The sequence below is a fragment of the Magnolia sinica genome, chromosome 1, assembly GCF_029962835.1.
Source record: "Magnolia sinica isolate HGM2019 chromosome 1, MsV1, whole genome shotgun sequence".
Lineage (NCBI taxonomy): Eukaryota > Viridiplantae > Streptophyta > Magnoliopsida > Magnoliales > Magnoliaceae > Magnolia > Magnolia sinica.
In genome coordinates, this window is record NC_080573.1 from 110,764,762 (window position 1) to 110,908,940 (window position 144,179).

The following is a 144,179-nucleotide window of genomic DNA, read 5'->3' on the forward strand; positions in this document are numbered from 1 at the left end:
GTCAGAAGGTAAGTCACTGAAATATAAAGAATCCATCATCTGCTGTTCCATTTGACAGGAAATTTATCTAAGACAGAAGTAACACAACCATATCAAACACTATTGAATCAGAATAAGCTATGTCATTGAGATAGAAAGGACTTCCGAGCATTTTCAGAATGGTATCTCAACCCATTTATGCAGAAACAGCTAACAAGGTTAAACACTGAACAACTACTATGAAAATTTGCACTTTACAAGTAAATTACCAACAAAAGGAAAGATTTCCATGAGTTTCAACAGCCCATGCTATTGCACATCAAGCAATAAGACTTTCCTGATTACCGAAAACATCCAATGTGAAAAGTATGAATTGGACAATTTGAATGCATTGTTTTGAAACTAATATATAGGCATCTACCAAGAGACCACTGAGAACATTATGGTTGTGTTGGATGCAAAAAGTGACTTGGATTGAGTACGTTCAGTTTAATCAAGAGAAATGACGAGATTTAATGATCCTTCCAAGTATCATAAGGAAGAAATCCTCAACTGGAATTGTTTCTTTTTACTCCAACTTGAAAGCAAGCATTTGCAACTAGGACTTAGGAGCCACACCCTCAATATGAATGTTGAGGTAACTACAATTTGGTTATTTCAACTTTACTAACTAGTGCAATTCAATTCATCATGCTTCTGAAGGAAAAGCAACATGAGGTGAAGAGCCAATTGTCTCTCCATAGATAAGGGCATGCTTGAAGTTACTATATTTGCACTGAGCAGATTGGCAGCTGGCCTAGATAGTCATTGTGCGTGTTTCTTCTAATCCATGTGCCTCTGCATACGTAGTTGCAGGAGATCCTCACCATTCATCTGTTGGGCCCTACTGTCAAAGAATCAAAACTCATCAAGACCGAATTAAGTCAGTTCCATTGGAGAATGTAAGAAGCTGTCACATGTAGATACATCTGTGTTCTACTGTACTGGCAGTTGTACACATCTATCCATAAAATACAGTCTTTGGCATCCAAAATGAGAATGCCATACTGAAGCATGCTTTAGGCACCGATTGTAAAAGGGCACATGTGGAAATTGCGCCTTCTAATCAGCTACATCTTTAATTCTTGCCAATTCTGCTCAATTCAAATATAGTAACTTCTAGGTGCAACCTTATTGAAGTTCTACGAACAGCAGTCCACATCATGAATGGTGCAATGTGTAATTTGAATGGCATGGTATTCAAAAACAGTTATGCTGCAGCCGTAACAGTCATTATGTAACAGTAAGGTGGTGTCCGTCATGTAGTATGGGGCTGTAATGCCTGATTTGAAGAAATGGGTCATAACGGTCCAAAATGGGCTCATAACGGTCCGATATGGGCCCACAACAGGCCGACATGGAGCCATAACATTTTTTCCTTTAAAAGAAATCAACCATTGCAGGGCCATAACGGCCGCTATGGCCACCGTTACCATTATTGAATACATTGGTAAATGTTGATCAGGCTTATTTATCTAGTGGACCACAATCGGATGGTTCATAACCCCAAAAATCTTGCCTGGACATTACTAACCATTTGATCATTGTGAGTGCTGTCGGGTTAACATCCAGAGCTCATGTTTTGTGCAACTTTGAGTTAACATCCCACTTGCAGTCAGTTATACGATAGCCTGATTGCATTTATGTTTGTGCTAAAAACCAGCCAAGCAAATCCATTGTTGCAATCACTGTACGTAAATGCTATGTACATGGTAATTGGTAACAATCTTATGGTGGGCACATCACAGAATGAACCTCATGAAATGTGTGCCATAGTAGCATTCCTTATCCAAAAACCCAAGGCCGACACGTGTATAATTACCTTCTTATATTACACATGAGTAACTGAAATGAGAAATCACATTTTCTACACGAGAAATCGAAACAAAAACATAAAAATGAAAATATGTGTTCATAGAAGTACAATGGTCAGGATGGAACATAACAGACCAATGGTCCAGATTACTGAACCATAGGCCCCACTGGTCAAGACCCTCATCTACTATGTGGGGTTTTGATAGGATGGTGCACATCGTAGCTAGCATAGACCATGGCTTTTAAATGCTAGATTATGCTCAAAGTTTGATTTTGGCACAGCATGCATAATAACTGTCCTGGTTCATTGTTACTTGGCAAGTTTAGTGCACTGAAGGGCAATATAAATAGTTTAAAAGCCAGGCTATATGCTAACAAGGAACACATGCATTCACATGCATTATAGCAAGCATACAACCCTAGCTTATTTAGGGTTAAGTTGCACTTAGAGGTTGTTTGGATTTCGGCAAAGTTGTGTTGCGACAAGGAGCTGAAGCAACCCTACATGTCCATTGTTTGTCGGCCCCCTCGTGCACAAAAGCCAATGCAGTTTTGGACAAGTAATCATGGATATGACTGCTAGACCATGGATTGGCTATCTTTGGTGAGAGGTGGAACTATTGGCCAATAACACTATGGTTTCGGTGCACATGAGGATCATAGTTATTCATACACATGCATGACATGTTCTAATGTGTTGTGTGTGCGATTGTGCAAGTTCAAGCATCCCAAATATGCAAATGTGCCACCACCAATCTTCACGCACCAAAAATGTGGCACATGTCAATGTGCACGTGCATGTGTAAATGCGCCACCAACTAGGGGTACAACTGGGGCAAGTTTGGTCGGGTTGAGGGTGAACCCAAGCCCAACCCAACCTCAAGAGGACCCAACCTGCATCCTGACCTGACCTGAATTCCAACCTGAGGTGCCCAGAATTCCTCTATACTCGACTCAACCCAGCCCAACCTGACCCAAATACACTTGATTATTCCCGACCCAACCCAAACTTATTCAAATCAAATCCAACCTGATTTCAAACTAGTTTAGCATCTTCCAACCCTAACCCAACTCGAGGATGATGACAAACTGACCCAATCTCCGGTTGGGTCAATTGGGTTCAAGTTGAAAGAATCCAAGTTCCCCACTTATGCCACAATCTATCCAGTCCATGTTCCAGGGTGTTTGCAATGGGACAGAACAACTAGTCAGCAACAGCATGTCCATGATCAGCTAGACCTGACAGCATGCCATGGATTGCTAGTCACTATGAAACTTTGCCCAAATCCAAAAAGGCCCTTAAAGGGCGATTCTGACACAGAACATATCAATTTTCCAGATTAACCGCTGCCTGAAGCATCAGAATCCCACTTTAATTGTGACTCAACAGGTTAAAAGCTAGGTTATCTACTACCTACGATGCACACAAGTGGGCCAGAGTGAAACCCGCGTGCACCGTGCAAAGCAGTGGCTCCTATCCTGTAATTGCTTGATTTTGAAATGGGTAAGAAATCAAGAAACCTGTCTTCTTCTTCTTCTACTTCTTCTTCAATTGGGGATTTTTGGGAAGTTTCTTCCAAAGATGAAAAGGCGCCCTCATCTACGGCCCCTTCGAATTTCTCCCACTTGGCATGGGTGCGTAGGTTAGCGCGAACGCCACGTAATCCGAAGCCGTGGGGCCCACGAAGGAGGATGGAAGGAGAGAGAGAAGAGGAAGAAGGGGGAAAGCGCGGGAAGGGATTGGGGTTGGCCGTTGAGGGACAAAAGGCCGGGAGGGAAGCCATTGCCTTAACTTCCGTTATCATATTCCGTTGGCAGCATTTTTATATTCGGGGAATTATATGGTACGTCGCCGGCATACTTTCACATCATACACGCGTTTCCCATTCTGATTACTGGGGCCCACTTTTAAGAAATCCAGTCAATCCATTGGTATTTTTGTCCCACCGTTGATAGAATATGGCTCAGAGTCTTAGTATGTAGCGAAATGGATGAGGAGAGAAATACAACAACGGTCCACATTTAACTAAAAACGTAAGCAGCTCCATTGGACTAAACAGATGAATTTTCGGTTGTGGATGAAATCCAACCCGTCCATCAAGTATTCCACCCAGTGTTTGGACCAGAGTCCAAAAATCAGACTGATTCATGTCTCAGGTGGGCTACACCATGGGGAACGGTTGAGATAGAAAGACCCACCCTTAAAATCATCCAAATTGTGTGGGGTCCATCATGGTGTATATATGTCATCAATCTATTCATCCCACGTGCCCCACCTGGAGGGACACCCCTAAAATCCCACACTCAAGACTCACGTGGGCCGCATCACATGAGTTTAGATGCTTTAGGCATGATTGTACTGTCCCATATGATGCGGCCCACCTAGTCTCGGATTGTAACGATTTTGTGAAAATGTGGTGGTCCGCTCGATGAACGGGTTGGATCTGATGCACGTTATCAGCGCAGGCCAAGCCATCCGTATGCCCGCGCGAGTCGAGCTAGCCCAGCCTTGAAAATGAATGGTGTGGACTGTTGAACCGTTAGCGCCCCCCTCTGGGCTGAGACGAGAAGGAGGGGTAATTTTTTACTATAAACGCAACTTCTTGTCCACCTTATTTTATTCAATCCGAACAAAACCTACCTTACTGAGTTATAGGTATTTTTGTTCAAAATTTTCTTTCCATGTGTCACAAAAATTTACTTACATAGCATTTTTTGACTGTCAAAAAAAAAAAAACACATAGAAGGGAAGAGTCTACAGTGTTTATTTTTCCAAACCCGAGTATACCATCCAATAAGCATGCACGTATTTGGCCCACGTGCCCATCTATTCACACTTGTTAAAAATGACATACTTGTAAAAGATCCAATCAGTCCATAACGTGGGTCGAAATTTCTAGATGCTCTTGCCCAAAATTTATGCACTATCCCTTACTGGATTAGTCGCAACTCACAAACACAAAACGAATGGATGACGGACGCGGATTGCATACTGACGCTGCCAGGTGCGAGGTGGCTACTGGACGGTGCTCGGTCGGCCCATGATAATATATTTGTTTTATCCACGCGGTCCATATATTTTTACAGATCATTTTAGTGCATTATGCCAAAAATGAGGTAGAAAAAAGTGTTAAGTAGACCACACCACAAGAAAACAGTGGTGATTGAATGCCCATAGTTGAAAACTTTCTAGGGTCCACTATAATGTTTATTTTCCGACCCACCTGTTGATTCGGTCACAAAGACCTAGATGAAGTTAAAATACAAATATCAGCTTCATCCAGAGCTTGTGTGACCTTCCAGGATGTTTTTAATGGCGGGCATTCAATCATCACTGTTTCCTGTGGTGTGGTCCACATGAGATTTAGATCTGCCTCATTTTTTTTGATCACGCCCTAAAATAATATGAAAAAGAATAGATAGACGGCATAGATAAAACACATACACTCAAAGTAAAACTCTTACCCACTTAATGGGCTGATGGGATATTAAACACGTGTCTTGTACAGGCATGTACATGGGCAGGTCTGTAAATAACTGACTTCACAGAGAGATTTGTCACGTGCAATGCATGTGGTTTGCAACCGTCCGAGAGATGGAATAGGGGTGGTAAATGAGAAGTTATTTGATGGGGTCCCTACTCTTGCACGGGTGGTGGACTCTCAGGAGTTTCAACTCCCGGTCAAGGGTACGAGTACCCATAGGTGGTGAAATTCTACTAGTGTGAGTGTGTGGGGTGTGTATAAAAAAAAAAAAAAAAAAAAAGAAGAAGAGGAAGAAGAAGAAGAAGAAGTCATTTGATGCTCTGAGAGTGCAGTGGTTAATACTTGGGAACTTTTAGATTGTGCACACATCAATTCAATTGAAACATTCATGTCATGTCGCCCACTGTGGATAAGTCAGCTTCCAAATTTCAAATTTATTTAATGGTTCTAGTTTCAAACTAATAAGTATTTATTTGTTGAATCTAGGACATTGAATGTTTTTGTTTGGACTACTATTAAACAGCCAACAATCAGACAAAACACATGTACCTTTAGGTTTAAGAGTTGTCTAAATTTAAATTACTGGTAAATTTCAATTTGAATTTATTATACACCATGCATGTAAATTCATAATACCTGTGTTTCAATGGTCCTACTTTATTAGAGTACTAAAGTTCTTTTTCGGATTGTGCATGGTTTCCTGGGAAACTACTTGTTTGGAGCATGAGATTAGATGGAATTAAGTAGCACAGAATTGTAATTGGTCTAATATAAATTTCATGAAGGATTGGATTAATCCAAACATCATGTCATCCAATCTCAGCTGAAAATACAACATGATTTTTTGTGGATACAAAATCAACTACATCTATGAGCCCCACGTTGATGCTTATATTTACCCATGCCATTCATCTATGTGTACTTTATACGTGAGACATCAGTTGTGAGATCTACTCCACTGAATACAATCTATGGTCTACCAACCACAAGTTTTGCTTGATACATTTTTTAAAAAAAAATGAATTTAATTCCAAACTTGGGATTTGATTGTTAAAATATCATGGTATATCCATACATATAATCACTGTGCAATAATGATGAGAAATCCACCTAATGCAATTCAATATCCTTTAATCCCACTTACCAAAGAAGCCCTATATTATCTAAGTATGTCATTACCTTTCTAAAGCCCTACCTCCTTCAATCTCCCGTATATAATAAGAGTAGCAAAGCGCAAAGTCATCAAAGGACAAGGGAAGAATTTTAAACTAAAAGTAAATGTATTTACCTAATTTGCAAAGAAGCCGCATGTATTCCTCTAACTTTTAACTAAAGCCGGCATGGTGGTTGATAAGGTACTAAAAAATTTTAGGTGCCCCAGAATGATAAGATTGTGGACCACAATTTAGATGGCTATCAAAAAGAAAATTACAATGATTGGAGTTCTCAGTTGGGTCATTAGTGTACATTTAATGGACGCTCCAAATCAAAGCTATCAATGATCCAAATTCATGCAAATATTTGTGTTTTCCCTTCATACAGTTCTGTGTGACCTAATCAACAGGTTGGATGGCAAATAAACATTATTGGATCCTAAGAAAGTTTTAATGGTGCACGATTCAATCACCATGGTTTCCGGTGGCCCACCTGAGATTTGAATCTGCCTTATTTTTGGGCTTATGCCTGAAATGAGATGGCAAAATGGATGGACAATATGGATAAAACACATACATCATGGTGGGCCATGGAGCTTTTCCGGCACCTACGTCGGTACTGGAGGGGTCACTGCTGATTCTGAGTCCTCTCAAAGTCCTCAATCAACCACATCACACTCTACCAAAGTAGCAAATAACTACCCACAACAAAAACTACAACTGCTTCTCCCATCAACAATGCACATGCTGTCTACTGGTAAAACACAGTAAATTTTTGGCCTACTTACCATATACGGTAGATATGACGAAAATGATGAAATAAAAAACCACTCAGTGCAATCAAAACCAAAAATGCTATTGACAAATCAGGGCCGTCCATCTAGTGGGACCTATCGTAGGACTGCCGTTCAAAAGAACACACATTAGAAAATTTTACCCATTACCTTTCTTTAATTTCCCCAACTAAATGTTGACCATTAGCTATTTTTGGTTTTGTGACATCTCTTTCTAGGCAACTATCAATGGATAGGATAATCCAATGCAAGTGTAATATCAAAACACTTTCCATCCACTGTTGTCCCACTAGATGGATTTATCACTTTGGCATGTTTGCAGAGTAATGTTATTATGCTCCTAGCTGCGTTGAGGCACTTCGACAGTCCAATGGATCAATCCTGACCGTCCATCCATTAGGTCCAGCACAAAATACACTATTATGGTAAAGTGACCATGATAAACGGACAGCAACAATTCTCTTTAGGTTGATATGCATGCACTGGAAATTATAAACATGGCGCAGTCCAAGTCATAGGAACCACTCCTGATGGTCTATAATTTTAAAAAAAATAAAAAATCACGCACACCCCCACACACCACAGTGGGTACTCGAACCCATGACAGTCTACCACTTAGCCATGAGTTGGGACCCAGATTATAATCAAAAGTTACATTGAACCATCCCATCTCAGCTGTTCCCTATGATGTGGCCTACCTGAAATTTCTATCAGCCTGATTTTTGGGTTTCAAGGTGAACGGAAGGCAGTGCGCCTGATGGACGGGGTGGATCTTTTGCCCATTTCCTCCATGTGGATATTGGTTACTTCCCCTAGGCCCACCTGATGATCTGTTCCAATTTCATAAAAATTCGCAGCATGGATGGATCACTAAAAGTTGCCATCCCTTGTAATGGTGAAGGTTTCAATTGAATTGGACCATCAAACATAATCATTGTAGGTGCCTACAAATCCCTTGTAATTGAATAGATAGGCCCTTAAGTCCTTGACTATCCACGACAGGGGAATATGCAGAACCACACTGATTGTCGACGGCCCAAAATTCATAGTGATCGAACATTCCACTCATCTGATTTGGGCCATTAAATGTGCACTGCCTTCTATATTTTTTCACCTTACAGGTTAGTGTTTGGGTTCCTAAGATCATCAGGTCAGAAAGAAAATTTGGCCAAGAGCAAAAATCCACCTAATGGCTTGTAACTGTGATAGTGTAACAGAAGGAAAGTCTTACCTGCGGTAGAGATCAATGACATTGAAATGTTCAATGACACAAAGGGTCCACTTGAAATACAGACCTATCCATAATCCTATAATCCACCACCCAAAACAAGAATGTGATGATAATGGATCCAGCACATTACTATAGCATACCATTTTGGGCCTCATCATGTCATCTGCATAGGTTTTGATAGAATGCGGGGCCTTGCATGATGTGCTTGGTTTGCACCGTCCAATGGCAGCACGTGGGGAAAAATAAAAATAAAAATCTAAGAGTTCAAATTCAACTAAACTGCCATTGCTCACTTGCCGAGTGGACTACCTGATTTTTGGTGTATGGCATGTCGACAGTGCCAACCACCCAATGAATGGCCTGAATCTCTGACACGTATGCCATCGCAAGTGAGAACCAGGCACTATCTTGCAGGGACCCTCTATTGAACCCCTTTGAAGGACGTGTCAAATGCCCTGCTATGCAAACTCCTGTTGGTTAGGTATCATTCCTCATCATTTGCATTCTATAGGTAAATCCAAACAGGCCTTAATCAGGTGGAACTGTGGAGGAACAGGTAGTTTCTGTTCTCAATGGAAACATGAAAGACAACTTCACTAAAAAAATGAGTCAGATGTGCCAAACCATTCTATTTTCCCACAAATAATAATAATAATAATAATAATAATAATAATAATAATAAGAGAACATGAATCAAAAGACAACTAGACACATCACAGTGCGTTGCATATTAATATTTTGGGTTGAATTGATTAGAAACGTTAGACAGCACATTCAAAAACCACTACCGCCATTAATTCTCTTTTCAAAACATCCACTGCAGCATGGAGTAGAAGAGTCTTATGCATTTTCTACCGGGAGTTGTATGATTATGTGGCTGCACCTTCACAGAACATGCATGGGTTTTCAATCCTGACATCTAGTACCCATGGATCAATAATCTAGACCGGTGGTCTGTTGTGGACCGCTATGGATGAAACGTATAAACTATAACACCCAAGGGAAAATCTTAACCTATAGATTTCTTGCCTACAGACAAGAGAGCTAAGAAGAGAAATACAACAGCGGTCAACATTCAACTGAAAAAGGCCCTAATATTAGTCGATGGGATCTCCCAGTCTGGGATATCTTTGGGGGCATTGTCCGACGGTGTGAGGCAACAAGCTGATGGTATGGATTACTGAACCACAGGCCTCATTTATCAGAAATGAAACCAGTGTAAACTGCACAAAGATGTGGACGACATAACATTTTCTAGAATAGATGAAAGAAGACTCAATTAGTAACCTATTTGGAGCCTAATGTCGCTGAGGCCCTCAGACTCAGTTCCACTATCACTTGATCCTATATTGCATCAGGGTTGAGCCCATGGCTTGATTAAAAGTTTCTGTAGCATACCTGTTCTAGCAATTGATAATGATATTTTAGGTCTGGCGACAAAAAGATAATACCGGAACTTTCCATATGCAGATTTATGTATGCCATGTCCACCAGTAATGGTGGACTAACAGAATACCTGTTAATGGTAATCAAATTTACAGATGGGTGTCAACCAATAACAAGAACTATGTTCTATGCTCATTGTATTTTCTTCATGTATATAATTCTACATTTCGGCAGCGAAGGATTTACCACAACCGCAGGTTTGTGTTGCGTTTGGATTCTTGAAAGAGAAGCCCCCACCAATGAGCGCATCGCTGAAATCCAACTGCATCCCGTATAGGAAGAGGAGGCTCTTTGGATCACTAACTGCAAACGAAAGAAGAGAAAACACATCTTGAACAGCCCACACATTCAAGAAATGACAAAACTAGTGAACTTAGCCAAATTTTCCCTATAAGAGCAGAGGAGGTGAATCATATACAGAGACTCCATTACGACGACCCCTGATTGGCTAACTACAATGGGAAGCTGGCATGATATTAACTGCTTTGGGTGCTTGTAGGTGGGCCCCATTGTGCCCAGCCATTCAGAGGTGTCATTTCATGGCGTCTCCACGTACCATTGCTAAACAAATAAATATCATGTAGGACACGTGGCTGTGATACTGATACCAAATGGTAAATTTTAGCAACCATTACCGTGTGCAGGAAAAAGTAAGAACCTCCAACCAGTAAAACTGACAATAAATGATAGGCATATGCATTGTTTGAATTATCTCTAATATTAGCAAAATATCTCCAATATTATCGTTATCACCAGTTTGGCGATATCGATAACACTGGTAGCAATACCTAAAAATTCCAAGCATCAACAATGTATTGCTAAGTATCGCCAATGTATTGATATCGCCGATATTTTCGATCGTGTAAATTCCAGGCGTCGCTTGCATTGCCAATGTATCGATATCGCAAATATTTTCGACCATGTAAATTCTAAGTGACGCTTGTATCACAAGTGTATCGGCGATATTTCAATAATATCGCCAATGTAGAGATATCATAGAAAGTTTGTTTATTAAAAAAAAAAATTAAAAAAAAAAAAAAAAAAAAAAAAAAACTATTTCAAATCTTTTTATGAGCACATTGTTGTATGCAGTTTTCAATTTGTCATTGCTAATATTAATAATATTTCAATATTATCTTTATCGCAACATGCGTGATATCAAGACCACAATCTTTTGTTTCCTTTCCAGCTATTGATGATTTCTTGGCAAAATATCGTGAATTGTCAATATTCTACAATATCGATGGATGTTTGGATGGAAGGTTAGACGGACGATTGGATAGTTAGATGGGATGGTTAGACTGTTTCTTACGACAACACATGCTTTTAAACCCCCATTAAATGGAAACTTATTGTGTATGCATTCTTTTTGCAAGTTTTTAATTCATAAATATGCAAATATATGTATTTAGCATCTCCTGAACTTTCACCGAAAATTCTATTGTTTTTCTCATGTTTTCTCGCATTTCCGGTTATCAGAGATATTATCGGAAATATTGATATTGTTTTCGTATCCCCAGCCAGCGAAACTTGTAGCAATACCGATACTTCGAACACTGGATTTATGATTGTGAATGAGGGTGTATATGGCTTGAAATCACTCCAAGTCAAGGACTCTGTGTAGAATCATACCACACTGGTAGAATCTTATCACTCTTAACCTTTCCAGTCACAGGACATAGGAGCAGTTCAACAATTAAAATAATAATAATAATAATAATAATAAAAGTAATAATTGTTCCTTTCAGTAATCTGGCCATGCAGCCTCTGCAAACTTTGGTGTGTGTGTGTGTGTGTGCGCACGTGTGGAAAGCTCAAACCCCTAAAGTTCCTACAATAACTACCTCAATGACTAGTAACTTATCCCTTAGTCACCTAATATTCTAGGAAACTGACAGTAACAAACTTGTCACTGATGTTTCCCAGCTAAATTAGGAAACAAGCAGAGAGAAATTTGTTGCAAAAATCCAACTTCATAGCTTTTTTTCTTTTTTGAACAGTATCCCACTTAATAGCTTAATAACACTATGTAAGAAAAGCCAAAAATACGTGCAAAAATAGAAAGAAAAGAGAGAGAGAGAGAGAGAGAACTCCCAAAATATGAATCAAACTCTATTAACCCCGTTAGGAAATTGTTTTATTTATTTATTTATTTATTTTGGGGGGGGGGGGTGGTTCATACGGACATATAGGGAGAAACATGGGGAGGGGAGGATCTCCACATGGTCTTTATTGACTTAGAGAAAGCATATGATGGGTCTCTAGAGAGTTAATCTAATGGGTGTTTGGAAATAAAGGAATTTCAAGAGGACATATTGAAATAATTAAGGATGTGTATGGGGAAACCGAAACAAATATGAGGACCACTAGTGCAGAGACAAATGATTTTCCCATTTACTGTAGGCTTGCATTAGGGGTCAACATTGAGCCCATACCTTTTTGCATTGGTTATGGACGAGCTAACAAGGCATTTGCAAGAAGAGATCCCATGGTGTATATTGTTTGCAAATGACATAGTTTTGATTGACAAGATGAGGGATGCGTAAACACAAAGCTAGATTTATGGAAGGTGCTTTAGAATCTAAAGGATTTAAAATTAATCAGACTTAAATAGAGTATTTGGAGTGCAATTTTAGTAACAATAGGGGTGAAAATGAGGTTGCCCAAAAAATTCAAGTTGGGTGGAAGAAATGGCGATGTGCCTATGGAGTTCTTATCACTCAAACTAAAAGAGAAATTTTACAGGATAGCTATAAGACAAGCCACCATTACCTCTCTCTACCAGTGCAATCAAGGCCCGCCCACCCACCCACACGCACACCGTGCTTTTGATTTCTTCCAAATATCCCTCGGATTCTTAGAAGTATTTTGTTGAATGGCTATCACTGAAAAGGGTTTAAATCTTGATCAACTCCATAACCATGAACAGTCATTCCCAAGCATTTGTTTTCTGTTTGGGAAGTGGAAGAGACAGTTAACCTTTTTTCATGCATTGCAAGATAGCAATGTTACATGGACCCACTTATTTAATCTCTTTGTTATCTAATGGACTCCAAATAAAACAAACTAAAAAGGGTTGCTGTTGATTGGTGGACCTTTTCCTGTGGAGGAAATTTTTGGGGCAAATGGCCCATTTTGCAATTATGGAGGGTTTTTTATTTTATTTTATTTTATTTTAAACACACGCACACACTCACGCTGGTGGAATTTCACCACCTATGGGTACTCGAACCCTTGACCAAGAGTTGAAACTCTTGAGAGTCTACCACCCAGGCAAGAGCAATTATGGAGTTGTGGAATGAAAGGAATAGGGGAATCCTCAAAATAGTTGGGGTCAATGGAAAATATAAGAGGCTACTATGAATTTCATAATTAATTAAGCTCTTGTAAAGGATGAATTCCATGGTGTATCTCTCTGGGATGTCTTGAGGGATTAGAAAGCGGTTGATGCACAAGACTCTAAAAAGCCAAAGAAAACAATGAGTTGGAATCTACCACCTCTGAAACTTTTGGAAACTTAACATTGATGGGGAATCATTAGGGAGAAAAAAGGTGGAATGCTTTATTCTTCTCTGGCCCGTAGAGCAATATAGATTCATTAGAAGCAAAAGAAATGTATACATGTCTTCATCTCTTTGTGCATCTTCTGCAGGTGCAGTAATATTTGAAGGTGACCCAACATATGTCATAAATTGGATGCCTTTGCAAACCCCAATTCTTAGAAGTTTTCATTGTTTTTTGCAAGATTTTAGTATATGCAAGGGGTTGAATGTTTCATTTTCTAATGTATTGAGAGAGCCATGTGATGTAGCTGATTCCCTTACAATTTGCTAAGGCAGATTGATGAAAGGATCACCTTCCATCATTTCTTCTCTGCCCCTTCTTCTGTAATTTGCGTTTTGGCATTCCATTCTTACAAAGTTCACCATCAGGGAAAACCACTTAATATAAAAGAAAATAATGAATTAACGATCAAGTCAAATAAATTCCCTTAATACAAATAAAATGAAAAAAATCACTAACTACCTTAAACCCCGAAACATACACTAATGCAATAGATAGGCTAGATTCATGACACCTAATCACATCTTTGACCAGGGCATGCGGATGTCAGCAATTAGATTTAAGTTCATAAACATCACATCTAGGTCAGAAGGGATGCATATCAAGGGAAAAACCTATGCAAATGTTTCTCCATGTCAGCAATTAGATTTAAGAGCGCGAGTGATTGCTTCACTTCTAGTGGGCTCCACACAAGTGGCATGGTCCACCAAAACCCAGTTGCGCTAAGCACATTAAATAGTAGAGTGTCCAAAGTTGGATTTGGTTTGGAGGCTTTGAAAATTCCATATGCTTTTAGATTTTTAAAGTTTCCAAGCTTAGACAGTGTCCTAGATTGCAGGAAACTTGGTACTTCAGTTACAAGTGCTTACAAAGTTAAAAGCCAAATTAGAGTTTGACTTTGTTCTGGGAGACTTGTACATTCATGTAAAAGACTTCTTCTTTTTTATTTTTTTTTCCAAAACAATGAAGAACATGCATTTTTCTCTTGTTTTGGAGTGTTCTCAAAGCATTTGGTAAGTGGTTGCTCCATATCATTGGGTGTAATGTGTCTAATCTGATGCTAATCACATCAGATAGTGTGATGCTATCCACCATCATGAGGTACCAATATAAATTAGATGTGCTTGAAGATCTGGAAAATATGAGGGATGATTTAAAAATGTGATTGAAGATATAGGGGCTAATTTAAAGATATAAATGAATATTTGGAGGATTATTTCCTATATTTGTTTTTCTTATTATTAGGCTTTTACCATCTTAGTTTAGACTTTAGATTATTTTATTTTATTTTTTTGAAGTGATGATAGCAGCTTTTATTACAAAGGAAGGCAAAACACCAAAAACTTTACAGCTCTAACCAACTAAATGGAAACTAATCAGCAGCCAGTATGTTAGCTGCATGTGCCAAAGTATTCCGTAATGGTAACGGTGGCCATAATGGCCACCACTGTTACCATTACGATGCAGGCTGTAATGGATTTTGACCTTTTGTTTTTGGATGACAGCTCCTGGAAATCATGTTCATGACTGAGAATTGAAAAGCATGACCCAAGAACACATATTAAAGAGGTGAGTTGTGGCACATGTGCCAACATGACATATGCATGAGATCCAGGCCATGTACCAAGTGGGTCCTAAAATGGGAACATGGTCTCTCCCGACATGAAAATGATAAGGTTCAGAAGGTACGCTATTGTGGATGAGAGATACCACTGTGCATTGAAGTAAAAGGTGGTAATGTGCATTGCAATATGAAGTGCCTTTGTCTATGATTTCATGGGAATTTTAAGTTGACAAACATTATCAATAGTGACATCATTCATCAGAGAAAGGGAAACTAAAAAAGAAGTCATTATCAATAGTGACATGTCCAGAGCGTTTACTCTGTTGTTGGGATGGATGCCATTCTATGTCATGCCTATGAGGTTTGGCTCAAACCCAGCTTACCCTTGATAAGGGGGTGGGGAAGGGTAACTTGCTGACATGCACATGTTTTCTTTATGCAACTCCAAACTAGAATAGAGTGGAAAGGACAAAATAGCTGTCCTACTATGAGTCTAATATTCCTAAAGAAATATTAGATGCAAAATCGTTTACATTACAGAAAATGTTGCTTTATTTGGAATAAAATGAACCCTCTCACTCAGTTTTTTTTTAAAAAAAAAAAACATACGGACACCTATAGTCATTGAAAAAAATTCTCAAGATGACAAGATCCACAAATATTAAAGAGAAGGCATACATATAAGTCCCTACATTATAATGCATTAATTCATGAGAATATGCCATGTTTTGTTTGCATGATTTAAGTGTAAATGAGCATGCTTTTCTTTTTAACAGAGTACAATTGATTCCCATGTGCAATTATAACAATCTAAAACACAGGTTGCATCCATGAAGTTTACGAACAATCAGTCACCCAGCATTTGACTTTTTTTTATAGAGATAACCACCGACTTACTAAAGCCATCAAAAAAGAGGAAAAGCAGAAAGTTACCTAGAGAGAGAGAGAGAGAGAGAGAGAGAGAGACACGTATGTGCTTCGTAAATTCCTAAGAGAAGCAAAACTAAAGTTATGATTGATCAATCTTCCATATGCAAAATTATTACCTCTAATGATACCTGCCCGTATCAATAGAATTAACCCAACACAATCACATAAGAATCGGGAATTTGGAAGTTTTGAACTTGTGTGATTTTCTGGCGCATTTCAAAACAACAAAACAATATAGTGTCAAGAGGTAGAGATCAGTATTGTGATTAACCTATAGAATTTTTAATTCCTGTGTTGTGGTTTTGTCAGGCCAGTTGCCTCGGCTGGTGACAAGTAGATGGTGGTTCCTCACTATGGAGGTTTGGTGATCTTGTGGCTGCTGATTCGTTTCAGATTTGTTGTTAGCCATGCAGCATACCATGGGCTTCCATAGTAGATGCAGTAGTTGAGACTTGAGACAATGGGTGATTGGGTGGTATGATTGAGGGTCAGTGAAGGCCTGATGGATGGACTCATCAGAGTGGCCTCAGCTATTCCAGGAAAAAAGAAAGAGAATAAAATTTTAAGACGTCAAAATAAAAAAGCAAAAAAAAAAGGAGGCGGATGTTTGTTGTTTTTTTTGTTGAGTTGTCACAGTTAGGGTATATGATAGATGGGGCGCTTTTGTGTGTGTGTGTGTGTGTGTGTGTGTGTGGTGCCCCGTCCGAAAGGTGTGTATTTGTTTTTATCAACAAAGGTACAAGTGGTGTGCTCCAACCTTTCTTCCAACAAAAAAAGGGTTAAAACAAAAGGTGAGCAATTGTATCAGCCTTTTAATTTTGTTGACAATAAATTCTCTTATGAGGAACCAGTCTTGACCAAAAAGCCAAGCAATGGCACAATTGGATTCTCCCTCAATAATGACTCCAGAGATCTCCAAGTGCTCATTTACGAGATTAAGACATCTTGATAGCTTCCGATTCTGCTTATTTAGAATTGCTAGGACTGGAAAAGAACTACCCTAATTGAACCACGATAATCCCTTAGACAAGTTTCTTAACATTAATATCAAATCTAGTTTCAAGTTCCCACCAAGAAATGATATATTCTCCTGACAAGAGTTTGGCATTCTAATGTTTCTGGTTTCAGCCTCATGAAAGAAAAGTAACTCGTATATAGCAGTGTTCTCATTGCTTAAGATCAAAAGAAATGAGGAAGCAAAAAAGAAGACTTACCAATCACGAAACCATTGTATTCAATGATCGAGTCATCTGGTCTTGCGTTGGCTCGATTCTCAAACTCCATTGTGTATGACATTCCAGAGCAGCCGCCTTGCTTAACTCCAATTCTTAAACATAAGTCTTCATTTCGCTCTGACCTCATCTTATTCAAATGCTTCAATGCATCCTCAGTCAATGAAATGGCTGGTGCAATGCTCCCAGTGGTAGTTGCTGCTAAAACATTGACAAAGTTATTGCCAAATGAATATAACATCCCAATATGGAATATTGATTTGCATAAATTTAAAGGTCTTTATTTTATTATTTTTTTTATTATTATTATTATTTTTTTTTTTTTGAAGATTACAGGTCTCTTTTTTGTTATTAAAAAAATAAAAATAAAAATGGGAGAACAAATCATAGAGAGAGAGGTTCGGACTTTCAGCAATAAGCACTAGTGTATGACAATGGACTCCTCATTCTTGCCATAACTTTAAAAAGTACTTTAGAAACTAGAAAGATAATTTGAAGTATTGAAACTACAAGTTAGAAAGATATTGTTAAGTACAGCATTTGAGCTCAATCCATACTTTTTCAGTGTGATCCTTTACAAGAAGCATATCGAGATACAGATTTCTAGCACCATACAACCAATACCAAAAGATTATGGATATCGTTGATTGACAATCAGTTTTAGTGTACCATCAGTCGCCACTGAGACAGAGCCGTATTGCCCCATATTTTTTAGCTGATACAGTTGTTGTACCATTCATGGATGAAACCAGGTACCAGTTTCAGACAATGCTTTAACCTTGACCTGAATGGTTTCTGCTGAAGTGGCAGTTCAAATAAACTTAAAGATGACACAATGACTTGTGCACAGTCATGAATTCCATAGGCAAAAAGTACGCACATGGACATTGGCCAAATCATATTGTCCATGCAAGTAAGCTACATGCCAAGGTTTTTTAAAATATCATAAACACTCATCATGACAGTCACTTTACAGAAACAGGTCACTCTCCATTGTGTTATGCAATGAAAAACAGCAATTATTTTCAAAATATTAATGAAAATGGCAATCGTTATATGATGGTGTAACAGCTGCTATTTAATAAAGCCATTTTCTTACTGTACTAGCATTACCTTATGGAGTAACACCGTCTTTAAGTAAAAGATGCCTTTTAATTCCTGTGGGCCAAACATTTTCCATTTCTTCATTGAGGTTTTCCATAATAAATCCCAACATATTGCAATAGGATACATCAGAACTAACCTTGCAAGCAGCAAAAAGACTTGATACTGCGATACTCCAGTGTAGGATGGTGCGTGTAAGTGTCAGCACACGCTCACACACACCCACACGCCCACCTGCCCGCAAACATGCACAGTGGGCTAGGGCGTGCACGTGCACACACAAATCTGGCAGTTTAAATTACCTCTTTCATATACTGACCATGCACACATTTAAATAGAAAGAAAGGAGAGGAATCATAGGATATATGTGACCTGAGGCTTTGCACAGAGGTGGACACACACACACATACGCACACGTGCGAACATGCATGAACCCACACACATCCCTACACATGTGCACATTGTGTGCCCATGCATAGACACATTTAAAAAAAAAAAAAACCATAAACACAAATATTGTGTCTATATCGCCTGTAGCACACACACATGCATGCACACTAAAAAGTTCATATAAAAAAGTCGGGTGTCTATATCACCTGCAGCACACATTGATCATGCTCCCACTTAAATATACAGAAGGGGAAGGAATTTGATACGCACTCCACATGTATCTAATGGTTTCATTTGATTTCTTCGAGGGAAATCATACTTCCTAATTCAACTGTTCATTCCTTATACCAAATAACCCCAGACAACCCAACAAATCCCTTAGTCTATTACTTGCTGAAAATGAAGATAATATAAATGGAAAGACATAAACACATTCTAAAATAGGAAAATAAAAAGAGGGGTGTATCTGAATCACAGGATATGCGCCCACAAAACTTTGCATAGAATAAATGGATTTTCAATTCTGAAAAGTAGGGCCCATGCTAATATTGTGATATTATATTGAGATTTTCAAAAGCTTGGCAGATTTTAAAATATCGCATTTTTATTGTAATATTCTCACGAAAAATAACAAAACCCTTAAGGTATTTGATATATGTGTGCGTGTGTTTATGTATGTATAATTTATTAATATGGAATTAATATTTTAAATATTTTCATTTTCAGTGAGATTTTCCCAATAATATCCCGATCAAACCGTCAAAATTTGAAAATCTCACAAGAAATTTCCAGGCCGAGAAATTGTCGAGAATGAGATTTGTCAAAAAGGCCCATGCTTCGGTAGTTCAAACGATTCTGACAAGTAGGGCCCATGCTTTGATAATTCAAACAATTCTGAAAATTGAGAGCACGCCTCAAAAAACTCCAGTATTGGAACTTCTTAGCCCCCAATCCCTGGAACTTTCTTTTTTTTTCATTTTGTCTCCTTTTTTTTTCAGTTGAATGTGGACCATTTGCCTTAATTTCTCTTCTTAACCATCTATTTCTAGGCCACGAATCGAAAGGTTACAATCGTCTTATGGAGGATATATCTTTGGGAATTGTCCATCACCCATCATCATCATCATTATCATGAACACCATCATCATCATGGGTGTAGTAGGAATTTGATAAAAGGCTGAAAAATCATCGGTATCTAAGCAGAGGCATCTGAAACGAGAATTTTGAAAAGGAATTTTTTTAAAAAAAATTATAAATGAATTCGAAGACTTACCAGAAGCAGAGCTGGATCGGATGGAGATGAGTTTCCTGCGATTGAGGTTGACGGGAGGAGATCGCAAAGAGAGAGATGATGAAGCGTTGGATAAGCGATTGGAATTTCTGATAGGACGGCAGGAGAGAAAGGAAGCAGAAGAAGAAAGGCTTGCTGAGAGAGCCATTGTAGAGAGAGAGAGAGAGAGTCTGGCGAAATTCCAAACGGAGATCTTTTCCAAGGAAAACGTGAAAAAGAGAGAAACAGGCGAAAATCGAAAAGAAACTCCATCGCGACTTAGGCTCCAGCTTGTGTCGCCCCCCACTGGGGCCTACATTTTAAAAAGGTCCGTTGATTTGAACCGTTCAAATTCTCATTGCTATCATAAATAAACTATTTTTTATAATCAAAATCCATTAATAATCTTAAACTTTGATTTTCAGAGTTGAGTGATACCATGAAAATATTCTTTTCATTGACCTAAATCGTCTGCCGATACTGATGGTTGCAATCATCTGATAAGTATAACTTTCTTAAAATCATTCATATAGCATGATTTTATAAGATAGACGGATCCGATCATTGCTCCACTCAGCATGTGGGCCCCAGTGGGCGGCGAGCCACGGAAGAACGTTAGTCACGACAAAGACAACGAATTCGAGAAACGGAATCATGAGGTGCTCGTGTCGTGCCACTCTTTCAGAGTCCATCGGACCTGTCCGGTAAGGGAAATGCCAATACTACTCGCTCGAGTGGAATTGGAATACATCCCAACCGTTCGTCGTCTGGTAATCCATACGTTCAATGGTTGCCGACCAGAAAACCGGGTGGGTCTGCTCGTCGAGTGTCATACACTTGCATGACCGTTGGTCCTACTTTCAACCTTTCTGTGCGTGTGGCCCATGTGATAGCCCGACGGCCTTCATGTGATATTGACTGGGGCTACCAAATGAATGGCTCGGATATCTCAAGCGCCCCTTGTGCCCTGCTAGCAAGCTTAGCGGGAATTTGTCTTTGATCCTGTGGTCCACAAGTGTCTAAGATCCGAGCTCTCCATCATGTGGGCCTCACTTTTCAGATCATCTGGCCTAAAGTTCAAGCCTCTTCGCTCCTCAAGTGGTCCACAGCGTACTAAACAAATTGATAGCTTTTAGCCAACCGTACATCATGGCCCACATGAGGATAGAAACAGGCTGATTTTTAAACCAAAAGATCCAATCAGCGTGGCCCACTGGATGGAAAGTTGGAATCTTGCACGTTGGTGACACACGAGCCGGTGCCAAGCAAACCTCTCTAATCTAAGAGAATAAGGTCGTTGGATGTTAAAATCGCAACCACTTGGACGGAACAAACGTAAATTTCAATTGGTACCATCAATCTAGTGGGCATCGAGTACAGTCGGTCCGCGTTAGGGCTGCTGAACCGACTCGATTTGGTTTTAAAATAGATCTGACCCAAACTCGACCCGATGTAGTACTGAGTCCAGCATGCCTGACCCAGTCCAAGTCCGGGGGTCTGGCCTAAGACTAATCCAGACCGAGTCCAGCATACCTGACCCGGTCCGAGTCCAGGTCAAGTCTATATATATATATATATATATATATATATATATATATATATATATATATATATATATATATATATATATATATATATATATATTTGTGAGTTACACACGCATACTAGTCAAGTTTCGGATGAAGTTGAGTAAGTACCAAGTTGGATTTCGGGTCAAGTCAAGTAAATGGGTCAATTTTAGGTCACGTCGAGTTAATGGTTGACCCAAACTTGACTCGGTTTGAGTTCAGATTGGACAAAAAGTCTATCCGGCTCGGATCGACTCACCCACTCAATTTGGATCAAGCCAGGTATGAACAAGTTAGACAAGTTGAGTTTGCCAAGTCGAGTCATCTCGTGCTCAACTCTACTAGTGTATGATGTAGGCTGTACATGAGCAGAGCTAGCTTGGTAACTCACTTGACTCGACTCGAAAAAGCTCGATTCGACTCGGTTCGAAATTGAGTTCGAGCCGAGTCGAGATGATTTTTCAAGCTCAAAAAAAATTCGAACTGAGTTCGAGCTTGCCTGAGCTTGACTTGACTCGGATTGAACCTAACTCGAATCGAACTAGTATCGATTCAGTTCGGTGACTCGATTGCTTTGATATTGTTGTTGCTCACCAAGTGTTTGATGAAATAACTCAATGAAGTGTGGCTGGTGGCAAGGAAGGTATGTATATGAAACAAATACCTTCTTTTTTTTCTTGATTTTCATGTTATTTACAAGGTGTTTGATGAAATACCTGTAAATCCATTGTTGTTGTTTTACATACAACAAGATTTTGAAAGTGCAATTCATGTGTTTGTGAAAAGTGTTGCACAGGCAAACTTGGCTCGATCTTGGCTCGAACTCAGCTCAAACTGGCCCGAGCTGCTACCGAACCGAGCTGACCAGTTAGGCTCGAGGATCGAGCTGAGCCGAGTTCGAGCTGAGGTCAGCAAGTGGCTGTGCCAGCTAGACTCGGATCGACTTGTGTACACCTCTAGTACGATGTATTAGATGATCCTAACCATCCATCCTAGGTTTTGCTTATTAAATTTGGACCTTAGCTAAATGTTGCTCGTATTCGAGTTAGTTGTCCATAGGGTTGGAACTTGGACGGATTGGATTGGGTTGGGTGGGGTTGAGGGTCAAGCCCAGCCCAAGCATACCTCAATGGTACCCAATCCACAACCCCACCCGTTCTGAATTCCAACCCAAAGTCCTCTGTACTCCATGCAACCTAGCCGCATCTAACCCAACCAAACTGCATGTCAGCATGTCTGTGGTATGCCCAGTTGTGAACACAAGTGAGCCCCATGTACACCAAAACTTGCTACTTGCCAGCCTCTTCCAATCAAGTAATCTGCTTCCCTGGGCCTCAAAATCAGAATCAGAATTAATAGAAATATACACACGGATTGAGAGAGCACACATCAACATGGCCGTGGCCCGCGGATTATTGGCAATTCTTTCCAGATGAATTATACAGCCCATTGCGTAGTCATGCGGCCCATGTTCTAGCGATCCACACCATCAATCTCAGTCTACATGGACAGGGGATGCCAGAACCTCCCACGAAGGAAAATCTTTAGCCCTTCCATCAATGCCTTACAAATACAAATCCATGAAAACAAAGCAACAGTACAGATTCCATGGAGAGAGGCCAATGACCAAAAGGGTCTGTATCACCAACCCATCTATGAAACAATCGGATCCACGGTCTGGATCGCCAAACCATGGGCCTATGTGTAACATATTGGAAGGGTAGAAAACTCTTGCATCTACTGAAACTCAAGACACTCTGGTTCCTCTCCTCTCAACATAATGTTCCTTTGACAAAATTGAAAAGAGTAAAGGTCTGTTTGGATAGAAGATCTTGCAGAATCGGGTTTTATGTGGATCCTAATTTCGCCAGGCTGCATGCTCTCCATTTGAATTCACCATGCTGAAGTGACGGTTTCCTCCACATTATTGCAATTAGATATTATTAAGTTTTCTAAAACTTCCATATTTACATTTATGGAGGGAGAAGCGCTGCTTTAGTGCAGAAAATCCAACGTAGTGGGCATGGGGTTAATCAGGATTTGGTTTAATCCCAATTTAGTAGGATCCCCTACCCAAACGGACGATAACCTAATATAACAAATGAAGTAAAATAACAAAGCTAAAACTTACATACTGGGAAAATAATAATAATAATAATAATAACAATTTACCAGAACCAAATACAAATTATATAGAAGAAAACCTAATCCAACTTGGAATCAAAACTGGACCTAGACTCGCACAATAAATTAATCTAGCTTCTCTTAATTTCTTCCTTCTTTTTTTCCTCCACCAATAACTAGAAGAAACTCTCATTCTCTCCCCCAGTTGCTAACCATGGCAAATTGGCTACGTGCATTACGAAAATTTGTTGCAACTGGACCTGATAATTTCTCAACCACCAGGCAACAGATCTCTTGATGCAAGGCCGAGAACTCAGAATCTCTTCTTTTTGTTTGATCTCGATCCACTGCCATCAGTTCCTCTTTTCTTGTTACTCTTACCATGCATTTCCTTGTGTTTTCCATGCTTCTCCTTATTCCTATCAGACTTCACGCTAACAATGCCACTTGAAGAAATCTTCCCCATCCCATTGTGCAGAGCTTCCTCGAAATCAGCATCTCTATCCACAATCGCATACTGTTGGAGGAAATCTGGATTCAGCATGCGATCCGTCTCGGCTTTCATTTTCTCCTACATACAGACAAAATAAATTTAATATCGAAAGACAGCTGAACAGAGAAACAGACAAAATAAATTTAATATCGAAGGACAGCTGAACAGAGAACCAGCGGATTAGGAATTGCAAAGCTCACCTTGACTTGTTTCGCTGCATTATTAAGATCATCATCCAAGGATATGCTGTGAGGTTCCATCACAACCTACATAAAAAAAGAAAAATTGAAAGATTTTAACAGTGGAGTCAAAACTCAGATTTTGGTTGGTAATAATTTTGGGCAGCAAACTGAAAAGCAATAGAACCGTTGTTTGCTATTGCCGTCTTTTCATTAAAAACTTGGTAAACAGAAGACAGCAGTTAGATCTTAGTGGAACAATGGATGGTTGGAGATTCCATAACCCTCATTTGCTTGCTTGCCCTTTGGGATGCACATGTATCAGGTGGGGCTTTGGTGAAGACTGTGTTGGCATGCTACTCTAATAAAAGTGAGCCGCTGCCATGGACAGGTTGAAGACTGCCTTGGCATAAGGAAAAATTTTCCAAGCTTATCAAAGGCCTAAGCTTACCAGCCAGCCAGGGCCTTGACATCTAGGCGCAGGCTGGCTAGTACGCTTAGGCCCTTGATAAGCTTGGAAAAAATCTACTACTTTAAGGATCGCTTAGGTCCTCTTCTTCACGTACCTCACTGAGCCGAGGCAGCAACGAATCAATCTCCTTGGCTACATTGCTGTATAGGTACTGGTAGAACTTTTTCATAACTTTAATGAAATTGGACAGTATCTGATGCCTTTCTATCTTCTGCGAATTGAGCGTCAACTGTCCCTGTTAAATCGAGAAACTAAAGATGTTGAGCCCATCACAACAACATATATAATCAAACGAATTGACTTCTACTGCATTATAACATGGCTGGCTCACTCTGCATATGCATTGATAGATATTCCTTTAGAGGAATGATCGAGTCCTGATTAATTGCTAAGATTAAGTAGTTTAATCAGCTACTCCATGAATGAGAATTCAATCTAACCTCAATATAGGTGATATCTTGGTTCTGCAAGCCCATGCAGAGTAAAATTGATGCCTGAACAGCTGACAAAGTAACTGGAAGCCTCTCCTGGAAATACTGATGAGCAAGGGTTGGTACAAGGTCTAGGATCTACAAAATGCAGAAACAATTAGTTGTATTCGCCAGCATCATTTGAAATAGGATCAAAACACGACATAGAAAAGTACTTGAATTGCAAAATATTATTAGTTAATCTTGGAAGTAAATACAGAAAGGGGCACAGAGAATAATTATTCAATAGAATTACAAAATACGTAAAATTGTCTCATCGCTAAAGGAAAAATAATGATTGTAAAAGTATGCGGGTCCCAATGTAGTAGCTAAGAAAGAACGTGTTGATAACCCCCAAGCAGAGGCAGTATCTCAAGATTGAATCCAAGTAAATGTAAAGAAATACTAAAATAAACAACAGTAAATAGGAAAACATTGTTTCATTAATCAATGAAGTAAATCTTATCAGTGACAACTATATCAATAATTTTTTTGAACATTGATAATTTTATTGATCGAAGGCCAAGGTCTAAAAAATACATACACCCATAGACTGCAAGAAAATTACAGCTCTAGCCAAGTTTATTAGCCAACTTTGATGCTATCCCCCATTCCATTACATGTGAATTGGCCCTATTAAACACCTCCAATACTTGCCCCTTTCAATTCTTGAAACATCCCTCATTCCTTTCCGTCCATAGGAATCAGATACCCGCTAATAAACTTAACCACCAAATTTTTTTTCCAACCTTCCCTTTTCCCCCACCATGCCACATCAAAAGAACGCAAGCAACACAACTCGGCATCACCCATGCTACACCGAACAAGTCGAAAAAGCTATCCCACAACATTTTTGCAACGGGCAATGTATAAAAGAAGATCCATTGATTCCTTGCCGTGGTGACATAGTAGACATAAATTCGGAAGAATCATCTTTCTCTTGCGGAGATTATCTCCTGTTAACACTTTCTTCCCACTAGGCAAGCAAGGCGCCACTACCTTTGGAGGCACAGCGTTAACCCGACAGAAATGTTGTTGGACTGACCTCTTCGCAGCATCAATCCATGTAAAAAGATTTCACTGAAAACTGACCAGACTTATCTTTTAACCACCTCATCGAGTCTAATTTAGAAATCACCAGATTCACTTTGGACAACAACTCAAGAAGACCGATAAGCTCATCAGTCTCTTCATCCTCTAAATTCCTTCTACACAGTGGAGCCCAAAATGCTTCTTCTCCTTGAATAGAGAAACATCTATCCACCTTCAGGTCAGCCTCTTTTGCCACCCCCACTAAAAGTGGGAATACTTCGCTTAATTTTTTATCCCCCAACCATATATCCTCCCAAAACCTAATTTTCTTAATATCTCCCAAAAAGAAACCTATCCATTCCCAAGCTTTACTTTTATCAATGCGACAACTTTCCATAGATATGATGCCCCATATAATAAAGACGAGCCAGTCCACCTACCCCTATCTGCCACCCCATATTTCCTACCTACCACTTCTCTCCAAAAAGAGCCATCTTCCGCTCCAAACCTCCATACCCATTTTTCTAACAAAGCTAAATCCATAACCTCCAAATTCCATAAACCAGCTCCCTCACAATCCCAAGGCTTACGAACTGCCTCCCACTTGATAAGATGGAACTTGTGTTTTTCTTCCCCCCCCCCCCCCCCAAAAAAAATAAATAAATAAATAAAAATAAACCCACTTAATTTTTTACAACTTATTTTACACATAAAGGACAATTAGCATTGATGGTGGGCCGCACATGATGGATGGCCTACATCAAGGTGGGCCCTTAATGATGAATGGTCCACATTTAAAGCGGGCCTTGTATGACGGACGGCCCACTTTGAAGGTTTGGCTCACACAATGGATGGTCCAAATCAGAGGTGGGTCTCCATGTGATGGTTGATCCACATCTAATGTAGGAGATAACAGATGGCCCAAATGTCTTAAAATATAAAGATTGTAGTCATCCATTCTTTCATCATTTGGGGCATGGTTCATCTATGGTGAGATCCATCAAAATAACCATTTGGATTGCTCTTATAATAGAGTTGTTGCAATCTTTAAAAATGACATCAACTATTCCTAAAAAAAACTCTTATTTGAAGGTTTTACCAAATGAGCTTATTTCAAATAAGAGCTTTTTTTGGACTTGAAAACGTAATTTTACCAAACGAGGTTATTTAAAACAAGAGCTATAACAAAAAGAGCTTATTGGAGTAACTCTTATTGAATTAGAGTAGAGATGCCAAACGAACCCTAAGATTCATAATAGTGAATTTACATAATGTTGAAACGCCACAGCATCAGAAGAACCACATTAGCCATTTCAATGTTTTGATTTACATTACTGTTGCTTCTGTTTTAGCCTCCTTTTTCTATTTCTTTCACATGTGTGTGTGTGTCTATATATATATATATATATATATATATATATATATATATATATATATATTTGAAGTACATGCATGTATACATGAGTTCTATGAACAGTAAGTTGAACTCTAAAGGGAGATAAGAATACACAAGCAAGGGAGAGGTTGCTCAAGATAAACCAATAATCTATCACTTATTCAGCTAAAGACCACTCCTCACTTCATTAGCCTCACCACAAAACATGACTAAACTGAAACACCAAAATTTAACCAATTGCACAAGCTACCAGTAATCTCCACAACCCGCATTCCATTTTATGCCATGATAGGCAGTAGTTGAGTCACCTCTTTTTCTCTCTTTTTTAATAGATTAGTTGACTCCTCAATAGGAAGATGCCCTACAAAGATGCCTTGAAAATTTTCAACTCTTCTAATGTAGTGCATTCAAGCAGGCTTCATTTGAGTCTTCAATTCTCCTCAGCTTCATTTGAGTCCTCGATTCCAATTGGTATGGAAACAAGATCAACCTCTCCCCTCTGTCCATCAGGTTAACCATCAAGCTTCCATCAAAATTAAGCCTGACAGAACCTAGTTCTTTCAAATTCATTGCCAATATTTTACAAAAACCTCTGTTGGCATTCCAACTTACAAGTCCTGGACTCCTGGGAACTCGTCACCCGGAACTCTTTCCAAACAAAAGTCGAATTAATGAAGCCAGTGTTAATTTATCTGTAGATGTCTCTAAGAGCTGCTACCAATTCCAGCAGATAAAAGTTGAGAACAAAGGTTAACGTGACCCATGCGATTTCTTAACAATCTTATGAGTATATTGTAATTACTATAAGATCTCAACTTCAAAGGTAAAAGCAAAGAAATTTCTTACTATATGAAAGAGGCAACAAATATCAAGTTATGTGAATGACTGATTACAAAGGAATCAGGACACCAGTTTGTTGGCATTGCCAATATCTTACCAGATGATAATCTGCAAGATTGTTGGTATAAGATTCTAGCCGTTTCATATCATATGGTGATAATAATTCCTTCGGGGACTTTAAAAATCCATTTTCAGTGGATGCCGTCAGTTCATCTTTGAAGTTGATCTTCGGGTCCAAGATGCTACAACAGAAAAAGATAAGTAGAGAAATAGCATGTCAAGTTGACACTCTTATATGAAGCAAGGGTGAGATTCAAAGACTGACCTCATAGCAAGCTTACAATCCAGTGTTCGGAAGCTAGAACCCAGAAGACGGGTAAACCTTCGTCTGAAATCTGTAAAACGACCATGAAAATTGTCCGACTCATGAATTCAAGCAACCCAATAGCCTGGTCAAACTTAAGAATAACCACAGAATAGTATAGTATCGCTTAGAACTGACTCACCTTGATAGAACGGACCAAAAAAGCCCCATTTACTCGAGCCATCGACTTCAATCTCATCATTATTCAATGGCTTGAGGACCATACAAGTATGCTCGCCCGTCACGGCACTCTAATGCATAAATAGAAAATTTATCATACTGATCAATCCTCTACCATACATTATTAGTAATTATCAAATCACAACAGTATAGTAGAAAAGGTTAATGATATTATAACTTGAATCTGGCCAATGTAGAAAGGAGCAAACTTGTGTCTTCTCCAAAATCTGAAAAGAGGCAGTGTCATTCCAAAAGAAACGCCAATGTAGTGGAGCTTTTCAGGTTGTCGCTCGTGAAGATTAACAAGAAGTGGAGGAAGGTTTGCTCTGGGCATTACATTTTCTTCTAGCAATGAAGCCTGCAAGCGTTTATACTCTAAAATGAGAAAGTTCAAACCAAACGGTCAAGGAAACCAATGCTTTCTGACAATACAAAAGACTCCACAATATTAGTACTTTAAGAACAAAACATGCAAGAGTATCTAATAGTGAGAAACGTATAGCCTGGATGCTCCATGATGAATAGGTGGATTCACATTATCAAACTCAATTTTCTTGATAGAACCTGAAAACATTACCGGTACCTTTTGAAATTTCAGTTGCAACATTGGATGCAACCAACAGAGTTTGGACGATTGTGTAAAATACTAGGGGATATTTGGACTAGAATGTTTGCCTTGGAAACTCTCTTTTTTTTTTTGGCCAAGCACCTAAACAAGCTTGCTCTACTGTGAATTAAGATTCATTTCTAAGGCTTCAACTGAAAATTATCATGTCATCAACCATAGTTCAAAACAAACCTTCTCGGCAGCTTCCATGACTTTAACAGGGAGCCTCTTCTCAACATTTTCAACATCTACCTCAGTGATATGAGTCAATTGCCCTTCATAGTACCTGCAGAAAGGATAAAATGAAAAAATATTGTCCATTCTAAACATCCTTCATGGAACAGATAAAAAACAACATGCACTGAAAGTCAAAATCACATCCTCACAATTTTTTTTGGCTAATGAAAAGTTTTATTAAGTGAGGATTTTATTAAGCAATGCACGGAATCAGCCTTATTCAAAAAGTGAAGATTTTGTGGAGACTGTCAATTCTGGCTGGATTAAGGTCAATATAGGCTGCGGAATGGGAGATATTTCTGAAATCAGCAAAGGCTTCCAAATGAAGTGTTCAGGGGTCAAGACTGGATGTCATAGAATGAGCTTTGTTCCTGAAGCTCTTCTTTTTTTTTCTTTTTCTTTTTTTCTTTTTGTCCTGTTTCTTTTTTGAACTCTTGTTAGCTTAAGTTTGTAGCTGTTCTACTGACGATTTCTCATCTTGCTTTTTAATAAAAGTTTGTACAGAAGAAACCTACCAATCAAAAAGAAAAAATAAATAAAACTATATGCACTCAACAGGGCAAAGGTATGTCAATTCAAGCTCTTTCTCGGATCTTCAAGATTCCAGCGAGATATTCATTAAGCATTTCAGCAGGCTTATGAAATGAAAGGGAAGTTACAGGTAACAAAATAAAGCCAAAGATACAGACCTTGTCAGAAGCTGCACCGCAGTTGAGCCATATCTTAGCTGCAATGAATCAGAATGCAAACATTTATAAACTTGGACATAGAATACTGAATAGTGAACACAATTTGTTATTTATACAACAGGATTACCCCCATGGCTTCCGGGTGGACAGCAATGCGAACAATTCGAGCTCCAGAAAGACTTGGAAAAACTGTGTCTTGAAACTGTTCACAAAACTTCCATGGTAGTTGATCGCCATAAGGTTGATGACCTTCACTTAAACTTTTCATTGCAGACTCACGAGAAATCTGTCCTTCAAGGCAGACCTGCAGACAGAGATAGTTTAATACATCTCACAAAGGATCTTACTAATAAGAAATAGAAGCAACTTTCTGAGATTAATAAGAATGGGTTGAAATGTTCCACATTCAAGTAGAAGAAAAAAGAAAGGCAGTTAGAACAAAAAATCTTCATGTGAAGGAAAAGAAGATAAGCAGAAAGAATGGGTACAACATTTCTTTAATCATACATCCAAAACTACTCAAGTGGACTCAACTAGAACAAAGTTTAAGTTGAGTTACTAGTGGAAATGTCTGTCAAGATTTAAGACATGAAATTCGATTATTTCATCAAGTCATGCTCAAAAAACTTGATTGGCTCTATTGGGTGCTTTAAAAGAATTGGGATAATTTGGAATTATCTTAAAGTGATATGAAAATACTATCCCTACACTTTTCTTCCATAACTTGTGAATAAAAATGTTCAAAAAAACCCTACCTTCATTCAATCAAACAGGATAAGGATAAAAGTTTAATGAAAACAACAAATGATGGACAAGTTGATTCATGTGTGTGCGGCCCGAGGTGTTCCATATCCGTTACGATACACCCGTAAAGGCCGATACGTATAGGTAATGGCCATGACCGTTACACGATATTGAGGTGAAACGGGGCAGTTGGTTTTTTGAGACCCTATCAGCCGTTACGGTAGCCGTAAAGGCCGTTACGGTAACAACCGTAACGGTCAAAAAATTATCAATTTTTTTCCATGTAAATTCATTTTTCTCCTTTTTTTTCTCACTTTTCTCATTCCAAAAACACTCCTATATCGTTTTACAACAGATTTCAACCACTCCTACTATAGCTTTTAAGATTAAAACCATAGATTGAATTTATTTGAGCGAATAGAAGCTCCGAGGCCTTTTTTTTTCGTAAAATTGAAAAAGTAGTATTTATGCATTATTTTTTTTTTCCTGATTTCTAGTTCTAATGCTTGATTGCAATGTGTTAACATTAGAGACATAATCATATTTAAAAAATTCACTAGACAGCCCGATACAACACTCTCACCAGAGAGTCGTTGTACTACCATAAACATGTTCAAAAAATAAAAAATAAAAAATAAAAAAATGAATGCATATTTGAAATATTTACATTATTCTTGATTTTCTAGATATTTTTCAAAATTTTTTGAGCAAAAGAAAATTTTCAACCGTTACGGGGGTCGACTGTCATGGCCGCTACTTGTATCGGTAATGGTGGTGACTGTTACGGCCACCGTGTAACATATACTAAATGTCATCATCTAATCTAAGCCTTATCCCAACCAAGGTTTGTCAACTCAGTGAGTGGACTTAGGACCTGTCCAAGTCAGCCCAGTTTTTCTGCCCCACCAAGTCAAAATTTATGCAAATTCAGTAGGGGTAAAAATAGTACAAGTCAAAAAACTTCTTCCGAGTTTTCCTTAACTTGGGGACTCGGATGAGTCACAAGAACTAGGCAAGTCATACTCTTCTTCTCCTCCTTTCTTCTTCTTCCTTCACCTTTTTTCCTTCTTCTATCTTCTTTTTCTTCCTCCTTCCTTATTCTCCTTGTTCCTCTTTCTGTGTTGATAATGCTTGTGGGTTATGGCATGCGGCTGTTGTGGCTGCATCTTTCAGTCCAACCATGACTACCATTCAATCCTAAAATAAAAGACAAATTTTGATACTCTGGTAGAGCATGATGGATGATACTCAAGCACCAGGACATTTTAAATGTGGAATATAAGTCAAATTAAACCGTGCAAATTATGGTTTTATTTAGATGAATTAGTTCATATAGTTTTAAACGGATTTAATTACTGTTTAATAAATTTGTGGATATTTAATGAATGGCTGAAATGAGAAATAGTTTATGGGCCGAATTTAGCAAAACATATGTCCACTAATGGAAGATTATGATCATCCATTCAATCTACTTTTGATAAGATGAACTATCTATAGTCGGCCACACAATTTGGAAAGTTTAATTTGAGTATTGTATGCCATAAATGCAACTTAGAAGTGCCTATTTATCAACCACCAACCTCTTGCAAACCCCCAAGGGGTTGGCTCCTAAGATAGTTCACTGTGATTTTTAAATTGGTAGTGACTCATCTTCTTCACATATGCAGTTCATATACGGCTATCTAAACATGTGGAGTACATTATGTATGAAGCATGTCTCTAGAATCACACAAATCAAGCAATTCTAACCATCCAAATGTTGGTTGTCAAATGGATAGTTAAAATAAAATAGAAAGTACTCAAATTCCAAGGGAAAAATCAGATGGTTGCTACCATCTACTCCCCCTCCCCCTCCCCCCCTTTTTTTGCTTCATCTACAATTTGATCAGCATTTTTTGTTGGGGACATCACGCGCCGCCTACGCCAGAAGGAGGAGGACCCCATCGTCGATCTGGATCGATGACGACGTCCAGAGAGGGCCTCCTAGTTAGGAGGTGAAGTTTTGATTCAAAAGAGTGGGCCCGACAGTCAAAAAAAGCCCACCATGGGATTTCATTATCATAACCCACTAGTCGGATTGATTTCATATTTTAGGTTTTGCTTATTGTTATTATTTAGAACATCATGAACGCTTTAGATTTCTTTGTTTGGTTTTTATTTTGGTTTACTTCATCGCCAAATAATAGGTTGCACACATGGCACGAGTTTTGGGGTATAGGGTTTTCTTATAAATAGGCATCCCTTGTAGCTTTTTTGAGGGATGGAAGATTAATAAAAATTCTGTGTTTTCCTACTCTCTGAGTTGTGAAGCCTAATTGGGTGTGAAGTCCTCCCTTCATCGAAGGGTTAACTACCATGGTGCGAAGCCACATTTATCCCAATCCACCCCTATCTTATACAATCCACATTTCTCATCTCCCATAATCATCTGCGCTACAAATCTGTCCCTTATTGCATCAAATTCCCTCTCTTCAACAAATTTTCAGAATCTGGCCCTACAGGAGGGCTGAAACTTCGGCGGAGCACCACGCACAAACCGTGCATCGGATCGAGCTGCAATTTGGGATTTTTGGAGTCTATCCCTAGCCGACCAAGGCCAAGGTAACCTTTTTCTAAATAGTGGGCCCCACACACGTGCGGCCGAGATCACACGCACGTGCGTTTGGGCCATTGTTGTTGTCCACGTGTGCGGGGCTTCTTTGGTTCGTCTCTCTCCTCTCTTTCACTCCGCTTTCACCTAAAATCCCTAAACCTAACCCTAAATTACTCAAAAACTCAATTTCATGCCCTTTCTTCAACCTTATGGTTCCCTGAATTGAAATTTGTGAACCCCTTGGATCGGGGATTTTTTCTGTGCATGTGTGGATGAATTTACCCTTCTTTAATTCTTATTTGGTCTATAATTTTGATTGATCCGGCCCTAGCATGTGTAGGCCTGGATCCGCATAAGATTCCCCTTGATTGAGCGTTTGCACTTTTATGTGGGATGTGAAAACTTGTGTAATTGTTTTTGAACTAACGTGATCTTAAGCCTGAAAATCTTGCACATCATACTTGAATTTCATGTCTTACATCAAATTTGGTATCAAAGCTTAGGATTCTTATAGGGGAATGCATTACATGTTTAGGGTTTAGTTGTTTATGTCCATTACGCATCAATTCTCATCATATATGACTGTTTAGAGGTCCATAAACCCTGACATAAGCTGCTGAAATTTTCTGTTATCCCCTTATTTAAATTATTTTAGAAATTAACTTAGCTTTCTATTTATAGGTTTAGAAACTTTCATTTTCTATTTTTAGAAACTTTCTTAATTTGTTTTTAGAAACTAATTTCCTTTCCTTTTTTCTTTTTTAGAAACTAGTTTCCTTTCCTTTTTCTTTTTTTAGAAACTAGGTTGTTTTTTAAGAAACTTTCCTAATTTGTTTATATATATATATATATATAGAAACTTTCCTCAGTTGTTTTTTTTAGAAACTTTCCGAATTTGTTTTAAGAAACTTTCTTTTTTTTCGTTTTTAGAAACTAGGTTACTTTTTTAGAAACTTTCCTAATTTGTTTTCAAAAGCTTTCATTTTTTGTTTTTAAAAACTAAGTTGTTTCTTTAAAAAATTAAAAATTAAAAATTAAAAAAAAATTCTTATATTTTGACAACTATATTGCTGAATTTTGATTTGCACCCTACACTAAATATGGAACAACTACTAGAGTCACTAAACAAGCTGTCCCAGCAGATTAAGTCTTTGGATAAGCGCTTCAAAATACACCAATGCTTTGAATAGCTTGATGTGCGCATTACCCAACTAAAGACCATCATCAGGACAAACCCCACCATTGGGGTATATGTCCAATCTCAGGTAAGTGGCCTGGAGAATAGACCAATGAATGGATTTGGTCAAGGAATCAATTATGGGCGTGCACCCGTGCACCCACCCCATGAGAGACATCAAGACCACTGTTTTGAGGGGTACAACATGTGCGGCCTTGTGGCTGGAGAAAGTGCACCAGAGGCTAGTATAGAATTACCCACTGAGGCCATTCTGATGATTGATGAGTTACGTGATGTCTTTCCTTATAATCTACCGGATGAGTCTCCCCCTACGAGGGATATAGAGTACACTAGAACATGGGACACCGTAATACCTATAACCGAGTTTGCGTTTAACAGTTCTGTCAATAAGTCAACAGGTCTCAATCCTTATGAAGTCGTTACTGTTTATAAACCTGAGAAACATATTGATCTTGTCCCTATGTCACTGTCCCATAGGGCGTCAGAGCCTGCAGAGTCTTTTACGCTTCACATTCATTCATGGCATCAAGAAATCAAGTAGAAGATCACTACTAGTAATGAACATTACAAATTTTCTGCAAACCAGCATAAACGTTTCAAAGAATTCAATATTGGAGACTCGGTGATGGTCCACATCAGGTCTGAGAGGTACCCTCCGGGAGCCCTTCGTAAGTTACACACGTGTAGCACTGGACCCTTCAAAATTATAAAACGAAACGGTCTCAATGTGCATGAGGTAGATCTTCCACCTTCCATGAGAATTAGTTTCACATTCGATGTGGAGGGTCTACTTACTTTTCAGGTGACCACTGATACTTTGTCCGGCCCTTGGCCCACCCATCCTGATTTTCCAAATTTATCCCTTGATCCATAGCCCCCTCCCGACTCATTTTTCCGGCCTCTACCTCCCATACCTACCCTTCCCGACCCATTTTTCCAGCCACTATGTCCCATACCTACCTGTCCCGACCCATTTTCCTAGTCTCGACCTCCCATACCTACCCGACCCGACCCATTTTTCCAGCCTCTACCTCCCATACCTACTCGTCCTGACCTTTCTCCCCTGCCTCTGCCTCTCATACCTAACCTTCACACACCCAGAGAGGAAATAGAGGATATCCTGGACCATCAGATAGTTTCAACGTCGGACGGCGAGTTTCAGAAGTACCTGGTTAAATGGAAGTCACGCCCAACTTCAGACAGCACGTGGCTCACTGAGGAGGAGCTTCAGAGACTTGATCCTGATATCCTGGAGCGGTTCACGAGTTTTATTTCGCCAGTGGTGAAATCTTCGCAGCCAGGGAGACCTGATGGGGGCATCACGTGCACACACACGCACGCCGCCCCTTACGCACGTACGCCAGAAGGACTCCACCGTCGATCTGGATTGATGACGACGTCTAGGAAGGGCCTCCTAGTTAGGAGACGAAGTTTTGATTTTAAAAAGTGGGCCTAACAATAAAAAAAGCTTACCATGGGATCTCATTATCATGACCCACTAGTCGGATTGATTTCATATTTTAGGTTATTATTTAGAACATCATGAACGCTTTAGATTTCTTTGTTTGGTTTTTATTTTGGTTTACTTTATCGCCAAGTAATAGGTTGCACACATGGCGCGAGTTTTGGGGTATAGGGTTTTCTTATAAATAGGCACCCCTTGTAGATTTTTTGAAGGATGGAAGGTTAATAAAAATTCTGCGTTTTCCTACTCTCTGAGTTATGAAGCCTAATTGGGTGCGAAGCCCTCCCTTCATCGAAGGGTTAACTACCGTGGTGCGAAGCCACATCTATCCCAATCCGCCCCCATCTTATACCATCCACCCTTCTCATCTCCCATAATCGTCTGCACTACAAATCTATCCCTTATTGCATCAAATTTCCTCTCTTCAACAGATTTTCAGAATCTGGCCCTACAGAAGAGCTGAAACTTCGGCAGAGCACCACGCACAAACCGTGCATCAGATCAAGCTGCAATTTGGGGGTTTTGGAGTCTATCCCTGGCCGACCAAGGCCAGGGTGGCCTTTTTCTAAATAGTGGGCCTCACACACATGCGGCCGAGATCACACACACATGCGTCTGGGCCATTGTTGTTGTCCACGTGTGCGGTACTTCTCTGATTCGTCTCTCTCATCTCTTTCACTCCGCTTTCACCTAAAATCCCTAAACCTAACCCTAAATTACTCAAAAACCCAATTTCATGCCCTTTCTTCAACCTTAAGGTTCCCTGAATTGAAATTTATGAACCCCTTGGATCGGAAAAATATTTCTGTGCATGTGTGGATGAATTTACCCTCCTTTGATTCTTGTTTGGTTTATAATTTTGATTGATCCAACCCTAGCATGTGTAGGCTTGGATCTGCATAAGATTCTCATTGATTGAGTGTTTGCACTTTTATGTGGGATATGGAAATTTGTGCAATTGTTTTTGAACTAATGTGATCTTAAGCCAGAAAATCTTGCACATCATACTTGAATTTCATGTCCTACATCACTTTTAGATGGATAGATCACTACACATGGAGCAATGGCCCCAACTCTACAAAACATGAATCATCCTGATTCCTGCATTGAGTTGCCCAAGTCAAATTTTTTAAGGTAAACCGAGTTTTGTACAAGTCCCGAGTTTGCCAACTTTGACCCGAACTAATCAGTGTCAGCTACACGAACCTTGTTCCACCATTCCACTCTACTAAGGACCGTATCCTTAGTTAAGCCATAGATCATTTAAGTATTTTCTGAATACCTCCATGGCTCCACCCACGTCCTTCTGGGCCCTCCCCTTACCCTTTGTAGCCTTCTGCTTGAACAAACTAGCTACTCTAACCAGTGCAATTCTTGGTTGCCGTTGCACATGGCCAAACCATCCCCCTCATCTTATTACCTAAAGTTCCCGTGATTGCATTCATTTCTAATTCTATCCTTGCTTGTCTTGCTACTCATTCATGTCAACATCCGCATTTTAGCTAACCTCATCCCATGAACACGTTCCTCGATTGCCCAACATTTTGTCCCATAAAGCATAGCTGGTATTACAACTATCCTATAAAATTTCCCCAGCAGTTACATTGGTAGGCAGCTATCATGCAAAAATCTAGAGGCGCATTTCAACTTCATCCACCTAGCTCTAATTCTATGAACAACATCCTTCTCAGTCACTCTGTTCTCCTAAATTACCAACCCAAGATATCAAAAATGGTCATTTTGGGGTACTTCTTGGTCAACAGTCTTAACTAATTTCTCATTTCCACTCCTATTGTCACAAACATTGCATTCCATATAGTATGTTTCAGTTTGAATAATTTTAAAACCTTTAGATTCTAAAGCAACCCTCCGTAGCTCTAGCTTTGTGTTTACCCATTCCCTCATCTTGTCAATCAAAACTATGTCATGTGCTAACAACATACACCACGGGGCCTCTACTAGTAAATGTCACAGGCTAAATGTAAAGGGAAGATTTTGCAAAGAATGTAGGTGCTAGAAGTTGATTGATTTTCTTCAATTTTCCTACACTCCTACTCTGTCCCACCTACTATTATGCCTTGCTTTCCTCCTTTGACTTGTGCAGTTAATAAATGTTGATCCATCCCTCTGGAAAAAGACAGATGTGTGTGGATTCGACAAAGATGAGTCACACTCCAAAACCGATATTAAAATCCTTAAGCAGGAGCAGGAGCCAGAAGCGTATTCAAAGAGAGAGCCCCCCTAGTTAAAAGGATCCTGCAACATTCCACCTACCCTTCTAGTCTTCTCTTCATACCTCTCCTCACTAACAAAGTTAATGGCTCTCTCTCCTGTCAATCAAGACGTGGTCGGGTATTTGAGTGAACTCAATGCAAGTAAAATGGAGTTAAGTATTAAGGTTTATTAACGAGGGCCATATACATCAGGAATCACGGTCTAAGATCCCGATTTCAAAGTACGACCTATTTTGGTACAAGAATGAATCGTGTCGCCAATACTAATACAAATAGTCATGTATGGTATGACTCACCAAAAAATCAGAAAATAATTAAAAGAAATAGAAAATAATATTTTTAAAAAAATCTCCCTTCCTCCTAGGGTGGCAATGTGTCAGGTTTGGGCAGGGCCAAGCTAGGCCCGGGCCTAGCTTGAAACTTAAGATCCAAGGCCCAAGCCCAACATGGCCTAGCACAATAGGCCAAGCCCAACCTAGAAAGAATTGGCCAAGCCAGGTCCTAACATGAAAAGCAAATTGGATGGCATGAGCCCAACCTAACTCAGCCCAGCCCAAAAATTGATTAAATCCATGTTTCCCACTTGAATGTTCCTAATCTATCCATTTGTCAAGTGGACCACACATGCAAAACGAAATGGACATTTTGAGGAATGAAACCAACAGCCTACATTGAAGATGGATGGGAGGATTGGAATGGCATGTTGGTATAATATACTATGTACATATAAAGTCAGGTCGGGCCTGATTGGGCCAGATCGACTCTGGCTGAAAATGACTTCAGCCGAATCCTGACTCAAAAATTAATCAGGCTACACATGCAAGGCCCAAGCCCGTCACAGAGCAGGGTCAGGCAGGCTACCTGGCCCATTGCCACCATTCCTCCCTCATGGACTAGTCACTGAAAAAAAAAAAATTAATAATAATAAAACATCTCCCTGGCAAATCACCCTGACTCATCCAAGTAGGCTACGAGTCAATGCTGAGTTGGGCTAATCAGACCTATTCAGTGCAAGTCACCCCATTTAAGAGGGTCCGTATTGGACCAGTAGTAACCAAAACCAATACAACTCGGATGATACTGAGCCATATCCAACGATATTTCAAACCATGCTAAGAATATTCAAGCTATTGCAATATAATAAATTAAATTTTGCTAAAAAGGGAATAACATCACAATTGGAACGAGATGATAGATATGGCATTTTCTGAAGGAATATTTATAGAATGGTTCAATTATATAATGTGTGATATGAAAACTACCCAGTTTTCAGCATTAATATACAATACACAAACAAACAGCAAAGATAGACCCTAACCTGAATGACACATAATATATCAGGAAGGCGGTTCTGTGACTCATCAACCGGACCTGAAAGTGGAGTAATTAGCAGTCTGTCCATCTTAGGAACAAAAGATGTAAAAATGCAGTTCAATATAAAATAAACATACCAAGTAACACAAACAAGTGGTGTGCTGGAGCATCAGCCATTAATTGTAAGTCATTTGGAGAATTTTTGTAGTGTGAAGCAACATAGAGTGCCATCATCCTCTGTAAAATACAGAAGTCACAAACATCAGCAATATGTTAGTCAACCCTCGTAGACAAACTAAGTAACGGTGAAACAGGAAGATCTCGATTTTGAAAAAGTACCAAAATGACCACTTAGTTACCTGCAAAAATGTCTCACTATCTTTATGATAAGAGAAAAGTGTGTCCCGGTTTACATAATAGAGGTCGCAGTCACTAGGATCAGGTAACCTAGCAGTACAACAGGTCACATCAGTAGAGATATGGGAGATGCTGCTTCTCTCCAGGCACTCAAGAGGAGATACTAACCCACTGAGTCTAGGGACAGAACTTGTAGCATCCAAGCAAAGCAAACCATGAAGCCAAGACTCAATTGGATCACCAGGAGCATATCTGATAGATTCATGCAATTCTACCTTCTTGAAAGACCTACCTATGATACAAAGGCACGAGGGCATCAAATTAACTTCAATAATAATGATGCACAAGAAACAAGTGTAATTTGTATTAGTAAAAGAAAATATGCAATTCCATGTCTGAGTATGCCTCTTGCAGCAATGACTTGGAGGCTGCCCATCCACGATCCTTCTTTGCTTGCTTGCCCTTAGGGGTGTGCAATTATTAGTTGTGATGGTGGTGAGTACTGTGGGACCATGTTGGCATGTGAATGTTGTCAAAGCAAACCTCTGACACAGCCAGTTTCTGAACCAGAGTAAAAGGGGAAGATCGATGTCTAGTGAGAAACTAATTGTAAAACTTTTGCCTATCTACCCAAACTGACCCCAAATGCAAGAGAATGCGAAGTGCCTGTTTGGCAAATGCCTAAAAATGATTTAATTTTCATTTTAGATAAGCATAAACAATGTTTTAAATATTGACAATATCGGCTGATATATCCCACATGTTCGATCCGGTGAGAATTTTTAATTCCGGTCCCTTTTTTTTGTTGAAATTATATTAAATCAGTATCAAATGGTTACAAATCCATTGGTTCTTCATGTTTTGCATGAAAAATCATGGAGTTGGAGCTTTGATTTCGATATCCATTGGTTCTTCATGTTCTCCAAGTTTTTTTTTCAAAATTAGAGTGTATGGTGGTCCGATTTAGGGAAAACTCAAAATTTTCCCAATTTCTCCAAAATTGCTTGCAATGTTGCACTCCAAACATGAAATCAAGCATATATGAGGGCTGATCTACTGATTTGTCAAGTCCTTGTCAATTTTCGGAAAATAAAATTAATATTTTAATTAAAAATTATTTTTTAAAAAATTTCGAAATGTCCCTTCAATCAGCTGTCAGGTGAGACTAATTTCGAAGTATTTAGGAGTGTTTGATGAAATGATCATCACATACACTCTAAATATTATGCATTCAATTTGAATATAATTGCACTAGTTCAATCAGAAAGCGCATAGCTTAGGACCCTATACAAAGGAAACTTTAAAAAATGAATTAAGGTTTTTTTAAACAATCCCTGAAGTTTCATATAAAAATTCAACCATTTTCCCAAATTTTCCCCATGTTTCCCAAAAAGTATGATAAATTACCTAATAGAAACGATATATCCCATGCGATAACCGATACGCATCTGTATACCAAGGATGTGATACGTAATGCAATACTGATATTTCGAACACTGACCATAAGTATGTATTAGAGATCAAGACTGTTGGTTATCAAGATTATTTTTAGTCCTTACCGAAAAGAAATATAATCTCCAATATATAAATATGATTAATTAAAATGAGATGAACTCACTTTTAGGAGTCTGCCAAACAGGCCCAAAGGCACGAAACTTGAGTAACTCATTCAAGTTGAAAAGATGACTTAGGCAAACAACGGATATGGTACCAAGGGATACAATTGAAACAAAACCATAGTCAAGGAAAGTGTGAAGGGAGGTGTAGGCAGTTAATAATAGAGTGGCGGCGCAAAGTTAATATCACTCAGATGCATTCACAATACTACATACTCCATTAGTTCTTCCAAATGCATGTAGAGCCTGGACATGTTGTGTGTGTGTGCAGAGATGGGGAGAGAGAGAGAGGTTTCAAGTCCAACCGGTCGGACTATAAGTTATGGCCCAACCAGCAGATAACTTCCGACCTCTCATAGATGTACAACATCCAACCCATCCAATAGGTTAGCCCCATCAATAGCCACTTATTGAGTGGAAAATACTTACTGAGGATCACCTTTTGGAAAATTCATCAACAGCCACTTATTGAGTGCACAATACTTGTGTTTTGCTATTTATCAATGGCTGGAATATTTTTTTTATGCGCGGCCCATTTGATTAGTAGATAGGCTGATTTTTGCACTAGGCAATCCTCATGGTGGGGCCAACCTATTGGAAGGGTTGGATGTCACATGCACTTAAGAGGTTGGAAGTTATCATCTGAGTGAACTATAACTTGTGGTCCAACCAGTTAAGACTTGAGACTAGTGTGTGTGTGTGCGTGCGTGTGTGTGTGGAAAAGGTGCTATAGGTCGATCTCATGGGAGTGCTCCATGGGCCCACTGTGATGTGTTGTACAACCACACCATGCATTTGGTAGGTCCCCTCCAGGTTATGGAATATCCCAAAAATCAGCCATATCCAGAACTCAGTGGGCCACACAATCTGAAGCCATGTGCACCATGCCCAAAACATCTAAAAGAAATTGGTGGGGTCCATCTGAGTTTTGGAATGGCCTGAAATTTGGTGTGACACCTCATCCAAGTGCGACGCAGCCAATGGATGGGCAGGATGTTTGAACCACTCTCCGTGGGCCCTATAAACAATTTGGACGGTTTCAATGGGTGGGCATCCACTCTCAACTGTTGTTTATGGTGTGGCCCACCTAAGTAATGGATTGGCCTGATTTTTAGGCCCATGGCCCAGCATGGAGTGGATGTCCAACAACATCACAGTTGATCTCACAAAGCTTGGCCTCACTGGAAGTTCACATGAGTACATAATATAATACACATATATAGAGTGATCCCCTACGAACTGTATCATAGAGGAGCTATGTGCACTCCTATCCTCAAGAGTCGAGGATAGAACCTCAAGAATCGAGGATAGAATTAGTCTGACACACTTGATTTTTTATTGGCCCACCATGCTATGTACATGAAATCCACTCCAATCGTTAAATTTGCCATTGCATGTTAGGCCCAGGGCCAAAAATTGAGGTTGACCCGTGATTTAGGTGCGCCCCGCTGAAAGAAACAGTTGGGAGAAATGTCAATTGTTGATTTTTAACAAGGCCCACTGTGATGGTTATGTGAAATCCACTCAAACCATTTTAATGCCACACTAAAATTTAGGCATGGGAACCAAAAATCATGCCCATCCATGATTTAGGTGGGCAACACCAAGAGAAACAGTTTACAGTGTGTGTCACCCTGTACATTGTTTCAAATCGTGTGGCCCACCTGAATCACGAATTTGGCTGATTTCTTAGCCCAATGTCTAATATTATGTAACTTGCCGAATGGTCAGAGTGGATTTCAGAAATACAAGATGGTGCAACCACCCTATCAAACAACGCCTTACATAACCTAAAAGGTTAGGCAAGCCTTAAAAGGCATTTACGTATTGCATGTTGACACTGCCACTAGCGACCTACTAGACACTGCTCTGTGGGCCCTACAACAATGTATGTGTTTTATCCATGCCATCCATCCATTTTGGATCATTATTTTAGGGCATGAGCCCAAAAATGAGGCAAATCCAAATCTGGAGTGGACCACACCACAAAAACAGTGGTGATTGAACGCCCACCGTTAAAATTTTCTGAGGGCCCATTGTAATGTTTATTGCCATCCAACCTGTTGATTAGGTCACAGAGACTTGGATGAAGGGAAAACACAAATATCAGCTTGATGCAAAATTTGTGTGGCCCGCAAGAAGTTTTTAATGGTGGGCATTCAATTACTACTGTTTCCTATGGTGTGGTCCACCTAAGATTTGAATTTACATCATTTTTCAACTCATGCCCTAAAATGAGCTGGCCAAATGGATGGACGATGTGGATAAAACACATACATCATGGTGGGGCCCACAAAGCACCGATACTGGCAATACAAAATCCCCTCAGCTACTTTGTCTCGTAAATTCCTTTTAAGTGAATGGCGGGGTCGCTGATAAGGTGACCGCACCATCCTGTATTTCCAAAATCCACTACGATCATTAGGTGCATTACCCGATATTAGATGTAGGGCTCAAAAATCATCCCAGTTCATGATTCAAGTGTGCCACACGATTTGATATAGTGTACAGGGCAACGCACACCCTCCAAATTGTTTCCCTTCGTGTGGCCCACATGATTCACAAATGGGCCTGATTTTTGGGTCCCATGCCTAAATTTTAGTGTGGCATATAATGGTTTGAGTGGATTTCACATAACCATCACAGTGGGCCTTGTTAATAATCAAAATTGGACATTTCTACCAACTATTTCCTTCAGTGGGGCCCACCTGAATCATGGCTCAGCCTCAGTTTTTTGCCCTCGACCTAACATGGGATGGCACAGGCAATGATCGGAGTGGATTTCACGTACATGGCATAGTGGGCCCATAAAAAATCAAGGATGGGCAACTCATAGGATTGCACGTAGCTCCCCTACACATTGTGTGTGTGACACACGCGCACGCACACACACGCACATGGGATGGTGTGTGTGTGTGCGCGTGCGTGTGCGGGCATGTGTCACGTACATAATCAAACTAGTGGAGGGAAGACATAATTAGGTGACAGAGAAAGACACCACCCTGTGTGAACATAGACTTCTCCATTCACTTAGATAATCAAACTAGTGGAGGGATGACATAATTAGGTGACAGAAAGACACCACCCGAGAACATAAATATTTTGGGAAATGAAATTCTTGGCTTCAAGATTTTCATTCGCAACCAATACATATATGAAGCATGAATGCTGATGTATTACAACCATACTAATCATGGTTACCGAAAGAAGTAGGAGGAGCGTTTTCAGAAGCAAGAGTCGCAACAAAAGCTAAGATGCAAGATATTTTATGACCTAGCATGACCATGAATGGTGAGGTGCTACAAAAATAGAACCATAAACTGTAGCTAGGACTCCATTAAACTGCAGTTTGTACGCCAAGAGCATTTTCTAGCAGTTCTAATCATAGATGGATCTCCACATATATAAAAAGAACCATAGTTTTTCACTAACAATAAAAGCTTCCTGCTGGTTGTACTGTCTGCATGTAGCTGTGGAAAAACTCAAGGATAACGTGATACCAAAAATCCACCAAAGAGAGTTAGGTTTTGATGTCAGACAAAGCAATGGAACTTAGAACTGGGCGTCGAGTCGAGTCGGACCGAGTTAGGGTTGACTCGACTCGATCCGGTTTTGAAATAGGCCTGACCCGAACTCGATCCGACTCGATACCGAGTCCAGCATGCCTGACTCGATCCGAGTTCGGTCTGGCCTGGACTTGATCTGGACCAAGTCTAATCCAGTGAGAAGTACCAAGTCGGGTCGAGTTGGCACCGAGTCGGATTGAGAGATGAGGGAGGGAGGGAGGGAGGGAGGGAGTGGAGAGGAGAGAGAGGAGGAGGAGGAGGTGATGGTGGTGGGTGGTTTCCGGGCTTGGAAGAGGAAGAGGAGGAGGATGAGGGAGGGAGGGAGGCAGTGGAGAGGAGAGAGTGGAGGAGGAGGATGAGGGTGATGGTGTTGGGTGGTTGTTGGGCTTGGAAGAGGAGGAGGATGAGGGAGGGAGGGAGGGAGAGAGGTTGGATCGGGTCGGGGTAGGGTTAGAGAGTCAGGTCAAGTCGGGTTTCGGATACAGTCAAGTCTAAGCGGATTGAGTTTCAGGTCGAGTCGGGTTGAGTTACTGGGTAACTCGAACTCGATTTGATTTGAGTTCGGATTGGGCGAAGCTTACTTGGTTTGGACCAACTCACCCATTTCGTTCGGGTCGAGTCGGACGAGTCGAATTAGCCGGATCGAGTCGTCCGGTGCCCACCTCTAATGGAACTTCTAGGTCCTCTATATACCAACTATCAGCCCCACATAATTTTAGAGAGAATTAAGAGATTGGTCATTTCAACGATACTTTTCATTGATGTTATAGAGGATTTCAGGTGGAAATTTTGTTGAGAAATCAGTGAATTATGCTGGAACAGGTGGGGATAGAAAAGACTGCAGCTAGATGGAAGCTACCATAAGATGATGTCTCCAAATTGCAGTTAGTTGCACAAAGCAAGAGCAGAAGTAGATTGTGTGTCGACAAGGAGATGTAGTGGTTCTCTAAATGTCAGGAAGGGAAATTTCCCAAGGATGCAGGAGCGAATGCAGATGCAGGAGCAGAAGCGGAAGTGGTGCACCAGAGAAGGTCCTTCCACATAAGGGGAGGTGGTTTACGAAAAGCTTGCTAACACAGATGTGACTGCATGTGCCATCCTAGCATATCTCTGATTTCAAATTCATGCATCATGTATTCATGCATCATGTTGGCCCCCATCACTAAGATGGACTGGGCAAAAAGTTCAGGAAGTCAACTAATCAGATGGGTCCTGTGCATATGAAAACAACAAAAGATTTTTAAAAGATAGCCGGAAGTCTACACTCAACATATAGGTGTGGCCAGCATGATTAGTGACCAGCCTGATTCTTGGCCCAGGTCATCTACAAGGTGGAAATACTAATGCACAACTCTGTGTCATTGGCAAATTTGGCTTAGGTTTAGGCTCTTCTTGAAGCATTAAGGATTTTCCAGCTCTAATTTTTTAATAGTGGAAGTTATTAGCTCTAGTCCAAAGAAAAAGATGAATGATTTTTACTGGGTGGCTACAGAGTATGAACAATGCGAATGAACTATTCAATTCGAAGGAATCATTGGATGTCATTTTCAAATATGTTAGGAGGATAGCCAATGAGGAGGAACACTCTCCGATATGAAAGAGGGTGCTTAAAGACCACATCTCTGTACCAGAAAATCAGTTCCAGCTGTAGAATGATGTCGTTCGCATCATGTTAAAGAATTTATCATAAATGGAAGTTATAAAAAGTCAAAGCTACACTTCTTAAAGTTGAAGTACAAGCTGTGGACAATAAGGTTCACTAGATCTCTCTTTTGTTCTTTCATTCCCCAAAGACCAGCAGAATTGGCAAAAGGGATAGTATGATTGTTACAAAGATACATACAAAGCATACCCCTTGGTTGCTAAATAGCGAGTACTGTCAATTGCTACCACATTGCAGCAAGTCATGGTGTCACACCCACAAGCTCCCACCAAGGACTAAAGGACAACCGGCTATTTGTCCTTTTAAATCTCAACAAAAAGGTTAGATTCACAGGAATCAGCAAATTTAATTTTAGACTATTAGACTTGTTCCAGGGAGGACAGTTTGCAAAGAAGTCAGAGAAATTGCTAAACTCATCAAAGTTAAGGGCTACTAAAACCAGAACAATTGCTTTTGATGCCAAACAGTAAGATTTTCAATAGACTTGAATATATAAAAAGACAAGAACCACGAAAGCCAACTGAAGCTCAAATAAAGAAAAAGAATTTAAAAAATGTATATATATACCAGAGTCAGATCCACCCACACTCTTTGACTCCTGGCTTTGCCGTTCCAGTTGTTCCAAAAGCTTTAGCGATAAGGAGCGACCAGTGCCTTCATAGCTTTTCACAAAGAAAAAAATAAATAAACAATTAAAGATCAATACCAATCAAGATCAAACCAGTGTAGTTAAAAGGCAAGCTAGGCACATGCTGCAGGTGTTTACTCCATATGTGCCTCAACTGGGCCCTAGTTGAGGCAACAACCCTGGTTGTGAGCCTCGGTGTGCACTGGGGTGCAAACACAGAAAAGACCCACCGAAATAACCCTCATGCGCACCTCAAATAAGGGCTTTTTGGACCTCTTAACACCTTTTAGGGAAATGCTTAAGAGGGCCCCTAAACACTTTTTCCTCTTTATTTTATATTCAAACTAGGTATAGAGAAATACCTCTTCTAAATTTCTTAGATTCTTTTATCGTCTAGAATATTCTATTGAGATAAAAAAGCAAGGGGGCAAGATACAATCCAGGAGGGAGAAAACATTAATATTGCACAAGGATACCCGATCAGTCCCAAAGCAAGATGATTTTCCTAGAACCCGCAAATTACTTCCACAATAATGCCCATGAGATATCTTTACAACAACAAAAAAAAAAATGCCCATTAGAAGACCACATAATATCTCACCCTATCAATCACTTACATCATGGACTTGCTTCTATAATTAAAACTCCTACTATTTTTTTCCCTCCAAACTGTCCTCAGAAATGCAAAGAGACTTTTTTTTCTGAAAGATGATTCTATTAAAAGGCCAAAGGCCAAAGAAAGAAACAAACAGAGAACAAGAAAAGAAAAAGGAAAGGAAGAAAGGAGACCCATAGGGAGCCCACACCCTATTGTACAAAGCAACCCTAAAAGAAACCCATGCTGAAGAGAACTTAGAATTACAAAAGCATCTGTTATTTCTTTCTAGCCAGATAGCCCAAAAGAAAGCTAACAGCGCAAGCCTCCAATTCTTCCTGCCAAGCGAACCACCCTCCTCACCATGCCACGCTGGAAGTAAGCTCACTGCCGAAGCCGGAAATACCTAGGAAAGGTTGGTCAATCTGAAGATGTCAGACCAAGCAATGCGGGAAAAGGAGCAATGGATGAAGAGGTGGTCCACAGACTCCTCAACACTCAAACAAAGAATGCAGGCGTTAGGCAAACAAAGGGATCTTTTACAAAGGTTATCATTGGTGAGGATCCTATTTCTTGCACCAACCAAACAAGAGCGTAGACACCTTTGAGGGAGCTCCATACTTCCAGAGGGAAGCTGTATGGCAAGGACCTGTAGGAACCTCGATACAAGCCAACATGGAATAAAGGGATCAAACTAAGAAAACTCCATTTTTGGAATGACACCCCTGTAAGGAATCCTTTTCCTCAGGAGTAGGCACTATATCTTGCAATAGGGAAAGAAGGGACAGAAACTCAGAAACTTCAGAGTCAGATAGGTTTCTCCTACACGGGGGAAGCCCCACACACACCCTCTCCTGAGTTACAAATCAACTTGCAACTACAATATTAGCAGAGGGGCATAAAATGGATGGGGAGGGAAAAGATTGATTTAGTGCACAGCTACCACACCATGTATCCTCCCAGAAACGAATTATGGACCCATCCCCAATGGCAAAAGTTAGAGCAGCGGCCAAAATTGGAGCAATAGCAGCGACAGATTTCTAGATAAAAGAGGCCCTAAAGAGGGAAGAGTCCTTAGGCCACCACACCATAGGGGAGGTCCCATATTTAGTGGCCACAACTCTCCTCCATAGGCCGGATTCTTCCACCCCAAATCTCCACACCCACTCACAACGGAGGGCCAAATTAACCACATCTAAACGATTCATACCTACAACACCTTCAGACAGAGGCTTGCAGACTTCAGTCTCACTAAGAAGGTGAAACTTCTTTGTAGTAGAACCACCCTCCCAAAGGAAGTCCCTTCTCATTTTGTCAATACGATTAAGAACCAATTTATGACACTTAAATAAGGAGAGGAAGTAGATGGGGAGATTAGAAAGTGAAGCCTTAATGAGAGTAATTCTGCCACCAAGAGAGAGAAGTTTACCTTTCCAAGGGGACAGTTTTCTCGCCATCCTTTCCACAATCTTATTAATGAAGGGCAGGCTTAACAAGGCATAAAGGGAGACCCACATAGGTTGAAGGCAGATTCCATAATAACATAAATATACTCTTATAAACTTGGACCCCCCATTGAAGTTGCAGGAAGACAACCATAATAATCGACATTGACCACGTAACATCAGACTAACCAAAGCACCACGCCCATAAGCAAGAGACGAACATGCAATGAAGGGAGAGGTGATACACCCTTTAAGCCTCCCTTAAGCAAATGCATCACCCATTAATAATTACTATTTTCCCACCCTGAAGGTGCTTGCTCGTCAACACCTCAAAATTGACCAAACAAATGAAATGAATTACTCTTGGAGGAGCTTTTGCCCCCAGTAGGCAAGTTTTAGGGGCCAACCCTTCCCTCCCTCCATGGGGTGCATGTAAGGAGATTGGACAAAGAATTGTTGAGATGATAGCACTAAAATTCTCAAATCATGGCCAGAATTATCAAAAGACATTTTCATTTTCTACCAAGTTTCTTCTAAAGAAAAAGCACCAAACTTAATTGGGAACCCATTCTCCCATGAAAAAAAACATGTTTGGCATCTTTTTTAATAAATGCTACAAATTTATTAGCACCAAACAAAAGGAGAGTACAAACCAAAGTGCAAGGGAAAATAGGTTGATGAGAAATCATCCCAAATATCCCCCACACACACAATATTGAAAAGTTACATAAAGATTATGACAAAAGTATAAAAATCCTCATATCAAATGCAAAGTGGTTATCACTGATACACTGACCCTTCCAAAATCTGATCAACATGTTGCCTCTTGCCTCGAATGAGTGCCTAGGTCAGCAATCTCCACCTTGAGGACAGATCCAATGCCTAAACTTCTGTATCTCAATGAGCACCTCACCCATTATTGACCCCTTGTTTCAGTGCTATGACCCTTTTACATACCATGTCATCTTCCTTAGATCTTCATATACTCACGAAATCATTTTATGCTTGATTGCTTTCTTTGATAGGGTAGATGGTTTGATTAAAATTTTAATTTGATGAATAGGTGCTTTGGTGTGTATGGTGCTTAATTGCCTTAGCTTTTACTTGCGGTTTTCTACAAATGAATAGTTATGGAATATGATTTGATGCTTTCTTCTTCTTTTTTTTTCTTTTTTGAAAGTTTGGTTTGATTCATTTTGAATGGTCATACATGCATAATCATGGTTTGACTCAGTTGAATGTTTCTGAATTATGATTTGATTTCTTTTAGCAGTTTTCATTAAATTTCAATGGTTAATTGGAATGATTAACTGATTAATTGAAATGATTGAGTAGATGCAAGTTTCAGGGAGTGTCTAAGTGTCTGATATTGTGATAACTTGAAGATTGAATGCACATCCTTGTTAAAATTAGTCTATAGCAGAAATTAAAAAAATAAAAAAAAATAAAAAATAAAAAAAATCATATGATTACTCCTGCTATAAAATTCATATTTTTTTAAGCACCTAGAGCATCCAGGCATGCACCTAGGAGCCACCTAGCGCCTCAAGAATTCCAGGGGCCCCTGCACCTTGAGTAAACCTAGCACCTTTAACTACACTTGATCCAACAAAATGTTGGAAGATAGTACATTAACCATGTTAACATGGTAAGGTTTAAAGGAAAAAAGGAAAAAGAAAAAATCTAAGATGTTTACATATTAATAATTGAAAAAAAATAAAAGAGTTCTCTAACAATATGCTGATAAAAAAAGACAAACAAATCATACCCATTTACAGTAGATGAGAGAAAGACCAGATAAGGGCCAAGCAAGGCCTTTACAACTGGCAATGGAATAGCTGCAGCTTCATCGACAACCAGAAGCTCCACTTGAGAAAGCTTTTCATGTTCATGTGGCTGTATATACTGTAGAGAAGGGAAACAATTAGAAGGCATGCACCAGTAGAGTTTGTGATGTCCACCATTTCAACAGTAAATAGTGAGTAACGTCCCATGATATATTGATATCACCAATGGTACCCGTGATGTCCAACAATTTCAGTAGGGATCTCACATTAACTTGTGTGACATTTAAAGCTAGAAAACAGCCAATGCAGACCAAGCCAAAGGGAAAAAAATTCTGAAGTTTTCAGTTGAATTCAAGCCATACTTGAGCATAACTCGCACCAATATTTTCATGGAAAAGATGAACGGATAGTAAGGATTACGAGTATTAAGATTTCTGCACTGTTCCACTATCAGATTCTTATCTACATTTTTTCTTGTTTCCTTTTTTTTCATTCTTTCTTTCTTTTTTTTTTTTTTTTTTTTTTTTGAAAATTGCATGCATTCTTATCTACAATCAGACATTAACAACCAAAAATACAAATATGGCAGGAGACATGATAAGAGCATTCACAAGTTGAACTTGTAGTAGCCCATGACCATCATGAAGTTGATGAATTACATAAAAGGTCAAACTCATGTTATGGAAAGCAAAATAGAGAATGATCAGTGAAAAGATGACTTTCAGAGATCAATAGCTTTTTTATCAACAAAAGAATTCTAATTTTTAAAAAAAAAAAAAAAAAAAACAGCATGAAGGCAGGAAACACCAGCACCATCTATCCAAAACAACATATGCACCAACTAGCCCCCAAAACTCCTTTAATACAGATCCCATGAGCGGACAAGACGTCTACCTCTATCTATCACACCAAGAAATTTATTAATGAAAGTTCAGTTAGCCAGTGTTTTGAAAGTGAAATTGGATCATAAAACCACAAGAAAATTGAAATCATAAAATGTAAATCGCAAATCATAAAATCGTAGAATTTTTGCCCTTATGCACAAAATACAGAAAAAAAAAATCTGAAATAATATTCATAAAATCAAAAAAATGGGATACAATTCTATCATTCCTTTATAGATAGTTGTAGAATATCTTACTACCACAATTTGTTGGACATTATTTCGATAGTAGTCAAGCTAAATGTAGTTATATGACTTATTTCATTAGTTCCAAGATTTTGGTAAAGTCGTTAACAAAACTTTCAAGTTGAAATTTTTGACTGCAAATGAAAGAATAACACTATCAAGAGATTGAGATGATTAGAAGTCTAAAAAGATTTTCCAAAAAGTCTTAACTCTTAAGGACAAAAATGAAAAGAAAAAAAAAAATGCTTTTCAAAAGTGTGCCCAATCATCAATTTCAAGTCTAATGTAAAGATATCGTATACTTAACATATCAACTTAAACCCAAAAAGGGATTGCCACCACCAACTTGATAGACTTCAAAATAACGTTCACCTCAAAGCATAAACCTTGTCATGTTTTAAAGACGAAGTCATAAAGGTTACATTCCTAGTGAGGCCTTCGAAAACAAATCTAACCAGATAAACCTTTTGAGTTTAAAATCACGTAATGAAACCCTAGATAAACACAACCTGAATTCAACATACGTGACAAAGAAAATCCAGAAATTACGTATAAGTATTTAAGTTGAAGTTAAATCCCAACCACCATTACCACAATACATATAGGTCAACATGACCGTGACCGTCCATAAAAACATTCCGGATAAGTCATTGATCAATTTAGTAAATCGACCAATTAAGAGGTAAGAAATCATAAAAATAAAAATAATAAAAAACTCCACAATTTATGGATTCGAATCATTTTGCCTAAGATTTGACTTTAATCACAAATTGAAAATTGAAAATTGTAGGATTTTGAAAATTATACAGTTACCCCTTCCGGTCCATTAGAGATAGAGATGTTATGAAGATGATAAAGAAAGTATCAAAAGGCTTATCATTGCATGTTCTTCAGTTTGAAAGGAGTTGCAACATGTTGAAGAAGATTGTTTCCATAGCAGTTTTGACTAGCGGAAAGGACGAAAGAATCTCAGAAGAAGGGAAGTAACCTCCAAAAGGGTCCCCAACCTAAGCTTCTATAGGACTTCTTTGGATCTGGTTGCATCAGCATATGGGGCCTTCAACATGAACATGATGGCCAGGGAAAGATGGTTTTTATGGGTCTGATAAGCATTTGAGGCACAGACGAAGTACAGGTGCTTTTCTTCTCAAGGACTCTGTGTACAATACCTATTTAGGCAGGCACAGTATTTGTAGAGGCTAACATGTAGACAACTCTCTTGAGAAAAAAAACAAAACAAAAAAAAAAAAAAAAAAACAAAGCATTATAAGCCAAAAATTGGTTAACGGGTATCAAAGCACTTGTATTTCTCTTGCTTAGTTGCAGCTGCAACGTTACTTCTACCTTTTCGTTCTCATAATTTTTTTCAAGATAATGAAAGAAAAGGAAATAAGAAATGAGAAGAAAACTGGACATCCATTCACCTGAATTGTCTGTCTGTGTTGTTTGTAGATATTTATCCGTACAGTAGCTTTCTTGAAGTCGGGATTGGCACTCTTCACAACATCATAGTCTAAATGTTCCTACAAGGTGTTTGATGAAGTGAAATTTAGAGGGATGAGGAAAACTAAATGGTGAACCAACATTCAGAATATAATTAAAAAAACCATAAAGACATGGGACTAAAAGAATAGGACAATGAAAATCATGGAAGAAACTATTAAATATATCAAAAGTGCCCGCTCATTGAATGGATGTAACAATTGATACAGAAACATATATCGCATCATCCAGTGATGCAGTATCAAAGGAGATCAACTTTGGGTTCTGATAATAAAGAAATTCAAAAGGAAAACTTGTTCTTAGAATTCGAGACTTCCAAAGTGAAATCTGATCCCTCCACCATGAACAACATTATTAAGGTCCTACGAGTTAAAACTTAAAAGAACAATGCAAGGAATAGGAGCACAAAGACAGAAAAATGAAGAAAAGATCTCACCAAAAGACCAAACCTAAATCCTAATTCATTGGAAGTAGAGTTGCATTCTCAGTATATCAGCCACAACAGGGAAACAAGAACCGCCAAAAGGAGTGTGCAACCACAAAGTAACAAAATTAGTCCATCACAATAAGTGCCAAGTGCCCTCTTAGGCGTCCATCTATAATGTTATGTCATCTCATGACAAATAGGTATTTTTCTAAGAATTCACACACGAATTTGTAAGGTGCTCAAAAGAAATATCTGGATTGTGATTATTTGATTTTCAGAACAAGTAATCAGTTGTTTTTGTTTTTTTTTTTTTTTTTTTTGGTGGGGGAGGGTTTGGAAGGGGAATGTTACCCCATTCATTTTCATTAGGCATAGGATATAGGTAATTATGAAAGGTTTACTTGTAGGAATAAGGAGGTTTTTCTACTGATGGAAGAACTTTTTCCTTTGGAAGAAAGGAAAGGAAAAATGAAAAGCAGAGGCGACCCACATCAAAAAGAGGGGCCGATGACAAATGAAGATGGGGATTGGACGGAAGTGAAGGGCAAGAAGAGATTTCAGATCAGGAATAAGAAGAACGGTAAAGAGCTAGCTGAATACCTCACTGGATTCCCGGGGGAATGGCTACCTGTGAACTTCTCTAGGGTTTTCGAACACACGGGGGTGGTCATGGAAGTGGTGATTCCTCAAGACAGATTTTCTGGTGAAAATCAGGGATTCACCTTCGTTTGAATGAGTGATACCAACGAGGTGGATAGGGCGCTGCAGTTGCTTGATGGAGAAAGCTTTAGGGGCCGAAGTTGAAGGTTCAAAGGGCTCATTTTGGTCCAGAGGTAAAAAACAGAGAAGAGAAGGAAGGGTTGAAGACGGGGAAGGCAAACAACCAGAGCGACTTATATCCCAGACTTTGGAGAAACTGGTCACAGCGGCCGTTCCACCAAGGGGATTGTTGAAGGGGTATCCTTCCGGGACGTCGTGGCAAGCGACAATGGAGGAATTGGAGAGACGCTGACTACCAATGCAGTAGTTGTCCCAAAGCGTCCAATCGATCATGTAGAGGGGAAATGGGTATGCCTTGAAGGCACAAGTGAGGAACATATAGTGCGGCCAAGACCGGAGCTGGTTGATAGGGCTTGGAGCACCCTACACAAAGCCATTGTGGCTATTACCAGAGGAGTGTCTATTCCGCAACTTAGGAAGGGGCTAAAGTCATGAGGTTTGGGGGAGAACGATTACTCTCTCAAACTGATTGAAGAAAAGGAGATCTGGATTTCCATTCATCCCGAGGTAGACTTAGATCGGGCGCTCTCCGCTGGAGATCTATGGAGCAACGGGCTCGTGGAGTGCCTTGGGAAGTGGACTGAGCACTTGATCTTCGGCAAAGAGGATTCCTAGATCTCGATCAAAGGCATCCCGCTTGAACTGTGGTTCAAAGAAGTCTTCCTTGCGATCGGTTCTTGTATCAGTGAGGTGCTTCTCATCGACGAAGCTTTGGAAAAGGGAGAAGAGTTGGGTACCACCAGAATTTGTGTTAGGAGGAAGAAAACTGCAGCGCTCCCCCTCCCTTATCCTTCAAGTATTGCTGTACAAGGAGGAGATCAATAAGCCATCAACAAGCTGGTCTGAAGTTTGGAAACGACGGGAGAGGAGGACGATGCTAGGCAATCAGGCTGACCACGAGAAAGGGGAAGGAGGACCACAATTTCATTACTCTAGGGAGCAGACCAGATCCTGGAGGTGTTACATGTCTTATTCCTAATTTTGGTTGGGAGGTGGGTGAGGTATGATCCAATGAGGACGCCTCAATCCCTCATCGATGCTCCAAGTCCATATCGGTAGAAATATGTGCTGCTCCGGACCTAGCTTTGGCGTTATGTTCGGGGCCCGATCCTATTTCCTTTCCTGAGGGTTCGACATATGGTAGCCTCACTTCAGCTTCGGATCAAAGCAGGGACACGTGTTCGAAGCAGACTCGAGAACTTCCCTTTACGGGTGATGTGTCTTCATCTTTGCTTGACACTTGGCTGGGGTGTCAGGAAAAGGCAGAAAATGCACCTTCTAAGGCAACGCGTGGCACATGTAGGGATGGATCCTCGCACAACGAGGATATAGCCTCCAGAGCTATTATTTGTAGCCACACGTGTGGACTATTTAGATCTGGCACGTTTGGAGTCTTCAGACTGAGTGGGGCTCATTTCACATGACACTCATGTGGACTTTTCTTTAGTTTCCACTCGTGTGCCGAAATTGCAGTCATGGGGAGGGTTTTCTTTAGGTTCTAAAGAGCTTCCTTCCCAAGTCTCTCAAGACTAGCGTGATCTCGACAACTCTAGCCTCTATCATCCTGATGCTCCTTGCTTACATATCGTGCCGGCTCCTGGGTTCGCACCTGGGGTTATCGATGTTGTTGAAGCTCAGTGGGACATTATGGAATCCTTGAGGGAGGAACCTGACGAGGGATCAACGGATAGCGTATTTTGTGAGGAACGTCTTGTGGAGGAAGTCTCCCTGGAAGATGTGGTGGTCATCATGCCTCAGAGAGCTTCTCCATTGGTTGAGTGCGAAGCGGCCGATGGCCAGATAGAAGACTTAGCAGATGCGGGTGGACTACAAATTGAACAACAGACAAGTGATGTGATATCTGCAGAACAATACAGATGGTCGACAGATGTGCTTGAGGGGGTGGGAGATCAGTTTGTCCTTCAAAGCTCGGGAAGAGGACGTAACTCATTTCTACCATTTTGTCAAGCAGAAAGCGCTACAGAGATTGAGGGAAGGCCAGTTGTCCATGAGCAGGAACTCTCCAAAGGGTTGGAGAGAACTTAGCCTTGAATGCTCAATCAATTATGATGCTAATGGGAAAGTAAGTGAAGGAAAGAGGGCAAGATTGGGTAAGACCATATCTCAATGATCATTCTATCTTGGAATATCAGGGGTTTGGGATGCAGGGAGAAGCGAGCTCAGGTGGTTATGCAAGTAGGCTAAAGCATAGGTCATCTCCTTGCAAGAAACAAAGCCGCAGTACATTGATAAAGGTATGTTAGATTCTTTGTGGGGCGTATCTAATAAAGATTGGATTTCAGTTGACGCGGATGAAACGGCAGGAGGTATCCATGTAGCCTGGAACACAAATCTGTGGAAGAAGTTAGATTTCTTGGAGGGGAGTTTTTCTTTATCTCATGTTCAATGAGGTTGCCACGGGTTTTCAGTGGATATTTACAAGGGTCTATGGTCCTTGTACTCCCATCGATAGGGCTTGTCAATGGCTCGAGCTGGATGTTGTCAGGAGCAAATGGGACAAACCATGGTGCATTGGAGGGGATTTCAACATGGTCCGCTTTCTTCACGAGAAATCAAATGGAGGCCACGTCACTCGCAGTATGAGGACCTTTGCAGAATAAGTTTCTAAGCATGAGCCTGTCGACCTTCCTCTTCAGGGTGCTAATTTCACGTGGACAAATGGCCAGCAAAATGCTATCCTCTCCCGTTTGGACAGATTTTTAGTTTCTGCGAACCGGGTTGATAAATTTTCGTTGGTCGCTCAGCAGGGGTTGCGTCGCACGGTTTTGGATCATTGACCTATTATTTCAGAAGTCCCTCAGGAGAATTGGGGGCCCAAGACCTTTTAGGTTTGAGTTGGCATGGATGCAGATCGAGGATTTTAAGGAGCTCATTGCCGAATAGTGGAAGCCTTTTGAGGTACAAGGATTTGTTGGTTTCCACTTTTTCAAGAAGTTAAGAATACTGAAAGAAAAGCTCAGATTATGGAAAAAAGGAGGTTCTTGGGGTTCGGGAGGATGAGTTTGAGGAGATGACCATAGAAATCCATGAGCTAGATTTGTTAGAAGAAGCAGATAGCCTCTTGGAGGAGGGAAGGATTAAAAGGACTGCCCTGTCTCAGTCCTATCAATCCTAGTAAAGCAAAGGAAGATGAAACCAAGTGGCGGCAAAGGTCTAGGCAGGTGTCACCCAAGGAGGGGGATAAAAACACACGTTACTTGCACTACATTGCTAGTGCTCGGGCGTGATATTACCGAATTTCCAGCTTGGTTATAAACAGTGACAAACTTACCGATAAGGCGGAAATTTATGACTCTATCATATCCTTTTATAGATCTTTGCTTTCTGTGGAAAACTAGAATAGACCGCAACCCGATAATTTGGAGTTTGATTCTATATCGGAAGCGGAAGTTGCATCCCTTGAAGCCCCTTTTTCAGTCGAAGAAGTCAAAGCGGCATTAGACTCCATGTGTGGGGACATCATGGATGGTTTTCCCATGGCCTTCTTCCAGTTATCTTGGCAGCTCTTCGCTATGACATCATGGTCGAATTCCCTGAGCGTAGTAGATTGTCTGTGGAGTTGGTGGCATCATTCATTGTTCTTATTCCCAAGACCGATTGCGCAGAGCAGCTTAAAGACTTTCGGCCGATCAGTCTTATTGTGGGACCCTATAAAATCCTCACTAAATTACTTGCATTGCGTTTCCGTAGAGCCCTATCTAAGGTGATATTGAAGAACCAAGGGGCGTCTGTGCTAGGCAAGCAAATTCTGGATAGTGCTCTAATAGCTCACGAATGTATCGATTCTAGACATAGATAGCGGAAGCTGGATTGGTGTGCAAGTTGGATCTAGAGAAAGCGTACAATCACGTCGATTGTGGCTTTTTGGATTATATGTTGCATCGTTTGGGCTTTGGAGACAGGTAGAGGAGTTGGATTAGATCCTGCATTCAGATTGCTACCTTTTCGATTATGGTCAACGGTTCTCCCCACAATTTCTTCAAGGCTTCTTGCGGCCTTAGACAAGGGGATCCCCTCTCTCCTTATCTCTTTGTGGTTATTGGGGAGGCATTTAGCAAAATGATGTACAGAGCAGAGGCATCTGGTCTAGTCAACAGCTTAACTATACCGGATGATGGTTACTAACTGGCAGTATGCTGATGACACCTTGTTATTTTGTGATACGGATACGACATTAGTTGACAATCTTTGAAAGGTCATTAGTTGTTTTAAAGCGATGTCAAGCTTGAAGGTTAACGTTGACAAGAGTGAGATGTTAGGGGTTCATGTCCCACAGGAGGATCTTCTATGATTTGTTAAGGTCTTCGGTTGCAAGACGGGCTCCTTTCCTTCTACATATCTAGGTCTGCCCTTGTGCATTAGGAAGACGTTGATTCATCTATGGGACAAGGTATTTGAAAGAATCGAGAGGAATCTTTCGACGTGGCAGTGCAGATATATTTCCCATGGGGGAAGACTTACTCTTATTAAAGTTGTTTTCTTGAACATAACGATATACTTCATGTCACTCTTCAAATGCCCAGCCAAGGTGGTTGACAGACTAGAAAAAATGAGACGGGACTTCTTCTGGAAAGGGGCCAATGTGGGGAAGAAGTTACATCTCCTCAATTGCGGAGAGATTTGCAAACCTATGTCAGAGGGGGCGCGGGGATTAAAAGTTTGCGCGCTATGAATCTCTCTTCTTGGAAAATGGCATTAGAGATTTGGCACCGAAGTGGCGAGGTTGTGGAGGGAAGTTATTGCCTCTAAATATGGAGTGTTCGAGGGCGATTGGTATATCAAACAGTCATCATTATATTGAGCATCGGGTATATGGAAAGGGATCACGATTCACAACAACTGAACATCTAGTTCAAAGCAAGGTTGCCTTTGCTCTTGGGAATGGTTCTCGCATCCACTTCTGGGAGGACATTTGGTGTGGCGATACGGTTCTTCAGGAGGTTTCTCCTAGATTGGCTCTTGTTGCCCCAGACCACCTTATTTCAGTGGCCAGTTGTTACTCTTTCATGGGTAACGCGATTATGTGGAGCCCCCCTTGTCGCAGGAACATGAATGATGCAGAGGTAGCTGATTTTATCGCTCTGTTGGATTTGTTGAAATTCTTGGTCCCATCGTCGGACAATGATTGCTTGATTTGGAGAGCCTACCCTTCTAAGAGATTAACAGTCCGCTTGCTATTTTAAGCGGTATGTTCCACAAATCCCTCCACAGGGCCATCTCACCCTTTCTACCACTGGTTCTATAAGGCTCCTCCAAGAGTGGGAGTTTTATCTTTGGCTAGTTGGGAGAAAAAGAATCTTAACGATAGATAATCTATAACACATATCCTTGATTCTACCAAATATATGTTTGATGTGCATGAAGAACAGAGTATATTGACCATTTGGGAGTTCTTTTCTCAGTTATGCATGTGGCATGTAATGACAGAGTCGGTGGATGCTCTCCTATGGGCATGGCACGGTGGAGGTGGATCGAAAGGGGGAAAAATAGCTTGGCGGGTGCTCATTTTGGCAGTTTTTTGGATCATTTGGAAGGAATGGAACGACCGATGCTTTCGGGATAGATGCTCTTCTGTCAACGCCCTTATTTGGAAGATTTTTGGTTTGGATTCCTCATGTGGGAGCAGCTAATGCTGCGTTATACTTGTCCTTCTCTTCTTTTTTCTTGTATTCTTTTCCGCCTTGCAGGCTTTTTGAATAATTTGTTGTTTCCTCTATAATAAATATATATATATATATAGTGTGCAGAAAGTCTTCCCTGATGCTACTTACTATGGTCAGAGACTCAATGACTATGATGCCTTGGGCATCCAAGATTAGTTAGGGACCTGAGAAGTTTAACTGTCTTGCAAATTGTATTAAAATTTCAGTGACATTATTGAGAGCATTATTCGGGACAACTCCCAGCAGGCTTTCTCTTGAGTTTTCTATAATAAGACGGATCGTTCTTTCTTATTGTATCTCTGAGATTAAATTGATAGTACCCGACTTAGGAGCCATTGTTCTCTAGTTCCCCAAAAGGCAAACAAGGTGGGGTTTCTATGGTTTCTATTTTTTGTTTCTTATTTCTCCTTATTTTGAGCACGTGTGGACCCCATGTGGGGTCCACACATGCCACTTAAGGTGATGAGTGGTCTTGATAGTCTTTCTAAGATCCATGATTGTACATTGTATTTAGTGGTCTTCATAGTCTTTATAAGATCTATGATTGTACATTGAATTTAGTGGTCTTCATAGTCTTTACAAGATCTATGATTGTACACTGTATTTAGACAATGTCCGCATTCGTTGTACATTATACTTGGACAATGTCCACATTCGTTGTACATTGTATCTAGACAACGTCCACATTTTCTCATTCATATTTATACCCTATTGATACATTGAAAAATAATTAGCATTTTCTACCCTTCATCTCTTTCATCCCTTCTTTTTTCTATATGATTTATGACATGGTATCAGAATGTGATTAATCCAGTGTGTAAGGTCCACTTTTATTTTCTACCACTGTGATGGATCAAAGTGGACCATCGATCATCAAGAGTTGGATTTAGGGTTCGATTTGAAGTCAAAGGATAGATTTGAAGACGAGTTGTGTGTGGAGATTTTTTATGGCCAAGATTGAAGATCATGTGCACGAAGGAAAGCCATAATACAAGTCCTAATTATTCATGTTTGTGGATTCGTATCATCCTAGGAATTTGATTGTGCAGGGAGATAAGAGTGTGGGAGAGTACCACTCTACCTTGCGAGGCATGTGGGAAGAACAAAATGTGTATCACTCATTGTCGACAAATTATGAGACTGTGACGGCAACAGTGTTGTCACATATGCAATCACATAAGTGCTTATGTTATCACATATGTCACTTTGGACAAGTGATGTGTCATTTTGGACCAGTGGACTGCATATGCTATTGAGGCATATGCAGTTATTGTGCCATTGGGGATTATGCGGTCACACAGAGAAGTGTGTGGTTGTATAAGTCACAGTTGTGCAGGTATGCCATCGCGTACACAGTATGTGATGGCATAACCTCTCAACGGTTAGATTTCTAACTGTTGGAATTATTTTTTGCCTAATTTTCTCTCACTTTTCACCTGTACTGATGCAGGACAATTAACCACTTACTCTAAACGTTCGAACTGTTAGAGCATGGCGAATTAATCTCTTTTTCTCATAGCCCAGGCCCCACATCTCAAGGGTTAGGACCTCGGCCGAACCCCCCTCGTGGGCCCCAAATCACATGGGTACCACCTCACACGGGCCGCCCATCCCGAGTGTGTCCCTGCATCCCACAGGCTACCCCGCTGGAGCCCGATGTGAAATGCGCATTAATCACCCCCGGTGAGGAGTCTCGAACACGAGACCTCCCGCTCTGATACCAATTTGATGCGGGACAATTAACCACTTGCTTTAAAAGCTCGAACTGTTAGAGCATGGCGAATTAATCCCTTTATTTCATAGCCCAGGCCCCACATCTCATGGGTTAGGACCTCGGCCGAACCCCCCTCGTGGGTTCCAAATCACATGGGTACCACCTCACATGGGTCGCCCATCCCGAGTGTGTCCCCGCATTCCACAGGCTACCCCACTCGAGCCCAGTGTGAAATGCGCATTAATCACCCCCGGTGAGGAGTCTCGAACACAAGACCTCTCCGTGGGCCTCACCCACCCCGAGTGTGCCCCTGCATCCCACAGGCGACCTCACTCGAGCCCGGTGTGAAAATGCCCCTGCATTATGTACGTAGGCACTCTCAACCCTATTTTCACAACTCTCTCTCTCTCTCTCTCTCTCTCTCTCTCTCTCTCTCTCTCTTAATTCCCCCTCTCTCACACTACTAACTCCCATTCTCTCTTAAAATGACCAATAAAATTTATGTTTTTTTTTTTCACATTTTTTACTATATGCATTCATTTGAGTAGTTATTAGTTGACCTATTATAGTCTAATAGTCCAATAAAACTATGAAAAAAATTCCCTACGCTCGTAGTCTTTTTAGTTTTTACATAACTTTTCATATATATTTTTTTCCTTGAATTTTTTGGGTTAAAAAAAAATGTTTAAGGGGCTATGAGATCGCTTATGCCATTTGACAACATTGGATGGCAAAGAGGAATTTCATGTGTAAGACTATCACCCAAGGCAGTGTGGGCCTTCGAAACTTGGGTAGAATGAATCTGGCTCTCCTCGATAAATGGTTGTGGCGGTTTGAGGCAAAGGAAGGGTGCTTCTAGTGTGAGATTATCACATTGCTAGTAAGTATGGTCTCAAGGAGGGGGGTTGAGAGGTAAAGGAGTCCTCTCTTTACAGGGCTTCTAATATATGGAAGTCAATAGCAGCCTTAAGACTGGAGTTCTAGAAAGTAATCTCTTTTTCCTTAGGTGATGGGACAAGGGCCAGGTTCTACGAGGATATTTGGTGCGACGATTATCCTTCGCATCAAGACTTTATAAATTTGGCTTTTCTAGTGACTTCCGAAGAAGTGAAAGTGGCGGATTGCTTTTCTCGTTACGGCTCCTCGGTGTGTTGGACGCCTCCCTAAAGGAGGAATCTCTCGGACAGTGAGTTGGATGAGTTTGTATCCCTTTTGGCCCATCTACAAAACATGTCTCCATCAGGGGAGGTTGACTCTATGGTGTGGAATGCTCACAACTCAGGTTGGTTCTCAATTAGATCTTTTTATAAGATGCTTTGTCTATGTGGGCAAGATTAAAGGGGTCCATTCATATCATTTTTTGTTCTATGGTGTGCTGCCAAAGATTGCTACTTTTGCTTGATTGGTGGGTTGGAAGAGGGCGTTGACGGTAGACAACCTCTAGAAAAGGCCCATACCAAACATTTATTGTTTGTGTATGCAAGCGGTCGTGTCCATTGACCCATGGTGTGTCGTAATGGTCATTAAGGGATTGTAAAGGGCATTACGTAAAGGTAATGGTGGCAACCGCTACACGTTACGAGGTCGTACTGGTTGTAACGGCCGTTACGAGGAAAAATTACTCGTAACAAGCATTACAGCCCGTTACGCCCTCCATAAAGGTCGTAACAGCCCCGTAATGGTCCATTACAGGACCGATATAGGTTTTTGGGATTTTTTTGTCAAGAAGAGAGATAAAGAGGGAGACTGTAATGGCCGTTATGGCCATAATAGCTGTTACAGCCCGTATCGCAAAGGTAACAGTGGTGGTTGTTACGGTCACCATTACCATTACGAAATACCTTGCTAATTGATCATCTTTTCATCTCATGTCCTTTCACTTCAAGGTGTGGATGCACATTATTTCTCTTTTAGAGATGCCTTAAGTTAGGTTGGGTACAATGAGGGACCCTCTTTGGGCGTGGCATGGGGGAGGGAGGGGGAAGAAAGATGGAGCTATATGGCATGTGATTTTACCCATCATGTGGTGGACCATTTGGGGCGAGTGGAAGTGTGAAACAGACAGTGTTTTCAGAATTCTTCAGGCTCAATCAAGGTGGTGGTGGCTTCTATCAAGGTGTCCATTTTTGAATGGGCAGCTCTTTTGAAAGTTGAGGGTGTTTGTATTTTGTCTACTTTAGAGTTGTAATCCCTTTGGGATCCTTTCCTTGCATTCTTTTCCTATCTTGCTTTCGCAAGTGGGCCTTTAATAAATTTGTCCATTATCCTCAAAAAAAAATAGTTAATGATGTTGTATAGTTATGACAATATCAAATGGAAAATAATGTCTTGAGGGTTGAAGTAACCTAAACCTCATATGCTCATATAAACCTTGATAACGAGTGGTGAAAACAACATAAACATCTGATCTAACTGTGACATGTGGCCCTTGACTTACAAATACCATTGTAGGCAAGCCAATGCAGGCAGGAAACATTAGATGATTCCCAACATTGCATGTGTAACATCTTTGTAATCGAATTTGAATTTCGGGTATCAAGTTGTGCTGCAACATGATTGTGTGTATTCCAATTTCCAAACAGAGTTGAAGTAAAAAAAAAAAATCTCCCTTAAAATAAGTCACTTCATAATGTATTTAATACTTGGTGACAATTAATGAGCATCCTCACAAGAAATAAATAAGAATCTACAAATGATGACATGACTTGCAGTTAATATATTTATTAATAACTCCATGATGATGGACAGACCCTGAGGGAGAATATACCAACCTTGTAGTCTAGTGCATTGAATCCCTTGCAAATGAACTCAAACAGAGTCTTCAAGTTCTCCGGGCTGGGGGCAGTTACAAAAATATTTGAATACCTGAAATATTTACATGGACCTGCAGAAATTAACAAAAATACAAAATATAGGAACAATAATTGCATAAACCATTGTTCAGTTCAAGTATGCAACCCCGCAGCAATAGCTCCTGCAATTGATAAACCAAGAGCTGCCGATTTTCCACGTCCACGAGCAGCGATCAAAGCAACTGTGCTCCGAAGTGTTTTATCCAGAATTGCATCAAGGAATGTAATGACAGCTTTTCCCTACTCAAAATAATAGAGAAAATTATTGGCTGAGTTTTTGGTCCAGTTTCTTCTAGATTTAGACAGTAATGTGGTAAATTTTTAATAAGTAGCACGATAATAAGCATTGTGATATGTACCTGGTCCAATGTACAACACTTCCCAATCAAAGGACCAACAGGAAAATCATCATGTAATTGCTCCTTCAGATTCTTCAAATCCCATTCTGTTTCTGACAGCCCTTCAGAGTCCTTCCAAAATCAAAGGAAGAGAGTACAAAGTTAATCAATCAACCACCAATCGCAACTGAAATCCAGATGTCAATTTCTCCACAGAACTGAATACTAAATTAAAGTTCTTTCCCCAACTCAAAGTCAATGACCCAATGCAAGCCAAAACTACAAGGCTTTTGCTCTCTAGCTACCCTGCCAATCGATGAAAAAAAAAAAGGAAAAACAAAATAAAATATAAAACACACACCTCCTGAACAGACACAGGCATAATGGACCTTATATGAGATGAGATTGGTAAAATATTTAGCTCATCATCCATGACCACGCATGCTTTGCATGATGCCAGCGATAAGAGGAAGCGTTCGTTAAAGCGTGCAGCTGCCTCAGAATGAGACTCTGTCCGAAACCTCTCATGAACATCCTGAAATCAACAAAAACTACATTCATCAGATAATATAGCTAGAAAATCGCAATAGTTGTCTCTGCAGATTCTCTGAACCCAACCTAAGCCTAGTCAATAGAAGATATCAGTACTTTGAAAGGACTTCCTTTGCCTGCTTCAGCTCAAACAAAATGGAATGAGAAAGTTGTAGGATAGGACATCCAACATAACAAGAAAAGCAACTATCCTATAAGGGGACTACTCAATGTAAATATGGCTAAATGGAACTTGTCCCAGGTGTTAGAAGAAATATGTGCTAGGGTTGACTGCCAAATTAACCATTCCAAAACATCTCAGCAAAACCAAAAAAGATCAATAAAAGGGTGAAAATGAATCATCCCAAAAAATCATAAATAATATGCTACATTGATGAGGAAGAAAATACCCAAAAAAGCAAAAGAAATGGACTGAGGGGAATGCCTCTACCACAATCGTCTCAAGACTTCTCCTATAGAAAGAGAAGCAGTGACCCCTCAATCCCCCAAGGATATGGTGAGAAGAGATCCATAAAAAAAAAAAAATATATTAAAAAATTAAAAATTAAAAAAAGATCCAAGTAACTCTTCACCATGTATGCTAAGTGCTAATCTCCATGGAAGATGATTGTGTAGGTACCCATCTATTATAATTAGAAGAACCTCATCCTTTATAAGTAGGCCAAAGTATGACGTACTTTAAAAAAAAAAAAAAAAAAAAAACTATGCCTGCACTGACTTCCATTTGACTTGCTGAAGTCTTCAGGCTTATCTCTAACACTTCTATCCCCATTGATCCAGGGTTGCCTAGAGAACTACCATTAAAATTCAGCTTCATAATCTGTCTAGAATATAGCTTCCATTTTCTATAATCTTAAGGTGGCCCTTGCTATTAAAGCATGAGGAGCGGTCCCTTGTCAGACTTACCACCTAAGTCGAGGAAATTCCTTGCATAACCCAGGGATGAAAGTTACGACCGATAAGATTAGGGAGATCTCTCTTTTTTTTCATGGTCAAGGTTCAAAACAAAGGCCAATAAGATCATTATCTGACATGATGATTTCAAATAAGAATCACTTCATCATAATGGCATGTGACTCATGTTACATGTGCCAAAGACAGTTAACCTAAAAGGTGACAAATTGATCCCATGCATGTCATTGAATGAGTTTGCCCACAGTTTAGATGACCCTTTTTTTTTGAGACAATGTCCTTTAGATGACTCTATTACCTCGTTGTTACTTAAGACTTGCATCCTAAAGGTCTTGTGTCAAGAATCAACCTAAATAAAGGCACACTTGGAAAGCAGCCAAGTAAAAGTTGAGCCACGTAGAGGTTAGAGGAAGACCAAACATGATCAGTTGATCACACATTGGTGATGATATGAAAATGTGGACATTCTGTACCCGCCAAAAAACGAGAGTGCCTCGCGCAATGCCGCTACTCAGTAAGGGCTCTAAAGTCAAGCAAAGCTTGTCACTTTTTGGCCTACTCAATTAACCTCTGTAATGCATCCCATGTGGCTTAAATATACCTGCATCCAGTGTTTAAATTATCGGCGATATTATCGAATTATCGCTGATAACTTCGGTATTGCTGGAGTTCCAACACCGAAACTCCCTTTTTTCGTTTCTCTTCCTAATATCGCCGATTTTTTGGTGATTTTATCGATTTTTTGCGAAAAGTTCAGTTGTCAGCGAGAAATCGCGGGATAACTGTAGAAAACAACCCATTTTCAACGATAAAAGAACCGATAACTTCGGCGTTGCGTAAATACGCAAAATATCCCAAAAAAAAAAAAAAAATGGGGAAACTTGAGGATTTCCGTACCTGTAGAAGAGGAGGGCCCATCATAGAAGAGGATAGGTGAACGGAAATTGCGGTGGGCCAATTGATTGATCGGTGTGCCATAAGCGTCATCCAATCTCTACTTTCCACTTTTTTTCTTCGAATACTCAAAAATTTCAAACCTATAGATGATTTCGACGAAGAATATGCTGAAGATTAGGGATTTGGAGAGACTTTCTTTTGAAAATTTAGGGTTTTGATGGTTCCCTTCCGAAACCCTCTTCCGTTTCGAAAAGGGCCTCACGACGGGTTTTTACGGGCGCGGATTGGCTACTGACAGGTCGAGTTGCGAGACCGCTACTGAAGTGACGCCACCAAGTGCTGTGGGCCCCACCATGATGTATGTTTTGTATCCACGCCGTCCATCCATCTGGAGAGATCATTTTAGCATGAGACCCAAAGAATGAGTCACATCCAAAGCTCCAGTGGACCCCACCACAGAAAACAGTGGGGAGAGTGACACCACCATTAAAAACTTCTAAAGGCCACAAAAGTTTTCGATCAAGCTGATATTTGTGTTTTCCCTTCTTTAATCTCTTTGTTAACTTTTGAACAGGTTGGATTTCGATAAAACATCATGGTGGGCCTTAGGAATGTTTCAACGGTGTACATCAATCTTCCCGCTGTTTTCTGTGGTGGGGTCCACTAAAGCTTTAGATCTGCCTCATTCTCTGCGTAATGCCTTAAAATAATATCTCCAAATGAATGGACGTTGTGGATACAACACGTACATCATAGTGGGGTCCACAGAACTTGGTGACGTGTAGCGAGTCTCGCTACTCAACCGGTCAGTATATAATCCACGTCGGTTTTTATGGTAAATCAAATTGCATACTAAGTTACTCCGTACGCTATTATCTACTAAGTAAACTCTGTTGGGCCCACCGTGAATGTATCTGGTCTATCCACGCCGTCCATCCGTTTTTCCATCTTATTTTTAGAGGTTGAGGCCAAAATTTAAGCATACCCAAGGATTAAGTGGACCATACCATTTGAAACAATTGGAATAATAACTTCCACCGTTGAAACATTTCTTGGGCCCACAGTGATGTTTATTTCTCATCCAACCTATTCATAACATCACACAAACACGGATGAAGGGAAAACACAAATACAAGCTTGATCCAAATCTTCTGTGGCCCCCAAGAAATTTTCAACGGTAGATGTTCAATTTACATTGTTTCCTGTGTTCCACTTGAGGTTTGGATATACTTCAATTTTAGGCTCAAGCCCAAAAATTATCTATTAAAATGGATGGACGGAGTGGATAAAATACATAAATCATGGTGGACCCCACAAAGTTTACTCAGTACACTTAGCCTATTGAGTTACTCAGTACACAATCCACTTCCTTTTCGCGTGATGTGCGGGTGCGAACTTCAATGGACGTCACCAAGTTCTGTGGACCCCACCATGATGTATGTGTTATATCCACATGGTCCATCCAATTAGCGAGATCATTTTAGGTAGTGAACCCAAAAATGAGGCAGATCCAGAGCTAGGGTGGACCACACCGCCAAGGCAATGGGGACAATGAGTCCTACCGTTGAAGCCTTCCCAAGCACTACGGCCCACAGTGGTGTTTATTTGTCATCCAAGTTGTTCATAAGATCACACGGAGATGGATGAAGGTAAAATACGAAAACGACATGGATCCAAAACTTTTGTGGCCCCTAATGATTTTTCAATGGTAGGCATGTTGAATTCACATTGTTTCCTATGGGGTGGTCCATTTGAGCATTGGATATGCTTCATCTTTGGGATCAAGCCTTAAAATTATCTTGTAAAATGGATGGATGGGGTGGATAAAATACATAAATCACAATGGGCCCCACATAGTTGACTCGGTACGATAAGTGTACTGATTTATACAGTGCGCACGTGTCACTTGTTTGTATCCGTGGATTGATGGGTCAATGTTATGGAGGGCCATCATAATGATAAATATGATAGATAATTATCTATCAATGTCGTCCATTTATTTTGATAGATAATTTTAAGACATGAGTCCAAAATAAGACAGATCTACATGACTGCATCTCAGGTGGACCACACTAAGGGAAACAGTGGTGGTTAAATGCCCACCGTTAAAAACTTCATAGGGCCATTGTAATGTTTTTTTTTTTTTTTGCCATCTAACCTCTTGATTAGGTCACACAAATCTTGATGAAGGGAAAACACGGTTTAGATTATGTTAGAATTTGCCACATGTACCATTTTCAAATGCTAGGTATCAAGTGTCATACGCAGCCAGAGTATCAAATACCGCACGGATTAGATAATCTAATCCATCCTTGATTTGGCATCTTTGAGTTCATTTACTTTTACATGTCTTAATTATTGTATGTCAGCTGCATTTGTATTATATAAACTCATTTTGGTTACTATTTGAGTGATTTCTTACAACAACGCATGCCTTTTGGCCCTCATTAAATGGAAACTTCTAATTTAATGCATTCTTTTTTCAATTTTTTCATTCCTGAATATGTAAATATGTGTATTTAAGCATGTCCTGAAGTTTTACTAAAAAATTTCACCATTTTCTCCATGTTTTCCCCGTTTTTCCTGCATTTCCAGTTATCGGCGTTAATGATATTATATCTTTATCTACGGCCAGCGAAACTTGTAGTGATACCGATAACTCAAACACTACCTGCATCCTTAAAATTTGATGCTTTGTACCTCGTTCATGTTTTAAATTCCCAAAAGTGCCTAAATTGTAGGTCAACAACATCATCATCATCATCTAAGCCTTATCCCAATTAACTGGGGACGACTACATGAATCATGTTCTGCCATTTGACTCTATGAAGGGCCACACCTTCAGTTAGACCATAGGTCATCAAGTCTTTTCGTACTACCTCCCCATACATGTCCTTTTGGGCCTTCCGCCTACCCTTTTAGAGCCTTCAACTTGTACGGTTGTACCAACTCACTCCTAACAGGCACAATTCTTGGTAAACCTCTCGAAGGTTTGTGAACGAGCGATGACCGACGACGATAAAGACGAGTGATGACCGGTGAGCGAATGATGACCGGAAAGCGAGCGATGTCCGACAACGATAGAGACATGTGCCAGGACGACTCCTTTCCCTTGGAAGATTGTAGAAATACCAAGGGAAAGGGGGTCGCGCTAGAATACGTAAACAGAACAGGTGATCGTGCAGATCAATGCAGGGATGATCAAGATTCAAGGGACTGGAAAACAGTCACAAGGAGAAGGGCCACAGAAACAACCTGGTAAGAAGATCGGCCCTATATCCAACCCTCTTTGTCAGAGGATATCCAGAGGGATGGCTCCCCATAAATATTTCTAGAATCTTTGGCCAAGCAGGAGCGGTGATGGAGGTGATAATGCCAAGGGATCGGCATAGCGGGCTTTACAGAGGTTTTGCCCTAGTGAGTATGAGCTCGAAAGAGGAACTGGCTAGAGCAGTTCAGATGTTACACGGCGAGAGATTCGGTGGTGTTCCAATGCTCGTGCAGAGGGCGAGGTTTGGCCGGGACCGAACTACCATGTATAGGAAACCTCCCAGTTCAGAAGATAGGAAGACTCCAAATTCAAACCAATCTTAGAGACCCTAATCAATCGGATACTCGTTCAAAAATGCCCTCTTAAACTCAAAAGGGCCTTCGAAGAATAATCAAGATAAACCCTCCTCTACCTCCCTCAAAACAATCAAAGAAAAACAAGAAAGATCATCACAAGGAAGACTCGAGCGAAAGTGAAGCTGTAGCTGAAATCCATATCGACCAAGAATCCTTCAAACGCTCAAAATCCGAGCTATCAGAAATGGTGGTGGCGATTGCTAAAGGAGCATCCATCTCACAGGTTAAAATATGGATCGAGGAATGCTGCGGATTCAAACCCGGTAACTACATCATTAAACCCATTGGCTACAATGAACTTTGGATTAAGGTCTGTCCGGGCTTAAATCCAGAAATGTTAATCATGGCGGGAACTCTCCACAACAATGGCCCAATCGCCAGAGTTTTGCGATGGGAAGAGTTCTCCTTCTGGACAGAAAATGTTTGGTGCCTCATCTGGAGAGTCCCGATTAGAGCTGGGCATCGGTCCTGGTCGGATCGGATTGTATCCAACTCGTTCCGATCCAAAGTGTCAGTAGCCTTACCCGAACTCGGACAGCTCCGGGACCGAGTCGAGTCTAGCGGGCTTGGCTCGATCCGAACTGATTCTTGCTGGGGCTGACCCAAACCGAATTCGAGAAACCGAGTCGGATCGGGTTCAATAAGATTTGGATCGTATAAATTTAATCTAAATGTTTCATGTGGTGTGGTCTACTTCAATCTTTAATATACTGTATTTTTGTGTTTAAGACCTAAAATGATATTTTAAAATGTATGAACGGCTTAGATAAAATTGATACATCAAGGTGGACCCCACATGGCTATGAAAGAACTCACCCAACCATATTCGTGCTTTTACCGTAAATGTATGAACAACGTGCACTGCACGGAAGGGGCAGTGAGTGCTTTTCACGCAAGCACTTGTTGTAACGTCGTTAGTAAGATATGTGGGTCTGATTATGGGGTATGTGTTATATCCAAACCGTCCATTTATTTGACGAACTCGTAGTAAGGCTTATGACGAAAAATAAGACAGATCTAACTATCAAGTGGACCACACTAAATGTTTAACTGTGAAAATCATTCTCTGCTGCTATTTGTGGTGTGGTCTAGATGATCTTTGGATATTATTCATTTTTTGAATAATGTTATACGATGATCTCTAAAAATATATGAACGGTGTAGATATAATAAATACATCACTGTGGGCCCATGAACTTTATCTCCTTTGAACCGTTCGTACAACTCGGAGATCGAGGAGCGTCCGCGTCAGTGTCGTCTTCGCACGCCACAGCCAGCTGGCCTAGGCTACAACCTACAGCACAGCTGATGCTTGTACTGGGACGCGGACTGCATACCAAGTAACTCAGCACACTAAGCAAGCATACTAATTAACTCTGTGGGGTCCACCATGATTTAATTATTTTATCCACTCCGTCCATCCATTTTAAAAGATAATTTGAGGACCCTAGACCAAAAACAAAGTATATCCAAATGTCAAGTGGGCCTCACCACTAGAAACAATGTGAATTGAAATTATACCGTTGAAAATTTCTTAGGGGCCACAGTAGTTTTGGGTCAATCTGTTATTTGTGTTATCCTTTCATACATGCCTTTGTGATCTTATGAACAGGTTGGATGAAAAATAAACATCACTGTGGGGCCTACCAAGGTTTCAACGGTGGAAGTCATTATTCCCACTATTTCCTGTGGTGTGGTCCACTTGAGCTTTGTGCATTCTTCAATTTTCGGCTCAACCACTAAAATTAGCTAGAAAAACGGATGTACAACGTGGATAACCCACACACATTCATGGTAGGCCCCACTGAGTTTACTCAGTGCCATAAAAGCTTACTGAGTAGTGAGTACGTGATCTGTGCCATAAAACAAGACAACCCATTTCGTGTTACTAATATTGACGGAAATGGATGGGCTACTCCCTGTGTTCGTGATCTGTGAGCCCCACCATGATGTGTGTCTTTCATCGATGCCATTCATCCATTTTTACAGATCATTTTAAGGCTTGATAAAAAATATTAAAGGGGTAAAAATCTCAAGTGGACCACACCACAGGAAAACAATAATGATTGCATATCCTCTATTAAAATCCTCCCCAGGCTCCGGACCGGGTCCATTCGGATCGGGTTTCGGATCGAATCTGTTCGGATTGACCACGATCCGAGCTCGATCGGAAAACCATTCGGATCTGAAATGCCTAACCCAATCCTCATCGATCCAAGCCGTCGGTTCGGTTAGGATCGGGTCAGATCCACCGGATCGGATCAATTTTGCCCAGCTCTAGTCCCGATGAAGCTCTAGTCTGATGAATTCTTCATCAAGACGGCGGCAATCCTTGGTTCTTTCTTAGAACTGGACCCTAAAACAAAGTTGGGCGAAGAGCTATCAGTCATCCGAGTTCGAGTCAGAAGAAAGAAGGGATCCCCTCTCCCTCCCAGCATTAAGGTTTACACAGACGACGGAATCATCCATCTCCCGGTGCAAAGAGAGGAGATTGACGGCAACACTCCCACGTGGGGAGATTTCTGGCGTACTAGGGAATGTCGCCCGCCTCCAAAACCTTCAATCGCAGAGATTGGGGAAGATGAAGGAGTATAATATCCAAACTCCTACGGAGAATGATCTGCTCAACCGTGTATGCCAGCTCATTCCCATGGCACGCGTGTTCTGCCTCTCCACAAGGTTCCGACACATGTCCTCTCTGCTAAAGAACCCTCTCTCCACATCGAGATTCTCGCAACTCGAGATGTGCGATCGAACGAGTGTAGGGCTGAGATCGCCCGTCTCCAGTCTCTCTCAACTCAAAATCCCAGAGCGCCTGCCTAGATGTCAGTCTCTTCGCTGACACGTGTCCGAAAGAATGCGGATTTGCAACACGATAGCCTTTACAGCTCTCTGCCTCAAGCACGCGAGGCATCCGACTTGTGACACGACAGCCTACCCTCTCCATCACGTGTCCGCGCCTCTTCTGGATCGCGACACGCTATCTAGTGCATCATCCCGAGACCCTCTGTCGGATCGGGTCCTCCTTTTCCCCCGGATTCGAGTTCGGGCCCAGCAGAGGATAGAGACTTAGCCTCTCAACTCCTTCTTGTCCAAACCTTAGATCGTAGACCACTTCCTTCCTTTTCTTCTCAAGCCTATAACCCCGCCCTTCCTCCATGGCAATCCCACCCTTTATCCTTCGATCCTCAGAATTCCTTCCAACTCAGGGCCCCTCATCCATCATGCTCCTTCGGTGGACCAGACGAAGAAGATCCTCAGTATCCTGCCTCCGATCCTCAGTCATCATCTCCCCATACCCCTCCCTCCCCTCTTCGCGATTGGTCAGATCTTGGTCCTATTACCCTTTTCCGAGAAGGAACAGAGTCCAATGTCATCGAAGTCGAACCCTTATAGATGTGGTCTAGCTGTTTAAACGCTCAAGTGGAAGTCATCAATCAAAAGACCGCCGAAGAAATTGTCAGATCCGAGCTGATCCATACAATTCATCGGAAGAAATGGATTAGAGATGCTATCGACCATGTGGGTCGTACGTTGGGGTTATCCTTCAGGGACCACCCAAAGGACTTCATAGCTCTATTTCATTGCATAGAGAATAGAGGCCACCCTCTCTCAGAGCCCAGAACCCCAACGAAACCCATTCCCAAGGCTTCCAGTAACTTCAACAATTAACTCCAGCGCTGGCCATGCTTCTCCTTCTGCCATCTCTAGAAGATAGGGCACCCGGGGAAGATCGGTTTCTCAATGAGAATCATATCCTGGAATGTTAAAGGAGTGGGCTCAAAACAGAAAAGAAGAATGATCAAGGAAACAGTGGGAAGAAGAAATCCGGATGTCCTCTGCTTTCAAGAAACGAAGGTCCCTCTCTTCAAGGACGAGCTGATGGCCTCTCTCTGGAAGGCCAAAGATGTCAGATGGGTCTCGCTTGATGCAACGGGCTCAGCGGGAGGAATTTTAATAGCGTGGAAATCCTTTGAGTGGGATCTTCAGAAATCGTGGGCAGGAACTTTCTCAATAAACGTTATCCTTCGTAGCAAACTGGACAATCTTCAGTGCCTTATAGTGGCGGTTTACGGTCCTACTCTCGATGCCAAAAGACCAGCATTCTGGAACGAGCTTTCGAGGTCAAGACACTTTTTTGTTGGGCCCTGTTGTATCGTTGGTGATTTCAACATCACTAGATACCCGGAAGAGCACTCCAGGAGCAAAAAATCTTCCTCAGCCATGGGAGATTTCTTGGAGTGGATAGAATTGCAGGAGCTAGTCGACCTTCCTCTCCTTGGAGCTCAATTCACTTGGGCTATGTATCGTTGGTGATTTCAACATCACTAGATACCCGGAAGAGCACTCCAGGAGCAAAAAATCTTCCTCAGCCATGGGAGATTTCTTGGAGTGGATAGAATTGCAGGAGCTAGTCGACCTTCCTCTCCTTGGAGCTCAATTCACTTGGGCTAATGGGAGGCTGCATCCCATTCTCTCCAGACTCGACAGATTTTTGATCTCGCCCGAATGGCTGGAAGCTTTCCCTTCTGTTTCTCAGGCAGTCCTTCCGAGAACCACTTCCGACCACTGGCCTCTTATTTTATCTGATGAAATCAACGACTGGGGCCCTAAACCATTCAAATTCAACCCCTCCTGGGTTCTGATTGAAGGCTTCAACAATCTAATTTCTAAGTGGTGGTCATCCTTTCAGGTTGAAGGTTTCGCAGGCCACAAGCTGATGGCTAAGTTACGTCTTCTCGAAAAAAAAAAAAACATTAATTAATGGAAGCAGTCAGTCCTCTACAAAAGAAAAGCTGAAATGGACTCCTTCCTGGCTGAAATTCAAAAGATTGATGTAGATGCTAAAGTCTCGCCGATGTCCACAGAGACGCTGGGTCAAAGGATTAACCTCATCCAACTCATTTCCGCTAGAGCCTTGGAAGACGAAATTTCCTGGAAGCAAAAATCTAGGGCCAAGTGGATCAGGGAGGGAGATAAAAACACCGAGTATTTCCACAGCATCACTAGTATGCATGCTAGAGCCAATAAAATCTCCAACATCGTAGTTAATGATGAGTGCATCGAAGACAAAGATCAGATAGTTGCGCAGGCGGTCCAGCATTTTACTACCCTCCTCTAGGCTGAAGATTGGAATAGGCCGCAGCTGGACCTGCTTCAAGTTGATAGCATCGACGCTGATGAGGCTTCTTCTCTCGAATCCCCTTTTTCTAAGGAGGAAGTGAAGGAGGCCATCGACTCGCTCCGGGGAGACAAATCTCCTGGCCCCGATGGTTTTCCCATCTTCTTCTTCCAATCCTTCTGGAATGTGATCAAATCTGATATTATGGCTTTCTTTGCAGAATTCCATAATAGAGGGAGACTCTCTCCTAGCCTCGGTGCCACTTTCATCTCCCTCATCCCAAAAGTAGCGAGAGCAGCTTCATTCAGAGAATTCAGGCCCATCAGTCTTATAGGAAGCCTATACAGGATTCTAGCTAAAGTCCTCACTACTTGGATGAAGAAAGATATCGGCAAAATCATCTTAGCCAATCAAAATGCATTTATTCCTAGAAGGCAGATTGTGGACTGCAGCCTAATCGCCAATGAATGCCTTGATTCCAGCCACAGCTCGGGCCTAAAGACCATCTTCTGCAATCTTGACATCGAGAAAGCATGCGACCACGTCAACTGGAAATTTCTTCTATATATGCTTCATTGAATGGGTTTCGGCCCCAAATGGAGAAACTGGATGCGTGAGTGCATCGGTTCAGCCCATTTTTCCATCCTGCTAAATGGAACCCCCAAAGGCTTCTTCAAAAGCACCAGAGGGCTGCGTCAGGGTGACCCCTTATCTCCCTTCTTGTTCCTTATCGTGGGAGAGGCGATATCTCGCATGCTTCATAAAGGTCAGCAAGAGGGAATTCTCCGTGGAATCCCAATCCCATCTATGCCAAATCCAATTTCTCACGTTCAGTTTGCTAATGACATTCTCATTTTCTCGGAAGGCAGCACAGACAAGATCGAAAATCTTCGAACAACTTTACGTTGTTTTGAAGCTGTCTCAGGGTTAAGGATCAATTTAGCCAAATCTAAAATGTATGGGGTTAATTTGGAAGATGGAGAGCTCGATACGTATGCTTCGTCTTGTAACTGCTCATCGGCCTCCTTCCCGACCTCCTTCGTGGGCCTCCCCTTATGCGTCGGTCCCCCTCCGAAGTCCTTCTAGTCCAAAATCCACACCAGATTTGAGAAGATGCTCGCCCGTTGGAAGTGTAGGTACCTCTCGCTGGGAGGCCGTCTCACGCTCATTAAAGCGGCCTTGTCCAATCTTCCAGTTTACTATATGTCCCTATTTAGATGTCCATCTTCTGTCCTGGCATCCATCGACAAGCTGAGACAGGACTTCTTGTGGTACGGCAAGGCCAAAACGAAGAATTTCCACCTTCTCAATTGGAACGAGGTATGCTTTCATTTCCAGGATGGTGGAGCAGGGGTCAAGAACCTAAGGATCATGAATCATGCCTTAATTGGCAAATGGATTTGGAGGTTAGGGTGGGAAAAAGGATCCCTATGGAGTTCCCTCATCAAGAGCGAATACGGCTGCTCTAATGGTGGTTGGTGGACTGAAGAGTCTGCATACTATAAAGCCTCCCCCGCTTGGAAAGGTATCCTCCGCATGAAAAAGATTGTGCTGTCAAGTTTGGGGTACGAGCTCGTCAACCTAAACAACATCCGCTTCTGGGAAGACCTGTGGTTAGGCGATTCTCCCCTAAAAAATCTTTTTCCCAACATTTTTGCCCTTGCTCCCGCTCCCAACAAGGCCGTCTCCGTCGCTAACTGCTTAACAGTGTCGACCAGTAAGATGGAATGGGCTGTTATCAGCAGAAGGAATCTCCAGGATTGGGAGATTGAAGAGTACTCAGCCCTCATGCAATGCATTTACAAAGCCAAGCCCGACAAAGATTCCGAAGATAGGCTTATTTGGAGATGGGATAAGTCCGGAAAGTTTTCAGTTAAATCTCTCTACTCCCATCTCCTCCTAAGGAATCCAGTTTCCTCTCCCAGCATCCCGACCCCGTTTATCTGGAAGTACTCGGCCCCTCCTAAGATTGTGTGTTTCGGCTGGTTAGTAGGAAAGAACAAGATCTTATCTGTTGACAACTTGATTAAAAGAGGGATGCAGCTAGTGAACATTTGTCTATGTTGTATGCGAAACGAAGAAACAGCAGCGCATCTATTCATCCACTGCCCCTTTTCTGTTAAAATTTGGTCCGATTTCTGTCTCCGATTCAACACGAGCTGGTGCTTCCCGGGTTCCATTACATCCCTTCTTCCCGCTTGGCATGGGGTCAACATTGAGAAGAAAAGAAGGCGCATTTGGAGAATGGCAATCCTTGCCATATGGTGGTCTATTTAGTCTGAGAGAAATAAAAGATGTTTCAGGAATTATCCAGTTCTGCGGATACAGTTTGTTCTAAGCCAAAGGGTCTGATTTTCGAATGGGCTATCAATGTTTATGCTTTAAAGCCTTCTGATCTTCTATTTTTGGGAGGTTAGGCGAGTCTGCTCCCTCAGCAGATTTCCTTTCCCTTTCTTTTTTGTAATCTTTTCTCCCCTAATATAATCGTTATCTTTCCCCAAAAAAAAAAAAAAAAACAGCCACAATTCTTAGTCTCTGCTGCACATAGCCAAACCATCCAAGTCTACTATCCCTAATGTTATTAGCTATTGGTGCAACTCATATGTTCCCTCAAATGCATTCATATCTAAATTCTATCCTTAATCGTCTTGTCACTCATCCATCTCAACATCCCCATTTCAGCTAACACTCATAGTAACGATAACCTCTGTGTCAAGGAGTATATAAGAGAGTTACAAACAGCAGGGAAGAAAGCTCCTGTGATGGGAGAGCGGGAGCGGGCGACTCCGTGGGAAAGGGGCCCGACAAGGAAATCTCGATCGTCTCCTTCAAGTTTCTCCCTCTTTGCGGCGAACCTTACGTTTGATACTTCAGAGGAAGATCTTTTTCGCATTTTCAGTCGTTTTGGGAAACTGTGGGATGTCTTCATTCCATGGAATAGGCATCTAAATCGCTCCCGTGGGTTTGCCTTCATTCAATTCTGCTATGAGCAGGATGCTTTCAATGCGATTCAATGTCTGCACGAACGGAGGATTGATGGTAGGGTTGCTCACATTGATTGGGCGAAAGGGCAACCTCGCGGGGAGACATCAGTGCCGGTATCACCTCGACCCCAAAACCAGGCGGCAATGCCAGTTCCGGATCGATCGTTTGCGGTAGCAATAAGAGCGCCAAAGAAGGGAGCGTACAATCTGATGGCAGGGAGCTTGGGATTCACAACCATTGCCGATTCTAGATCAGTGGAGAACAAGATGCGAATGTTGAGTCTTGCTCTGGTGGGGACCGCGTTCGATCCAGACGTCCGGGTTGATAGACTGTCAGGTGCTCTGAAGGCTTCGAGCCTGAAGTCCTCAGATGTGGAAATAGTGAGGATTACAGCCCAGAAATTCCTGTTAACGTTTAAATCAAATGAGGAGTTCGAAGCGTTCAGGACAAATACTAAATTGCACAATGAAATGGGGCTACAAACGGTTAAAAGGTGGAATCCAGCAGAGGTTATAGGGGGAAGTGGCATCTGGAATAGACTTTTCGGCATTCCAGCCCAGGCCTGAATTAAGTCAGTCATCCTGGATCTGGCAAGTTTCTTCGGTAAGATCATTCAGATTGATTCTAACTCCAGATTAGGCTATTTCCAGGCATTTGCTCGAATTAAGGTGATTCCTCGACCGGGTGTAAGCTTCAATCAAGTCTTGGAGTTGAAGATTTTGGGGAAGGCTTATCCTGTTATCGTGGAGATGGAACCACTGTTCAAATATGGATGCTCACCGTCCATCAACCACGCAACCAACGAGAGCACCAAGGCATGGGTTATCAGAAGATTTCATGGTTAGTCGGGGCCCCTAGTACCTGTTTGTGAAAAGGCTACAGCAGGGGTTGATAACTCTCAGGTTGGTATTTCAGGAAATCAGTCAGATGTTTGTTTAAATGTCAATCCGGGCGATAGTGTCAATGTAAATTTGGGTGTAAGTGCAAATGATATTATGGGTGATACAGTAGGTGGTATTGATCCAACATCATTAGATGATAGTCGGACGGTTAATGCAGGAGTTGATGGTAGTGGAGAGGCCCAATGCCAGCCAGAATTAGGTGGAAGGGTAGGTGCGTTGCAAGTGCCACTGCCCAGCCCTCCTAATCCTCTGCTCCTGCTAGACAGAACTGATGACAATCCAGGGCTACTTTCCAATCAGCTAGAGGAGTATCAGCAGGATGGATCTCAAGCCTATTTGAAATCAAATCTAGCAGAGCAAAATAAAATACAGGTATCTGTTTATCATGGGGGAGATGATATGTTGTGTGGAATGCAGCCATATTCTCAACCCCAACAGAACATACATCCTATGGCCAGCCACCTGGATATGTTAAACCCTTATGCAATAGGTACATCGCGACATCAGGTCAGGAAGGCGGGATTGTTTCCACAGGATACTGGAAATCAACTTCAAATCCAGGAGCAGATTTACGAGGAGATGTCTGCTGGTGGAGAGGGGACCCACTTACCAGAAATCAGGCATGGTTCTACAGGCAACAGAAATGTAATGAATGTGATTGGTGGTACGACTGTTGAAGAAGGTGAAGTTGGCTATCACCTGCAATGCCAGGAACAGATTCTCGAGAGAAGGTCTGCTGGTGGAAAGGAGAACCACCCACCTGATCTCAGACACGGTTTGGTGAGAAACAGGGCCGAGGTGACTGGGAGTGCTGAAAATAGTGGAGAGGTTGGAGCAGTAGTAGAGTGCAGATCTGAGCCTAGATGGTGTACAAGTTGAGTCCAAACAGTAGCATATGAAAGGAGGAAAGAGGTAAAGGACAGAGCTGATCTGGAGGTTGATCTATCTCCATATTTTTCAGCTGTAGACAAATCAATTTGCTGCTCTAACAGAAATCTGGATGGTGATTATGGGAGGCAGGTGGCCAATCAGTTTGAGGAACAGGAACAGGGACAGCAGACAGAACTGGGGGGAGTCTTGGAGTGGCATATCTGGAATCAGGAAATGGCTGACCATTGGATACAGGAGGGACAGGAGGAGTTTCATGTGGATAAACCCCCGACGAAGATAAGACGACACAGAATCCTTTATGCTAAAGGAAACTGGGAATCAAGACTGCGCAAGTTAAAGAGAAGGGCCGTGAATACTGGATGTGTATCTGATGGATAAGATCATTGTATGTAATGTTTGTGGAATAGGCAATAAAAGATCGTTGCGGATTGCTAAAAGGATTCTTAAGAACCATGATCCTTGGATCGTAATAGGCAATAAAAGATCGTTGCGGATTGCTAAAAGGATTCTTAAGAACCATGATCCTTGGATCGTGGCGCTACTGGAACCAATGCTTGGTGGTGACAAACGAGTGCGAACTAGACTAGCGTTGGGTTTTCACTCATTCTCTAACTGTGATGAGGGTGGCAAGATTTGGCAGTTTTATAAGTCCCAAATTTCTTGTTCGATAGGATTCAAATCTGATTAATGTCTGTGAATGGTGGCTTCCGTGCAGAATTGTGATCCTCGGTTAAATATAACTTTTGTTTATGCCAGGTGTGCTCGGATTTTGAGGAGAGCTCTCTGGTCGGACCTGGCTCTCCTATCGTCCTTGCTGCAGGGCCCGTGGGCTGTTTGTGGAGATTTTAATGCCATAGTGGTTGATTCGGAAAGAAGAAGTAGAAGGGCTGCGGATTCTGCTTCTTCTTTAGAATTTGCTGATGCTATTAACTCCGCGGGTCTTTTAGACGCGGGTTTTTCAGGTAATCGGTTCACCTGGAGTAATAATCAGTCCGGAAATGCTCGCGTATGGGCAAGGCTAGACCGGGTCCTTTTCAACGCAAGTTGGTCCATTTTATTCCTCCAATTCCAGGTTTCCCATTTGCCTCACATTCATTCGGACCATGCTCCGCTTCTCCTCACTTTCCCTCGGCCGCTGAATGGTGGGCCAAAACCATTCCGTTTTCAACGAATGTGGACCCAACATGCTGATTTTCTGAACGTGGTCGGGACAGTGGAACAAGGTGGAATCTTCTCATCCAATCTACAATGTGCTCTCTAAGCTCAAACAGGTGAAACATGATCTGAAAATTTGGAACAAAGAGGTTTTTGGGAATATTTTTGAGCAGATAAAGCTAGCGGAGAACCTTGCGGTCAAGCTGGAGGATCGAATCCAAGCTTCATCAGGATCAAACGATGAAACAGTCAGCTTGCAGCAACAAATTAATTCAAATTCAGCCAGGTTAGCATCCTTGGAGATTATGCAGGAAATCTTTTGGAAACAGAAACCGAGGGTGGACTGGCTGACGGAGGGGGACAAGAACACAAGGTTTTTTCATGCCTCGGCTATGGAAAGACAAAGGAGAGCAATTATTAGTCAGGTGGAACTGGGTTCTGGGCAAATCGCGGAAGGCCAGGCAGAGTTAAAGGCAGCAGCGATGGACCATTTCCAGCAAATTTTCAGTGCCAATCCTTGTCAGATTGATCAGGACCTGCTACATTGTATTCCACGATCGAGCAGGCCCACAATGACCTATTGTTGGAGATCCCTTCGCTGTTGGAGGTCCGCTCGGCAGTTCACTCCATCCCAAAAGACAGTGCAGTTGGGCCTGATGGCTTCTCAGCCAGTTTTTCTCAATCTTGCTGGGAGGTGGTGGGTCAGGACATTCATAGGGCTATCTCCTTTCTCTTTCAAGGAGGAAATATCCCCAGGTCAGTCTCAGCTTCTATTATCGGCTTAATACCAAAATCAGTTTCTCCTAAGCGGTTCTCTGATTATCATCCTATCAATTTGTGTAACTGTCTGTACAAAATTTTCTCCAAGATTGTAGCTTTTAGGCTTAGTCAGATTTAGCCATTGTTGATATCGCCAAAACAGGGGGCCTTTGTTGAAGGACGTTCGATAGCGGAAAATATTGCCTTATCTCAAGAGCTGTTCAGGGAATTAAATAGACCGGTTCACAAGGGAAACATTGTCTTGAAGTTAGACATGGACAAAGCATATGACAGGGTAAGCTGGGACTTTCTGAAGCAGGTTTTGAATCGGTTTGAATTCAATGGGTGTTGGATTGAGATGGTAGAAAAATGTTGGGCGAATAGTTGTTTTTCTGTTCTTATAAATGGAGAGATGGCGGGTTTTTTAAAATCTTCAAGAGGACTGAGGCAGGGAGACCCGATTTCTCCAAGCTTGTTCATTCGTTCAGCTAAGGTTCTTAGCAGAGGTCTCAAAAGCCAGTTTAATCGTCAAATATGCCAGCCTTTTGCCTTGTGCAGAGGGTGTCCAATGATCTCGCATCTGCTTTATGCTGACGATACGTTAATTTTCACAAATGGGAGCAAATCCACGCTACTACAAATTAAGAAATTCCTCGACTCCTTTCAAGCGTCCTCGGGCCAAAGCATAAATCTAAGGAAAAGTTCCTTTTTCTATTCAAAAAAGTTACCCAGTGCGAGAATTAGAACAATTGAGGCTATCCTCGGTTTCGGCAATTCGTCATCTTCTTTCACGTATTTGGGAGTCCCAATGGCAAACGGGAGGCTCAAAGCAAGTGCATTTAAGCCGTTGGTAGATAGAGTTGTGGGATACATTAATGGGTGGAAGGCCTGTATTTTATCCCAGGCCGGGAGAGTGGTCCTGGTGAAGAACATCCTATCAGGTATTCCGGTTCACTCTATGGCGGTTGTCCATATTCCTTCTCAAGTGCTGAAATTAATTGAGAGGCACATGGCGATTTTTTTCTGGGGCTGTTCTGAAGGAAAGCAAAAGTGTCATTGGAAGAATTAGCACTTGTTGGCCACGCCAAAAGATGAGGGGGGGCATCGGTTTTAGAAAACTTGCGGACATTATGAAAGCTTTTCGATTTAAAATGGCATGGTCAATTAAATTTGGGCAGGAGGGCAATGTTTGGAAATTTTTCATGGCCACTAAGTATCATCATGACTTGTCTCCAGGGGCTTTTGATCGATGAAGGCGGTTATCTTCTCCCCTGTGGAAGACAATCAGGGAACTCATTCCGATGGTGGAATCCCGAGTTCAATGGCAAATAGGTGCCGGTAATTGCAATTTCTGGCAGACGAATTGGACCGGCCTGGGCCCTCTAGCGCAACTGGCTGAAGCAGAGGTGTCAGCAGGCTTGCAGGATATACAGGTGCGTCAGGTGCTCGGTCCGAGTGGTCCTCTCCCCCCCCCCCCCCCTCAGCTACATTCCACCTCCTTCCTCAGAGAGTTATTGATCATGTGTTTCAGGCAGGGTATTGCATCTCAGAAGACGCTAATGTTCCATTTTGGCCGTTCATGACTTCAAGGGAATTCTCAGTTAAATCAACGTGGTCTTTGAGCAGGGATCCAGGTTCGGGTCGGAGCTGGCCAAGATGGGTTCGGCATGCTAATCTACCACCCAAAATCTCGCTTCTTGTCTGGAAGGTGCTTCAAAACGCAGTCCCGGTTGACAGTGCGGTTCAAACCAGAGGTGTCCAAATTGCCTCCAAATGTGTTTGTTGTTCCATTCATGGATCCCAGCCCCATGCAATTGAGACTCTGCTTCATCTGTTCGTCAACAGCAGCGTAGCTCAGACTGTTTGGCAAACTGTGGGCAGATGGTTAGGCATTAACGTTATGGCAGCATTATCGGTTGAAGCTCAGCTATTTCAGTGGTGGGCGCCTGTCTCTTCCAAGCGGAACAAATCGGTGAGTTAAATGCTTATTCCGTGCATTGTGATTTGGGAGATCTGGAAAGCACGTAATGCTGCAGTTTTTTACGGAGTGTCGGTGTCATCTGATCGAGTTCTTGCCAAAATCAAGTGGTGGGACGCTCTTCTCAACAGTTCTAACATCGATGGATGCGCACCTGGATCAGGTTGGACCAATAATACAAGGGTACATGCTGTCTCGCCTTTTGGCTCTAGAACTAGCGGCCAGCAGTTCTGATTAGATGGGAGCGGCCATCGCCTGGATGGGTTAAAATTAATGTAGATGGGTCGTCCAGAGGCAATCCGGGTAGTTCGGGAGGAGGTGGAATCGACAGAGGGGAGATGGGCAATTTCCTTTTCACATTTTCTGCAGGTTATGGGGTCGGTTCTAACACGGTTGCAGAATTGCGTGCGGTGTATGATGGCCTTGCACTCAGAATTCAAAGGGGTTATAGCCAAATCATTTTAGAATCGAATTCTAGACTGGTTGTTAATTTGCTCAATGGAGTGGCAAAGCCGGGTTGGAAATGGAAGATGTGGTTATATAAGATTCATCAGTTGCAACGAAGAGGTCGAATCAGATTTGTGCATGTTTTGAGAGAAGGGAACTCGCCTGCGGATTTTATGGCCCGATTAGGAAGTGCTTCTCAATCTAATGCTTGGTTGGAACGTCAATCGAAGCTTCCTAGGCTCTGTCTTCCTTGATAAGGTTGGATTAGGATCAATTAAGATGGTCTGATCACCTTACTGAAATCTTTTTGTAATTATTATGTGCTTGTCATGGATGGACCCCTGTTTTATGTAAAGGGGTGCCTCCGATGTATAGGTGGTGATTTTTTGAAATGAACAAAGACAATTTCACCAAAAAAAAAAAAAAACATGTTGTTCCTTAACTGCCAACATTTTGTCTCATAAAGCATGGCTGGTCTTATAGTTGACCTATAAAATTTCGCTTTCAGTTTGAGTGATTCACAATTATCACATAAAACTCCATAGGCACATCTTACTTCCACCCAGAGGTGGGCACAATCCGACTCGATCCGGCCAACTCAACTCATCCGACTCGTTCAGATCCGACTCGACCCGAACTGAATGGGTGAGTAGATCCGAACTGAGTCGGCTTCGCCCAATTTGAACTCAAACCGAGTCGAGTTCGAGTTACCCAGTAACACGACCCAACTCGATCCGGTTAGACTCGACCCGACCCTCAAACCCTACCCGCAGCACCCTACCTCAACCCGATCCCAAACTCTCTCTCTCCCTCCCTCCTCCTCCTCCTCTTCCAAGCCCGACAACCACCCACCACCATCACCCTCCTCTTCCTCCTCCTCCTCTCTCTCCTCTCCACTCCCTCCCTCCCTCCCTCCCTCATCCTCCTCCTCTTCCAAGCTCGGCAACCACCCACCACCATCACCCTCATCCTCCTCCTCTCTCTCCTCTCCACTCCCTCCCTCATCTCTCAATTCGACTCGGTGCCAACTCGACCCGACTCGGTACTTCTGAGCGGATTGAACTCAGTCCGGATCAGTCCAGGCCAGACCGAACTCGGATCGAGTCAGGCATGTTGGACTCGGTCTCGAGTCGGATCGAGTTCGGGTCAGGCCCATTTCAAGACCGGATCGAGTCGAGTCAACCCTAACTCGGTCCGACTCGACTCGATGCCCAACTCTACTTCCACCCAACTTGAATTGTATGGGCAACATCTTTCTCAGTCTCTCTACTCTCATGAATTATTGACCTAAGATGTCGAAAGTGGGCATTTTGGGAAACTTCTTGGTTAGGAATCTTAACTAATTCCTCATTTCTACTTCCATAGTTACTACAATTGCACTCCATATACTTTGTTTAGTCTGACTAATTTAAAATTACAATTGATTCTACCTCAACATATTCGATAGATTTAAATGAAAGGAATACATTTCGGCTAGAACCAGCAAAGCTCATTTCAGATCAGTTCAAATCTATTCAAGGAGCAACCAACGTGTCCTACTCATCAGTAACTCGCATGTTAACATTTCATCGATGGCTTAGAAATAGATAGCTAAGAACTCATTGTGGTTCTGACAGTCTATTTCAATTCACATGGCCATCTGATTGGACTTATGGGCCTCGCAGTCCAATCCGACCATTCTTTTGGCCCATCTGAGTGATCTTGTGGGTCAACAGGTCAATCAGATGTTTAGAGTCAAAGTCAATAGTACAGTTTGTGGGGTCCATCTCTTGACCTACTTTCATAGACAGGTGGCCTGATGCATCAACATTGCTAGGCACCTATCCCTCTTTCAAATCATCTTTTTTCCTTATCTTATTCTTTCAAATTCCATAAATAGATTACAAGGTGTGTAAAATAAAGTATCAGGGACAAATGAGATTGAATAGGTGATAGGATTTATTGGAGATGCGGAGCGGAATATAATTTTCTCCGAATCCAAAAACAAAAATCCCAATCCCAAGACCTCCCAAGTCTGATCATATAAAATTTCTAAAACATAAAATCTAACTTGAGAATGTTAGATCTTACCTGCAATGTAAACTCTACGGTGTAGAATGATCCGATGCCAATTATGACCTTCCAACTTAGGAGGTCTCTTCCCGATTAATCCTAGTACGAGAGAGGTCATATGCAACCAACCTTTCCCTTTGGTAAGGGCCAAGGGAAAAGCATACCGTCCACCCAAGTTTGATCGACGAAGGAGAAGAGGATAAAGATGTGGACGTCCCAAGGGGGAGACTTCCAAGGCTTCTCTTCCCTCTTCTTTGGGATAGGATTTATGTAAAGGAGGGATCCAAGGTTTCAAGGGTACACCCAGCATGGTGCTCCACCACCCTAAGCACTTCTTTGTAACCTACCGTGAGGGAAGTGCATCACTCTACCTCATCCCTGCATATATTCATGATCCAATCCCTCCACTGCCACGGCGTATCTACTAACAATCATATCTCAGGCCAATCAAAAGTGGACCATCAAATCTGGGCCATCAGGTTATAATCAAGTGTGATCAAAGTTGTTTTAACGGTTAAAACAAAATTTTAATGGTTGAAAACCCGTTTAAAACTTTTCAAGTGTTGGACCGGGCAAAAAAACCACTTGATGATTACCTGATCTATCCAGGTCAAAGCCAAAAAACATGTTCCTAGGCAAACCAGTGGATCCCTTGTTAGCCCTCCTTATTTAAGTACTCAGCTACGCCCACTCTATTCACCTCTACATGGACCTCGTAAGAAGAGCCAAATCTGACCAGTAAAGAACCCTTACACGTCCTCAAGTCTAAAGATTAACAATCTTTCATGCATCATCAAGTCATGATCTCATGATCACAACACAGGCTGATGGGACCCCAAGCTATTGGCTTGATCTCAATCCGCCAATGTAACTTAAACGTCTGACCCAAAATCCTTTGTACATGGCTCACTCACACTCCAGTGCAAGGTAAGGGCAAGGCATAAACTGACAACAAGTCGGCTCTCTGGTGGTGGAGACTATCCATCCTGACCCAAGTCAGTCCCCTCACACAAGATGATCGTACATCTCATAAACAAATGTCCACAGGTGTGTCCCATGCACCTCTGACGAGTATGGTTTAACGGGGTACTAAGATCCATGGACCATGATCCTCCCTGGTCAGTGACCGTCATATCCAATCTCAAGTTCCCAAGGACTACTAGAGGAATTGCTCCACAACAAACCCATAATATAGATTCAACATAACACTACACACTAAGGATCATCAGGTTGTCCACCAAGGACTCATGGTCATCATGATCTACGGCTGAGACCGCCCTAGTCACATCCACATGGCTAGTGGAATAGGGCTCAAATTTGTTTTTCAGGGCACTGGCTCCAACTATGAGTGGAAACTAAATCCAAGCAACTCTAGACAGTGGTTTGCACAAATGCAGGCATACTCACAAAGCGATGGACACGGACATTAAAATTATATAGGTAAAATTAATATGCCCTGAAGTGAAGACTATATGAGAAGAAAGTCAAAAGTACCCATTTGAGCAAAATGAGGGTAAGGCCATAAGCAAAAAACGTGTAGTAACGCATGCATGGATAGTTTTATTTTTCTATATTCTTATGTCCATAATGCATGCATGGATAGTTTTGATTCTCTGAATTCTTATGTTTAAATTGTTAAGCATCAAAAAAGGAAACAAAAACTCTCATTTGAAACTGAAAGAAGCTATTGGTCGTATGAGAGGACGCCACGACTTGCATTTTAAGTATCAGTATCAATGACCATATGACACCCTTGGGATTCGGAAATATCGCATGTATCAGGAAATGTATTGCTGTTTAAGGGAAACATTGAGCAAATTGGTGGACTTTTTCGATGAAAATTTTAGGAGATGTTAAAACATAAAACTCAAAAGACATGATTACACACTTAGAACTCAATTCGTTGTAGAGAAAAACTTTGATAATTTGGCAAAGTGTGATGGATGATACATTGGGGCCAATACAGGTTTTCTTCAACAGAAAAGAAAAAAAAAAAAGTTGTAACAGCCTTTACGGCCCGTATCGTAACGGTAACAGTGGTGGCCCTTACAACCACCGTTACCATTATCGAATACCTAGCAAATAACATTGGCCAATATTATCAATACACAGCATACCTGTTGAGGAATAAAACTGCGGTAAAAAAATCTCCCAAACGAACACTAACAACCAACAAGAATAAAATTCGTGTAGTGATATGAGGGAAATGAATCCATACCATTACCATAGTACAGAGACTAGTAAGAGAGGAGAGAGAACGAAGCAGCAGGACCACCAACCCACCACCTTCGACTGTCTCAATAGTTCTTGCAAGGAGATTAGGCGTCACAGCCTCAAAGTCCTAAAAAAAAAAACAGTGTAAATTGTGTGGTAAATTACACAAACGAAGTGATATATTACAGGCTACAGCACCAATGGACTGAACATTATGAAGAGAAGATGAGCTCAAATTTTACAGTAAATAGCTAAGGAATGTTATAAAACCTGTAGAATGCACATGCCAAAGGTATTCCCAAGGATCCTTTCTGAATCTTTGTACAGGCAATATGTTAACCCTCCACTTTCAACAAAAAGTGAAAAAGGATCCACCTTCTCGGGATCTAGAAGTCCACTTCGCATCAATTTCTTGATCTGCTTTCCACGTTTTTTCTTGTGGCTGGAAAACAAAATCCCTCAATCAGAACAACATAAGTAGATTCTTTGCTAAAACGAGTTAGGTTCCAAAAGACAATTTTAACAAAATAATAGTAATAAGAAAACTGAAAAAACAATAGCTGCATTAGGAATATATTGTTCCTTCGAAGAGATTCCTGTAAGCTGTATATTCAAATGAAATTTCATAAGCTGTGCACAAGTTAAAAAGCTTTCAATGCCTTGTCCTAAGAACCATGGACAAGAGAAATGCAGTTTCTACGTGTGAGCCACATAAATCCTATTGCAGTCTTATCATGGAAAGGTTTTCATTAGAGTTTCTAGTAGCACTTCATACTGATTTCTATAACAAAACTTACAAGATGTCTGAATCTTCGTGCAACACTAACAGCAACTATGACCCAGATTTTGACAATCTTTTTCTTATACTTATGATGTAGGCCCATCGCCCACCTAGGCCACTGTAGGGCGCAACAATAATGTAGGCCCACAGCCTACTATAGAGCCCAACATGTGCTGATTTTTGGACTATTTATTTATATATTTGGGAGCTTAAATCAAGGATCACATTTTATTATTTTTGGAAGATATGAAACCTGATTTAAAGATGTGATTGAATATGTGGGAGGGTATGATTGAAGATATGGGGCTGAATTAGAGATATAATTAGGATTTTCTATATTTGTTTTTACTATTGTTAGGCTTTTACCATCCTGGGTAGATTAGATTGATTTGAAATCAATCTCTCAGCTAGGAGAATTCTCATTAGAGACTCACTTAAGAGTCTATAAAAGGGGGAGATGGTGTAAGAAGCAATTAATTCCAATATTTTCCATGTGAGTTTTTCTCAAGTATTATAAAAGAAGTTTGATACCAATAAAGTTCTCTCCCTCTCTACTCTAATATTCTTGTGGGTGTACTCTAGTCCATTTCTTTGTGATTTGAGTGTTGAGATGTCAATGACTTGATAACCGGGTTGCACCATTTTGGTATCAAAGCAGGTCATCGTTGGGGAACTGTTGATTCTACATCATCTACTAATTGCTTCGAAGAAGGTGGCAGAAGAAGAGTTTGTGCAAATAATCCAATTGACCATTACACTCGCAGAGTGGGTAGATCCACTCACACATGCAGTAGGCAATCTCACTAATCAAGTGGGGGAGCTCCACGGCATGGAGGGAAACTGGAGATTGAAGTTGGAGCACATGGACACGTAGGCAAAGGTCCCCACCAAGCTCCTAACCAACAACGGGTGGCCCCTACATATGAAGACACCAATGATCAAATCCTTCGATTATTGGAATGGGAATACATGACAGAAAACCTAGAATTGATGTAGAAATTTTGAAAACGACAAAGAGATCCACAGAATCAAAGGAACAGTTAACAGTATGAAGTAATCGATGCATTAACGTTGGACCTACACTTGAATTCACCAATGGATCAATTGAGGGATCCACTAATAATGGCAGACACATATATAGACATGCCAATGGTCTCAACCCTCAAATTAAAGAATTTTGCAAAAGATAACAGTGGCATGAAAAACAAGACATGTTGCAAAATCCATGGAGAATTTTCAAGTTACAAAAGACAAGTTTGGCACCAACAAAAGTGCAAGCAAAAAAGATATCATCTACAATGGGCTCCAATAAAGGTTATACCAAGGCGACGCTTAGGGTTGCACCACCAGCTTCCACCGAAGAAGAAGAAGATTTGTCGTAAAGGTAGTATATGTCCGAAGGTTGAGATTGGTTTCCAACTCGAGGATGAATTCTTTTCAAGCCGAGGAGAATTGATGTAGGCCCACTATAGGGCCCAACAATAATGTAGGCCCATATCCCACTATATGGCCCAATATGTGCTGATTTTTTTACTATTTATTTATAGATTTGGGAGCTTAAATCAAGAATAGTAATATACTATTTTGAGAAGATATGAGGGCTGTTTTAAAGATGTGATTGAAGATATGAGGAGGATGTGATTGAAGATATGCGCTGATTTAAAGATGTAATTAGGATTTTCTATATTTTCTTTACTATTATTAGGCACTTTGGATTTACATCTTAGGTAGATTAGATTAATCTGAAGTCAACCATGATTGATATGAAATCAATCTCTTGGTTGGGGGGATTCTCATTAGATATTCACTTAGAGTCTATAAAAAAGGAGAGTGGTGTAGGAAGTAGTTAATTCCAATATTTTCTAAGTGTGAGTTTTTCTCAAGTACTGTAAGAGAAGAAGTTTGATATCAATAAAGTTCCCTCCTTCTCTACTCTAATATTCTTGTGTGTGTACTCTTGTCCATTTCTTTGCGATTCAGGTGTCAAGATCTCATTAACTCGAAAACTGGGTTGCACCAACTTACCCCTAGATCAAAAAGAGAACAAAAAAATTAACCAATTCGACAACCTTTCATAAATTTCAAAAAGAAATGTTTGAGTAACAAGTACCAACAGAATCTAACATGTATTTGGAGGCATGAACCCTGTGGTACCTTCACTGAAAAGTTGACACCATTTCTGAAAATTTCCACATTAAATATACTTAACATAAGATTTAGCGTGATGCGGTCACCTCAAAAATTCATCTTTCCAAAAAAAAAAAAAAAAAACTCAAAAAATGTGAAGGGCAAACCATGGGTAACATCTGAAAAAGGCATGGTGCCACTAGTGTTTGCCAAATGTACTTCTGATAAGCAAAATGTATCCATCTGCCCATCCATTGCTGATTCAATACCAAGCCTTGGAACAATTCTCATAAGCATGGCAATGTCATCAATCCTTACGCCAACTTTCAGTCTGATTTTCAGATAATTTTCTGTTCAAGTGTTATATGCCAGCTATAACTGGAAGTTAGCAACTTGCATGCTCCCAACAAATTATCCAGATCGGAATGCTAGAAAGAGTGTTATCTTCGCACCAACTTAAGCAAGATATGATCTTTGACTGTCAGGAATGCTCTTGACTCCACATGCCATCACATATTTTTCCAATCCAACTGGCCTCGTCATGAAATATTAAAATCTTAGGCAAGTGACAATGCAATAGTCCATAAAGCAAAGGATGAATTGATACCCTCCTAAGTCCTAAATTATTGGGCCCCTCCATCATCAGGATGTGCTAACTGATAATAGAGGCATTTTGTGGGGCAGCATCAGAAAAATGAAATGCTTGCCTATTATCCTTTGAAGAATCGGATGATTCAACTTGCTAATATGTGTTTCTTATGTAAAAAGGAGACATGATGTGAAGATCGGCTGTGGAACTAATGTGGGCTTGGCATCAAGGGAGAGTTGGGAAAGTGGGCAAAGTGTTGTGGAGGATGCTCATTTTGGGGGTTTTTAGGTTATTTGGGGTCACCGTAATAGGAGGGCTTTTCAAAATAGTTCTCCTGTCCAAGAGGTTATTAGGGAGATTAAGTGGAATATGGTAGGCTAGGCTTCTGTTGTGAATGAAGTTAAATCTGTAAATCTTATCCTTTTTTGAGTTGTAGTTAGCTTGTATTCTTTTGCGTGCCTAGCGCGCTTCTTTAATAAAGTGTTGTTATCTCTCATCAAAAAAGGTGAACCATTTATCCTTCTTTTTTAAGGTGACGTCATTTTATTAAGAAAACCGCCAAAGCAAAAGCTAGGATGGGAGGAAAAATAACCATCTCTCGTATTTATTAATGAATAACATAAATTTAAAGGGAGAAAAAAAAAAGGATTTTTTTTCTACAAATGATGTCATTAGAGGAAGAACACAAAGGAGGAGTCATATGTTCGAGACTCCTCACCGAGGGTGATTAATGCAGGGGCATTTTCACACTGGGCTCGAGTGGGGTAGCCTGTGGGATGCAGGGACACTCGGGGTGGGTGGCCCGTGTGAAGCGAAAGCCATGTGAAGTGGGGCCCACGATGGGGTTCAGTCAATGTCCTAACCCATGCGATGTGGGGCCTGGGCTATGAGATAAAGGGATTGATTCGCCACTCTCTATCAATTCGAGCTTTTACAACAAATGGCTAGTTGTCCTGCATCAAAGTGGTACTAGAGCGGAAGGTCTCGTGTTCGAGACTCTTCACCAGGGATGATTAATGCAATGGCATTTTCACACCAGGCTCGAGTGGGGTAACCTATGGGGTGCGGGGACACTCGGGGTATCTGGCCCGTGTGAAGCGGAACCCATGTGAAGTGGGGCCCACGAGGGGGTTCCGTCAAGGTTCTAACCAATGCGATGTGGAGTCTGGGCTATGAGATAAAGGGATTGATTCACCACTCTCTATCAGTTCGAGCTTTCAGAGCAAGTGCCTAATTGTCCTACAACAAATTAGTATCAAGCGGGAGGTCTCGTATTCGAGACTCCTCAGCGAGGGGTGATTAATGCAGGGGCATTTTCACACCGGGCTCAAGTGGAGTAGCCTATGAGATGTGGGGACACACTCGGGGTGGGTGGCCCGTGTGAAGCGAAACCCATGTGAAGCAAAACCCATGTGAAGTAGGGCCCACGAAGAGGATTAGCAGAGGTTCTAACTCATGCGATGTGGGATCTGGGCTAAGAGATAAAGAGATTGATTCACCACTCTCTATCAATTCGAGCTTTTAGAGCAACTGGCTAATTGTCCTGCATCACTAACCAATACTCAATTGCCTGAAGGATCGAAATGCATTTATTGTTGAAAGTTCTATTGTTACATTCTTTCCAGATAACCAAGAATTCCATAAAACTTATATTCCAAAGCACCTTTCCTTTGCAACCTCTCAGACCAAGATCCCATACACCAAACGGCATACTATTATACTTGGAAATGTCGAAGACGCCAAATTGGCCAATGCATCATGCCCACATGGTTGCAGCAAGGGGGAAATGGATGACTGAATCGTCCACACTGTCAGCATTTTTCATGCAAATACAACAATCATTAACAACGATTTTTTCATGTTAGCTAGATGATTGACCAGCCAAACATGGTAATCCAGGGTGGCACCTTTGCATTGCATACCCATCCAATGTGATCAAAGCCCAACCACATTATCAACCATCTTATGGTAGAGCAATATAACTGAAAATTACCAAGATGAGTCCCATCTCCACAACATCTTAACCACCCTCAAAAAATCCAAGACCACATCGCTATACAACATAGAATTTCCAGTACACATGTTCGCCTCTTACCTCCCTTCGCTAAGGCATCATCTATTAGATTTTCATCACTAGAAATAAAGGCAAGTAATCACTTTTTATGTGATGCGGATAGAAATTTATGGTGCATTTTTCAATGCATTTTGAATTAGTTGGATCTTCCTAGTGAAAATTCATGAACCATTGAAAGTTTGTTTAGTTGGTCTTTCTGTTATTGAAGGACATATTCTTTGGAGGTTTTCCAAATAGCAATTTTGTGCTACGTGCAATCAGAAAGAAACAACAAAACTTTTTTAGATGAAGTGGCTTCAGCTAAAACAAAATCAAGGAAACAATACTAGAAGTAGGCCTACCAAATTGAACTGGTCAGGCCAGGCCTATTCAAAATATTGACTTTGCTTTGCCCAGGCCCTTTTCTTTTCTCTTCTATTTTTTCTTTTCTTTTTCTTTTTTGAAGATTGAGAATTTATTAAGGGCCCGAAATAGGCCCAAAAATGAAATAAAAGCAAAACAAACAAGCCGAAAGCAAAGAAACAAAAACAAAACAGAAAAGAGAAACTTAATTAAGCTATACAACTCGAGACTAAGCCCTGGAAAGCAATGTTTCAAATAGCACTCATAGCATAGCAGTAGCATACGCTACGTAGTGTAGTGTAGCCGTAGCGCTACGTAGCATAGGTAAATAGCGAAAATCCCCTGTACCGTACTCTACAGGGGTCATAGCGTATGCTACAACTACATAGTGTGTAGCTTTTGTAGCATACTCTATAATGTTTTTTTGTTTTTTTTTAGGTTTTGTTTGTTAAAAATGGTGTAAAACTCATTTGTTAAAAAAATGATGTAAAACTCACACCATGAAAAACTTAAAATGTGAAGTTAAAATCAAGCATTTTCTTTGTTTACTTTCACTTAAAGTGGTGGTGATCCTTTGTTAAAGTTGGTGTGAAACTCACACATTAAAAAACCTTTAAAACTAAACTTAAAAGAGAATGGGTTTCGAAAGAGGGCTTTCGAAAATCCCTCTTTGTATTGATGACATCTGTATTGTACTTAATATTCTTAATATGTGGGATATCTACTTCTTTTTCATACCTGTGAGTCGACTTGTACTTTCAATTAGACTATTAATTAAAGTAGTTTGCTTAGAATGTTATTGAAGTGATGATTATTTGATTTGGTTTATAACTTAATATATCTGGATTGGCTTTTGATAAGTAATAATTAAGAACTTTTTTTTAAATACTTGAAAAATGAATCATCTTTTAGGCAGTTTTATATTTTTTGCTTTTTTTCTTACTATTTATCATGTTTTTCCTATTTTTAACTTAAAAAATAGAAGTATCGTGTAGCTCACGCTACAAGCTACGCTGTTTACGCTACACGCTATAGAGGGTTGAACGCTACGCAACACGCTACTGCTATTTAAAACACTGGTTACAAGTAAGAAGCTATATATTCACACCAAGCAGAGTTTGGAGTAAGGAATTGTTCCAAAATGTTATAATTACATAAGAAAGCTTGGCACCAGATATACAATTTTGTCAAGCCCATCTAGATGAATATTTGAGCCAATTTTTAGGCTAAACCAACCACCAAGTGGGCCAAAAAATGGGCCTACGGATTCAAAATACTATATGTGGAGCAATAACGCAATATAAGCATTTGGAATGAAACTAAAAATATTAACAGTAAATCCAACAAACAAAGTAGACCAATAACATCCTTTAACCGTGCAAAGTACATTTGTAAAAATAACCATACAAAAGACACAAGAATCACATATTGGGACATTTAACATGTTGTACAATCATACATCCGCTTGGAATTTGCTTGCAATTCCCGTTAATCATTTGACTATCTCATACAGAATGCAAAAATATAGTAAATCGGCAATGGATCTAATAGATAGTTGTCTAGTAATTTTAGCACATTGAGATTAGGCAACTGAGAATACACAACACAAAATACAATTCATTAATCCATTCATGAGGTCCAATAGATAATTAGTATCAGTGTTTCAAATAGTGCTCGTAGCATAGCTAAATAGCGTAAATCCCATGTAAAACACGCTATAGGGGTCGTAGCACGTAGCATTTGTAGCGTACACTACAATGTTTTTTTAAGCTTTTGTTTGTTAAAAATGGTGTAAAACTCATCTCTCTAAAAAAATGGTGTAAAACTCACATCATGAAAAACTTAAAATGTGAAGTTAAAATCAGACCTTTTCTTTGTTTACTTTCACTTAAAATGGTGGTGATCCTTTGTTAAAGTTAGTGTGAAACTCACACATTAAAATAAATAAAAAATTAAATTTTAAAAAAAAAAAAACTTTAAAACTAAGCTTAAAAGAGAAAGGGTTTCAAAAGAGGGTTTTCGAAAATCCCTCTTTGTATTGATGGCATTTGTATTGTGCTTAATATTCTTAATATGTGGGATTTTTATTTCTTTTTCAGACTTGTGAGTTGTGCCTTTGTAGTTTCAATTAGACTATTAATTAATGTAGTTTGCTTAGAATGTTGTTGATGTGATGATTATTTGATTTGGTTTAGAACTTTATATATATGGATTGGCTTTTGATAAGTAATAATTAATAACTTTTTTGAACATGCTTATACTTGAAAATGAATAATCTTTTAGGCATTTTTATATTTTTCGCTTTTTCCTTACTATTTATCATTTTTTTTCCTATTTTTAAATTAAAAAATATAAGCATCATGTGGCTCACACTCCACGCTACAAAGAGCTAAACGTTATGCAACAAGCTACAACTATTTAAAACGCTGCTGGAAAGAGCTGCTTGAGCTGACAGAGCCAGCTAGAGACACAGAAAAACAGAAAAACAAAAACACAAACATACTAGTCAGGCTGATGAGAAATCAACGACCAGTCGGCTGGAGAAAGCACGCTCATCCAGTCTTTAATGTTCCAAAGGACAACCCGAGACTCTAGCCAAGGAGGAAACGTTTCAAAACATCCTTCATCTTCCTAGCTGGAAACATCCTTCATCCTCCTCATTTCCCAATGATTAAACTGAATGTTTGCATTTCAATTCATTTGTTCACCCAAACACAGCCTAAAAGACAATAATTCCACACTCGACTAAATAATATCTAGCAAATTCACAAGCTAAGGGATCATTTGGCACCATGGATTTGGGGGGATTTGAGGGGATTTCAAATCCCCTGGTTGTTTGGCACCATAAAGTAACTGGGGGTTTCAAATCCAAAGGGTTTCAAATCCCCTCAAAGAGGGGGTTTGAAATCCACGGTGAGAGCTGGGTTACATCTAAAATCCTTCCAAGAGTTGCATGTGTAACATGTGTGTCACCATACTATTATTCTATTGGGCACATGACCCACTAATGATATCCCAAAACAATTAGATTATCAATTGCATTACTATAATTACTTTAATATGATGATCAGCACCATCCAAACATTGTCCATGTAAATCAATGGTTAAAAATTGTTGGTTAGTCACTCAGACATGATCTTGTGCTTGTGGCCCATCCGAGACTTGGAATTCCATCATTTTCGGGCAAAGCATATATTTCAGCAGGCTTATTACAACCATGTGTCAAACATTACATATGTCACTAATTAGAGATATACCATGCACAGCTACTTTTGGATTAAAGTTGATTTCCAATCAACGGTGCCAAACACGATAGGAGGATTTCAAATCCAGGGGGTTTCAAATCCAGGGGGTTCCGAATCCAGGGGATTCCAAATCCACGCTCCCAAACGGGCCCTAAGTGAAGCCTCTTTGAGTTTTTCAATCTTCTTTTTTCCTAAGAGTTCTTCAGTCTTCACCATTGCCTTATTACTAATACAGCACTCGTACTTTTTTGGAAAATCCAATGTTACAGCAAAATAAGAGTCCATGACAATAAAAAATCAGCATTCAAATAAGAGCGTGTTTGGATGCACTACCAAATTGAAATGCGATAAATCAGTCCAATGAAGTACAAATAACCAAACTGTTATATAAATTCTCAGCATTCTCCAAATCTCAATAGCATTACTTTCAAGTTGCAATCGAAAGGACCAGTAACAGCAACTGAAAGGCTCCTTTGCCACTATAAATACCCTGAAACATCGCTAATTTTTGCCATTTTTCTCCCCAAAAAAAAAAAAAAATGACTGTTTGCATTACGATTCACTTGTGCATCCAAACGCAGCACAAAAAGAAAAAAGATAAGTGTCAGAAATCCAAGAGGAAAATAGGAACCTGCTAAGCTCGAGCTTGTCCTTGTAGCACCACAGAACGGTCGGCCGAGATTTAACGGACGCCTTGCCGAGCATGTAGTGAAGATTCACAATCTGCAACGGGTCGAAAAGGTGAAAAATTCAAAAGGAAAATCTTTAAAAAATAAAAATAAAAATAAAGGAAAAATCGATAGAGAGATGAAATACAGACCTGGTCACGAGATTTGTCGCCGACGATGATGAACATGGAACGATGCCTGGTTTTCACGCCATTCTCTATCAGAGTCCTTATACGGTCGTCCACCTTCTTCCTCATCCTCTTTTTCTCTCTGCGGCTGTTTGGCTGCTGCTGCTCTGCTCTCTCGCTCTTCTTCTGCTGCTGCTGCTGCTGCTCTCTCTCTCTCTCTCTGCAATGAGTGGAAAGAAGCGCGGCCAGTTTTACGGAGGTTTTATACGAAGCGGTTTGGCTAGTGACCCCTACACTAGCCAGCTAGCTGATGTAAAATTTCTGTGGACCACACCATAATGTATGTATTTTATCCACGCCGTTCATCCATTTTGACAGATCCTTTTCGTCTACGAGCCCAAAAAAGAATCATATCCAAATCTAAGGTGGACCACACCAGAGAAAACAGTAGGGATTGAACGCTTGCAGTTGAAAACTGTTTGAGGCCACCGAAGTTTTGGATTAAAGCTGATATTTGTGATTTCCCTTCATCCACGGATTTTTTACCTTATCAATAGGTTGGATGGAATGTAAATATTACGGTGGGCCCTATAAAGTTTTCCTGCTGGCGTTGGAAACGGATTGGCTACTCCCGCCACCAGCCCATGGCTGATGGTCGGTGCTCTGTGGGCCCCACCATGATGTATGTGTTTCATCCATGCCTTCCATATATTCTTATGTAACATTTTATATGCGAGACCAAAAATGAGGTAAATCCCAATCTCCAGAGAACCACATTATAGGAAACGGTGTTGAATGAACATCGACCATTAAAAACTTTTTGGGGACCATAAAAGTTTTGGATCAAGCTGATCTTTGTTTTTTCCCTTCATCTAGATCTGTATGACCTAATCAACAGATTGGATGTCAAATAAACAGTACCGTGGTTCTGAGGAGGATTTTAATGGTGGATATCTAATCACTATTATTTTCCTGTGGTGTGGTTCACCTGAGATTTATATCCCTCTCATTTTTAAATAAAACCTTAAAATGATCTGTAAAAAATGGATGAACGGCATGGATGAAACACATACATCATGGTGGGCCCACAGCGCACCGACCACAGCCACCGGGCCGGAGGGAGGGGAGTAGCCAATCCGTTTCCGCCACTAGCCAAATCGCGTCCTCGAGTTCTGGGTTTTGTACAAGCGGGGCCCACATTTCAGTGATCCGAAACGTTCATGCGATGTGACACACCGTGGGTGGGCCTTGTGCAAGACATCCACCAGATTGGAAGATCTTAGTTTTAAAATATCTGGCCTTTCATTGGTTCAATGAGAAACTGTTCCCGTACTTGTTTTCCTGCCAGACTTGCATTATGCATTGGTCGTAGACCTCTACGTGGGGCCAACAATATCAACGGCTTGGATCACTGAACAATGGCCCACTTGTACAAGCTCCAAACCTTCACGCCCCTTTTACAAGCTCAAAACCGTGACAACGCCTAGGGCATTTCATCTATCGAAATGACGAGGCTACCCTCCCGTCTCTCTGCGTTGGAGCCTCTTGGCCGAGCTGTACGCCAGTCGAGCTAGCTCGAACAAATCGCTCAACTCTTCTCGAGTCATCTCGTATTGACTCGGCTTGAAGAGCCCACCCGGGACTGATTCAAGCTCATTTTTAAAAGATAGAGTTGAGCTCGAGCCGACCATATCAACTCGACTCAACTCAAAGCTTGAGCTCGACTTAGCTCGAGTATTATATATTAATATTATATTATAATATTATATATATATATATATAACTTAAAATTTTTTTAAAAAAAAAAAAAAAGCTTACTCAACCCTACTCGACCCAGTGACTCCCCATTCCCTCTTTCCCTTACCCTACCCAGCCCGTTGGTTGCCATCTTTGCCTGCCCGAGGAGCTCTTTACCCCTCTCTCTCTCTCTCTCTTTCTCTCGTTCTCTTGAATCTCCTCTCCCTGATCCGCGCCCAAGTTCCAACCTGGTTCGTATCAGCCCACTCAATGACTTCTCTCAGCCCGCACCCAACTCAACTCATCTAAGGCTTAGCCCACTCGATGTCTACTCTCAGCCCATTTGGCCACCATAAAGGCATGTGATCAATGTTTTTTTTTAATTTTACACACACACACACACACACACACATGATTGGAGATTTATTTTTAAAAAAAAAATTGATTTGGGTTGGGTCTTGGGTCGGGTTGGGTGCTGGGTTGAGTCGGGCGTGGGGTTGGGTTAGGAGCTGGGTTTGGGTCAGGTTGGGCGCTGGGTTGAGTCGGGTGTGGGGTTAGGTCAAGTTGGGCACTGGGTTGAGTCGGGTGCGGGTTTGGGTCAAGTTGGGCACTGGGTTGGGTCGGGTGAGGGTTTGGGTTGTGTAACAGCCCAAGATTTCACTGCCAAAGTTTATACTCGTATCCAAGAAAACCAGGCGTTAATAATGTATAAACTTGGATGCTTTTGAAAATTGCATCTTTTTTTTTTTTTTTAGATCACATCCAGATACATTCAGAAGATAGCATTCACAAGAATAACATTAACTATATTTCTTATTCCGAAATCAAATAAACTGTCAAATGCTCTCACGTTGGGAGCTTATTACATTTATCGAGTTTGCAGCGGAAGTATAAACTAAGTAAATAAACTATCTTCGCATTCTTTCGGTGTAGTCTTTTATAAGAGGTTGGTCCTATAAGTTTTCAATTTGTACGTCACCTACAACATCTGTAGGGTTGGGAGAGGGTCAATGCCCTACTCATAGTGATGGTCATCCTTTAAGATTAACAGTAATTAAAGAGATTTGTAAAATAATGTAAAAGTTTTGATACGTCAAGTACTCCACACTACAAGAGGTATCAATGTGCAAGCAATCTATATGAGATACATGCCTAGCAAAGTATATGCAGTGTATCATACATAGCAATCGCCACAATGCGGAATATGATTATAGTTATTCGACTCGCCCCGCATCCCATACTACGGAGATTCGCCAGCATGTCCCACGCTTAACATGGTTTTACACTGTTATCCTAAAACAGCCACAACACATGACCGAGTGAATACGCCCTCAGACATTGGAGCGACTATTTACGACAACCAACCCCCCTCCCATAGAAAGGAATTGACATACTGCGTATACAGAATGACTCACGTACACCAACCAGGGCACCATCAACTTGAGAAACATGGAATTACGTGTCGCCCCAGGGCCGCTACCGAAAACGAATTATGTCCACGATATTTAATCAATCGCTAGAGGAGAGATCCCAACATGGTACTTGCATCAAGGAGTAATCCTTAATCCATAGAATGTTAACAATATCAAGACACCTGTCGAGCCCTGAAGGGAAAAAAGTTGAGTGACAATAACCAACTCGAATAAGAGGCGAATGACAAAGGTCAATTCGAATAGAAGGAGAGATGTTAAAGCTAACTCGATAAATAGAAGAGCGACAACGGCCGATTCCGTCGATTCTTGGATACGGAGAGTGGCAGAGCCAAATCAATGGTAAGGCAAGAGTAAGACTTTTATCCATAGCCTCCCATGAATCCAGGAAAGCTCCTTACAATGTATATTATGTAAAAATCTCAAAAGGGCCAATAATTGATGATAACAATTTAAAATGAAAACAGAGAAAAAGTAATGTAAATCTAAGAACAGATAAAAGGCATGTAAAGGACAAGTGTAAAGGCAAGATAAAAAATATCAACTCAATTAAGATAAAAGGTACGTAAAAGGCACGATAAAATAGCATGAAGGCATAAAAGAGTAGGATAAATATATCAACTTAAATCAACGTGAGCTTAAAGGATAAAACCTTCACCTTAAGGTCGAATTACCCTTCCATAAGGCTAAGATCTTGAGTATGCTTCTAGAGTTGAATTTTTATCATGAGTACACAGATTACATGGTTAGATCGTTAGCCTAAGGTTTAAGTCTGGTTTTCACTATTGTTGTATGCACAAAGATTTAAGTGTAATTTGGATCAAATTAAGCCAATTCTCTTAGATTATCTACGTGGAATGTAGTCTTTGAGAAGGTTTTGAGAGATGGCAGACTTACCTTATTCCGTAGCAAGCCTCTACCAGTGTAACCCAGAGTTAAGAGAACATCCGGGTTGAGTCAGCTTGCTGAGTCGCCTTGGCTCGACTCTCCCTTTACTTTCTTCTTCTTTTCCTTTCGTCCCTTCTCTTTCTTCCTTTTCTTGGTACGTCCAACAGGAGGGTAGGGTTGGTCGTTGCTCTCTCTCTCTCTCTCTCTCTCTCTCTCTCTCTCTCTCTCTCTCTCTCTTCTTTCCCTTCCTCTAATTCTCCTTCTTCCTTTTATAGGTGTGCGGCCAGCAGGTCGGCTGAAGTTTGCGAAACTGACTTTGTTTCGCAGTGTGGTGCGCTGTGGAGACCGAATGCAGAAAACTGCGAGTGGTGCACTAACTAGTCAGGGCATCTCCTTTCTTACATAGCTGTGGTCGGATCTTACGAGTATCCCGATGCAGCCACAGAATGAATGGCCTTGATCATGCGTTCTTTATTGCGACGACCAGAAATCCTTCTTCACGCACTTTGTTGGTGCAGGATTTGCTCGCTGAAGTGGCAGGGTGTGTTGGACATCTTCGGATGAGATTTCTCTTAAAGTTGGTTCAGTTGTGGCCATTGTATCCAATGAACGGTTTAGATTCGCTTCGTTCCCTCGGTAGTGGGCCCCGTTGAGTCCCTTAATGGGATCAGTTTAAATGCGTGAGCGCGGGAACATGAGTGTGTAAACAGGGCCTGGGGACTGGTCCGGTTGCGGACCAATTTATGTGTGCGTGAGGTGTTTCCTAGGTGTGAGACAAACTAGGGTGGGGTCGAATCCATCCTTTGGACGTGATAGACGGTCTAAATCATCTTGTTCGATCATAGGGGTGGACCACAACAATTCACAATAGAAGTTGTCCGCTCGCGTGTGCGATGGGAAATCCCACTGGTTTCGGGATTCTACGGTCTTTGCGCGTTTGACCGTGCTTTCCAAACCAATGCACCGTGGGTGCACGTGCAGGTGGTGTGCATGCATCACAGGTGGAGTCCACAGTGATTCCTTGGAGGAATCTACTCCGTCCATCCATTCATCCATCTATTTTAAGGGGTTGAGCCCATGTTTAAAGCATATCCGAGGATCGGGTGGACCATAAATAGTGGTATTTTGATCCACACTGTTGAAACCTTTTTAGGCTCTGGAGTGGTGTTTATTTGTCATCCAACCTATTCATCAGATCATACAGACACAAATGAGGGAAAATTCCCTACCACGACTACACAAGATCTTTCTTCGCTTAATGGACACCAAATTCAACGGTTGAGAGGCTAATCTATTAATTGGGTCTTTTTTACAATTATCCAAGGGTGAAAATTCGGCGTGTACGGTTAGTCTAAGATTCCTAAGCATGGTATAAATTTTCACATTAAATGGATAATAGGAAACATGCGATCTAGAATTCAAGGTTTACGTTAATGCCATTTTCGTAATTATTGATGATCTAAGAGTTTTATGAAATCTAATGGGTCTACATGGTAGTAGGCACGTTTCTAAGTAATTCTTATGAAAGAACTTATATCCAAATTCTCATGGATGAGGAGTTATCCACCGATTTATTTAAAAGAAGGTACATACATCAAATCATATGTGGATGGTCCTATCTCCACAATCAACGTCAGATTGTTGGATCTATGCATGGAGATCATTCCCAGCGATTAAATTTATGCCATAGAGTAGATATAAGGTTAGGATAGTTAGTTTGGTATCATACCCTCGTACGTATTACGTTAAATTTCATGGTAATGCTCGAGAACTTTTGATGCTTGATTATTAAAAAGTTCGGGGCGTTACAGGTTGGGTTGGGTTTAGCTATTTAGAATTCTTCTTTAGAACATTGTAAATAATTTGTCTCATTTATTTGGACCATTAAAAATTAAATGGGTTTATAAATCTAAATTTTAGGTCACTTTTTATCTCCATAACAAATCAGGGAAGAGTACCTCACAAGCAAATATGCGGGACGGACCTAGCACCATCAATGAGCACAACACTCGAACACTTCACACAATGTACACGTCGATTAACTTAACACGATAATTAATAAAATAGTAATAATGTTTATAATAATATTCTAAATGGTGTACAACAATGTCTTCAGATGATCCATCAATCAATATTTGGGATTACGGATCCCAACTCTACTCCCCAAACTCTGTAAGAATGAAGATTCAATGTAATTTGTGTGGTGCCAGATTTGTTAACAAAATAAATCGGCTTAGACTACACTTATCAAGTCAGGGGGAGATGCAAAACCGCGTCCCAAAGCATAAGAGGAGGTACGAATTTTATTCCAGACTCTTATAGACTCCAATAAAAAACCTTCCACCCCCTCCCCCACACCGAATACAACTAGCCACAAGATATACTATAACAATCCCGTTATAATCAACAAAGAATCTAAAATAGAGGGTGAAGAGAATTAGTAGGGAAGAGAAAGAGGAAAATGAAGTTAGATTAAAATGACTGTAAAAAGAGCAATTACAAATAGCTTTAAAGTTAAGCAAGGAAGAGGCAGATGCATCAAGATATCAAAGATGTGCTCCTCGACAACATGGCGCAAAAGCAGAACCGATCTCAACAAGCAAGAAGCCATTAAAGTTTATTTCCAAACTTGCCTTATTTAACAAGATCTTGGGTATTCCGTATAAATCAACTCATAGAAAAAAGTTTGAAAAAATTAGGAATCTATACTAGAGCATGGTGGAAAAGTCTTCCCACCTTTTGATTCAAGGAAGGTTAATGAGAATATTGGAGAAGATACCACCAGTCTAAGTTTGGACGACGAAAATTATGGATCTGATCTAGAATAAGGAGAATATTAAAACTTAACTTTGATGTATTAAATTTTTTAGTTATAGACTTGTACTTGGATGGAGTAAATACATTGACTTAACTTTCATACTATAATGTACTAACTTAACTTCCCTACCACAAATGCATTATCTTCTTATATGTTCTTAAAATTTGTACTTGTAGACTTGTAATTGTATGGATAAACTTTTTATTATATATTTCGATACTTGTATTTTAAATATTAATGTTTATGATTATTTGTCATCTGATATTGTTAATTAATATTTAGGCCACCTAGTGGTTTAGCAATGTATCCCCCGTTTAGAAATTTATATTGAACAAGTACAATCATTCGACTAAAAATACTTATTCTTTAGGGATTTCTAAATTGTCCCATTTTGGACAGTTTAATACCATACCATGTACTTAGGTTGTTCTCATTCAATTTACATGTACTTGAAATTTCAGTAGTGTTTTCTTATATTTTCTTTGGATATTTGGTTCTTTACTAGTTGGTTTTCACTACATGTGTAATGGATTACATGTGGGTGTGGCAACTAATTATTATTAAATTTTACATATATTTGGAGAATATATGGAGGTGCTGCCAAAATTTTGGCTCGCATGTAAATTATATGGGAACAGTACATAGTATTTTACCGAATGGGATAAAGACAATTAACACCTATATATATATAAGTAGGAATATATGAAATATTTAGAGACAATTAGTAAACAAAATTTAAAACAATTATGGATAATTTATAGTTAGGTATATGCATGTATCCCGATGGATTTATTTATTATTGGACTATTTGAGACACTTGTGTCTTGTAGTTTATGGAAGGACCTAATATTGTTTGTATTATATATTTATATATACATATAAAATGTGATTGACTGATTACTTCAACCTACAAAAGTCATGATCTTACCTTATTATTGTTATCTTTTGATTTTTAGATGACCAGTGAAGAAAACTCAAGTACCCCTAGCTCTGGTGCGTCAATCACATCTCCTTTTATCGTGGAGGGAGACAAATTATAAAATAAGGTTGAAACAACTTCAGGTTCGGTTAAAGGGAAAAAAATCAGCGATACGAGAATATTTTGATAAGATCACGCAACTAGATGGTTTAGTTAAGATTAGATGCAAGTATCGTAAAATTCTTTATAACAAGTATTCTTATTCTTTTACAACTCACTATCAGAGGCATCTTGATAAATGTGTAAAGAGACCAAGAACATTGAAGGGTAGAGTCCAGCAACTACTCTCATTTACTATTTATAAAAACGACGACTCTCAATCTATACTCTTCACGTATAAATATGATTCGGAAAAGTTGAAAGAGTAGTATGCGAGATTAGTGATAGTTAATGAGAAGTCATTTAGCATTGTAGAAATCAAAGTTTTCATGGAATTTGTAAAATTCTAAATCTCAATTGTGAGAAGACCTCTCATATTATTGTAAAACGAGAGTACACGAAGATGTATGCGATTGATAAAGCAAACTTGAAAACTCTTCTGGCATATGTATCAAGAATAAGTTTGATTTCGGATATGCAGACCGCATTGAATCAAAGAAAGAGACATATGTCATTGACCGCATACTTCATTGATGCGGATTGTAAACTACAAAAGAGGATTATAAACTTCTGTTACGTTCCTCTTCATACTGGTGTGGTACTATCTGACTGCATTTATAATTGTCTCGTTAAGTGAGGCATTGAAAAGAAAATATCTTCAATTACTTTAGATAATGCATCTTCCAACAATACTTTGGTTTCTTTCTTACATACTCAATTCAAGGTCATCGAAAATTTATTCTTTGAAGGTAAAATATTTGAAGTCAGATGTTATTCTCAAATACTCAACTTAATCGTGCAAAAAGGGCTGAAAGCAATTGTTTTAACAATTGCTGACATACAAAATAACGTTAAATATATAAAGGGGTCACCTTCAAAACTAAGTACGTGGAATGGTATAATCCAACGTTTGGATTTAAAATCTAAACAGCAGTTGAAGTTGGATATCTGCACGCGCTAGAATTTAACTTATGAAATGTTGGATACAACTTTAAAATTTAAAGTTGCATTCCCTGAACTTGTGGCGCACGATAAAATGTACACATGTGTGCCTAGTGATGAAGATTAGAAGAAAGCTGAACATGTTCATCAGTTTCTCAAAGTTTTTTATGACTACACGAATTTTTTTTCAGGAAATAAGTATTATACGACAAATCAATTTCTTCCAGAAATTATTTTTATTATGGACGCGCTAAAAAAATGTGTTACTGAGGGTCTGAATTTATTATAAGCGATGACTATAGGAATGCAGATGAAATTCGATAAGTATTGGGCTGAATGTCACTTGTTAATGGCCATTGCAGTTGTTATGGATCCACGATACAAGATGGCAATAGTTAGATTTGTTTTCAGATCACTTTATTATAGTTTCGAGATAGTTTCAACGAAGACCGCCATTATTAATGTAGCAGTTGAAGAGTTGTTCACTTCATATGTTGGTTATTCGGCCGAAACATCAAGTATAATAGATACTTCTCAAACTATGAGTAGTACTTCTACTGTAGGCAAGTGACTTCGTGACTTTACATTTTTTTTAGACAAAGAAGAAACAGAGACACATAAAACTGAATCCGAAGTGGAGAAGTATCTAAAGGAGCCGGTCATAAGGCTATAAGAAGATGATTTCGATATTTTGTAGTGACGGAAGTTAAGAGCTCATGAATACCCTAGACTTTCGGTGATGCCACGAGACATATTATCAATTCTAATTTCGACGTGGCATCATAATCAACTTTTACCACCGGGAGTAGGATAGTTAGTAAGTATCGAAGCTCACTCACCTAGAATACAATTGAAGCACTGATATGTACGCAAGATTGGTTGCATCCAGTTTGGAGCGGTAACAGTTTCGATGTTGAAGAGTATGAGGAGGAGAATGGAAGTGAACACGAGGTACAAAATGCATCTAAAATTGCTTTAAGGAATGTAAGCTTTAAAATTTTTGTTTAATCTTTTTTATTTTTTAATATATTTTTACTCTTTGGATTTAATGTTGAGGACCAACATGTGGTATGATAGTATATAGAGATATATGTTACACTCTTTTTTTTAATCTTATTAATGTGGCATATGAGACATTTTAGACTTAATATTGTTGACATTTAATTTATATTTTTTAGCCAAAAATATAATAAATTGACATATGAACAAGCTCGACTCGACTCGAACCACTAGCTCAACTCGAAAGCTTTGGCAAATAAGCCAAGCTTCAATGTTGAGCTCGAGGGCGAGCTTGAGCTTGACCTCAAACTCGAGTATAACACGGACAAGTCAAGCCAAGCTTCGCCCACCTTGACTCGACTCGGCTCGATGTATAGCCCTACTCTTATGGTAGGGGTGTGAGCAAAACAAGGGGCTGCAACTTGGGAAACGGATCGCGTGGTGTACCACACACCACTGACCTCCATGGTGTGTTGATGTGGCAAAGTTTCGTGGCCCCACAGTAATGCATGTGTTATATCCGCACTGTCCATTCATTTTGTGAGATCATTTTAGGGGATGAGCCTAAAAATGAGGCAGACCCAAACATCAAGTGGACTGCACCGCAGAAAGAAACTAGGGGGGGCAATGATGCCCACCGTTTAAACTTTCCTAAGACCCACCATGATATTTATTTTTCCATCCAATCTGTTCATAAGGTGACACAAACTTAGATGAAGGGAAAGCACAAATATCCTCTAGATCCAAAACTCATGTGCTGTCAAGAATATTTTCACTAGTAGGTGTTTAATCCTCACTTCTTTTTGTGGTGTGGTCCACTTTGAGGTTTGGATCTACCTGAGCTCATGCCCTATAATAACCTCGCAAAATGGATGGACGGTGTGGATATAACACATACCTCATCTTGAGACCCATAGAACTTTACCATGCAACCACAGAGGTTGACATACAACGCTATCCACTTCCTGCAACCTGGGTTCGGGCGACTGACCCAACCAAGTACAGGTCGGGTGCAGTCAGGTTGTCAAGGTCCTCCGGCTTGGGTTGAGAAAAGCTAACTGTATTTGAATTCGAGTTGTGTTAGGGTTAAACAAATTCAGGCCGGGTTAGGTTGGGTTCGGAATAATCAGATGGGGACCAGTTGCAAGTTAGGTTCTCTTGAAGTTAGGTTGGACTTAAGTTCACCTTCAACCTGACCTAACTGGCCTGAGTTGCACCCTAGAACAAGCGTTGTCAATAGGCTGGGCCAACAACCATAGTACACACTTTTGACTGAGATTGGGCTGAAATGCTGGACCCAATGTTGAGGTCCGACACGAGCCCACAGGATTAGCTATGCTTTCTAGGCTTGGACAGACCTAGGGTATGGTCATTGAGACCCAATGTCTAAATAGGATGGACATGGAATTTTCTAAGGACTTATTTGGATTCATGATAAGGATAAGAGATGAAATAATAGTCTTTGAAAAATCTTGTTTTTTATAACACACCACATGGGTACTCGAACCCATGACATTAGTGTTGAAACCTTGTGGAATGTTGCGAGGAGGAGGGCACGATTCTTTGAGGGTATGGGCGATCTACCATCTTCCTTTCTACTGGTTGCCTCGCTTAAGGGCCTTTGTAAATTGCGGTAAAGGATGTGATATTTTATCAGAGTCACCACTAACCAATTATTACAATTATACGGTAGGTTAGAGCCCATAGAAACGCTTAAGATTGAGGACCCAAAGATCCTTAACCTTAAGGGCCTGTTTGGCCGAGCAGATTAAGAGGGATGGGATGGTAAAATCCCGAGATATGCCAAATGAGCCAAACAAACCCGATGAACTTGTCCCATGATATAACATACCCATGGATCTTAAACCAATCCACTGACATCACCATCATTACCTTAAAATTGATCTCATCCCTCCTAATCCCGTTCAATTGTGCCTAGGGCATGTTTGCTTGGATGGATTGGAAGGGATTGGAAGGTAAAATCCCAGGACATGCCGGGCATGCCAAACAGACTAGGTGAACTTGTCCCGGCATATAGCAATCCCATGGATCTAAAACCAATCCATTGACACCACCATCATTACCTTAAAATCCATCCCATCCCTCATAATTCCATGGGATCCGCCTGACCAAACAGGCCCTAAGATAACTCGTGAGTTTACATTCCTAAGATTTTGAGGAACGGACCGTGGTTACAGAGATAGGAGGTGTTAGGCACCCACTTTGCCCATACAGATGTACGGTCTTTACTTCACAAGATCTGACTAATTTCTGAGGAATACAAGTAGTTCTCGCATGCTGTAAATGTAATGCGATGCGGAAAATGTAATGCAGTGCTGTAGTGGAGGTGTTTGATCAATATAAATTTCTGATGGACAAGGTCTAACTATATCGACAAGCCACAGAGCATACATTCGAAATGATCAAATGCAAGGTGTAAAGGATGTTTGATGATGTATGGATACTTATGGTAAAACGATAGCTACCCAACTAGGGTTTTTGGTGGACCTGCTACGATTATATCGGCAGGTCTCAGAGCATACGCTTGCCAATTAGATACGGTGAAAATGATGGAACGCAATGTATATGCTAAAACAACGGCTAACTGACTAAGGATTCTGATAGGTAAGATCTGATTATCTCAGCAAGCCACAGGGCATACGTCCACTAGTCATATGTGTGAAAATGATAAAAGTGCACTATGATGCTAATGTATATAGGAGCAGGGGAGTTGAGAAGGAAGTGAATGTTATACGATGCTAATGCAATGATTTGATGAAACTGATAGAGGTTTGAATGGTAGGATGAATGACAGTGTCGCAAGGCCAGGTTGAGTAGCTCATATTTGAGCTTGGGTGGCTCAGGAGTCTTGGACTTTGGCTAGGCTAGGCTAGACCAGGATTGGGCTCTCTCTCACTTTCACCTCCTTTGTAGAAGGATGGCTAAGGCTAAAAGGTGAGCTCTTTGAAATGAACGCCCTCTGAAGTTTGGTGTGTGTGAAATGTGAACGGGAGGGGGGGTATTTATAGTCTCCCAACCCGGTTTTCCTGTAAGTCCTGGTGATCCTAGGGGTATTATATGTTTGAATACTTAGGATTGGATATTGCCACATGGCATCATCTCATGGGTTGGATGACTTGGTAAAATGGTATTTTTGGGTAAGGAGATGAGCATTAGAGTAAATGCACCTCAACCACACACTTGAGTTTCGAAAAATGAGCAACCCACATGCTTGAGGGAGGCCTTCAGAAAGAGAGGGAGTGCCACGTGGTCGGGGATAACCTGGCTGCTGCCGATCCCCACTTGGACTCCCTGTTTTGGTAGGCAGCATCCTCCAAGCATGTGGAGGCTCTGCTATGAGAGTTGGTGGTTTGAGGTTTCGACCATTTCTCCGATTGGGCTTGGGTTCAGGCTTGGTTTTGGGCTTGACTAGGTGAGTTGACTGGTTTATGGGCTTGGGTAGGTTGACCAAGTGAGTTGACTCGCTGAGTTGACTCAAGGTTCCTAGGGTTTTAGGTTAAGCTGATTGGGTTGAATGGGTTGATTGGGTCGAATGGGTTGAGTTAAGGGTTTAGGATTAGGTTTTAGGACTAAGGCGTGGTTATCCATCCATCCATTCAAACTCTATCAACTTATCAACTTGAGGTGAGTTGTCTACATATGCCCCTCTTTAGCAGAGGTTGTGTGCAACCGAATGCCAAAAAGAGTGGACACCCCGCCTTTTCCAGTCAGTCGTGAATTATGATATGGATTTGTTGCCTTTGTGTCTGTGTCAGCTGGTTACCTGGAAATAGATAAACATATCGCAAGGGTTTGAGAAAAATGTTGCGATTACCCCTACTCGGGTTGCCAATCACAACCCTTTCACTCTTGATCGGTACTAACATCAAAAAGGTACATAGAGCCTTACACTTTATGCGACCTTACGAGGATATTGACCCAGTGATAGATTGTCTGTTGCTTCCCATATCACCCGAGGAGTACTTGTTTTATTTGATTGTCAAGGTGGTTAATTGCACTGTGCTTTTTGCGGCCTTACGAGGAACTAACTATGCCGGCCTGGACTCGTTCAAATTCTGCAAGTATACACGCCTAAGTATGTGCGAGTGACCACCTCCCATACAATATTTTGATTTTGACACTTAGGTTATAATTTGTCTCTTTCACCGTTTGAATTATTTCTTCTTATTAGGCTTGGCCTATCATCTTTTTAGTGCATTAGCATTTGATACAATGGAGTTGACACTCGAGTTCAATCTGAATGTATTTTGATGTACATTTGGATCTGGTAGTCTCCAGGGAAACCACGAGATATCAGATCTTATTTTGATGTTGCACTGAATCCCACCCAGAGATATGGAAGATATCTTAGTTCCTCGAAAGTCTGACGCTTTATTTTGATTTTGAAAGTTGCCCCACTTTGGGGAGTGATACTCCATGGGGGTTTTTATTGCAAGATGATTTTAAAATGAGTTCGACTACTGGTCGTCTCCATTGGGAATGCCTATGGGACTTCGAGTACACTGGTTTTTATTAAAAATATGCAATGGTAGTGCACATGCATGGTCGTGATGAATAATTGACTTAGCCGAAGACTATGAATTTTGAAGATGTTGTATTTTATTGCTTGGATTTTGGTTGTCATAATTGGGATAGAGATCTACCAGGGATGGTTTGTAAGACCCGTGTCCTAGTCCGTACCGTTCCGTTGGCTTCCGCGGTCCTTCCGGTCAAATTCCAGCAACCTTCGCACCATATTCAACATTTGCGCACGATCCTAAGCCAGGTCCTGCACACCGACGTCGGCTCGATCCGAAACTTGTATCATAGCGACCGCGTCGTCGCCGCGGTTCCAACGCCGTGACTTGCGCACCGAACCGATACCCAGGCTAGGAGATGTAGGCCAGCGTTTGTTTCAAAGAAACGCAGCGCGTTGCAAATATCGAGGGAACCTCTACGATATGTCCAATCAATCAATCAATCAATCAATGTCAAGTACAAGTCAAGTCACACCTTACCCAAGTACATGCAAACCATCTCTCTCTTTTCCATAAGTCAACTCTCTCTCTCCCTACCCATCTCTCTTTTACCAATTTTCAAACCAAACCATACCTTCCATCACCTCTCCTTACATCACCCATCACTCCATCACCTCTTATCACCCATCACTTCTCTCTCTCCCTCATTTCTTCCAAGCAACAAATTTCACACGTCCAAGCTTCCCTCTCCCTCCCAAGTGTGGTCCACCTTCTCATCTTCCATCTACACCCTCTCATCTCTCATCCAGACCATTAATCTCCTATCATCCACCGTCCAAGGCAAAGGCAAGGAGCATTTGAGGCCAAGGGAGCAAGGAGGAGGCTTAGAGGTGGGTGATCCACTGTTGAAATCTTATCTTTAAGGCCCACTTGTTGGTGGGACCCATTTTGTTGTATGTGATTTAATCAAGAGGGGCCTATAGTGGCGGGGTCCCTCTGTCTCACCGTATCTCTCTCTCTCTCTCTTTAGATGGTAATGATGATGAAGGGGTAAGTGTGGCCCACCATGAATCATATAGTTCATGTGGGACCCATTGGATGAATGTGTTGGATCTATGCCATCCAACCCATTAACGGGCCAAGATGGAGGGAAAACACAAGTATCAGATTGATCCATATCAGGTGGGCCACGTTTATGTGGGACCCACCTTGACTAAGATGTAGGCCACGTGCATGTGGGGCCCACCATGATGCTGTGAGTGTCCATGCCGTCCAGCGTCCCTGGACGCTGGACCTGAGGCAGAGGGCAGCTAATATGGGGTGTATGTACTAGCGTGGTGTGTACTAATAAAAAAAAGAAGTTGCCTTTTTGGGGTGGGCCACCTATATAGGCCCCATCTTGATGTATGTACTCAATCCAAGCCGTCCATCCTTCTCCCCAGCTCATTTTAGGCGTTGAGCCGAACTTTGAGGGTAATCTGACTCTCGGGTGGGCCATACCATAGGAAATAATGGTATCACCCTTGAAACCCACCTAGATTCTTTTATTTGCAAAAAACAGACCGTATATTAGACTCATCTGGTCGGTCTTGGATCGTGGAATCCAATGGCTGGAGTGGATCTGCCCAATGCGGGCCCCACCTATGAAAATCTATAGAAAATCAGATTTTTTTTTTTTTAAAAAAAAGGGAAGAAGGAAGCAGCGCTGATGCTGCTGTCAGGGCACCGCAGGCAGCTCCTGCGCGCTGGCGGATGGGCGACCGAGCTGGGTCTCACAGCCCTAGCTGCGGGCCCCACTGTGATGCGTTTCAAACATCAAAACCATGCATTTGGTGGGTCCCCATGGACCAGCCGTCCACCCCAAAAATCAGCCGTAAACGGAACTCAGGTGGGCCATACCATCTAAAATCATGTGAAGACATGCCTAAAACATATAAAATCATTTGGTGGGGCCTACCTGAGTTTTGGATGTGATTGAAACTTGATTTGGACCTCTAATTTTGTGGGACACATATAATGGGCGAAGTAGATATGGTTAATGTGGGTCCCACCTAAGATAAAAAAATTAATATATATATATATGTATGTATGTATACCTTGACGTCCAGAGGAGTCTGGACGTCCAACGTTAAATAGGGAAGGCCCCCTTGGCCCCAGTTGTGGACCCTACCATGATGTATGTTCTACATCCATGCCATTCATTTAATAGGTCCCCTTTAATGATGCGTTGGTTCCAAAAAAATCAGCCATAAACAGTTCTCGGACGGCCCACACCATCACCATTCATGCGGTGGTATGCCAAAGCACATGGAATCAAATGCTGGGGTCCACATGCAGCTTGGATCCACCTGAAACTCGGCTTGGACCCTTAAATTTGTGGGACACACACAATGAATGGGCTGGATTTGTGAACCACATCACGGTGGGCCCTATTCCACGTGATCTCATGAATAGATTGGATGACAATAAATGTTACCGTGGCCCGTGGTCCATGTGAACAGTTTGGATGGCAAATAAATATCACTGTGGGCCCAGTCCAGTGGGCCCTCCTCTGGTCCAAGTGACCTTATGAATAAATTAGATGATAAATAAATATTACAGTGGGCCCTACACTGGACCATGTGACCTTATGAACAGTTGGTTGGAAAATAAACATTATGGTAGGCCCCACATGGGACCCACTTATTTATGTATTGTAAACCACACCCTCCATTAGAGTGGGCTCCATCATGATGCATGTCTTTCATCCAACTGTCTAACCATTTTGGAGATAATTTAAGGCCCATTGTGAAGTATGTAAGACTCGTGTGTTTAGGCCCAGCTTGATGTATTTGTGGCCTGCCCACTAAGGCCCACTTGAGATATATGAGCCCATGGTTTGAGGCCCATTTGATGTATTTGGGCCCTTGGGTCGAGGCCCAACACGATCTATAAAAGGCCCATTACAACGTGATTCTACCATGGTTTATGTGTTGATTATTGTAATAGGCCATGCCTTGGGAACAATGTTGGTTTGACGTCCACATTGCAAGTACAATGTTGGTTAAATGTCCGCATTGTCACTCTCCCTAAGGCCCATTGATAGGCCCATACTTGTAGTAAGTAGGCCGTCTAGGCCTATTTCCATTATACACAGAGCCCATCTCTTTATACATGTTTAGTATAGGTCCATGATTCATTATCATACGCATCATATGTATGCCTGATATGAGGAGTGACCGATCATAGCATATGCTTTCAGGTGGACTGTTTATGGGCTCCCTGATAGGCGGAGTTGCCCCATATATGTGCATGGTACACGCAGGACTGTTGCATGACTGGTAGTGTGACTCATGCACTTGCATTTGTGTGATTGTAGTTACTGTATGCCCTAGCGATATCAGGGTCATAGCCTCCACAGACACATCGTGGATGGTAGGATTGGATACCGAAAATATTTGGTTCTAGCATACGGGCGCCATAGATGTCCCTGAGTGAAAATTCTCAAACCCAATGGTACCAGAGGATGACTCCAACGTCGAGACCGAGTGGATACACGAGCGCATACCAGTAGGCCGAGTCTCCCACTGTGTCATGGTCGGTTGGAAAGGGGTGTGACCTTACCCGCCTGAGTGAGGGGGCAATTTCTAGGTTGAGTTTGACCAGCTTGAGGAATCGGTCCGCTATCGACGAGCCGGGCCCGATATTGGCAGGCGGATAGTGAGGTCTCTTTCACCCTCCCAGTTGTGCGTCCGAATAGGGGCGGCAAGTTGGCGTATAATGTACTTGACCCCGGTGATTATCCATACTGAGAACCGCACTGATTTGATGCTCTAGTGAGGAGCTGCATTGATATGTGGATGAGGATTGACATATTTGACTTGCATTCTGCATCGCATGGCCTTTGTATGGTTGATTGCATACATGTGTTCATCAGCATGATTCCGCATTACTCTGACCTTGCATTCTGAGCACGCTTATATTGTGCACACACTTACACCACCCTCTAAGCTTTCTATAAGCTTATGCACGATTGATGCGTGCAGGTGACGCCAGGACGCAGCCGTAGCCTCGTCAGAGTTGGAGTGTGCAGTCGAGCTTTTGAAATTTCTGTTATTATCATCAATTTGTATTTCCCCTTTCAGACGCATTGTATTCAAAAGTTTTTTTATCATAGTAGATTTTGTGGTGGTGTTCTCGTGGTTATTGTTCGTGGGTTATGCTTATTATGAATCAGACTGATGATTATAAATCCTCCTTGTAGTATCCCAGGATCGGAACCTGGTGAATGGGTGCCGGGAGCCGAGAATGGGGTTCTACGGAGGCTGTCGGCACCGGATTCGGCGATCGGGAATTTTGTGAGCCCAGTTTCCGAGTTCGGGGTGTGACAGAAGTTGGTATCAGAGCATAACTTGGGAGTAACCGAGAACAACATCACATGTTTGCTATGAGTGCAGGGCGATTAGGTTCCGAGTGCAATTCTCAAGGGTGATTGGCGTCATTGTTCTTTCCTATAGGACATGCCACCCAGGAGAGTGACCCGAGCGCACCCCGCTCCACCACCTGAGGCTTCAGCTTTACCACCTGCGCCTCCCATACCACCGCCAGAGATCCCTGCTCCCCTGCCTGATGATGTCGTTCCTCCACCCGAGGTCGGTGCGGACCCAACCGTGCCCTGTGAGTGCCTCGCAGCTACAGCAGATGTTGCAGGCTGTGACGGCTGTGCTTCAGGGGCAGGGCAGGCGCGCAGTTATTTCTTCAGCCCATGCCGAGTAAGAGAGCGAGAGTGCCCTTCTTCGAGAGTTCAGACAGCTTAATCCTCCGAGTTTTCAGGGTGAGCCAGATCTGACAGCAGCTAAGAGATGGCGCTCCGATGTGGAGAAGATCTTCGATACCATGTCGTGTACGACCGAGCAGCGAGTCCGGCTGGCAGTGTTTCCTTTCCAGGGTGAGGCCGAGCACTGGTGGACCTCTGTTACCCGCGTCGCAGGACCTGACTACGTCTGGACATAGGATGATTTTATAGACCGATTCGAGGAGTAGTATTTTCCTGACCATATTCGACGTCAGAGAGCACTAGAGTTCGAGACTCTGGTGCAGGGAGACATGACCGTGGCACAATACGTGGCTCGTTTCGTGGCGCTATCGAGGTTTGCGCCATATATGGTTGATGATGAGGGGCGGAAGGCCCGCCGTTTCGAGAATGGCTTATGTTACGGCCTTCAAAGCTGTGTGATTGGGCACGAGCTCCCGACTTTCCAGGTAGTAGTGCGGAGGGCTTAGATTTATGAGACAGTGGGCCGGCACGCAGGCCTACAGAGATTAGAGGAGGGGTCAGAAGAGGCAGGCCCCCTCCAGTAGCTCCTAGCAGCAGCGACGACCACAGAGGTATAGGAGCCACCCACCTGCCAGAGCACCAGTAGCACCGTCGGCACCTCCAGCGACACCACCGCAGAGACAACTTTCTGACACTTGCTATGGATGCGACGGGATAGGACACCGTAGGTGGGAGTGTCCCCGACCTCGGCAGCAGCAGCCGAGAGCACCACAGCAGCCGAGAGTACCGCAGCAGCCTCCGCAGCAGCAACGGCAGCAGGTTCCACCACCGAGGCCCCCTCAGCAGCAGCACCAGCCTCCGAGACCCCAGCAGCAGAGGCAACAGTTTCGAACGCCTCAGTGACATCAGCAGTAGCACCATCAGGGACCTTAGAGGGGACAGACACCTCTCCAGCCAGCTCAAGCTAGATTCTACGCGGCTCGACAGGACCGGCAGTCATCCAGAGGAGTCGTCGAGGGTATACTTCTCGTCTCTTCATGCATCGCCTGAGTATTATTTGATTTTGGTGCTTCTCACTCATTCATGTCCGAGGATTTCTGCCGATCGACTGGATTACCGACAGATTCTACTAGTGAGGGATTGACCGTATCGACACCCTTAGGGAGGACCATAGTATTGGGCCGTTTCTATTCATCTTGCCCTGTTCTGGTCGGTGATATCTTTTTACCCGCTGACTTATTTGTGCTGCCGATGATAAATTTCGACGTTATCTTGGGCATGGATTGGCTTGCCGAGTACCACGTTATCTTGGACTGTTCTGCGAGAACAGTCACATTCTGCATACCAGGCTTGCTGCAGTTTCAGTTCGTTGCAGAGCCCCAAGGAGAGCCGTTATCTTGCTTAATGTCCTGCGCAGTCGAGGAGCCTATTGCTTTGTGTATTGATCGGTTGCCAGTGGTCTGCGACTTCCCTGACGTGTTCTAGGAGATTCCGAGATTGCCTCCGTGCCGTCATATTGAGTTCCAGATAGACCTTGTGCCTGATACCGCGCCTATCTCGAAGGCCCCGTACCGTATGGCACCGATGGAGTTGCGTGAACTGCAGCGTCAGTTGGACGAGTTGCGTGAGTTGGGATTCAATCGTCCAAGCAGGTCACCTTGGGGAGCGCCGGTACTCTTCGTCAAGAAGAAGGATGGCTTGTGCCCTTGCCTTTTCCCAATGTCCCACTAATAGACCTTCGACCCTCTTATCATTTACCATGTATATACTTTTGGAAAGGATTGGTCTCATAATGTGGCACTCGACAAAGTTCACCTTTTAGGGTGCCTCATTTTCTACCTTACGATCATTTGCATGCTCATATTTGGACTTGTAACCTTAATGGGCTTTCCCCTTTCTCATTGGGTGCAATCTCATCCACACTTGCTACCTTGGAGTGGGCCATGGGTTAGGCTCATATGAGGCATTTTTGGACTTGTTGACTTGTGGAGCTTTTCCCATGTTTCAGTTTTAAGTTAGCCATCCAAAGGGCAAGAAAAGGAGATGGGATATGATACTTAGATCTACTGGTGCGTCATCGTTGTCTTACGTGGACCTTGCTTATATTCCTCGTGAGGACAAGCATCTCTCTTCGAGTGCTCACCTTGGTGTTTCCCTTCCTTCCATCTGAAGACGGGGAGCTCGCAAGAAGTGGGAGGATTGGTTCCCCTGTCCTCAACCATGTCTCAACGCGATTTTGGAGGCCTCCCCATTTGCAGACTTCTTGACTCTCTGATTCCCTCAGGCTAATAGGATACTGGTAGTAGCTTTGTATGAACATTGGTGGGACAATACTCATACATTCCTACTACCCTTCGGTGAGTGAGGGATTACCCCACTAGATGTTTTCATGCATGTGAGACTTCCTTCTTGTGGTGCGTGCGCACCGAATGTTGAGACTCTTCCAGCCGTCACGGATGCCGACTGGATGAACCTTCTTAGTGTCATCCCTCCCAGCTCGGAGTCATATTATAATTAGTTGAAATTCTGATGGATGACCACTACCTTCTCGCACATCATCTCGGAGGACAATCAGACGACCATCTTCAAGGTTCGAGCGATAGTGAGGTTCCTCCTAGGCTCTCTCATTTTCCATGGTAATGAGAGAATGAACCATAGGTTAATCTTTCAGCTGGAGAACATTTCCTTCCTGTACAACTGGAACGCGGCTCTCTTGGCTTGTTTGTACCATGACCTAGATAAAGTTAGCCATGACAGCCTCTCTTTGACCGAGTTTTGGTCCATAATCGAGGTGACCGGCACTCCCTTAGCCTAACTTCTCGATCCCTTGGATGGTGCCCATAATCGAGGTTACTCTTATTTTTTGCTTGATCCTCATAATTATTTTTATGACCACTTTCCGCACCTTGCCCGACCCTTGAGGGATCATGATCCTCCTTGCTGTTGTTTCATGTTGTGGTGGCCGAAGAATAGTTATCCCGTCCCACAAATATCAGAGGATAATTGGTGGGTTGATATTGACCACCTCACCCAAAATGATGTAAGCGTTGCTCTTTGATCTCTAAATGTCATCTTCTGCTTGCTCTGTTTGATCGAATGATAATTTTTTACCCTTGTGCAGTTTTGGATGACGTTGTACGCTCATCTTTGTATGTTCTCGACCTTGTCAGCCGGGATAGCTTTTGAGGCGGCACATCAGCATCACTTGCTTTCTGATCCTGATACTTAGATATGGTATCTAAGCGAGCGACTGTTTCGTCAGATCGTCAGGGTTCTGTTTGTACCTTTGTCACCACTAGAGCTAGGCAGAATCTAACCCGATCCGATTCGAACCGAAGGCCAGGATCGAGTCAGATCAAGTAGGCCCACTTAGATCTGACTGTACATCGGGTCGAGTTCGGATCAGTGGCCAATCTGGACCGATCTGATCCGCTAACGTTCATTCAACACTGTTTCCTGTAATGTTGTCCATTAAGATTGGGATATACCTTATTTTTAGTTTAATACCATAAAATGATCTAGAAAGATAGATGAATGGCATAGATGAAATAAATACATCATGGTGGGGTCCACAAAGCACCGACCACGATGGTCGCAGGGGAGTAGCCAACGTCTCCTCTCAGCTGGCGCATCGAGCACCGAGTCCTTGATAGTGAAACTTTCACACTCAACATGGAAAATCGGATTGCTTACTGAGTTACTCAGTACGATAGCTCTTATCGTACTGAGTAAACACTATTGGGCCCACCTTGAATACATGTGGTTTATCCACGTTGTTCATCCACTTTTAAAGATCATTTTAGGCGTTGAGACCAAAATTGAAGTATATCCACACCTCTACTAAACCATACCACATGAAATAGTGGAAGTATTGATTTCCACTGTTGAAACCTTTCTAAGGCACACAGTAATGTTTAATTTTCATGCAACTTGTTCTTAAGATCAAACAGAAATGGATGAAGGGGAAAAAACAAATATCAGCTTAATCTAAAACTTCTGTGGCCCCTAAAAACTTTTCAATGGTAGAAGTTCAATTCACACTGTTTAGGTTGTTGTGGTTCATTTGATATTTTTATAGGCTTCATTTTTGGGCTAAAGCCCTAAAATTATCTAAATGGATGAACGGGTTGGATAAAATGCATGAATGAAGGTGGGCCCCACAGAGTTTACTAAGTACGCTTAGGGTACTAAGTTACTCAGTACGTAGTCCACTTCCTGTCACAGACACTGTATTGATTGATGGAGTGATGGGTAGGTGTACCATGTACCTGATGGATAGGTGTACCATGCACCAACTCGTGTATTGACTTCAGCAAGTTCTGTGGGTCCCATCATGAATCCAAACCGTCCTTCCATTTGGTAGGCTTGTCTTAAGGCTTGAGCCAAAAAATAAGACACATCTAGAGATCAAGTGGACCACACTGCAAAAAAAAAAGTAGTGGGGGGTTGAACGTCTACCATTGAAACTCCTTTAAGGGTCACAGAAGTTTCGGATCAATATGAAATTTGTTTTTCCTCTTCATCCATGTAGTTGTGACCCTATTAACAGATTGAATGGAAAATAAACGCTATGGTGGGCCCTACGAATTTTTTAACGGTGAAAAGCATTATCCTTAGTGTGGTCCATTTGAGCTTTGGATATGATTCATTTTTTCCCTAATGCTCTAAATTGATCTTGAAAAATGGATGAACGGTATGCATATAATAAATACATCACTATGAGGCCATGTAACATTGATCTCCTTTGACCAGTTCGTACAACTCGGAGCGTGGACGGTGTCTTTGCACGACACGTATCTACACAAGTTTGACCCGATCTGAACAAAGGCCAACTCAATCTGACTCGGTATCTTTGACCGAGTCGGACTCGGTTCGGGTCAATCTAATCAAGATTCGGTTCGTATTGAGTCAGGCCCGATGGATTCAGTCCTGAGTCAGATCGAGTTCGGATAAAGGTTTTGATGGTACCGAATCGAGTCGAGTTGGACCTAACTCGGTTTGACTCGACTCGATGCCCACCTCTAGTCACCACCCTCAAAGCCGATCCATTTTGGTCCCTTAGTTGCGGGTAGCTTTACTGGGATGCCTACACGGGATTTTACCATGCTTGATAGAGATTATGCTTCATGGTACCGTCAGTTCGGCATGGGTCAGTCTCTCCTCCTCCCTTTTCTCCCCGACAAGCTCACCGCTATGTTGGAGGTTCGGTGATGGCCCATCTATCAGATGATTTTTATGCTGGGCAGCAGGAGAGAGTCGATGATAATGACTATGTGGGGCATTTGTAGGGGCTTCAGCAAGCATTCGATCCTTCTTCAGCAGCTCTGTATATAAATTTTCTCTTGTATTCTTTTCTGAAGGATCATGTATTTGTGCTTTATATGGCCTATATGGTCTTGATTAATAAAATATACCTTTTTTACTTCAGATCTTGATCACTTAATGTATGCTCTTTGGTCTTAAGGAAGCTAATTGATGGCATGGATCATGTTTTTGGATTGTTTTGATGGTTCGGATCATTCGAGTCCACCTTGATCTTCAATTGAGCACTTTCGGGTCTGGCAAGGCTGTATCGGGCCCACATTTTCATGATTGGCCACTTGGATAAGGTTCCGAAAGGCCTTGATCGCATTCTGGCCAAAGTAGAGGTCCATTCGAAGTACTGGCGGCAACTAGGGTGCCTTCAGGTAATGCCACCTATCATTTTCACATACCGCAGGCCCCAAAGCCAATCCTGCGAAGGCGAGGTCAGAGTGTACGGACCGACGGCAACCTGGCTACCGTCGGTCTCCCGTCTATTGAAATTCTTTGGCTCATTCTGCTTCGGACAAATCCAACATTCTCCTTTTGTTGGTCTCTATCACCTTCTATCAACGAACATTCGATTCCTGCCATGAATCTTCTTCTCGTCTCTTTCCTTCTCTTTACCATTTCTTTACCATTTCTTCATCTTGGCCATCCTCCTCATGGGCCACCCAAGATGGGTTGTTGGGTGATATCATTACTAGAGTAAGTGGATCCCATGCATCAGATTCTCTTTTTGACTTAGATGATGGTGAGATTCCTCCCATTGTTAGCTTTGATGATGCAATGATGGGGATAATAATGATGGGTTTGATGGAAGCTTGGAGATGGTGGTTAGGGCCAAATTAAACACCTCCATTAATGGAGGGTTTTGCTGGAATTTTTACCATTGATGTGGGGGGCATTAATGAGGGGTTTGATGGTGAAGATAGGCTTGAAAGAGAGGCTATGGGTCTCATTAGGATAGGCCATGTGGATGAGACTTTGGATGGTGAGGATGAAGCCATGATTGATGAGGAGGGGATGATCTACCATTTGGATAGCTTGGATAGCTTGGGGACCACTTTGGATGGCTTTGATTGTGGTATGGATGGTCCGGATGTAGGATCCTTTGACTTGATTGGTCTTGATGCGATCTCGACCATGGTAGATGGCGATGTAACTCTTCTTCTGATATCTGACAGGGTGGATGTCTCGTCAGCTCTTTGGAATAGCCAAGATGATAGAGCACCTATGGAGTCCATGTTGTCATTATGTCCGTCGAGACTCAGACTCTTCACCTTGTAACATTCCAGATAGTGCCAAGGAACCACCTTGTAGCATGGAGGCTCCTACTCCTCAAATGTCACTGGCTAAGTTGGGAGTAATGTCGATGCCACGGGAATGACCACTGTCTCTTCCTCGTATGGAGCCCTTGCTTGTAAGATTACTTTGTTGCCTGTGCTGGATGGGATATAGTGAGGTTTGTCCTTATAGATGATATGAGGATTAGGTCGCGGCCTAACTGCATTTGTGGTTGGAGGCTGCCATGGGACGAAGAAAGGTCTTCTCTCCATTACCAGTGCTTGACGAGGGATCTTCTTGTCATGTGCTAGGTGGTGCGGGATGCGAAAAGGTGCCTTTAGCAGCCTGTCAGTAATTGCTCATGCTACTCCTTGTAGGATGACTGACTCGTATGTTGAGGGTGCTCCTTCCAATACGACTGGCTTGAATATGGAGGTGTGTCTTCCAATACCACAGACTTAACTGCTGTAAGAGGGCCCTGGGGTGCCCCTTGCAAGACTAGTGGTGTGTTTGAGTGGTCACCTGATATGGCGTGGATAGACCACATGGAATGAAGCAGCGATCGATACTTTCCCTTTTGAGGACATTGACAATTGGACCTCGTGATGAGCGGGGGTCTAAAGGATGTTGTGGCAGAGGATTCTAAAGGATATTTGTGGGAGCTGCTGGTGCGGTCCCAGGGGTTGAGATGGAGATCTTTCGACTGACAATAAGATCTTAGATTGCATGCCTCAGAGAGAAGCATCTCTTTGTCGAATGACCTCGGCTTTAATGGAACTCACAATACTCATTTTCATTGCAGTTCATCGGCAGAGGGTTTGAAGGTGGTGTTGGCTACAAAGGAGTGAGGAATTGTTTCTACACTAACATTGCCAGGATCTGGCTATACGTTTATGTGAGTGGAGTGAATCTCCTAAACTCCTTGTTCACCTACCGATTTTGATGGGGGTACTAGACATTTCACCGAACTGTTGTTGTTGTTGTTGTTGATGTCGTGGTTGTGGATTTTACCGCAGTGGAGGTGATTGATACCTTTGTTGTTGATGTTGAGGACGGTACTGTTGGTGCTGTTGTTGCCCTTGTTGAGGTGCTTGATGAGTGTCCTGACCTGTAGCGATAATGTTGGCTTGGCCAATGTTATTGTAGTTTTCGTTCCTACTTCTCATGGGTCTTCCCTCGACCTTGTTCTATTTGGCTAGAGCAGCCAGATGAGGCCATGGGGAGATTATTACCACACGAACTCCCGCTTATACTTATTCTCCAACACGAATGACTTGAGCGAAGTTCGTATAGGTATGCGAGATCAAATATACAAAAATGTCTGGATTTGTGAAATGGACGAGAGATTTGCTCCTCATCATCAATCGGAGTGCGCATTTTAGCGACCATCGCTCAACATCACCTAACATTTGCTGACAATGTCTCGTTGCCCTTTTGTCTCGAGGCTGCCAAATCTGCTTTTCCGGGAGCCATGTTGAGATTGTAGGTGAATCTATCAACAAATGCTTGTGATGGCTGTTCCCATGTCTTGATTTAGTAATAATCTAGGGAAGTGTACTAGTCCAAAGCATCACCATTCAAAATTTTTGGAAAAGGCGGATGAGCGCTCCTTATTTCTTGCCACTCCATTTAATTCTCCGTAGAATGCCTTGAGATGTGATGTAGGACATTCGCTGTTATCATACCTTTTAAACTTAGGTACCTCAAAGTTTCGAGGCACCTGCACATTTGGAAAGGGACATAAGTCCATGAATTTCGTTGAGGGGAGATCAACCCCTTGTTGTCTCTAAAGATGATTTTGCATGCTTTGAAGCTAATCCTGCAGCTCCTCTATGTCCGCGCTGGTCATTTGAGGGACCTATGTCTCTCATGGCAAGGCTCGTTCCGCTTATTCGGCATAGTGATCAATTTCTTCGATCCCATGGCTCCCATTTATGGGTAGCTTGTTAAAATGTAACTGAATTACCATGTGTGGGGAATTGAAATTGAAAAGCACTCCCAGTCGGGGAAGGCTGAGATACTAGGAAGTGTCCCCCTTGTTGGGTATTCACCATGTTTAGCTTATCAAACTAGGATGGACATTGAACCCCATTATGGGCATTCGCTAGTGTTGCTCCAGGCCTTTCGGTTAAGGAAACTACTGCTTAAAATTGATTTGAAATCCCTGTTGCGGGATGTGCTAGAAATTGATTAAAGATCCTGTTTGTAGGATTGGTTTGAAACTTGATTAGAAGACCCTGTCGTGGGATTGATTTGAAATTGTGTTAGAAATTGATGGGGGCCCTCAGCTGCGAAGCTGTCTTGAAATTGACCGGGGATCTTATTTGTAGGATCAGTTTGAAATTGGGCTGGAAATTGATTAGAAGTTCCGATTGCTGGATTAAACTGAGGAGGAAATTGATGGGAAGCCTCGGTAGCGAAGCTATCCCGAAATTGACTGGGGATCATGTTTGAAGGATCGATTTGAAATTGATTGGAAATCCCTACTGCGGGACGTGCTGGAAATTGATCGGAGGCCTAAGTTGCGAGGTTGTTTTGAAATTGATTGGGAATCCCGGTTGTAGAGTTGTTCTGAGATTAACTCCTTGTTGCAGGAGGGTATTGAAATAAATGCCCCATGGTCGAGGGCTGCACTGGCTAGTGTTGGTGGTCGTGTCCGAAGTTTGACGGTTGTGCTTGATTTGAATTGGAGGTTGGAATGAGCACGTGAGCTGATTGTTGTTGTTGAACTGGACCAACTTGATTGTTGGTTGCGGCAACTTGCGCTTGCATGAATTGTCGGAACATGTCTTGCATTGCCTTCATGCCTTATGTCAATTCCTGGATGTAGGCCATTAACACTGCTTCTGCCTGTTGCAGATGTGCAGGTTGTGCTTCTACGAGATCGAGAGAGTTATAAGGTTGAACATCTTCCTCATAGTGATCCATTATTTCTTGAGATCTTATTCGTATTATGCTTAAATACGACAGACTTTTTTTGAGGATGCCTGATTCTTGGAGGCACATTTTTTTATTTCTTTTAATATGAATGCAGATGTACGAGAACATGTATTCTTTAGGAATCTGTAAGATCTTGTTTTTCAAGTTGGGTCGCAACTAATGTAGTTAGTTACTCCCCAATGGAGTCATCATTCTATGGAATGCTGCGAGGATGAGGGCGTGACTCCCCAAGGGTATGAGAGATATACTCTCTTCCTTTCCACTGGTTGCCTCGCTTGAGGGCCTTTGTAAAAGGGGGCCGATAAAGGATGTGATATTTGACCAAAGTCACCACTAACTGATTATTATGATTTTACATTTGGTTAGAGCCCGTAGAAACGCTTAAGATTGAAGACCTGAAGATCCTTAACCCTAACTTGACTTGTGAGTTTACATTTTAAAGATTCAAAGTAAGGGATTGCGGTTACTGAGATGAAAGGTGTTACGCACCCACTCTGCCCTTACAAATGTACGGTCTTTACTTCATAAGATCTGACTAATTTATGAAGAATGTGGGTAGTTCACGCATGTTGTAAATGTAATGCGATACAGAAAATGTAATGCAGTGTTGTAACAGAGGTGTTTGATCAATTTAAATTTCTGATGGGCAGCGCATGACTATATCGGCAAGCCATAGAGCATACGTTTGAAATGATTAAGTGCAGGGTACAAAGGATGCTTGATGATATATAGATTCTTATGGTAAAATGACAACCAATCGACTAAGGTTTTTAGTGGACATGCTACAATTATATCAGTAGGTCTCAGGGCATACGCCTGTAAGTCAGATACAATGAAAACGATGGAATGTAATGTATATGTTGAAACAATGGCTAACTAGCTAAGGTTTCTAATGTGCAAGATTCGATTATCTTGGCAAGCCATAAAGCATATGCCTGCCAGTCAGATGCGTGAAAACAATGAAAATGCACTATGATGTTGATGTAAATGAGGAATAGGGGGTAGAAGGGAGTGAATGTTGCACGATGCTAATGCGATGATTTGATGAAACAGATAGAGGTTTAAATAGTAGGATGAGTGGTGGTGTCGCAAGGCTAGGTTGAGTGGCTTACATTTGAGCTTTGGTGGCTTAGAAGGCTTGGACTCTGGATAGGCTAGGCTAAGCTAGACCACGACTGGGCTCTCTCTCTCTCTCTCTCTCACTCTCACTCTCACTGTTCGTGGTGGAAGGATGGTTAAGGCTAAGGGGTGAGCTTTCTGAAATAAGAAGGCTTTGTGAAGCTTCATGCATGTGAAAACTAAAGGGGAGGGGGGCTATTTATAGTGTCCCAACCCGGTTTTCCTGTAATTCCTGGTGATCATAGGGGTAAAATATAGTTGAATGCCTGGGATTGGAGATTGCCACATGGCATCATCTCATGGGTTGGATGACTTAGTAAAATGGTAATTCTGGTAAGGAGATGAGCATCGGAGTAAATGCACCTTATCTAAACACTTGAGGTTGGAAAAATGAGCAACCCACATGCTTGAGGGATGCTACCTGAAAGAGAGAGAGTGCCACGTGGCTGGTGACAACATGGTTGCGGCCTGTGCCCACTTAGACTCCCTGTTTTTACAGGGAACATCCTCTAAGCATGTGGAGGCTCTGTTGGAAGGGTTGATGGTTTGAAATTTCGACCATTTCTCCGATTGGGCTTGGGTTTGGGCTTGACTAGGTGAGTTGACTGAATTATGGGCTTGGGTAGAGGTGGGCATCGAGTCAAGTCGAACCAAGTTAGGATTGACCTGACTTTATCTGGTTTTGAAAAAGGCCTGACCCGAACTCGATCCAACTCAGTACAGAGTCTAACATGCTTGACTCGATCCGAGTCTGGGTCTAGGCTGGACTGATCATAACCGAGTCTGACTTGGTCAAAAATACTGATGAGTCGGATCGAGTTAGCACAATGTCAGATCGGGTTACTGGGCTGGGTTACTGCGGCTAGGCTGCAAGGGCTTGGGCTCAAACACTTAAACCGAGAGATGATCCTAAGCTTAAAAATCTAGCCTTGGGGATCGAGTTGGCATCGAGTTAGATCAGGTCGCTGGGCTGGGTTACTACAGTAAGGCCGCAAGGGCTTGGGATCAAACACTTGACTTGAGGGCTGAGCCCAAGTTTTAAAATCTTGCCTTGGGGTGTTTAGACTATGTTTAAAATACAGATGTCACTTAAAAGCACTCAGAGAGGTCTTCTTTGAAATCAAAAGTAAATAAACTGTATCCATAAAATGAACAAAGTAAATAAACATTATTAAAAATCAAAAGTAAATAAACCATGTCCACATACAAACCAATAAACATTTCATTCATTCGATATCCTCTGTATAATGAATGCCTTTATAGCATGTAACTTGATTAACGTTATCCATAGTAGTAACCCCCTCCTCCACCTTCGTCGCTAGAATCATTATTTGGTGATCTTTTTACAGCTTTAACTGCAAGAGAACTCTGGGCTGACTCTGAGCTGGAGGTGTCCAAAAGATGATTGTTTACTTCTGCTAAATAGGATGGTAAAGATGCATTTCCATCATCCTCATTCATAAATTCAACAAGTTTTTTCAGCCTCTTTTTATGATCCAATTTGTACAAGTTCCCAACCGCCTATAGAATGTTGCGAGACTTTTATGAAACTTTAATGATTTATCGATTGTCCTATGTCCCGTACTCGTGCCTGTTTCGGCATCATCTTGTCATGGAAGGGGTTGATGTTGTTGTCTGGTCCTAAATGTAAATTTTAAGCTTTCTTTTATGGTCGCTTTATAATCTTATTTTTCTTGTTCCTTTAATATTCTCTCTTATTCTTCCCTACTAATTGTGGAGTCAGTTCCTTTGCTTAACCCTTCTTCAATTATAATAGGCCTACTTTTATATCTTCTGTGCCTGGTTGTATTGATTGTAGTTGTAGGGGAAGGGGTGGAGAAAATCTTTATATTTGAGTCAAGAATGACTCAAAATAAATCCCAGAATTCCCGAGGAGCTTTGTTACATGGGGTAGCATCTCCTCCCCGATAAGACAAATGTGATTTTAACCAATTTATTTTGTTTACAAATTATTTTCCATACAACTTGCATTGTAACTTTATCTTTCCATCATAGGAGTACACTTGGGCTCTATAATTCCTAATATATGCCGATAGATCATCTTCCGATGACATATCTATATGTGTTTATTTTGAAAGAAAAAATATTTGGTTAGGTTAAGGCAACATAAATAATTAAGGAATGAAGATAAATAAATGCAATCAACCAACCATATGAAATTTAAGCAACATTAACTAATTTAAAAGCATAAATTAAAAGAGAAAAATATCCATTCACCCATCAAATATTATAGTTTAAGTCCAAAAAAAAAAAAAAACTGTTGAAATCCTATCGTAAGCAAATGCAAGAGAAATAGAAGGCAGTGTCTTATCCTGCTTCGTGCAATTGTTGCAGGTACTGTCTCATATTGTTTCTCACTCTCCTCTTTCTCAAACTATTCACCGACATAGTTCTCTTTCCCCTAAATCGGACGCAACCAGTCCTGTGTAGAAATGAGTGCTTCAACTGATTTTTGTGTAAGTGAGCTTCGATACTTGTTCACGACCCTACTCCCTGTACTAAAAGCAGATTCTGAAGCCATGGTTGAAATTGGAATCGATAATATGTCTAGTGCCATTAACGAGAGCACAGGGTACTGTGAATCATGAGCTTTCAACTTTCACCAGTCCAAAACATCAAATTCTATACCTTTGTTCTTTACAAGTGGCTCCTTGAGATAGTGGTCAAGTTTCATTTGGGTTGTCTGCATTTGAGTCTCAACCCGTGCCATAAAAGACATGAAATCATCGATCATGTGTTGTTGTTCATCAACAATAGAACTAAAACCCACTTCAGGAGTCAGGCTTGCAGGTGCGGTATTGACTTTTACGGCGCCCAAAGTTTGTACATAGAAATTATACAAATCATCAACTGTAACACAAAATTTATCGACCTCAGTGGCACTCTTCTCACCATACAACTTATTAAAGATGAATATGACCATAAACATCTTATATCAAGGATCAAGAATGACATCAACGACCATTATCAGACTGCACTCAAACCAAAACTTATCAAACTTTAACCGCATACTCATAGTTATTAATTATAAAAAGTTTGGTCCACTACAATTTCTGTACAAAGCATCTTTTACCCTCCAAGGTTCTATTAAAAAAATATTTGTTGTTAGATACTTACTTCCTGAAAATTTCTTCTTTATGTTGTAAAAAACTAAAAAGAAGTTGCGAACTGCTTTAACTCTGGTTCAATCATCATTAGAAGACAACCATTAATACGCACTAACACGCTCTACATAGTGAGAGAATGCATCTCTGAAAGCTATCGCTGAATCCAAGATTTTGTAAGTTGAATTCCAATGTGTTATGACATCTAGCTTCATCGTTCTTTGAGATGAACCATTTCATGATCTCATTCAATGTATTTAATCATGAAGGTGACTCTCATATGTATTTCACACTCTCTCTTATATTCTTGATCATTAGGTCAATTGTTTTAAAGCCATCTTGTACAATCAAGTTTAGGATGTGGGCACAATATCTAACATGAAATATTTTTCTACCAAAATACAAGTCATCGATGACCTTAAACTGATTTTCTAAATTCATTATCACACTATCATTTGTAGAAGCATAGCCTAAAGTTATTAATGAGATTTTCTTCTCAATGGCCCACTTCATAAGACATCTGTAGATGTAGTCTGAAATCATCAACCAGTGTGAGAAGGTGCAAGATAATGAAAGTTTATAACTCTTTTGCAGAGCCTCCATTCAACATCAACGTAGTGGGCAGTTAGTGACATATACCTTTTTCGTTGATTGGATGTCGTCTACAAATCTGATGTTAGGCCGATTCAGAAAACTGATTCCAACTGTCATTTCAACTTAAGCTTCTCACTTGCATACATCTTCATGCACATTCTCTTTATTGTTGTACGAGAGACCTTCTCGTATCTGGGCTTAAGGCTTCTGGCTAATTTAACAAAAGAGAGACTCTCTACCATCTAAAATGGTATTTCATTAGTAATAATAAATATGACCATCAACTCATTCACATGGTTTCTATTATACTTATTGACGGATAATGAACCTTACGACAAACCTAGTAAAGATTGGGTAAATGAAAGTGTCTCTTACCATGAGGTCTAGCTTCTCACTTTTTTATGACACTTCGTAATGTGTTTATTTAGAGTTATAATCGACACATCTACTTGTTTAACATATTGAGCCTTGCAATACTTGCATTTTATATTCACCGTACCGTTTTTCAGGGTTACTTTTTCAAAATATTCCCACACCATCGATCTTTTTTTACTTTTTCTGAAATTTGTAATATGAGGTACTAATATCAATAGGCACATCTTCATCTTCTAGACTTAATCCTTAATCATCTAAGATCATCGATGATGTAACTGACAAATTGTCGGTGGTATTGGAAATTTCCTCACTAGCCACCTACTAATTGAAAGATACTAAATCAGATTAGCTTTATCACTCTGACGCCTTAAAGGTTTATACTAAATCATAAATTAGTCACCCATACAAGATTGGATAGATTGTAATACTTTCATATTCTCATTTAAACGACACGTTGAAAAAATGACAACATCTCCCTATGTCTCTCAAGATAAGTTGATCTTCTATTACATTCTGATGCCAAATATCTAATCAATGTGAATATATTTGACATGAGAAATAAAAAGAAAGAAAAATATCTAGAGAGAAATTGAGAGATAGAGCATAGATCAGGCATGAACATTTAAATAGGTATATGAAAGCATACTATCTATCTAACCTTGAACTGTCCGAAACGGAATAATTTGAGCAATTTCTAAGCCTCCAAAAACACATTATATCTATGTTTAACAACATAGAAATCTTCAAATGGGCAATTAATTATCCAACTCACAAGTTATAATAATATGCTAAGAAAAAAGCAATGTAATCCATATATATTAATCTAAGTATATAATGAACAATAATAAGCTAAGCAAAAAGCAATGTAATCCATGCATATTAAGTTAACTATCTAATGCACAATAATAAGCAATGTAAACCATAATTCTAAAAAATTAACCACTAATTGTTTAATTCAAATAAATAAAACACATTAGCAATTTAAGATTTAGGGTTTAGGGATTAGGTTTAGCAGTTTAGGTCTTAGGTCTTAGGGTTTAGGATTTAGGGTTTAGGGTTTAAGGTTTAAGGCTTAGGGTTTAGGGTTAGTTTTTAGGTTTAGGGTTTAGGATTAAGGATTGGGGTTTAGGGTTTAGGATTAGGTTTTAGGTTTAGGGTTTAGGTTTAGGGTGTGGTAGGGTTTAGATTTTATGGATTAAGTTTTAGGGTTTAGGGTTAGGTTTTAGTGTTTAGGGATTATGGATTATGGATTAGGGTTTAGAGTTTAGGGTTTAGGGGTAGGGATTAGGGATTAGGGTTAGGGTTAGGTTTTATGTTTAGGGATTAGGGTTTGGGGGGTTAGGGATTAGGGTTTAGGTTTAGTGTTAGGCTTAGGTTTTAGCTTGGCCGCACCCGAGCTAGGCCGGATGCACCACAACGAGCATGGCCACACGCACGCGAGCCAAGCTGAAATTACCACAGCGAGCCCGATCATGCAGCACTCGAGCCATGCTGGACACATCATAGCGAGTTCGGCCACAACACACCTCAGCCAACTCGAACACACCACAAAAAGCCTTGGCTGTACTCGAGCCAGCCTAGACGCACCACAGCGAGCCCAGTCCACACCAGAGTTAGCTTGGGGGTACCCAAGCCATCCTGGACAAATTATAATTTATTAAATTAATTTTTTTTATAAATTACCTGTTAATCGAGCCTGACTGCCGAATTGTTGCTAAACGTAATCGAGCTCGAAATAAGAGGGAGTGGAGAGGAGAGAGAGGAGGAGGAGGGACAGGTGTTGCTGTGTCAGATTAGGTTTCAAATCGGGTAGGTTCTGATTGGGGGTTGTGGGTAGGGTTAGGGTAGAGAGAAAGAGAAATGTTGTTTTTAGACACACACACACACACACACACACACACACACACACCTACTCGACAACCTGGATCGAGTCGGGTTTCAGATCGGGTCGAGTTTGACCGGATCGAGTTACTGTGTAACTCGAACTCAACTCGATCGGGTTTCAGATTGGTCTAAGGCTACTCGATCCGAACTCGACTCAGCCATTTGGTTTGAGTCGAGTCAGGTCTGATTGAGTCAGACAAGTCGACTCGCCCCTTGCCCAGCTCTAGTGTAACACCTTAAATTTTGGGAGCTGAATTGATACTTGACTCCTGATGTCCTGGGTGTCAATCATGCTTCGCAGAAGCGGGATTCTCTAGTTCATTTTGTCTGGCATTTGAACATTCATGGAATTAAAATAGACTGTGCGATATACCCTGGAATAAATGCTAATGTAAAATAAGTAAATCGACAAACAAGTAAAGTATGTCTATCCAGAGTACAAGTCTACAACTGGGCAAAATATACAGTTCCAGAGTGCAAAATGTGTCAACCCTACTATCTCATCGATGTCCCAAAGGTGTCCTAGATTGGCCCACCTAGCAGCTAGAAATACAAAAGCTCCTCCTCCGAGTCCATGTGCGCCTCCTCCGATGCATTCGACTCCATAGTGCCTGCATCTACAACAGTGTCTGATTGGTGTTTTAAAACACCATCCTAGAGTAGGAATGAGTGATTAACTTAGTGGTTCCATTAACTCTAAGTTACACATGTTATCAATTCCACTAGCACATGTAATGATAAAGCAACTTAAACACCCAATTCCTAAATACTCTTATTAATGTACGTGCATGTTATCATGAGATGATGCATGCCCTCACAATCCAACACTCCCTCATAAGAGACTCCGACCCCTCATTCACAAATGACAACACTCCTTAATTATGCGACTACAACGCCCAAGTTGCCATGGCCTATACTAATATGATGAGATTAATATTTATGTTAGTCGAGTAATTAATTAAGTATGTTCATCTAACAAAATTGGTAAAGCTAGAACACCTCCACTTAGTCAATAGCCTTATCCATATCCCCAGGCCTAAGGTGGCCGTAGTGGCTCTGTGCCTGTGATCTTTGATCCACCTGGGTTCGTCACTCACAGCTGAACTCATACGATAGGCAAGATTATGAATAAAATTTACTCGCAGTCAATATGAGGAGGCTTGTCACCCAGCATAGGTCAACAACGCGGGCACGGTATCCCATTCCACCATGCCCGGCTCTCGAGACTCAAGAATTGTATCACTAACGATTATCAGTAGGCCTCTCAAGGGTATGAGGTGCTCTATATTCAGGAAAGTGTGATTGCACATGGTGGACACACATCGTTGGTCGACTATTAGGCTAGTTCGGTTGACTAAGACAAACCTCGGCGTAATTGGCATTAGGTGCAAGCATCCCGTGTAGACAGACTACTGTCGGTTGTCCGCGTTCGAGCCAAATCAATCAGACTAGTCTATGATGGCCAACCTAATAAGAGCAGCCCTCATGGATCTGCGGTTTGCCAGCCAACCTGACTACCTAAGTAGTCCCCATCATTCAATAACTCTAGTAAATTAACTACCGCAACTATGGAAGAATGTAAATAGTGAATCAAGAAATTCTACCTCATTGGGCATTTCGTCGAAGATGCAGGTTATATTATAACTAAGATAGTAATTTATGAGAGGTAAAGCAAATTAAGAGTATACACGGGTGAGCAGGAAGAAGCATGAACAATAAATTAGTAAATTCACTTATTCTAGCAACAATTCAAACATGTAGGCTCCATTACAAAAGGAGAACAATTCATGGAGAGTAAACGGGTCATATAAGTGTGTGCAAGTTAGCATGCATTCATCTATTCATGACATAAATCATTAATTATGACACGGGGTTCGATAAACGACATTATGGGGGTAAAGGACCGCATCTTGGGTTGGTATGTTGAATTTGAACTCACTCCTTGGGCTAGGGTTTCGTATGTCGGTTACCAATGCCTTGCACCAGCACGATTAGCTCACAAGGGTTCATGCAATCAGCCTTTAATGACCAAATCTTAAAGAAGGGTTTGATAATTACCTCTAATTGTAGCGGGGCAATTCTGGCAGTGAAGTGTGGTTGCGGCTACGTCGTGGGCTCGCAGGGACGGGCCGACTTCTCTAATCAACCCTCTTATCCCCCTCCTCTCCTCTCTCTCTCCCCCCCTTGTTGCAACTAGAAATTTCATATGGGAGTGAGAGAGTGGGGAGTGAGGGCTATTAATACTGTCGGGATATACACAAATTAGACGAGAATTATAAGTGTTAAATGAGACTACCTGTGGAATTAGCACTTATCACTTTAAATACAAACTGCAAGACCCAAAACGTGTAGGATCGTTAACGCTGCATTACCCTGAAATCTAGGATCAATCCCTAAACCCAGTTGCTCTCAGGAGCACCTTAAAACTCCGTATCGGACCTGGACCGCACGTCAAAAGTTCGATTACTACAAAACTATGCGGTTATGACCGCAGTACTGGACTTGACAACCACCTCAGAAATCAAGTCCTAATAGTACCCAGAAACACACAACTTGAGCCCGGAGCGAAGTGTGTGAGAAATGTGAATATCTTTAAGAAATGAATTAAAACTTAAGTGAATTGAGTCATTCACTTGTAAGCCAAATCTACGGATTCAGACCGTCAGAATCTGACTCAATTACACCCTCGGATCAGAAAAAATTTTCAACATATGTCAGTGCACTTGTGGCCCTAATCGAGTACCGGTGACCGTTGAACTGAAACTGGTTTGCCACAGTCGATCTGTGAATCTGATCGGACAGAAAAATTAACTCAACAGAGATCCAATGTCAGGGAGCTTAAGTCCAACCGCATGTAGAAAAGGGGCCCCCAGATGTGCTCCATTGGATAGGAACAGTCCGTATTTGGTTATAACCTAAGTATACCATGGCCCTAGGGCCATTCTTATCACTTCTGGGCCTATATAAGGGCCTTAAACCCTCTCTCTCCCTCCACATACGAATTTGCAAACCCTAGAGAGAGAAGAGAGAGAAAAGAGAAGGAAAGAGAGAAAGTGAGAGTGAAAGCTGGAGTTTGTTCCTGGAATTCAATCCCGCCGCTCCATGTGCTTAACCACCCTTCCCGTATCGTTATTCCGACGATTACGATTCCGTTCTTAGGTAAGAAAACCTAACCCTAATATGTTTTATGGTTTCCAATGGTGTAAGTGGTGGAATAACTAATTTATTCCCTGTTATAGGTCTTTCTGGTGCCGTAGACAAAGACTTAGCTTTTAAACTGACTTTGTTAAGAGTTTGCCAACGAAAGGTGCGGACTATAAATGTTTAAGTTATGGTTTTCAAGGCTTTCAATGTCAGTTAATGATTTATGACTGACTTGAATGTTACCACATGCTTAGATGCGATGTTTCCCGCACTTTATACATATATATGAATTATGTTGAATATAGTGAAATCCATGTGTTTATTGATATGCTTGAATGAATATGGAATTATGATTCGTGCTTGCCATGATTATTGATTGTAAATGCATGATCGTTGTATACATGACATCTCCTTTGTGAAAGGATTTCCTATAATATGTGTTTTAACTGAGTTATTACATGTGTGTAATATGTGTAGTCTAAGCGTCTGATAAAATACCTTAATGAGGAAATACTTGTTGAAATGCATGTAATGAGGGTATTGAGATAGGATTCTCAATTCTCTTAACTATGGCTATAGTTTCTTTTATGTAACCTATATCGCTACTACGTGCTTTATGGTTGAAATGCCTATGTATGCTAACATGTACCCTATGTGTTTGCTAAAATGCTCATGTGAGATCTGTATTTGCGTTAAGTCGTTACATGTTGTTTTGGCTTACTATATGTGAATGCTATTGTTTGGAAGGTATTTGGGTGTAACGCCCTGAAATTCGGGGGTCAAGCATAACTCAGCTCCCGAGTTCCAAAACATCACTTATGCAACATATTTGATGATGGATGTATGTTGTCTGTATTAGTGCATAAAACATGGAATAGATTAAGCCAAAGTGCATATATAATTCAGGGATAAGTGAAGAAAGCAAGCGGAAGACTTAAAGAAATATATGTGTGTACATGTGCGAATCCCTGAAATACATACACATATCAGGTCGTAATGTAAGTGTTGCTATCAAAATTACAAGTATCAAATTACATCATTTAATTTTCAAAAGAAATCCCAGCATCCCGCGCATCAGAACGGGGCTCACTAGAACCCATCTGAAAACAACATAAAAGAGAAAGCAGCCTCATCATCATCAATCTCCCGCTCTGCCTCAGAAGTCGCATCAACATCTGCAACATCAGCAACTAAGACAGAGTCTGGTGGGTGTTTAACACCGCCCTAGAACGTGGGAGTGAGTGATCAACTCAGTGGAACAATAAAGCAAAGGTTAACATGTTATCAGTTCAATCAAGCAGTAATGATAAAGCAGAACAATTAAACATGTCCTAAGTACTCTTGTTAATGTAAGAATGTATGAAGAATGATGCGTGCCCTCACGCGTACACCCTTAGCGTCTTCATCTTACGTTACGCATGACATCGCCTCAAAGTGCGCCACGTCTACATAGCACATGAAAATGCGGTGCATGAACATGATTACCAAGTTGTTATTAGTCTTTTTCATACGACAGGATTGGGAAGCTAAGATACCTTCCTCATATCACCATCCAAACAGTGATCCATTCTAGGGTCGTCAGTCCTAGACATCTCATACAATCATATGATTGTAGGTCGTTGCAAAGGGCTCGTCACCAATCAATGCAGGCCTATCATACCTTCGTTACCACAATAAGGCTCGTCACCTCAATGCAGTATCCAGGCATGCTCGAGGTCATTACAAAGGGCTCGTCACCAATCAATGTAGGTCGACAGCACGAATATAGTGTCCCATACCACCATAATTGGCTCACGAGTTTGGTTGCTCACTGGTCACTACGGGGAGGCTCATCATCCCAGCGTAGGCCGACAGCTCGACCACGGTGTCCTATACCACCATGTCCGGCTCATGAGTCTTAGCGGATCAAGGTATCATGGTTAATAGAATTTCATTGGTAAGTTCGGTACCCTAGATTCAAGCAGTAGCGTCCATACATGGTGAACATACATCGGACAATCGGGTTACTTGACGAACTCAACTAGCATGAGCGCACGTTGGGTTGAACAACATAGAGTGCGCAAACACTCCGCGTGGCCAAACCACTGCCGATAACTCTAATACGACTCGGGTTCGTCTAATCACGTCTGTGGCGAAAGCAACCTTAGCCACGAACTTAGAGTCGATTACCGATTTTCTGGACTAACTCATAGTCCCACACACATTCCGCTACAATAGATATTCATATCTACAATTTAGAATAGTAATGGAACAACATCCAAAATCATACGGTATGTAAGCATTTAAAGAATATCAACTTGACATGGATTTAAGCATAAGTAATACTTGAATTTAAACAACAAGGAATGTAACTTGCATGAAGTAAATCCTACACATCAATAGGAGTGTTGAGAATCGCTTCTCAACGCCCGTAATTAGGTTAAAATGTAGCACTTTAGATCATTCAGACATTTCTATAAACACTTAGAATACATAATACAACATACATGACGTATGTTGAAATACACACATTTGGACAATTCCTTTTACCAAGGAGTTGTCGCACATACAATTAGCATAAGTATACGACAAATAATCATGGCAATCACATGTTCATATTTTATATGCATACGGTACTTTATACATACGCATAGAATACATAAATCTCAATGTAACACATGCATATCAGGAACGCAAAATAAACATAACATTTAGCATGCGAAAACTCATCCATAGCAAGAATAAACCATTCACTGGCATCGAAAGCCTTGAAAACCATAACCTATACGATTAAAGTCCGCACCTTAATCCAGAAAAGAACACCGAACTGATTTCAGACGATAAGTCTTCGTCAACGGCGACATGATAACCTAAAACAAGAATAGAAATGAGCTACAACAACACAAAGACTATTCTAAGCTCTAACATAGATTAGGGTTAGGTTAACTTACCCAAGGATGAACTCAGAATCGCCAGAATAACGATTCTAAAGTGAAGGTTCAAGGAAGAAGAAGAATAGGAAAGAATCTAAAATGATTCACCAATTTCTCTCTCACTTTCTCTTTCTTTTCCCTCTCTCTTTCTAAGCTAGGGTTAGAAAATTCGTATGGAAAAGAGAGCTAGGGTTTTAAGGTCTATAAATAGGCTTAACATTGATGAAAATAACCCAGGGCCAAGGTATACTTAGGGTATAACTAAAACAAGCCTCTCTCGATCCAACGAAGCACTTCCAGTGGGCCTATTACCACGAAAGGTCGGACTTAAGGTCTTTGACCATGGATCTAGGTCAAGCTGAGTTTTCATACCGACCGGATCTTCAGATCAGCCGTGGCGGACCACATCAAAACAATGGTCACCGAATCTCGATCAGGTTCATAAGCACAAGGACATGCCTGGACCACCTTTCCTGATCAGAGGGTGAAATTGGGTCAGAATCCAACGGTCAGATAGCTTAAAATTGTCGCGCAAGCGACACGACTCAGATTTCATAAAATCTCATTAAATTTTCAACCGTTCTCACACTCTTTACTGCGGACTCAATCAAATTGACCCAGAACATCATCTGGACTTAATTTTTGAGGTGATGGCCAAGTCCAACATGGTGACTGCAACAGCCTAAGATCATCGCCATCGGACTTTCGACGCGTGGTCCAGGTCCGATCCAGAACTTCTAAAAATTCCCAAGAATAACTGGATTTAGCGATGAATCCCAGATTTCAGAGTAACCTAGCGCTAACCATTCTACAGGTTTAGAGTTATGCAGATCAAATTTAAAGTGATTGATGCAAATTTCATAAGCAATCGAGTTAGCGCTAATTACCCCAAAAAGCTTCTAAGGAAACTAGAGGTAGTACTCGGGTCTCGGCACAAAATTTTCAGGGTCATTACATTGGGACTATTACCTAGTCCAGGCAATCGGTAACAGGTTCTGACCAAGTGACTGAAGTTATTTTCGCCACATAGGACGTGTTTGATGAATCTGAGTCGTACCTCAGTTGTCGATAGTGGTTAGGCCACACGAAGTACTTACGCACTTCATGTCGATCATCTCGATGTGCGTTCGTACTAATCGGGCTCGTCAAGTAACACGATTGACCCGATGTATGTTTACCATGTATGGACATTATTGCTTGAACCTAAGGTACCAAACTCACCAGTGGAAACCCCGTTAACCTTGGTACCTCGATCCGCTAAGACTCATGAGCCGGACATGGTGATATGGGACACCGTGGTCTAGCTGTCGGCCTACGCTAGGGTGACGAGCCTCCCCGTAGTGACCAGTGAGCAACACCGCCCTTGAGCCTAATACAGTGGTATGGGACACTATATTTGAGCTGTTGGCCTACATTGATCAGGTGACGAGACCTTTATAGTGACCTTAAGCATACTCTAAGACCGCGTTGAGGCGACTAGCCTTTTCTTAGCAACTAGAGTATAAACTAGGCCTACACTGATCAGGTGACGAGCCCTTTGTAGTGACCTAGAACCGTAACATCGTATGAGATTTACTAGGACTGACGACCCTAGAATGGATCATTATTCAGAAAATGATATAAGGGAGGTACCTTAGCTTCCCAA

At 41.3% G+C, this 144,179-nt stretch overlaps 3 protein-coding genes across 4 annotated transcripts in view; all 3 read right to left on the reverse strand.

Annotated features, from left to right (window-relative positions):
• Nucleotides 1-3,638, reverse strand: part of LOC131253900 (uncharacterized) — a 23,869-nt gene extending 20,231 nt beyond the window's left edge. Inside the window, exons 1-2 of the mRNA XM_058255015.1 lie at nucleotides 3,355-3,638; nucleotides 1-16 (exon numbers count right to left, since the gene is read on the reverse strand). The exon at nucleotides 1-16 is cut by the window's left edge and continues 72 nt beyond it. Coding sequence (XP_058110998.1) covers nucleotides 1-16; nucleotides 3,355-3,638 — 300 coding nt within the window. The remainder of the gene's footprint in view (nucleotides 17-3,354) is intronic.
• Nucleotides 3,639-9,945: 6,307 nt separating this feature from the next.
• LOC131253910 (iron-sulfur assembly protein IscA, chloroplastic) lies at nucleotides 9,946-20,218 on the reverse strand. 2 transcript variants are annotated; one of them, XM_058255021.1, is made up of 3 exons: nucleotides 20,001-20,218; nucleotides 17,216-17,434; nucleotides 9,946-10,246 (listed from the first exon to the last, which is right to left on the reverse strand). In XM_058255021.1, the coding sequence occupies exons 1-3, from the start codon at nucleotides 20,164-20,166 to the stop codon at nucleotides 10,104-10,106; spliced, it is 528 nt and encodes a 175-aa protein (XP_058111004.1). In that variant the 5' UTR covers nucleotides 20,167-20,218; the 3' UTR covers nucleotides 9,946-10,103. The 2 variants fall into 2 exon arrangements, with proteins under 2 accessions (XP_058111004.1, XP_058111011.1); XM_058255028.1 differs by having other exon boundaries at nucleotides 17,216-17,431; nucleotides 20,001-20,216.
• Nucleotides 20,219-23,672: 3,454 nt separating this feature from the next.
• On the reverse strand, nucleotides 23,673-100,938 carry LOC131253930 (RNA cytidine acetyltransferase 2-like). The gene is made up of 26 exons (XM_058255033.1): nucleotides 100,752-100,938; nucleotides 100,563-100,654; nucleotides 91,044-91,215; nucleotides 90,778-90,900; nucleotides 66,642-66,815; nucleotides 66,302-66,412; nucleotides 66,049-66,182; nucleotides 65,862-65,955; nucleotides 54,407-54,505; nucleotides 51,835-51,971; nucleotides 47,966-48,060; nucleotides 40,722-40,845; nucleotides 40,556-40,643; nucleotides 40,334-40,433; nucleotides 40,201-40,253; nucleotides 30,776-30,952; nucleotides 30,649-30,686; nucleotides 29,915-30,008; nucleotides 29,294-29,473; nucleotides 29,078-29,186; nucleotides 28,897-28,966; nucleotides 28,669-28,813; nucleotides 25,274-25,402; nucleotides 24,928-25,068; nucleotides 24,383-24,448; nucleotides 23,673-24,260 (listed from the first exon to the last, which is right to left on the reverse strand). Exons 1-26 carry the CDS (start codon nucleotides 100,854-100,856, stop codon nucleotides 24,003-24,005), a joined length of 3,108 nt encoding a protein of 1,035 aa, XP_058111016.1. The 5' UTR covers nucleotides 100,857-100,938; the 3' UTR covers nucleotides 23,673-24,002.
• Nucleotides 100,939-144,179: the final 43,241 nt, after the last annotated feature.

Bases quoted from the DNA above. Each gene is read 5' to 3' on its own strand.
- LOC131253910 (XM_058255021.1), bottom strand. From the start codon at position 20,166: ATGGCTCTCTCAGCAAGCCTTTCTTCTTCTGCTTCCTTTCTCTCCTGC. The intron at 17,435-20,000 runs GTAAGTCTTCGA...TCAATGTTTTAG, and splicing joins CCGATCCAGCTCTGCTTCTG to CAGCAACTACCACTGGGAGC. The intron at 10,247-17,215 runs GTAAGTCTTCTT...TTTCGTTTGCAG, and splicing joins ATACAATGGTTTCGTGATTG to TTAGTGATCCAAAGAGCCTC.
- LOC131253930 (XM_058255033.1), bottom strand. From the start codon at position 100,856: ATGAGGAAGAAGGTGGACGACCGTATAAGGACTCTGATAGAGAATGGC. The intron at 48,061-51,834 runs GTATGATTTGTT...CTTTGTGAAAAG, and splicing joins CTCTCATCTACTGTAAATGG to CTATGAAGGCACTGGTCGCT. The intron at 24,449-24,927 runs GTACGTGAAGAA...TTTTTTATGTAG, and splicing joins TGCTGCCTCGGCTCAGTGAG to GTTGTGATGGAACCTCACAG.